Raw genomic sequence first — 140,664 nt, forward strand, 5'->3', positions numbered from 1 at the left:
CACCCCATCCCCTGACATGTCCCCTCCCAACCACCCTTCCCCCAACACCTCCCCCCGACACCCCATCCCCTGACATGTCCCCTCCCAATCACCCTTCCCCCAACACCTCGCCCCAACACCCCATCCCCTGACATGTCCCCTCCCAACCACCCTTCCCCCAACACCTCCCCCCAACACCCCATCCCCTGACATGTCCCCTCCCAACCACCCTTCCCCCAACACCTCGCCCCAACACCCCATCCCCTGACATGTCCCCTCCCAACCACCCTTCCCCCAACACCTCGCCCCAACACCCCATCCCCTGACATGTCCCCTCCCAACCACCCTTCCCCCAACACCTCCCCCCGACACCCCATCCCCTGACATGTCCCCTCCCAACCACCCTTCCCCCAACACCTCGCCCCAACACCCCATCCCCTGACATGTCCCCTCCCAACCCCCTCCCAACCACCCTTCCCCCAACACCTCCCCCCGACACCCCATCCCCTGACATGTCCCCTCCCAACCACCCTTCCCCCAACACCTCCCCCCGACACCCCATCCCCTGACATGTCCCCTCCCAACCACCCTTCCCCCAACACCTCGCCCCAACACCCCATCCCCTGACATGTCCCCTCCCAACCCCCTCCCAACCACCCTTCCCCCAACACCTCGCCCCAACACCCCATCCCCTGACATGTCCCCTCCCAACCCCCTCCCAACCACCCTTCCCCCAACACCTCCCCCTGACATCCCATCCCCTGACATGTCCCCTCCCAACCACCCTTCCCCCAACACCTCGCCCCAACACCCCATCCCCTGACATGTCCCCTCCCAACCCCCTCCCAACCACCCTTCCCCCAACACCTCCCCCTGACATCCCATCCCCTGACATGTCCCCTCCCAACCACCCTTCCCCCAACACCTCGCCCCAACACCCCATCCCCTGACATGTCCCCTCCCAACTCCCTCCCAACCACCCTTCCCCCAACACCTCCCCCCAACACCCCGTCCCCTGACATGTCCCCTCCCAACTCCCTCCCAACCACCCTTCCCCCAACACCTCCCCCCAACACCCCGTCCCCTGACATGTCCCTCTCAACAACCCTACCTTCCCCCTCCCTACCTCCAACACCTCCCCCCCGACACCCCATCCCCTGACATGTCCCCCCCCAACCTCCCTTCCCTCCCCAGGGCTCAGTTCCTACTCCCCTGCCTCCCCGACACCTCGCCCCCGACACCCCATCCCCTGACATGTCCCCTCCCAACCACCCTTCTCCCTTCCCTTCCCCCAACACTCGCCCCCCCGACACCCCATCCCCTGACATGTCCCCTCCCAACCACCCTTCCCCCTTCCTTTCCCCCAACTCTCGCCCCCCCGACACCCTATCCCCTGACATGTCCCCTCCCAACCCCCTCCCAACCACCCTTCCCCCAACACCTCCCCCCGACACCCCATCCCCTGACATGTCCCCTCCCAACCACCCTTCCCCCAACACCTCGCCCCAACACCCCGTCCCCTGACATGTCCCTCTCAACAACCCTACCTTCCCCCTCCCTACCTCCCTTCCCCCAACACCTCCCCCCCGACACCCCATCCCCTGACATGTCCCCCCCCAACCTCCCTTCCCTCCCCAGGGCTCAGTTCCTACTCCCCTGCCTCCCCGACACCTCGCCCCCGACACCCCATCCCCTGACATGTCCCCTCCCAACCACCCTTCCCCCTTCCTTTCCCCCAACACTCCCCCCCCAACACCCCATCCCCGACATGTCCCCTCCCATACTCCCTCCCAACATATCCCCACCTCCAGACACCTCCCCTCCCAACCACCCTCCCCCTTCCAACTTCCCTTCCCTCAACACCCCATCCCGATATGTCCCCTCCCATATACCCTCCCAGCCCCCCTACATCCCCGCCCCCAGACACCTCCCCTCCCAACAACCCTCACCTCCTCCTCTCATTCCCTCTCCTCTCACCAGGCTCCTGCAGACCCTGCCCCGGGCCCCCAAGGGCTGGCCCTGACTGCGCTGGCTGGAGGGGTGCGCGGCGGGGGAGGCTGTGCCGCAGGGCAATGCCTGTGTCATGTTGTCGTGGTGCAGCCCAGCTCAGCAGGGCCAGGAGCAGCCGGCTCAGGGGGTGTCCCCGGCTTCCGCTCTGGAAAGCAGCAAATCGCTCAGTGCACGGGGCTCCCCGGACCCTGGGGGAGTCTGGATCATCTGCTGCTTTGGCGGCTTGACCACGCCCCGCTCCCGACCCCCCGCGGAGTCCATCCCGGGGCTGGCTTCAGGGGCGCAGTCTCCCTTTCCCAGCCCGTGCCCCCCTTCAAATGCCTCCTCTGCCCCGGCTCCCTGCCCCTGTCTGGCGGGAGAGCCAGCCACAATGAATTCCATTAGTGCAACCCCCAGGGGGAAGGAAACCCACCGTAACACCCCGCCAGCTGCTCATGGGGCGCTTTGTTTTCACACAGCGAGAGCGCGTGTGCAAGACCCTGGGTACGTGCGGCTAGCCGTGAGGGCGTGTTTGTGTATCGCTGCGTGTGTTAGCGTGTCAGTGCGCATGTGTGTGCGGGCATGCTAGTGTAAACGTGTGCATGCATTTGTGGGCTGTAGCTGGGTGAGTGCTCGCATCAGTCTGGGCATCTGGGTGTGTGCCTAGCAACCTACCGATGTGTGTGAGCGTGTACAACTAGGCCTGTTAGTGTGTGCATGCTTGTGCACAACAGTGCGCGTCCATGTGCTTGTGCAGCCAAGGGGACGTGTGTCTATGCACACGTTTGTGCATGTCAGCGTGTCTGCAGGCGAGTGTCTGTGTGTGCGGTTCTGCTGGTGAGAGCACGTGTGTGTGTGTGTGTGTGTGTTCGTGAGTGGGGCTGCATGCTGTTGTATAGCAGCAGGCATGCCTGTGTGCATGCTAGCAAACGCCGGAGCCTGCAGTTGTGTGAGAGCGCACCTGGGCCTGTGCGTGTTGGCAAGGAGCCTGCGGGCGCGATGGCGCGTGTTTGTGTGCGCACCTGTAGCCCTGCTCCCTTCAGACACCCCCGAGCTGCTGCTGTGCTTCGAGTTTGACGTCCCAGGAAGGGGGTTCGGTTCCATTACAGGGACGCAGGGAGAGTTACCGCTGCTGCCGTGACACGGGGACCTCGGCACGCCTCAGGCGCGATGATGCGCCGGCCGGGGGAGCTGGGTGGGTGGCTGTGGGGCTCAGAGGACCGGCCTGCGTTGCTAAGCGCCCGGGGCCCGATCCTGGGCAACATCCATGGCCCAGCATAGGCCTGAGGGGGGTGACTGAGGTGCAGCTGGGGAGCAACAGCACCCCCTGGTGGGTAACAGGGATCCTGCCTTCCCCTTAGCCCGGACTCCTCTGTCCCCTTCCCTGGCTGGGGACCTGGCTTAGGCAGGGCTTTCCCACAGGCCTGCGTCACTGGCGGCCCGCGGGTGGAGCCAGCGCCGCTGGGAGGCTCCCAGCTCTGCTCAGAGGCTCTGGCTGGGAAGGGGTCCGGCTCCGGGGGCAAGTGTAGCAGCCGTGGCAGCTGGAGACCCGGGCCCTTTAAATTGCCGCCGGAGCCCTGGGTGGTGCACCCCAGCCCCGCCCCTTCCAAGAGCACGGGGCCTGCCCCCCACCCAACTTGCCCAGGGACCTGGCCCTAGGGGTCTCTATTGGGCCTCCTTGGTCAGCTTGGGGGTAACAGATGCTGGGGCAGAACTGACAGGATCTGGGAGCAGGGCCATGAGCTTCCTGGCCCAGGCCTGTTGGGAAGCTGGTCCAGGCAGGCTCATCACAAATTCCTCCTCAGGTGGCTGCTGCAGCAGGCTTGGCTGGAGCCAGGGGCTCCAGGCCTTTTTAGGGTGGCTCCATCAGGCCCCTCAACCTCCAGAGCTCTGGTTACAGGCCTGTCCTTAGCATCCCCATTCAGGGCCCGTGCACGTTTCTCCTCCAGGCTGCACGTAGATTTCCCTAACAAGGCTTCACCCTGGCCTGCTGGAGTCCCAGACACACGCCCCTCTCCCCAGAAATGATCCACAGGCACCCCTGTGCCCAGCGGAGCCTGGGGCCAGCCAAGCCAGGGCGGGCCGAGACCCCCCCCCCCCCATCCCCTCCGGGTTTCGCAGGTGGCGTTGGCTGCCTCCGTGGCTGCTGTTGCAGGCACTAAAAGCCGGGCTCGCGGCGCTGTTTTCTAATGAGTCGTGGCAGGCGGCGGCTGCAAATTGGACACCGAAGGAATTCATTAAGCCGGAGAGGCAGGGAGCAGGCAGATTCCGAGAAGGTTTTTTTATTAAACCCCAGCCTGCCGCGATGCATATATTAGTGTGTATTATTTCTCACCATCTGTTAGTGCGAGCCCAGAGCTGCCCCGCTAGGTCGTTTATTGTCCTCCCCTCCCCCACTTCGCGCAAGGAGCACGTGTGTGTGAGCGAAGGGGGCCGTATTTTCGCCTCCTTCCCCCTTCCATCTGCAACCTGCTAATTTGTTGCCTCAAACACCAGCGCCGACCTGGGAGCCCGGCAGCGGGTTCGGCGGCGCTGCGCTTGCAATGTGATGGGCTCCCGCTCGCTCCTCTCCCTCTAACGTCTCCCTCGCTTGCTAGCGGGTTCGCCGTCTCTGTAGCCCCTGTCTCTCGCTCACTGCTCTCGGCGCGCTCCGGCAGCCCGTCTTGCTCGGATCGCTTTCCTAGCTGTCTGTCTAGCTCTCGCTTCCCTGGCGTGCTCGTGGCCAGCATGGCTGGCAAGTACAGAACTGAAGAACCGATGACATGTGTGAAACAAACACAGCCCACAGCCGCTGGAACAAAGGCAGCCCCGCAGCGCAAAGCAGGCTCCTCCAGGCGGAGCGCCCCTCGCATTAGCATGGCCCTCGCATTGCTGGAGGAGGGAATTAGAAATGCAGAGGGAGCTAAGCCTTCGCTGGCATTCACAGAGGCCAATGAAGTCCAAATGAGGCTGGAGTCAAGCTCCTTCATCCAGTTTTAGGCACCTAAGTGAATGCTCTAACCAGGGAGCTTGAAACCCCCACGCATGGAAAGTTCAGCCTAAGTGAGCCCAGCCCTTTCCTTGTGTGAAATGTAAATTGATCACTAGGAACATGGGAGTTGTCAGAGCCAACCAGAGCATCAGTCCAACTAGCTCCATGGTTTAGCTCCAGCAGAGTCCCCACAAGGAATGATGAGTCACCTCTCCAGCAGAGAACTTCCTTCCTGACCCCTACCAGGGAAGAGTTGGGGTTTGCCTTGAAGCATGAGGATTTATATGTCTTGCTACACCTTTTTGAATCTTCTCTGCTATAACTATGGATGCGCTCATGGCCCACATACATGGCTAAATCTTGGACTGTGTCTTCCTAAGCGTTTGGTGTTCTTGAGGCACAGAATTCCACCGGTTAGCTATGATTTGTGTAAAACGGCTGGCATCCCCCCTTCTATTACTAACGAACAGATTAGGTTTCAGTTTTATATTGTGAATGGATGTGAATGCACATGTGCGCACGCGCGCACACACACAGACACACACACACACACACACACACACACACACACGCCTGTGCCTCTGCCCCCAGCCAAAAATAGAAAGGGGCCTGCATGCAGGTTTGTGGTACCATGGTCAATTTCATGTCAATTACATTCACTAGCTTTCCTGGCATGACAGGGGCTACCAAAGCTCCGATCAAGTCTGTCTGCAGGCCAGACCTTTGCTCTCGCAGTGCTTTCCAGGCAACGTCCGTGGGGTACAATTGTTCCGCTCTAATCCGTTGGCAGGCTGCCCCGCATCAGCCAGCTAATTCTGCCTCCCCGTGCACGTCTCCCACCACCGTGCCTCCTCTCCGGCTCTTTCCAGCGTTGGCATGGGAAAGCCCTTGGTCTGACAAACCATTTTGAGGTGGAAGGAATCGTCTGGAATGTGTCAAAACTACCATCGACTTCAGCGATTTCACTATATTCCCCCCTCCACCTGCCTCCCTCGACTTTCGAACCATGTTGCTCAGAGTCAGTCCTTACTGGGTTTCTGGTGCTCTTGTGTCTCCCACTCTGACTTTCCAGCTTGCGGCTGGCTTCTGACTTGCCTAGCTCACGTCAGCAAGCCAATCTGCTAGGGATCTATAGCAATCTAGCCTCGCCGCGCGTTTAATCTGCTCTTCCCAGAGGCTGTGTTCTGGTTTCCGTTTTGAGGGATCAGTCGGCGCCTTTGAACATTCTCCTTTTCTCCCTGGGACTGTTTGGGTCTTAGTGTCAATGTTATTGAGTACAGGGAGCTGCCTTACGTGCGAGCAAAGTGTGAATTGCCGCCTTTGATCTGCGCCTGCTTTGTGGCGGAAGGAGCATGTATGACTGATAAGACGAGTCTCGCAGCTCCGAGTCGCTTTGATTATATGGATTAGTAGCGAGCAATGCCCTACTTCTGCTCTGCTCCATGGGCGGAGAAAGACTGTCTAGCTATGTGCCCTGCTACATGTGGGGCTTTGCCTCTGGCGGTGTTTAGGGCCTACCCCAGCGTCCATTGAAGCCAATGGAAATAATAGGAATTCATACTTGCTTTTCCACTTGTGGATCTCAAAGCATGTCACAAAGTCAGTCACGGGCATTGAGCCCATTTTACAGATAGAGAAAGTGAGGCCACAGGCCAGCGACAGATCATAGAATCACAGGGTTGGAAAAGATCTCTGGAGGTTGAGTAAAAGCGGGACCACTCCTGGATGCAAGAATAGAACTCAGGTCTTCTGAGTGCTGTGCTGTATCCACTAAGCAACACAGCCAATTGACATAGCTCAGGGGCCTTTTAATTGTGTCCACATCTTTGCCCCTGTATAATAAATGGGCAGGGAGAGATGATGCAAATTGCGTTTGAGATCAGAGACGAAAGTTCAATTCCCTCTGCCACCAACTCCCTCTGTGACCTTGGGCGAGTCACTTAATGTTGTGAGGGCCAGTTACAGACTATGAGCTGCCCAGATGCTACAGTGATAGACGCCATAGAAGTACCCAAGACAGGCCATGATCAAATGCCTTCTCTTGGCTGAGGCCTTGATTGGACAGGCTTCCTGAGAGCTACAGGCATTAGGACCCTCTTGCTGCATGTGGGGTGGTGGCCAACAGGGAAAAGACCAAACTGGGACTCTTGCAGCAAAGCCACCAAGCCCACCTTGGTATTATGGAGCCAAAGGGCCTGATCTTGCTGCCCCTGAACCAGTTGGGAGCCACGAGTAGCTCAGCAGCTTGCTAGGGCTGGTCTCTAGGGTGACAGGGATATAAGCAAGATCAGGATCAGGCCCAAGAAAAGGGAACGGGGCGTAGATCGCTCTCCCCACACCCAGTAACATTCTGTACCCCCTACTCCTTCGAGCTCACCTGAGCCAGGCCTGGCGGAGCTGGCCTCTGTCATTGGGTGGCGGCCGTGCTGGAAAGGCCGGGGCTGTGGTCACATCCCTGCATGCCACTCCCTGGGGTCTGTTTGCATGTGGCTGGCCTGTGCCGGCAGGCAGGCTGAAGCGGGGCCTCTGTTTCCCCACCGGTTCCGTTTCCAGGCTCCCCCAGCTGCCGGACTGACCGAAACGTGTTTCCAAAGCCCTCTGGGGCAGGCAAATCGCTTCCCCTGCTCGGCGGGTTTTACATGTTTGTGGCGCAGGCAGGGCGTGGCGGGGCGCTGTGGTCGGAAGGCCGGAGCTCGGGCGGCTTGTGGCTGCTCCAGTCAGGCCGAGTCTTGCGAGGGGATGAAATGAACCCTAGGGCCACCTGGATCATCTGCCTCATTGAGCAGGGTCAGGTGGGACCGGTTCCTAGGCCCCCTGCCCAGCGGGCCCTTGCGGAGCCTGCCACGGACCCGTGTGCTGCTGACGCTAGACCAGAGACAGCCCCAGTCGCTGGCTGGACCTGCACAGACGCACGCCTGCCTTCCCCCCACCCAGCCTCTGCTGCCCAGCGCTGGCTCCCTTCAGGGATTGTCCTGCTTACTTCAGCTGAGTCACCACCCCGCTGCGTGTTCACCAGCCTTTCCCAAGCTAAGCAGGGCCAGGCATGGCCAGGTTAGTGGGGACCCCTTGGAGCACATGTGGGGGGTGAATGGTACGTAGCATTGTGCCCTCTGAATTAGCACTGAGCGAATGAGGCCAGCAGGCTCTGCACCTGGGACTGTTTCCTTAGGGCTGCATCCGAAAAAAGCCACTTTCCTGAGCAGCCGCGGTCATGAAAGCGCCTTCGGCCCTGTACAAAGGCAACCCGTCACCCCCACCCTGAGTCCCCCAGTTTGGCTTCCTCTCGAGGATGGGTAGAGTTGGATCCCTGCCGCGTCCCTCAATTCGGCGTGCAGTTGGCAATGAAGCTGCCGTCCCTCCTTTCTCTTCGTTCAGGGAGGCGGGGTAGGAGGGCCCAGGCCCACCCACTCTCATGGGCCCCAGCCCAGGGCCCTAAGGACAGGCTCTATCAGCGTCCTGTCTGGCTGGTGGGGGTAACACCTGCAATGCACCAGCCCGCCGGTACGATGCCCCACCCTGGGGTGCTTCCTACCCCGCTGGTGTCAGTGCCCCAGAGCTGCCACACCTACTCGCCCCACCTTGTGTCCCCATTGCCCCTTTTAACCCCCTACCTGGGTCACCTGGTGACGTCACCCGCCGACCCGGGGTCAAGAGCATCCCGCTGCATCCGATGTAGCCCCGGCGTGGAGAGCTCCCTGGCTGCCAGCCCCCGCACCGGTCAGCTGGGCCGTGGCCTCAGAGCAGAGCGTGCAAGCGGCCTGCGCCTCTAGGCCTGCACTGAGGAGCACGTGCGCCACCACGGGCGGAGTGCGGGGCGGATCGGCCCCATCGACACCGGCCCCTTTGGTAAAAGCAGCTGCGGGGGCCCCAACGTCTCGACCACATTCCAGTCCAGCGCGATTGCACCTGCCTCGGTGTGGAGGGATGAGCTTCGTACCGGCAAACGGCTGGCCACGTCGATTTCATGGGCCACGCAGACACCGGCAGGAAAAGAGCTCGGTGGACGCTGGCGGAAATGGAGAGCGAGGCAAAGGAAGGAACATGGTGCCTGACAACGTACCAGTGTCCCTCCTCCATGGGGGTGACCTCAGTTGTGATGCTGGAGTCAGGGGAACAGGTGGAGGGGCTGTCACTTACGTAGCTGTACCCCAGTGGATCTGAGGAGCTCCTATCAGCCAACTCCCTCACTCCGGATTTCCCACAACTGCGAACGTTTTAAGTGATAAAAAAAACTTAAACCTCATAATTTTGCACAGCTGTGACAATTTAAATGCATAAAAACTGCTTAAAAATAAACATCAATATTATCTGCCGCAATTATACAAAATCAAGTGCAAATTCAGCCGAGCCTACACACACCACGCTGGCACGTTGTGGTGAGCTGCTAAACGCGCTCCACCGCGGAGGTGGCTGTGTTTCAGAAGCAAAGAAAGCAAGGCCTGTGGGCTTAGGTGAGGACTAAACGTCATACAAGGCAGTTGGTTTATGATGAGCGCAAACTCCAGATGAGGCCCATCGTGAGCAAGAATGTCCAATGAGGCTGCGTATTCACCAGCCCGCAGGGCCGGATTCGGTCAAGTTTAAGGCTAGAAAACAGGTGTTTTCCCGCAAAAACTTGCGGAGCGTCCACACCTCAAGCGCGTTTTCGCACAAGGAAATTGAAAGATTAGAGGGGGTTTTGCGCAACTGGTAATCCTCATTCTACGAGGAAGAACGCCTTTTTGCGTAAGAGCTCTTGCACCAAAAGACGTCTGTGGACAGGGAAGAGGGGCTTTTTGCACAAGAGGAGGGAAGAGGAAAAAGCACAGGTGCCCTGGTGGTCATTCTGTCCAGAGCAATCCCTGCTTACTTGCGAGACAGCATCCAGGCAGTGTGGTCGCGCTCTTTCGCAAAAGCGCATCGCTTTCTCGATGCACTTTGGCAGTGTGGACGCGCTCTTGCACAAGACATATTGGCAGACGATCTCTTCCAAAAAAAGCTTCTTGCACAACAAGCCTGCAGTCTAGATGTAGCCTAAAGGGCCCATCAAAATGGGCATTATTCTAACGGAAAGGACAGTGAAAATAGAAATAATTAAGTTTTATATTTGCATCTCTACCATTACACAGGTGCAGCAGCAACTAAAAACTAGCGATATTTTGTATTTAGAGGCCCTTCGTAATTGGAGGCCCTCAAGCTGTAGTTTAGTTGGTGCATCAATCTGGCACTGCCTTACCTGCACACTGAGGGAGCAGGTAATTAGCCAAGGATTGGTGGGTATTGTTCGCTCACTACATTGTCTGACAATCTTGCCCAGATGAGAGCAAGACTAGGAAGAGGGTGAAGCACTGGGCTGGGTTCCCTAGGGAGGGGGTGGAATCTCCATCCCTAGAGGTTTTTAAGTCTCGGCTTGACAAAGCCCAGGCTGGGGTGATTTAGTTGGGATTGGTCCTGCCTTGGGCAGGGGGCTGGATTTGATGGCCTTCTGAGGTCTCTTCCAGCTCTAGGATTCTATGATTCTAAGGCCCGGCTGGGCTAGGCACTGTACGGACCCACAGGGCAAACTGGTCCCCCGCAACAAAGTGCCCAACGTCGAAACTAGGGATGTTAAAAAAGCGGTGAATTCGGTAACCATGCAACCGTTAAAAATCTTTGTGGTTACACGGTTACACACTGCGGGCTCTACCGTGTAAAGCTTATATGGCAGAGCCCGCAGCACAGCTGGCTCCCTGGGAGCGGGGCTGGCAGCCAGTGCACGCAGGGAGCTGGCTCTCAGCTGCCGATCCCACTCCCGGGGAACCGGCTGTGCTGCGGGCTTTGCAGTATGCTGCCGAGTCCACAGTGCAGGGTGGCAGCCGGCTCCCCAGGAGCTGGTGCACTCTGGAAGCTGACTTTTAAGCCAGCTCCTGGCACATACTGGCTCCCGTCTGTCACTCCACTTCCGGGGAGCCGTGGTTTTAAGCCAGGTCCTGGTCGGGCTCCCAGAGAGCTGGCTACCAGCCCACACGGCAGACTCTGACTCAGCATGTAACTGTGACGGTAACCAATAAACTCATGCTTATTGGCTAACCTTTTAAATGGTTACACTACTCCATCCCTCCTCGAAACAGCCAGGACAGCCCGAAGCTGAGGAGGAGCTACGCATAGCTAGGATGGGCTGGGCGCAGCAGATTAACGGCTGAGCCAGGGACAGGGGACCAGGCTCCTACCAGGCGTATTATCCACTGGACTGCTTCCCCCTGGAGGCTCTGACCGCACAGCCTGTGCGCAACATGGTGCTTGTAAAATGGGCTTGTTCTTTTTCAAATGAACGGTTTTGATTAGATGGGAGAAAAAAATCAACCTGCAGCCAGGTGGTGGCTAGTCTCTGGGCTCTCTGTTCACGGGTACGCAGGGCTTGCCTGAAAATACCAGTGCAGCTCACTGGCCCTCTCCGCTGTCTCAGCGGTTGCCTTTGCATGAGCAGGGATATAAGAGCATCAGAACGGCCACTCTGAATCAGACCAAAGGTCCATCTAGCCCAGTGTCCTGTCTGCCACCGGTGGCCAGTGCCAGGTGTTCCAGAGGGTGTGTCTACACCAGGGCTGGATTAAGGGGCGGGGCTAGCCGGGCAGCTGATGGGGGGCGCCTGATTGAAGTGGTAAGGGGCACCGTGCGCCTGGGGGCGGGACTGTGCATGCGCCGTGCGCTCACTGCCTGGGGCACAATTATGGCTCATTCCGGCACTAGTCTACACAGCACCCTTCCCTCGAAATCAGCTGCACAATTTGTGCTCTACAAATTGCAGAGCGTATTTGGATTTTGTCTCCGAATAGCTTATTTCAAAATTAATAAAGCGCTATTCCGACAAATCCCTTATCCCTCGTGCAATGACACTTACAGGGACGTCGGAATAGCGAGCCCGTTATAGTTTGATATAGCGGGTTTGCTCTTAAGACGTGGACTAGCTATTTCAGAATACCTCTGCGGTGTGGAACAGAACAGGGAATCAAGTCATCCACCTCGTCGCCCATTTCCAGCTTCTGACAAACTAGGGCCACTGTTCCTGGCTAAGAGCCATTGATGGATTTATCTAGCTCTTTTCTGAACCCTGTTAAAGTCCTGGTCTTCATAACATCCTCTGGCAAGGAGTTCCACAGGTTGACTGTGTGCAGCATGAAAAAACACTTCCTTTGGTTTGTTTTAAACCTGCAACCTATTCATTTCACTTGGTGACCCCTAGTTTTGGTGTTATGGGAACAAGTAAATGGACCTCTAAACACCCCCCCCCAAGTTGTTTCTTTTCCAAGCTGAAAAGTCCCAGTTTTATTAATCTTTCCTCATATGGCAGCTGTTCCAATCCCCTAATCGTTTTTGTTGCCCTTTTCTGGACTTTTTTCCAATGCCACAGTTTTTTTGAGAGGAGTTGGCCACATCTGGATTTATACAGTGGCAATAAGATATTCTCCTGTCTTATTCTCTATCCCTTTAATCATTCTGAACATTCTGTTTGCCTTTTTGACTGCCGCCGCACATCGAGTGGATGTTTTCAGAGATCTCTCTCCTGAGTGGTAACGGCTAAATCAGTCCCCATCAATTTACACATCGAGCTGGGATTAAGTTTTCCGATGTGCGTTATTTTGCATCTATCAGCAGTACTATTCACCTGCCATTTTGTTGCCCAGTTAAAGTTTGGTGAGACCCTTTTGAAGCTCTACACAGGCTGCTTTGCACTGAACGCGCTTGAGCAGTTTTGTATCCGCTGCAGATTTTTGCCACCTGTTCTCCCCTTTCACTCAGGCCAGGTCTACGCTGGCGCGTTAGTGCTATCACCTCCTGGCTCCGGGACGGATCCCCCTCCTACGCCCCTCGAACTCCTTGAGCCTAGGAACCCTGTAGTGAATGAGCCTTGCCGATTCAGCTCCCAGTGTCCTTTGGGGTGCTGGGCAGAAGGGACTCAGCCAAGGACATGCAGCAGGTGAGTGGCAGAGGCAGGACCATCATCCACAGCCTTCCCGATGCACCTCGGCAGAGCCAGTGCAAGGTGGGGCTCTTGACCTCCAGCTGGCTGCTTGCACCCGTCCCCCAGCCAATAGAGAAAAATCCATCCACGGCGGATGCCACTCAGGGGCTTTCACAGAGGGAGCTGGTTGGGTTGGGGGCTGCCCCTGAGAAGGAGGAACGCTGCCCCCTAGCAAAGGTGGTGGGGAAAAGTCGGCACTCGCTGTGCCTGGTGGGTGGCCCGGCCCTGCGCTCGGCTACTCCGCTGCCAGACACAGCCTGGGGCCGTGCGGGTTCCCCTCCTCCCACCAGGGCAAAGGCAAGAGAGGCAAGAAAGCCAGGCCGGGGGGAGAGCGATCCAGTCTTGTAAACAGAACTTTATTGGCGGGGGAACTCCAGAGTTATACAGAGTTTGCTGCCGTCGCATGCATGGCCTGCACGGGTGAAAAGGAGAAAGGTCACAGGGGGCTCAGGTCACAAGAGAACTGGCATCGCACCGGACCCCTCGCTTGGCAAGGCTCCGTCTCCGGAGGGCTGCATGCCTCGCACGCCTTATTTACAGCCGTGGGGCCCGGGGGCGGCACACGCGGCTTCCTCTGGGGCCGGGCGAGGCGCCCGCCCCTTCCCACGGAGCCCCCACCAGGCTGCCCCTAACCCTGGGTGCCACCATGTTCCCCTGCCGTCTGCCCCCAGGCCTGGCTCTGCTCCTGCATCGAACTTCCCCTGCAAGAGCCTGGGCCCCCAGCCTCCCGTGGGAAAGCAGGGGCCCGGCGTGGCCACCACTGGAAGCCAGCAGGACCCCTCCCAGTGCAGGCTAACCCTGGAATACCTTGCACCCGGGGGGGCTGCAGCTGGTGCATGGTACAGGCGACAGCTATGGGGCTGCAGCCCCTCTTGCCCCACAGCACAGCTCCCAGGGAGCCCCGGGCTGGAAGTGGCTGGTTTCGAGGCACGGCCCCCTCCAGCAGCTCGGCCCCAGGGCCAGGCGAGGGGGGTGCTTGGCCACGCCTGGTGGAGAAGGCCAAAGGGGGGCAGGCTGCAGGCCAGCACGAGGGAGGGGGCAGCAGCTTCCGCATTCCCGGGCCGTGTGCTCCTGGGCCGTGGGGCTAGTCCAGCTGCCACACCAGCCCCCAGCCAGCAAGTGCTCCCGGCCAGCACCACGGAGGTGCCCCCCCCCCGTCTTTCCTTGCCCTGTCCCCATGCTGCTGCGGGCAGAGGGTGCAGGCTTTGGGGGCGGGGTCCGGCCTCAGGCAGAGGGGACAAGCCAGGCCGTGCCCTGCAGCAGGGTCTGTCTTGGGCCCGGTGTCCCAGCCAACAGGCCTGCAGGGGACAGGAAGCCGGCTCCTGCCCCCATGCGGGCTGGAGACCTGGTTTCCAAGGCTTGTGGCTGGCCCCGGAGCCGGACGTGCTGAAATGCCGGGGTGGGGTGGGGGGGGTGACCGTCCTGGTCAGCTCTCCGGCCTGCAGGCTCTCTGGGGAGCAACCGCCCCCCCGCCCCAGAGGCTGGGAGAAGAAGCTGAGTGTCGGGTTGAGCATCTGAACTGGCATCTCCCTTGATCCGCCCCCCCGCAACCTTGGGAAGCTGCACCACCGGCTTAGCTGCCCCCAGCAGCGAGTGTAGCCGACAGCCGGTCCTACCCCGCCGGCTCCGAGCCTCCCGCCCAAGCCTGGGAAGATGGGAGCTGGATGCCAGTCGTGGCTCAGGCCCGGAGGCTGGCGGGGGGCAGCGCCAGGCACCTACGCAGACACGCCCGCGTGGTCGTGGGCTCCCCGTGGCCTCTCGGGGCGCGGCGTCCGCAGCTACACTCCACCCTGTGCTTTAGAGAGAGAGGGCAGGAGCCTGACTTCCTGGAGAGCCCCTTCCCCACCTGGCGGCCAGCAGGCCTAGGGAGGGGAATGGCCGGGGATCCGAGGGCGCTGCCCTGCCACAGGGCGAGATGCTCCCGACCCGAGCCGGAGGGATTGTGCAGCTTGTGACAGAGGAAAGGAAAGTCAACCCGCGGCCTCCTCCCCGCGGCCAATGCAATGAAAAAGACAAACCCGAACCTGGAAACCTCCGCAGAGCCTGCGCCGTGCCGGAGCGAGCCGCCCCGCCGGGGCCCCCGCCCGCCCGCGCCCGGTAGCAAACCAGCCCCCACGGGTTTAAAACAACGACAAAAAGATTGTGCTTCCTAGTGCTCCAGCGCCATAGGCCCCCTGCTCGCCCTCCCCCCCACACCCGGGGGGCGGTTTGCAATCCCTACGGTGCCACTCGCGCCGGTTCTCCGCCCCTGCCCCTCCGGCAGCCACCTCCACCGGAGCACCGGGCTCCTCGGCCGTCGGGCGGCTGCGGAACCGTTTCCCAGCCAGTACTGGCCACTTGGCCTGGCCCCCGTCTGCCCGGGAAACGTGCCCGCCCTGCAGACGCAAACGGGCTGGACAGAGACCAGCCCAGCAGAGGGCCGGGGGGGGGGGTGTGGTAGCAGAAATGCCACAGAGAAGGAAGGGGGGGGCTATGGGGTGCCCGGGGTGACAGTTAAAGTGCTGGTGCAGCCGGCCGGGCGATTGGGGAGCCAAGACAGGTTGGCCGTCAGCTGGGGGCAAGGGACCCCCCCACCTCACGGTCCCCTCTCTCTGCGGGGCCCCCCGCGGGGCGGCGGCTGGCACCAGGCCAGGTCCTGGCGCTAGCTGGGCTGGCGGGGAAGCCGACAGGCCTCGGTCACCGCAGCCCTTCCTGGGCACGCAGCAGCAGCCCTGCCTCGGGTGGGGGCAGGCGGGCACCGCTCAGCCCAGTGTCAACAGCCCCTGCCCGGGGAGGCCGGAAGGGGGCCCCAGACCCTGTGGCCTCCCCGCTGGAGGCTGAGGGGGGCTCTGGCAGGGACCTGGCAGCATGGGGGGCGTAGAGGGGGGTGGGGAGAGAGGAGAGCGCTGGCTTTGGCCCCTCCTGGGAGGACAGCTCGGATACCCCGGCAGGCTGCTCCGCGTGGGGGGCTCGAGGAGCATCGCCCCCTGGCTAAAAGCCCTCCCACCCCACCAGCTCCAGTGCAAAGAGGAGGCGGCGATCCGGGTCGGGGGGAGCCCCCGGCTCACTTTCCAGCCAGCTGCCTTCCACCCCCTGGTGCCGCTTTGCTGTTATCTAGGGGGAGGGCGAAATCCTGTTTGCGGCTCGCCCTGGAGAGGGCCCCCGATCCTGCCCAGGTCCCACCGAAAAGGGGGAGCGAGTGGGCCAGGGCGGGAGAGGAGAGTCCGGCGAGGAAGCCTCAGCTGCCAGAGCAAATGCGGAGACCCAGTCCCCCCGCCAAATCCGCTCCTCTCTGGTGCCCCCGACAGTCACTTGCTGGAGACGCACGGGTCTCGGCTGGGTGGGAGCGAGGCTCCCTATGCTCCGCCCCCTCCACTGAAACCCCGCCCCCAAGAGGAGGCTATAAAACCAAACCACACCCTCTCCCCGGCCGTCTCCTATTTGACCGAGGGAGTCCGCTCCATGCCGTACTTGAGCAGGTGGCTGAGGTCCGTGAGGGCGTGCTGGCTGCCCAGCGTGGGAGCCCGCGGGGGCCCGGCGTGCCGACTGTACACCCCCGGGTTCTCGCCGCTGTTGAACGTGTGGTTCCTCTTGAGGTGGGCGGCCGCCTTGCTGGCCGCGTTGTTGCTATTGAAGTTCAGCTTGTCGGGGTTCCAGTGGCCGCCGTCGGCGTAGTCCCCGGCCTCCCCGCTCGGCGCCGACACCACCCGGCGCCGGTCCGGGCTGTCGTGCGGCGTGGCGGGGAACTCGCCGCAGGAGCTCCTGCCCACGCCGGGCCGGTGGGAGGGTGGGGCCCGCGGCCCCTCGCCGGGCTCCCGCCCCCCGCTCACCGGCAGGTAGTGCATGTCCCCCGAGGAGTCACTCGCCCCGTCCTCCAGCTCCTGGTCCATGAGCATGGAGTGGCAGGCGATGGGGATGACGCGCCCGGCCCGGAGGTGCTGGGGCCCCGGGGCGTGGCCGGAGTGCAGCAGGATGACGGAGGAGCCCGCGCAGGGCGGCTCGCGGATGGCGGCGTTGATGAGATTGTGGCTCTGCTCCCAGGTGCAGTTCTTGAGGCTGCCGGGGCAGCGTTTCTGCTGCAGGGGGGTCTGCTCGGGGGTGGGCAGCACCCCCGAGTCCAGGTCGTGCTGGCTGACCTTGAGGAGCCCTTTGGGCCAGCCGTTCTGCATGAGCGGGGCCAGCAGGTTCTCGGGCGGGCCCCCGCGGGCGCGCCGCTCGCCCAGCCGGCTGACGCTCACCACCGACTCGCTGTGCGCCAGGATGTTCTCCTTGTCCTTGCGCCGCGCCAGCTCCTTGCGGTCCCGGTGCCCCACGAACCAGCACACGCTGAAGCCCGAGATCACCGCCCCGATGGCGAAGGCGGCCACGGAGGAGATCACCAGCAGGTTGACGGAGACCAGCCCGTCGGGCTCCTCCACGAAGCTCTCGGTCACCAGCCCTAGGGCGAAGGAGGGGCGGGTGAGCCGGGCGCAGGGCATGGCCCGGACACCAGGCTCCCCCCGGTTCCTCCCAGCATCCCCTCCCCCCGGCCGTATCCCCCAGTTCCCCACGGCAGCCCCTCCCCCCTCCAACCATATCCCCCAGTTCCCTACTGCAGCCCCTCCGAACATATCCCCCAGTTCCCCACAGCAGCCCCTCTCCCCTCCGACCATATCCCCCAGTTCCCCACAGCAGCCCCTCTCCCCTCCGACCATATCCCCCAGTTCCCCACGGCAGCCCCTCTCCCCTCCAACCATATCCCCCAGTTCCCCACAGCAGCCCCTCTCCCCTCCGACCATATCCCCCAGTTCCCCACGGCAGCCCCTCTCCCCTCCAACCATATCCCCCAGTTCCCCACAGCAGCCCCTCTCCCCTCCGACCATATCCCCCAGTTCCCCACGGCAGCCCCTCCCCCCTCCGACCATATCCCCCAGTTCCCCACGGCAGCCCCTCCCCCCTCCGACCATATCCCCCAGTTCCCCACAGCAGCCCCTCTCCCCTCCGACCATATCCCCCAGTTCCCCACAGCAGCCCCTCTCCCCTCCGACCATATCCCCCAGTTCCCCACAGCAGCCCCTCTCCCCTCCGACCATATCCCCCAGTTCCCCACGGCAGCCCCTCCCCCCTCCGACCATATCCCCCAGTTCCCCACAGCAGCCCCTCCCCCCTCCGGCCATATCCCCCAGTTCCCCACGGCAGCCCCTCCCCTCCCCCCCGGCCGTATCCCCCAGTTCCCCACAGCAGCCTCTTCCCCCCCCCCCACCGTATCACCCAGGCCGGCTGCTTGTCCTACCCAGAGTTCCCCACGACGGCCCCCGCCAGCAAGCCCGGGGGGGGGGCACTTACCCTCACAGTCCCCGAGGTGCGAGGTGCTGCCTCCGGCGACGTCCTGCTCGAACACAGCCCTGCAGGGCGGCCGCAAGGAGGGAAGAGCTGGGTCAGCGGGAGGAGACGGGGCCAGCAGGCGGCCGTGCTGCGACAGAGCCTGCCTGCTGCCGGGGTGGGGCGGGGGGGGGGGCTGCCATGCAGACAGGGGCCAGCTACCGGCCTGCCTGCTCCAGGAACCCAATGGGGCCCGGCGTGCTGAGGGGTGGCCCCTCTCCCGTCGGCGCCAGCGCAGGGCACAGCGTCCGGGGGTGGGGGGGATGGGAACAGGAGCAGGGGGCACTGCCCCCCGCAGTCAGCGCGGACCCCAGCGTGAGGCCTGCCCCGTGCCCCCTGCAGTCAGCTGTGGGCTGGGCTGGGCGCTGGGGACCCCATGCCAGCTGCCCCGTGGAGCTGAGTCCAGTCATTACAGACCCTGGTGGGCCCTGAGTCCGGGAGCTCGTCCAACGCCCCGGCCCGATTCCAGCGGGGGAGGGAATTCCAGCCTCCCCCCGTCCCAGAGAGGCCATATGGAAATGACGCCCCTTGGGGGTGCTGGGGGGCCCTCAGGGAATAGCAGTGGAAAGCGGGAGGGGGAAAAAGGCTCCCAGGGGACAGAGGGGATGGGAGCTGCTTGGGGGATGGTGCCTTTGAGGTTCAGTGGTGAATCCTCCCGGCTGCCGGCCTCTGAGCATCTCCCCAGGGGCAGGGGCACTGGGTCTCTGGCAGGGAGGGGCCGGAGACGCTGCACGAGGAAGATCCCGAGCTCCTTTCGGCAGCAGAACCCCGGGCAAAACCAGCAAAGTCCCGCCCGGCTGGTGGGGGCCTTGTGCTGCTCCTGGCTGGGCCTGGGGCGTGAGATGAGCTTGCTCGTTCTCAGCCCGGCTCTCGGGGGCACCGCGGCACAAACCCCACCCGTCCAAGCAGGGCTGGCGCGCCTGGCTGGCTGAGCAGAGAGGCCGAGGGCTGAGCCACAGAACGGGCCCAGCGTAGCAGGGCAGAGGGATGGAGGCTCAGCCCCACAGGTCTCCCGCCTCCAGGGCGGTTAACCCAGCCCCACCCCAGCCCCGGAGGGGTGGCAGTGTCCAGCCTTACCTGGTGTTGGCCTCCAGGAAGATGCAGGAGCCCTCGGGGGTCCAGCCGCAGTAGGGGTCCCGGCTCGCAAGGCAGCTCCTGAGACCCAGCAGGAAAGGGGGATGGTTAGAGGTCTCCAGGCCTCGGCCCGGCGGATCGCGGGTGCCCAGGACAGATCTTTGGGCGGGCGTTTCACACAGACTGGGCCACACCTCTCTCTGGCGTAGGCCTCCTGGAGCCGGCCAGGTCAGGCGGCAAAGAACCCGGCTCAGGCTCTTGGGGACGAGCGATGCGCCTCGCGGGCGCTGCCAAGGACCCGGGCTGACCAGATCAGTGAAGATCCACTAGCCGAGAGGCCAGCACGTGCACCGGCAGCGGGGGATGGTGGGGGGGTCTGGCCCCAGGACGCTGGGGACCCTTGTGTTGTCCGTGAGCAGGGCCCATCTTGCCCTGCAAAGCGCCTGGCACACACAGAAGGGACACGGATGCACTGGAGAGGGGCCAGTGGGGAACGGCCAAAATGATGGGGGGGCTGGAGCACATGACCTCCGAGGAGAGGCTGGGGATTGGGGCTTGTTCAGTCTGCAGAAGGGAAGGGGGGGGGGTTGAGAGCAGCCTGCAACTCCCTGAAGGGGGGTTCCCAAGAGGCTGGCGAGAGGCTGTTCTCAGTGGGGGCAGGTGGCAGAACTAGGAGCAACGGGCTCAAGTTACAGTGGGAGAGTCTAGGCGGGATATTAGGAAAAACTGTTTCACTAGGCGGGGGGGGGGGGGGGGGGCTGAAGCGCTGGGCTGGGTTCCCGAGGGAGGGGGTGGAATCTGCATCCCTAGAGGGGTTTAAGTCCCAGCTTGACACAGCCCTGGCCGGGATGATGGAGTCGGGTTGGTCCTGCCTCGGGCAGGGGGCTGGACTCGACTCCTGAGGCCTCTTCCAGCCCTGGGCTTCTAAGGGGCCCTGATCTAGCCAGGGGGTCGAGGTGCAGCCCCAAATCGTCACTTCCCCGGAGCTCCGTTCCGAGCACGCTTAGCTCCCCGCGCCCAGCACTCCCAGGGGAGGAAGCTGCAGCACCAACACCCGTGCCCCTTCGCACCAACGCCCACACTGCCTCGCACCAACGCCCGTGCCCCTTCGCACCAACGCCCACACTGCCTCGCACCAACGCCCGTGCCCCTTCGCACCAACACCCACGCTGCCTCGCACCAACGCCCGCGCCCCTTTGCACCAACACCCGCACCCTCTCACACCAATGCCCACGCTGCCTCACACCAACGCTTGCGCCCCTTCGCACCAACACCCACGCTGCCTTGCACCAACGCCCGTGCCCCTTCGCACCAACGCCCACGCTGCCTCGCACCAATGCCCGTGCCCCTTCGCACCAACGCCCACGCTGCCTCGCACCAACACCCGCGCCCCTTCGCACCAACGCCCACGCTGCCTCGCACCAACGCCCGTGCCCCTTTGCACCAACGCCCACGCTGCCTCGCACCAGCGCCCATACTGCCTCGCACCAACGCCCATGCCCCTTCGCACCAACGCCCACACTGCCTCGCACCAACACCCGTGCCCCTTTGCACCAACACCCACGCTGCCTCGCACCAGCGCCCACAGTGCCTCGCACCAACGCCCGTGCCCCTTCACACCAACGCCCACGCTGCCTCACACCAACGCCCGTGCCCCTTCGCACCAACACCCACGCTGCCTCACACCAACGCCCGTGCCCCTTTGCACCAACGCCCACGCTGCCTCGCACCAACGCCCACGCTGCCTCACACCAACGCCTGTGCCCCTTCGCACCAACGCCCACGCTGCCTCACACCAACGCCTACGCCGCTTCACACCAATGCCCATGCTGCCTCGCACCAACACCCACGCCCTTTCACACCAACGCCCACGCTGCCTCGCACCAACGCCCGCGCCCCTTCGCACCAACGCCCACGCTGCCTCACACCAACACCCACGCCCTTTCACACCAATGCCCACGCTGCCTCGCACCAACACCTGTGCCCCTTTGCACCAACACCCGCGCCCTCTCACACAAATGCCCATGCTGCCTCACACCAACGCCCACACCCCTTCGCACCAACACCCACGCTGCCTCGCACCAACGCCTGTGCCCCTTCACACCAACACCCACACTGAGACAGGCAGAGCAATCCGACCCCCAACCACCCGTGCTGGGGGGAGGGATACTGTACGGAAACCCGCCCCCCCCTTCCGGCTGCTGGAGCCCTTCGGCGGAGGGAGGGCCAAGACGGGAACACTCACTTCATGCAGCCGGAGTGCTGCTGGCATCGGGCAGCGGGCACCCTCACCACGCAGGGGGGGAAGGCCAGCAGCAGGGACCCCGTCGCTTTGTCCAGCTCCATGGCCAAGAGCCGCCTCTCCTCCTCGGTGTCTCGGCCGCACCTGCAGACAGACCGGAGGGGAGTCTCAGTCCGGCCGCGCCCAGGGGAGAGCTGCGCGCCCGACTCCGGGCTGCCCCTGCGGGGAGGAGCCAGGGTGCTCCTGGACTGGTCCAAGGAGGGTCCGGGGCACTGGGGCCGCCTGCATCCTTCCCCCTGGGCAGAGATCCCCACGCTCTCCCCTGCCCCTCGGGAAGGACCAAGTCAAGCCGGGCACCCGAGATCTGTTCGTGCTGCAGGTGACGGTGGATGGCAGGTGGGCAGGGATGCCCAGAGCGGGGCCGTCAGGGGGCCTGAGACCCGGCACTGATCACACCCTGCGCTGACGTGGGGTGTGAACCCACCCGAGCAGTCTGACCCCTCGCGGAACCCAGCTGCTCTGCCGGGGCCGGAGAATTCCACGGCAGCCCGGGACACAGACCAGCCCTGGCAAGTCTAAACCCGAGTCGGCGCCTCCTCTCCCCTTCCCCCCTGGGGGCTGTGAGCTGGCCGGGGGGGGGGGCAGGGCGGGGGAGGGAACGCGCAGGAGATCGGCTTTGCAGTGTCGCTGGAGGCGGGGGGGGCGGGGGGGGAGGCAGGGCCGCATTTTGCCGTCGTGGGCCCCTCCCACCATAAGAATCTCAATATTAAAAATTATTGTCGATATCACTTTAATTATTTCAACATTTTATTTTTTTTCTGTTTTAGGCAAAATGTAAGAGATTTGCGGGGGCCCTAAAAGTTTCATTTTTTTCCGATGTGAGAATAAATTAAAACATTGTCTTCGACCCTAAAAGTTCATTTTTTTCTTCTGATTTTAAAAGAAATTAAAACATTTTCGTGAGCCCCTAAAAGTACCGTGGGCCCTAGGCAATGTGCCTACTGGCTAAGTCGGCCCTGGGGGGAGGTCTCAGGCCGCCTCAGCCAGCCCTGACTTGTCCTGGGGTCAGAGACAAGAGTCGGCAGATGCCCAGGAGCCAAGGAGAGGGCACGAGGGTGTCTCCATTGCAGAGGGTGGGGACAAGCCAGCTCTGGGTGGCTCCCAGCTTCCTAGACTGCAAAGACTCCCCCGGGAGTGGGGTTAGGGTTGCGGGGGAGGGAGGGGGGAGGGATCCCTTGTCAGGCAGCAAAGCAGCTTGGGATAAGCAGAGGTTGTGGGCTGGGTCCTAGGGTTTCCTTTTACCTGCCACCGCAGGGTTCCAAATCCCTTTACTTGCTGCTATCTGACTCTCCCAAGCCCTGGGAAATGCGCTTCAGTTTGGGTTTGCTACAGACCCGTCGACACGGGCCGAGGCCAGATGACACCAGCACCCCGGGGTGCGAGGCGGGTGTCCAGTCGCAAGGGACGGGGCCCTCGGGTGCCACAAGAACAGCTGCCGAGGAGCGGGGACTTGCCCCACGTGGACACAGAGGGTGTGTCTAGACTGCAGGGTTTGGTCGACAAAAGTGGACGTTTATCAACAAAACTGTACCTGCGTCTACACTACCGCTGAGTTCTGTTGATATAACGCGGCAGTTTTGTCGATGGCGGTAAACCTCGTTCTAGGGGAATAGCGCCTTTTGTAGACAGAGTTGGCTGTGTCTACACTGGGCCACTTATTCCAGAAAAGCAGCCGCTTTTCCGGATTAAGCTGCGAGCTGTCTACACTGGCCCCTTGAATTTCCGGAAAAGCACTGACGATCTACTGTAAGAAATCAGCTGCTTTTCCAGAAAAACGATGCTGCTCCCGCTCGGGCAAAAGTCCTTTTTCCGGAAAACTGTTCTGGAAAAGGGCCAGTGTAGACAGCACAGTAGTCTTTTCCGCAAAAAAGCCCCGATTGCGAAAATGACGATCTGGGCTTTTTTCTGGAAAAGCGTCTACACTGGCCACGGACGCTTTTCTGGAAAAAGGGCTTTTCCGGAAAAGCATCCTGCCAATGTAGACGCTCTTTTTCCGGAAATACTTATAACGGAAAACTGTTCTGTTTTAAGCATTTCCGGAAAAAGGTGCCAGTGTAGACACAGCCAGTTCTGTCCACAGAAGGCGTTATTGCATCTACGCTGTCCTTTGCGTCTACATTCTCTTGTCGACAAGGCGGCTTGCTAGACACTCTTTGTCGACACAAGCTTTGTTGACAGTATCTGTCGACAAAGCCTCTGTTGACAAATGCCTGTCGTCTAGATGAACCCAGAGAGGGCTCCCTGCTGCCATGAGAAAACCCCTTCGTTAACCCCGAGAAAGCAGCAAGGAGATGCGGCTCCCTCTGTCCGGGTGCTTACGCCAGGCCCATCCCTGTGGACTTTCCCGTTCTCTGGGAACGCTGAGGCCGTGGCGACGCCGAGGCCGTGGCGACGTACCTGCCGGGGTGGTAGGTCTCAAACTCCTCCAGGAGCAGGCTCTGGCTCCCGGCGCTGATGGCTGCGGGGCTGGCGCTGACGTTGGGCTGGATCAGGAACTTGAGGACGGTGCCGGTGTTGGAGCCCAGGAAGACCACGGTGCGGTTACCCCAGGGCCCCGCCGCACTGTCCACGACAATCTTACGGAGCTGATACCTGCGGAGCAGGGCAGACGGGGGGCGGGGGGGGGGGAGTGGGATCGCTTGTTATTGCTCGTGGCAGCTGATTTCAGGAGAAGCCCAGAGAAGAGGTGATGGGCAGTGAGGCAGGAGGAAGGGGAGATGGGACACTGACTCGGGGTTAACACACCTAGTGTGGCTCGGACGCTCTGTAGCTAGAAAAGAATTGCCAAGTTACCGCGCTGACTGCCCTCCTGCCAGTGTGCGTGAGAAATCTACATCCCGGCCAGAACCCACCCAGATCCCCAACAGACCCCAGCTAGATCCCCACCCCAGATCCCCACCAGACCCCATCCCAGTTCCCCACCCAATTCCAACCCACATTCCCACCAGACCACACCCCAGATCCGTACCAGACCCCAACCCAGATCCGTACCAGACCCCAACCCAGAGCCCCACCTGTTCCCATCGCAGTTCCCCACCCAGTCCCAACCCACATTCTCACCAGACCCCACCCCAGACCTTCACCCGATCCCATCCCAGATTCCAAACTGGATCCCAAATTGAATGTGTCCCAAATACCCAGTAGGACACCAGGCACCAGGCATCCCGCAGGACCCCCTAGGAAGCAAAGGTTCCAGGCTAGGCCCATGGTGGGTGCCAGGTGGCACCGGGCTACATGGAGACAGCAGATCCCCATATGTAGCGTCCCCGTGACGCAGCTCAACCCACGGCTCTGCCCTGTGCTGTGGGCAGGGACCACTCAGCCAGCCCCGAGTCCCTGTGCGGAGGCGCCCCACAATGCCTGAGCCCTGTCCCAGCAGCAGGGGGGTGATTTGCTTCCTGTGGTCTCAGCGGGGGGGGGGGGGGGGCTTGCCTAGAATCCCAGGGCTGGAGGAGACCTCAGGAGGCATCAAGTCCAGCCCCCTGCCCAAGGCAGGACCAACCCCAACTCAATCAGCCCAGCCAGGACTTGGTCAAGCCGAGACTTAAAAACCTCTAGGGGTGGAGATTCCACCCCCTCCCCCGCCCAGGGAACCCATCCCAGCGCTTCCCCACCCTCCCAAGGAAACAGTTTTTCTTAATATCCAACCTAGACCTCCCCCACTGCAACTAGCAGGCTCCTCCCTTACTGCAGCCTCCCCCAGGCAAACACACATGCACACAGCAGACAGACACGCGTGTCCCCATGTACTCCCAGCAGCACATACACGCACACACCTGCAGGCACGCATACGCAGGACACAATGCACGTTTATACAACCCAGCCCACAGCTCACACACAGGCATGCACTTTTATACCCCCCCTCCCCAGCACACAGGTAGCATCTGGGAACCCCAGGCAAGGACCGGACCCCACTGTGCTAGGCGCTGTACAAACACAGGACAGATCCCGCCTCCAACCAAATGAGAGCGATTTAAATATCGGCATAAAGACTACATGTATTAAGTTTGCAGATGATACCAAGCAGGAAGGGGTTGCGACTGCTCTGGAGGACAGGGTCATAATTCAAAATGATCTGGACAAACTGGAGAAATGGTCTGAGGCAAACAGGATGAAGTTGAATAAGGACAAATGCAAAGTGCTCCATTTAGGAAGGAACAATCGGTTTCACACATACAGAATGGGAAGTGACTGTCTAGGAAGGAGTACGGTAGAAAGGGATCTCAGGGTCATAGTGGACCACAAGCTGAATATGAGTCAATAGTGTGACGCTGTTGCAAAAAAAGCAAACACAATTCTAGGATGCATTAACAGTTGTGTTGTGAGCAAGACACGAGAAGTCATTCTTCCGCTCTACTCTGCGCTGATCAGGCCTCCGTTGAAGTATTGTGTCCAGTTCCGGGCACCGCATTTCAAGAAAGATGTGGAGAAATTGGAGAGGGTCCAGAGAAGAGCAACAAGAATGATGAAAGGTCTAGAGAACATGATCTGTGAAGGAAGACTGAAAGAACTGGGCTTGTTTCGTTTAGAAAAGAGAAGATTGAGAGGGGACATGAGAGCGGTTTTCAAGTACCTAAAAGGGTGTCACAAGGAGAAGGGAGAAAACTTGTTCTTCCTGGCCTCTGGGGATAGAACAAGAAGCAATGGGCTTAAACTGCAGCAAGGGAGGCTTAGGTTGGACATTAGGAAAATGTTGATAACTGTAGGGATGGTTAAACACTGGAATAAATTGCCCAGGGAGGTTGTGGAATCTCCATCTCTGGAAATATTTAAGAGCAGGTTGGACAGACACCTGTCAGGGATGATCTAGACGGAGCTTGGTCCTGCCTTGAGGGCAGGGGACTGGACTCGATGACCTCTGGAGGTCCCTTCCAGTCCTAGTATTCTATGATTCTATGACAGTCCAAAGAGGTAGACCCCCCCCACACTATATACACTCACCTGTACACCAGGCATCCATGCCCACAGCAGAAGCCGGGCAGCACACGCAGAGCAGAAAGGAACACACCCGACAGGCAATCTGGACACAACCCCCCTCCACACACAGTCCCATCCCTGCTTCCACACAACACACCTGCACATCACACATCCGCGATTCCCTTGCTGGGCAATACACATCCACACAGCTCCACGCTCGGGATGTAAACTGCAGTCAATTCAGCAATAAGCAAAAGCTTGTAGGCTAATGCTATAGACTAGATGCATCCTTCCCGCCCTGGCCCCCGCCCGCCACCACCAGTATATTTTTTAGCAGGCTGGCCAGCAGCCCGGCTCAGACCTGGCTCACGTCGGGTCTGGGAGCTCAGCCCCCTCCGCCCCAGACAGGGGCGTTGCCACCCTGCACTGCTGTCTCAGAGCTAGCAGCGCGGGGTGACAGGCAGCCGGTCTGCAAGGGGAGCTGGCTTTGAAACTGGCTCCCCTCGTGGCCCAGCTCCCGCCTGGCGCCCCACGCTGCTGCCTCTGATACAGATTGGCTGTCGGCCCTGCCCCTGGGGATTAGAGAATAGTTGAGTAATAGATCAGGATTCACGAGGTTAATCGACTGTTTAATTAACCGAGATTTAACATCCCTGCCCACGCACAGACAGAAAGACCCACAGACCCACAGACAGACAGGCCCCCAAGAGGCCGTGCTAAGGCTGGGCGGAGGAGGGGAAGAGATCGGGGGGGGAGGGGCGGGAATCACAACCTCTAGAGAAAGCTGCCACTAAACAAGAGGCTCCTTGCCCTTCCCTCACCCCCCCCAAGAGTCAGTGAGAGTCAGGGTCTGTCTACACTACAGCGCTAATTCCAACTAGCGCGTCCACATTGAGTGGACCCTGAACCGGGGTTAAGGATGGCCGGAAGCAGTGCCGGCAGGGCATCAGAGGAGGACTTAGAGCGTGGAGATGCTGTCTCAGGCTAGCCGAGGGCTGTGCTTAAAGGGACCCGACCCCCACCCCGGACAGACAGTTCTCAGGGGTGCCCCGCTTGCAAAGCAGTCCTGGCTTGGAGTGCCCTGAGTGCCCACACTGGGCACATCACACCACTCGGCCATCAGCCCGGCTGCACTTGCCGCAGGCTGCCATCTGGGGAGAGGGGGCAATTGGGGGGCTGCAGGAGAGCTTCCACCCCCAGAAGCCCGCAGAGCCAGCCCAGTCCTCCCCATCGCGGGCTCGTGCCCCATTCCTCCCTCACCTCCTTCCACTTACCCTTCCCTAGCCCCCCTTCTTATTGATGTACAAAATAAAGATAACGTGTCTTCAAAAATGGAATCTGTCTTTATTGAACAAAACTGGGGGAGACTGGGAAAAGGAGGTGGGAGAGGGGAAGAGAGAGGCCGGGAGAGGGGAGGGAAACTACAATGATCAGGGGTTGGGAACAGGTCCCATATGAAGAGAGGCTAAAGAGACTGGGTGGGACTTTTCAGCTTAGAAAAGAGGAGACGGAGGGGGGACAGGATAGAGGTCTCTAAAAGCAGGAGTTGGGTGGAGAGGGTGCATACAGAAAAGTTCTTCATTAGTTCCCATAAAGAAGGACTAGAGGACACCAAAGGAAAGGAATGGGTAGCAGGCTTCAAAGTAGTAACAGAAAGTTCTTCTTCACAAAGCAAAGAGTCAACCTGTGGAACTCCTTGCTGCAGGAGGCTGTGAAGGCTAGAACTGGAACAGAGTTTAAAGGGAAGTGAGATCAAGTCATAGGCCGTGTCCAGACTCAGGGGTTTTTTCGGGAAAAGTAGCCTTTTCCCGAAAAAACTTCCCCTGCGTCCAGACTCAAGCCGCGTTCTTTCGAAATTATTTCGAAAGAACGCGGCTTTTCTTTCGATGGCGGTAAACCTCAATTTACGAGGAAGAACGTGTTCCTTCGAAAGTTCCTCTTTCGAAGGAAGGTGTTCTTCAATGTAAAGAGGCCGTCTTCGAAAGAGAGCATCCAGACTCGCTGGGTGCTCTCTTTCGAAAAAGCGGATTTTTCTTTCGAAAGATCCGCCTGCAGTCTAGACGCGATCTTTCGAAAGATGCTCTTTCGAAAGAAGCCTGCAGTCTAGACATAGCCATGGAGGTTGGGTCCATGGAGTGGTATTAGCCAGGGGGTAGAAATGGTGTCCCTGCCCAAGGTTTGTGGAAGGCTGGAGAGGGATGGCACGAGACAAATGGCTTGGTCACTGTCTTCGGTCCATCCCCTCCAGGGTCCCTAGGGTTGGCCGCTGTCGGCAGACAGGCTACTGGGCTAGATGGACCTTTGGTCTGACCCAGGACGGCCATTGTAAGCTCAGGGCTCAGGATCGGGTGTCTCAGTGGACCCCTTTGATTCTCTTGCAGACCTGCTCCTGGGTGGCCAGGCTGGCAGCTCTCCTGCCCAAGCCGGCCACTTTCCTGTGCCTAGTGCGGCGATCGTGGACAAGGTCCACGATGTCCGCACTAGCCCAGACTGGTGCCCGCCTCTTGCGGTCCCGGGCAAGCTCCCGGGAGCCGCCAGCCTGGTCCCGGGAAGAGGGGGAGGGCTGGGGGGCATCGGGTGGGTGGCTCGATCCGTGCCAGGTGCAGGGTCTGCTGGCTGGGTGCTGGCAGGCTTGCACCTGGCACGGGCACCGTAGCCAGACCATGCCCCTTTAAGGGGTCCGGGGCCGGGAGGGGGGCATAGAGTTTCCCTGGTGTTGGCCAGAGTGGCCACCAGGGAAAGCTGGGGAGGGCTAGCCTCCCACTAGTTCGAATTAAGGGGCTACACAGCCCTTAATTCGAACTAGCTAGTTCGAACTAGGCTTAATCCTCGTGGAATGAGGTTTACCTAGTTCGAACTAAGCGCTCCGTTAATTCGAATTAAATTCAAACTAGCGGAGCGCTAGTGTAGCGCCTATGAAAGTTAGTTCGAACTAACTTTGTAGTGTAGACATACCCTAAGAGTTTCTGTTGTCTCATTACAGCCGTAATTATCTGCACCGCCGAGCGCCGGCTGGTTTGCATTTTCGCAGCGCTGGTCCCATGCACTGTGCGCCCCACCCCCGCCTGCTGCCTCCCGCGGGCACGTCATCCTGGCCTGGCAGGCGCCCGCGGGCCCCCTCGCATGGCACTTGTCTCTGCCCCCGTCCTCCTTGCTACCTGCATTTGATCTCCACTCGTGTGATGCGAACTCCCTGCCCCCCTCCCCGTCACACCCCCACTTCAACCCCTCGACTCCCAGCGAGTGATGCATCTGCCCATCAACACGAGCCCCCGGAGCCGCGGGTTGGGAGCTTCTGGCTGGAGAGCCAGGGAGTGATGCTTGATTAATTCCACATAAAACAGCAATTAAGGCAGATTTAATTAGAACGAGGCAATCTCGGCTGCAAAGTTTAGAAGATTTATCAACCCTCTTGGTGCTCTCTGTCCCCGCACGTGCACACGCGCGCGCACACACACGTGCACATATTACACGCATCCACCCACTCACAAATGCAAATGAACACACCAGTACACACATACACATGAACACACATTTGCAAGAGCATGTACACACACAAGTGCACACAACTAGACGGGCATGTATCCACACTCTCCCAAATGCACAAACACACACACACACACAAATGCACGTGTGTACACACAACTGTAGACACACTCAAACACACATGTACACACACGTGGAGAAACGCACCTGCACAAATGCACACATACACACAGAAATGCAGATTCACTCACAAGCATGCACGCACGCACACAAGTATAGACACACATATGCACAAGTGTATTGGTATGCACGTATGTCCCCCTACACTCACAAGTGCATACATACACATGCACACACTCACTCACAAGGGCACATATGTACATTAGGGATGTAAAGTCCCATTGAATTTGTTAACCAGTTAAACATTGAGTTTAACCTGTTAACTGATTAAACGCCTCCCTCCCCCGCCCACCATGCCCAGCTTGAGCAGCCCCTGTGCCCTGAGCAGGGGCTGCTCCAGTTCGGCTGCTTCCAATCCTGCGTGGGGCTGCCAGCTCCCAGTCTGCGCGGGCTTGCGGCCCTGGAGTCGGCAGCCCCACACCGGGTGGCAGGGAGATGGCAGCTCCCCCACCTGCCTCTACTTCTGCCCCACATTCCGCGGGAGGCTGCTGATCCCCAGTGTGCGCAGGGCGGGTCCTGGGTAACAATTAACTGTTACCGATAAGCATCACCTGTTAGTGGTTAAGTAACCGGTAAAGCGGCTACCCGTTGACATCCCTAACGCACATACACGAGTATACACGTACACACACACTCCAGTGCACGTGGGCACACACATGCACACCCTTGAATGCACTCACACATGCACACGCGTGTGCATGCACTCACGTGCAAATGCGTGTGCGTGCACTCACACGGGCATGCACTCTCGTGTGCACACGCGTGCACACACTCTTTGCATCATTTAACTCCCTGGCAGGGCCTGCTCCTGGCTGCTTAGACGGGGAAGAAGAGGGGAGCCAGCCCTGCCCGACACTCAGTCAGCTCTGCCCTGAACACCCGCAGGGCCATGGCTCTCTCCCCCTGGCTGGGAGCAGCGAGGCCAGGCGGGTGGCCGTGGCCCGGGCCCCACGGGTGCCGGGGAGGGGCCAGCATGGCGGCGCGGGCGGGTTTCTCACCGGGTCATGGTGCGGATGATCCACGGGGCATGGCCCAGCGAGGGCACCGACTCGTCCATCAGGGGATGCGTCTTCATGAAGTTGAGGATCTCGTCCGGGAAGGAGCTGGAGGAGTTGTAGCGCATGCCGGGGGCCGCGCAGCACCCGGGCCTGCGGGCAGAGGGGAGCAACAGCTGAGTGGCACACGCGCCGCCCCCAGCCTTGGCCCCTCCCACCCCTTTTTGTCCCACCCGGAGGGTGCAGCTGACGGCCGTGGCCCAGGCGGGCGGGGGGGGGGGGGGCGGCGACCTGAGCAACGCTGTGGCCAATGGGTCATGATTGCCCCACTAGCCCCCCTGCGGGGTCAGGTCCCAAACCCTCAGTCTTGTCTGGGCTACATGTGGCTCCTGAGCAGAGCGAGGGGCGGGGGGGCGGGGGGGCGGGGGGAGGCGGGCTAAGGCGCAGGGCGATGGGGCAGCGACGCACTAAGACACTGCGCCAAGGGTGCGGGAGGGGGTGACACCTCAGGACACTGGATCTGGGACAACCCAAGACCCAGGCTGGGGGAGTGGAAGGACCCCCAGGACCTAGGGAGGGGATGGACTCCTGGGGACACCGGCAGAGGGTGGGGGAGGGGAGGGACCTGCCAGGACATGGGGCCCAGAGCGGGGCAGGGTTAATCAGTGGCATGGACATTGCTCCACGGCCACGTCCTCTGCCGGGCTGGCCCGCCCACAGCCCGAGCGGGGCCCCTGCTCTGGGGCGCGCCGCCCACTCACCGCGGCTTCGGCACCAGCTCCTCCGGCACGGGCGTCCAGATGGACTCGGGGGATTTCTGCTCCCGGAAGCGCCCCTCAAAGACTGAGGCCACCTGCGCCATGTCGAAGGCGCAGACCGCTGAGCCGGGGATGCTGCAGGGACACACGGGCCGTGAGAGCCGCGTCGCTGGCCTCCCGGCCTCCACCCCCACCCCCAGGGCCGGACTAAGGCATGGGCTAGCCGGGCAGCTGCCCGGGGCACCAACCTATGGAGGGTGCCTGATGGCAGCTGTAAGGGGCGCACGGTGCTCCATATCGCTGCCATCAGGCGTCGTGCGCCCGGCTCCCGGCTCGTGGGCTGCAGCAGCTCCCAGCGGCCACCCGGGGCGGGGGCCATATTAACCCTTGCAGCGCCAGCCAGCAGCGCCCTTCCCCTCGTGGCTACGGGGCCCTGCACGGCCAGGTTCAGCCTGCCCCGGGTGTGCCCGGGCTGCGCGCTAGCGGCAGTAGCCGGGCTGGGCATGTGAGTCCTGCCGCCGCCAGCTCCGCGCGCCCTCCCCCACGCACCGGGAGGGGCCACGCATGCCCCCTCCTCCAATTAAACTGTCTGCCCGGGGCGCCGGAATGGCTCGGTCCGGCCCTGCCCACACCGCGTGGGCCCCCCCTGCCCCAGCCCCGTTTAGGATCCACTGGGGGTTGGCTTCTGTGTGGCCCAGCTTGGCCAGCTGGGCACTGGCCCAAAGCTGAACGGGCTGCATGAAAAGACTCCCGCTGGCTCCACCGGCCTTGGCGCTGGCCCTCAGGGCTCGTGCAGGGCATGAGCGCAAGTCCACGTGCTTGTGCAGGCACGTGGGTGCACGTGGGTGCACGTGGGTGTGCGCGCACGGCAAGGGGACTTTCAGAGAAGGTGGGAACGAGCCACACCCAATTGGGTCAGAACGTCGGGCCCAGCGCTGAGACGCAGGCTGCAGGATCGGGCCCCCACACTGGCCGGGGCAGACGCCTGACCTCGGGGGAGGCGCTGACGTCAGCTGGGGGCGAAATGACCAGCAGGGAGACAGGCCCAGCTGGCCACGGGGCCGAGGGCCCCTCCCATCCTGCCACGGAAGACCGACCTGTTGGCGGGCGTGGAGAAGACGGCCAGCACCACGGGCCGCCCGCCCAGCTCCACGATGTCCGTCACCGACTGGATCACGTTGAAGTAGAAATGCGAGTCCCCCGGCACGGAGCAGTTCAGCCGGGCCTTGAGGAAGGACGTCCACTGCTTCTCCAGCACCCGCTGCGAGCCGCCCATGTCGTTCTTACACACCCGGGCCACCCGGGACACCACCACCTGCAGCAGGGATCAGCGCGGGGATGGGCGCCACGGCGGGGGGACACCTGCCCCCCAGCCCAGGCTGGCTCCGCCAATGAACTGCCTGCCAAGCCCACCTGCCCACCCCAGAGCTGCTGTGCCCCCTGCCCCTGGCTGCTCAGTGGCTGTTTCCCTGCAGGACCCCGGTGAGACTGAGTTTTGAGGGGTGCAGCGTGGTGCACCCTAGTTATCTCCCATGGAGAGTGGATCTAACAGCCCCCGGGCTAACACCCACCATGTCTGCTCAGCCCTGCACTGGGTCCCTGTCACGGGACCGGCACTTCAAAGACTAGGGAGCGACTCCCTGCTCTGCCACTGACCGGGTGGGCGACCATGGTCCCATCACTTATCTTTCCTGTGCATCTCCCTCCCCTGCCACCCTTTGTCTGGCTTGTCTGCATAGGCTTTGGTGCAGGGACAGTCTCTTGTTGTGTGTCCGGGCAGCACCCGGCACAACGGGGCCCTGATCTCAGCTGGAGCAGGGACCGTTTCTTGCTCTGTGTCTGTGCAGCGCCTGACACAGCCGGGCCTGATCTCAGCCCCTGTGCTCTGCTTTGAGACTCACCCAGAACTTAGTGCCCTGTCAGTCCGTATTGTCTGGCCAGAAGCATCCCTTGCCCCTAGAGCCATTGCTCCTTCATGCGCTCCCTGAGGGCTGTTCACCCCCCAGCCCATCCCCACGGCTTCCCCAAGGGCCATGGAGTTGCAGAACAGACGCTGGCTGAGGGGCCTGACCCTGGGAGGGAGGGGGTCTGGCCACACAGCCAGGGAGGGGGTCTGGCCACGTAGCCAGGGAGGGGGTCTGGCCACACAGCCAGGGAGGGGGTCTGGCCACGTAGCCAGGGGGGACGTCTTACCTTCTCCAGGTAGTTAAACTCCATGGCGATCTCCCGGAAGAAGAAATAGACGTGGCTCTTCCACTCCACGGCATGGACAAAGTAGGGCTCTGGGGTGGGGGGAAGGGCAAAGCAAAGGGGGTCAGAGTCTGGCCACAGGAAGCGAGGGGGAGATGGGGGAACCTGATGACAGCCAGCAGGGCATGATCCCTGCGGGGGCACCCCCCCCCCGAGACGGCCAGGGAGCTACCACCAGAGCCTCCAGGACAAGTAACTTTCTAAGGCAGCAGGTAACTCAACCCCCCCATCAGCTCCTGCTTCGTCCCTAGACGAGAATGCTCTCTCTGATCCCACCCCCACCCCTCCGGGAACGGGGACAGGACCCCACCTTTGAACCACTTGGAGTCGTGCTTGACGGTGCGCAGGGTCGGGCTGTCCCCCAGGCTCCGGTAGATCACTGTGTCGATTGCCAGGAAATCTGTCACCGTGGCCGTGAACAGCATCCCGCCTGCCAAGGGGAGAGAGGGAATGAATAGGACAGACAGACAGACAGACAGACAGACAGACAGACGGGGCTTTATGGGCATGGCTAGATAGATAGATAGATAGATAGATAGATAGATAGAGGGGTGTATAGGGATAGATAGATAGATAGATAGATAGATAGATAGATAGATAGATAGATAGATAGAGGGGTGTATAGGGATAGATAGATAGATAGATAGATAGATAGATAGATAGATAGATAGATAGATAGATAGATAGATAGATAGATAGAGGGGGTGTATAGGGATAGATAGATAGATAGATAGATAGATAGATAGATAGATAGATAGATAGATAGATAGATAGGGTGTATAGGGATTGATAGGCAGGCTATATGAGGATGGATAGACAGACGGATGAGTATGGGGATAGACGGACAGACAGACAGACAGATGGACAGACAGATGGCTGTGCCAGAGGATGGACAGATCGATACAGAATGAGGGAGAAAAGGTGTGTGACGTGATATCTTCCAATGGACCAACTTCTGTTTGGGCAAGAGCTGCTCCCGAGCGCCGCGGAGCGAAGGACAGGCTCTGGGGAGCTCAGAAGCTCGCCTCTTGCACAAACAGACACAGATCCAATAAAAGATACGACCTCACCCACCTGGTCTCTCTCATTTCCTGGGACCAACACGGCTACAACACCGCTGCAAGACAGACAGACAGACAGATAAATGGGCATTTATCGGAGCCGACGGACAAAGTGACAAAAGGGAGCCGGGCAAAGCCAAAGAGCCAATGAACACAAGAAAGAAGGGAAAAAACCCCCGAAGAGAACGACCCCGAGTTTTTGGGCTGTGCCCCAGGGCTGGCGAGCTCACTGCAGGGAGCTCAGCACGGAGGGGAAGCAGGCGCCCCCTTCCCGAAACGAGGCTGGGCGCTACTGACCCGTGAAGAGGGCGACGTTGGCATGTTTGGGGTCGTAGGGGCACCGGGCCATGCCGCTGATGTTGTCTCCAATGGGCTCCAGGGTGTCCATCTGAAGGAGAGGGAGAGAGGTGATCAGTTGGCACCCAGGCCTGCCAGCTCCCAGCCTCGCTGGGCTCGCCCCAGGGACAGAAAACTCAGGGGACTACAGCAAGGCCCCTAAACCCACAACCAGGCGCCCCACGAACTGACTGGCCCATCGAGATGCTGCGAGCTGGCAGCTCCTCCTGGCTGTCCCATGCTGGGCGCTGTGCACACACCCGCTCCTGGCCTCACACACCTTACAGCGTAAATGGGCAAGGGAGGGGAAACTGAGGCACAGCCTGGGGAAATCACTTGCTCCAGGTCACAGCCCAGAGCCGACAATAGAGTCCATCTTCCAGCGCCCCAGGCTGGGCCAGGCTGCCTCTCACATGGCCTGCACCCCAATATTCCCTCTCATCAGTTCCCTCAATGCGCGGAATAAATTTGTATGTGCACTGAGGCCTATGTGAAGGTGCACCACTAGTAAAAACACACACCTCGCTGCGGGCGCTTTGCTAATCCGCAGGGCAACACTGGAATCCCTCCTCAGCGGCTGCACCCGTTCACAGCATCCAGGGAACACTGCGGCACCCCCACCTCTCCCGCACGCAGGGGGGTCCCGGGGCCCCGCCCTTTGCTGGCCCATCAGCTCAGAGGTCTCAGATCCACCCCTGAGCTGCGGCCACCTGCTGCTCTACTCTGCCCCTCCCGCCCTGCCCGGGGAGCACAGCAGGGCTGGTCAACGAGATCCCTTCCCATCAGCACCGAATACACCGGGGCTCTTGCCCTTGCTTCCGGCTTCCCCTCTCCCTCCTGGCCTCCTGCTGGCCCAGCCTCCTGCGCCCTGGGCAGGGGCCTCTGTAGATCAGCCCTGGAGCCTGCTTGGCAACAGCTGGGAGGTGACCCAACTTCAGCACAGGGAGCAGGGAGAGCTCCCGCACATGGGGGGGATGCAGCGGTCTGGGCTTGACAGGGGAACGTCCCCAGTGCACTGTGCCCCCCCGGCTGGCTGCTGCCTTTGCTGCTCCATACCCCCCTCGCTCCCCCCGCTCTGCTCCAGCTCCGGGGGAGTGGGCCACCAGGACTGCCCCTTTTCTCCCAGGGGGAGGGTGATGTGCTGCATGCAGACAACCCCTCCTCCACGGCTTACGCCCTGCACTCTGCCAGCTGCCCGCGCTGGGAGGGGCACTAGCAGCCCTCGGAGGAACGGGGCGCCGCATGCCCAGAGGGGTGAGCCCCCAGCGGGGCAGGGGCGTCGGGGAAAGACACTCGCACGGGCTCACATGACAGATGCTACAGGGGCCCGTGCGACCCACACAGGCACGTGAGGCGCCCCCATGCACAGGAACCGGCTAACCGTACACGACACGGCCGTGCAGTGCACACTCGCCGCCCGCAGGCACGCCCTGCACAAACCACACACAATGCTCCGCTGAGCGCTACACACCCGGGCACGTGCGCCCCGTGGCACCCCACGTGGGACATCCCACGCCCGTAGGTGAGGGCCAAACACTGGCTGAAGCTGGGCCATGCACAGAGCCCCCCTCCAATACACACGCCCCACCCCGTGGGAAGACCCGGCAGCCTGAGCTGCCCAGGCCCGGGCGGGCGGGCGGGCGGGCGGGCAGGCGGGCGGGGGACTCACGCTGTAGTTGGCGCAGACGGGGTTGAAGGCGTTGGTCCCGCACACGAAGAGCGAGCTCTCGTTCCTCACCAGCAGCACCTTGACGAAGTTCCGGCACTCTGCCTGGAGAGGGAAAGGGGCGTCAGTGCCGGAGCAGCCCCCTTCGGCGCCGGAGACGACGGGCCCGGCCCTGCCCTTGGAACTCGTGGGTGCGGGGCAGGGCCCTGGCACCGGGGAGCAGAATGTGGCTTGATGCACCCAGAGGGCCGATCTGTGGCGTGGGCTGGTCGCCCCGGCTCACGGCCACCCCAGCACAGCGGGGAAAGAGCAACTTCCAAAGAGACACGGCCAAGGAGCCTCACCGCACATAAGGTTACGGCGAAGAAACGCGTCCGTCTGTCCCCACGTGCCCTTCCTTCCTGTGTACCGAGCCATCCAGCCGTCTGTCCATCCGCCCCATGCAACCCCTCCCCCATCCATCCACCCATATCTATCCACCCCTTCCACCTCCAAGCATTCCTGCCTAGCCAACTATCCATGCTCCTCTATCTATCCATCCCTTTATCTACCTAGCCATCCCCATGCACACCCTCTATAAAATCCCCCGACTCAAAGCCAGGGGTGCGGAACCTGCGGCCCCCGGCTTACTTGGATCTGGCCTGGGAGGCTGGAGGCTCCCCTGCAGCACTGGGGAGCCTGCACGGGCACGCCAGCCCTCCCTCTATCGCACTGTGGGGCTGGAGCGCGCAAAATCTACTTGCCTGGGGGTCAACAGCCGCCGACCCAAGCCAGTTTCCCAATCCCTGCTCTCAGCAGACCGCACTACCCAGCTAGTTATCTCACTAGAAATGGTTCCCTGATGCTTGTTTTTAAATCTAGGTTGAAGCAGTTTTCTGTTTCTATTTCCAAACTCCCTGCGGGGTGTGCCCGGGGACCACGGCAGCACGGGGCTTGGGAGCCCAGACATCGCCATCCTTAAAGGCCTCCATTGTCTAGTCGGAGGGAAATGCCAAAGGGAACGCTCAGCAGGGACAGACAGAGGTGTTACAGATCCAGCCAGCCGTCACCGTCTCCGATCCTGCTGGCTGCCCAGGTGAGCTGAGTGGCTGATCTGGAGCCTGACAAGCGTCCCTTTTAACCTTGCACAGAGCACTCCGGCGGCTGGAGAAAGACGGGCCGCTCTGCCCGGAGAGGCCAAGCCAGCCGGCTCCAGGTGCCGCTCCACAGGGCAGGGTGGACACAAACAGAAACGCTGCAAATTTAGGACCAGATGCCACCTGCGCACCCGCCATGGGCCCTCGGGAGCCAACGCTCCAGGAATGAGGCCTTCCCAAGCGTGCTGTGGGGGGAGGCCGGGGAGAGAGGAGAAAAAAGAAGCCAGCCAAGCACCTGAATGCTCCATATTTCCAGGCCTGCAAGGAAACCATGGAAACACACATTCATGTGCTTTGATTGGGAAACAAAGAGGCCCCAAACCTGTGAAGCTGCCTGGGCAGAAAGAGGAGACGCGCGCGCGAGGGCAGAGGTGGATGGAGGCGGCTGAAACCGCTTCTGTGGAGCTCAGAGGTGGGGAGAGGTTGGGGTCCTGGGCGTGTGCTGAGGCGGTGCTCAGGGACCTGCCGGAGGGTGGAGATTCTTGTGGACAAGGGTTTCCACGTTCGTAAGGAATAAAAACCGGCTCCAGGGTGGGGCTGGGGAGGGGAACCGTCCCTTTAAGCTCTCACCATTGCCCCAACTCAGGCTCAAACACGTAAAAAAACTTCAGATCAAGAGAAATCTCCATCCCTGGAGGTTTTTAAGTCTCGGCTTGACAAAGCCCTGGCTGGGATGGTTTAGTTGGGGTTGGTCGTGCTTTGGGGAGGGGTTGGCCTTGATGACTCCTGAGGTCTCTTCCAGCCCCGGGAGCCTATGAAATGGTTTATTAATGAAAAAGTGGCAACCGTTACAAAAACAAAGAAGTAAAATTTCCCCTGCAGCCTCCCAGCCTCAGGAACCTCCTAGCTGCCTTGTAACCGGGACTGGCCATTGGAAACCGAAACTGACTAGGAAGAGCCCTGAAACTGACAAGCCTGTTTTCCTTGTCCCAGGAGCCCACTTGGGTGTTCAAATCCTTTGTGCATCTGAGCTGTGGCATCACTTGTTACAAGGATAAGACAAGGGGGGTTATCAAAGGCCGAAAGGGGAGGTTAGGGGCTCATCCCCCATTGGCGGTCCAGGGGCCTGGGTGCTTAGATGGGATTTTTCCAATGGGACGGAAGGATTTAGGAAGGGGTGTCTGACTGCGCAGCTCCACCAGAAACCCCAGCACCAAATCTCTCCAGCACAGGGCACCCTGCATGCACGGTGTGGACCTGGGGTAGCGTTTCTGTGGCATTCACCGGCCTGCTGGGTCCCCAAGAGAGCCACGTAAATAACAGGGCTGGATTCTCACAGGTGCCCACGGGATTGAGTTGAGGAAGGCGCATGAGTGACAGGTGGTGGAGAGATGTGGGGGGGGGGGAGGAGAACACGCTGTAGGGATAGGAGCAGGAAAAAGCAATGGGAATGGGAGGGGCGGGGCAGATAGTGCATGGAAGAGCCATGTTCCCACTGCACAGGTGCAGCAGCTATTCCCTACCATGGAAGCTGAGGTGTCTAGGTGTGGTTTTGTGGCTCGGGGCTAAGGAACCCAAATTCCAGTTCAGTGGGAACTGGGCGCCAAATTCCACTAGGCTCCCTTGAAAATCCCACTCTCAACCTGCCACGTCTGGACAAGCTGGCCTCTGATTTCTTAGGAGCGTGTGGGTCAGATTCTCCGTCCCTTACTCCACGTGGACCTCAGTGTAATTCTTTGGGTGTGAGCAGCTCCACCCCCGCTGAGCGAGCTCAGAGTCTGGCCCTCGGATGTTTAACGAGCCAGCCCCTGAGTCAGCGGATGCTGATTTATTCCACTTCCTGGCGGTAATTGTGAGCCAGAGCTCCCGCTGTCCTGGGTTCTGATCCAGTGGGGCACCGGGGTCCCTCTCCCTGGGGAGCCTGGCGCACTGCCTTTTTCAGCCTGAAGAAGCATTAATGGAATCTGGAAATTGGATTTCTCACCGATTATGAGATGTGTCTGTTCTGATCAACAGACCAGAAATAATTAATTACAAAGCCAATTATACAGCGTCTAATAAATCACATTTGACACAAATGTTTGCAGGGAGTTAAAAGGCAGAGTGTGACACACACAGCTCTCTGTGGGCCCCACGCCGACCACCGCACAGCGAGCGGGGAGGCGACGGGAGGCGCTGGCTGGAGAGCTAACGCACCAGACAAAGCCAGTGTGCTCCGCAGATCGCTGTGGGAGCGGGCGTCCCGGCACTAGTGAGCTGGGCCACGGATCCTGGCACCAGCAGGGCCACTATTTTGAGGAGCATCTTGGAGTCCCAGCCTAAGGGAGGGGAGGGTCGGAGAGCTGGGGCAACTCGCGGAGGAAATGCCACTTCTCCTCCCCGCCCCAGCCTCCGCCATGGCAGGGCAGGCAGTGGGGCAGGCTGTGCCCTTACCTCGTGCTTCCCCTTCATCCGGCAGATGCTGATGTCGTGTGGGTTCGACCGCCACGTCAGTTTCTGGGTATAAAGCCAACAACCAACTCGAGTCAAACGCAGAGGAGGCAAAGACCCAGATTTCCTGCTCCCCCTGCCCCTCTTTCGCTGGCTGGGGCTAAGCTCTCCCTGCATTTGGCACATGGGTGGGAGCTGCCTGAGCCCAGAGGGAAGATGCCAGCCCAGGTAAGCTGCACTCTGCGTGACAGTGGCAGCCCAAGGGGTGAGGCTGGCGTCTGTCCCTCGGACACCAGCCCAGGAGCCCCTGGGACTGTGACGTGCTCCTGGAGCTGCTTGGAGTGATCCTGCACCCAGGCGCCCACGCGAAGGCAGCGGCTTGGCTTGGAGCTGTGCATAAGTGAGGCTGGCCCCTGGCGGAGGCCCGGGGAGCTGTCCCCGTGGGTTAGCAGTGCCTGGGAGAGCCCCGCAGAGCCGCCCAGCCCAGCACTTACCCGCTGGTAGCGCATCTCGCTGGCCGTGGCAGGCTCCAGGCTCACCCGGTACAGGTTATCCCTGGTGGGAGAGAAGGGGACAGGCCCATGAGAGTGAGCTAGACAATGGGGGTGCACATTAGATACAGCCCTACGCCACCCACATGCCCACAGAACAGCCCCCCAACCCACACTGCCAGCCCCAGCATGCCCCCCAAACCACCTGCAACCCTCCCTGAGAACCTACACGCTCATTCCACCCAACACCCTACACCCTCAGTATGTGCCTCAATTCATTCCCTACCCTCCTGAGAACCTACACACTCATTCCACACGCCCCTGCATCTCTACCAAATGCAACACATCACCCTCAAAACATCCCCTCTGTGCCACAATTCATTCCCTACCCTCCTGAGAACCTACACTCATAACACATGCATCTGAATTACCACCCAACACCCCACACTGCCCATATGCACCCCAAGTCCTTCCCTACCCCCTCCTGAGAACCTACACACTCGTAACACACCAAGCAACAAACAAGTCACCAGACACCCATTCGTAATGCCCCCTCAAATGGCAACACCCCACCCAACACACAGCAATCTCTAGGACTGTGTACACCCCCCTTCCAACTTCCCTAGACAACAATGCTCCCCAAGCTCCTCCCCCAGACACACCCCATGCCTGGGTGTAAGGGCCAGGCACGGTGGGTGGGGCTGTTTCCCTGGGGAATTGAGGGCATTTCCACTAGCTGCTCCGTCCCGGGGCGACTGTCGGGCATCTGGTGTCTGTGATGGAAAAGGGGAGGCAGGATCTGGGGCAGTGCAGGCCCGTTCCACCACCACCAGCAGGCTCTGCATCCCAGGCTCATCCCAGGGCAATGGGAAGGGAGCCCGACAGCTCCCGGACTGGGCGAGCCACCCGCCCTACTCAGCTCCAGGTGGTTGGCAGCGGAGCTGGGCAGGAGCACAGGGCTGAGGCAGGCGGGCAGGGCTCGGCGCCAGAGCCCGATCCCCACGGCCAGCACGGCGGGAGAGGCCGAGAGGACCCGGCGCTGGGCTGAGGACGCTCCGCAGGGGAGAAGAGGGAGGTTAGCAGAGCAGGGTGGAGAGACCGGGGTGCTGCTTCCGCGCTGCCGGGGCACAGACAGGCTCCCCCCGCGCCCCGCCAGCGCTTTCTGACGGACACGTGGCCGCGGCCGCCTGTCACCGTGACAATTCCCCCTCCCCACTCCTGGTCTGCGCGGCGAGGAGGGGGCAGAGCTGCATCGGGCTCCTCTCCAGGGAAAGAGGGGGATCCCCATGGGGGGAAGGGAGGAGGGGTCCCCCTAACCCAAGCCTCCCCCCCGATGTAAGGATGGCAGCCCATGGTACTTTAAAAAGGCGCCTTGCTGGTGATTGACCTCGTCTCGTTAGGGCTCAGGGCAAGAAATTCTTTGTCCTCAGATCTGATGAGGGGGCGAGGGGGGAGGTCAAAGGTCAAGAGGTAGTGGTGTGAATTTCCTCCTCCTACCACCACCTGCCATGCTCTGAGCCCCCCTGGTTATTCCCCTTTATTCTCAGTGCAGCCCCCTCCCCCGCCTCCTGCTCGTTAGGTAACGAGGCTGGACTCAGGACACGGCCCCCCCCCCCCGCCCGGCTGCGGTGCTGGAGTGCACAGCGGGCCCGGGGGTCAGCACCCTCCTATGGAGCCCCGAAGTCAGACTCTGCTGGGGGCAGGGTGAGCTCTGGGGATGGGCTGCAGGGGAATGCCAAGGGGGCGCCGGAGGGAGCAGAGACTTCCCCCCTCCCGCACCTCACCCCTTCCCCCACCGGACACGATGCGCTTCCCAGACCCCCCCCCGCCCCTCTCCCAGGCCTGCAAGCCAGCCCCTTCCAGCACCCAGCTGGCCCCCATCCCCCGCACAGCTGGCTTGCGGTGCCCCACCCCCACCCGCCTGGCTCCTGCGTCAATTTCAAGTGATGGTGCATTAATGAACCTCTGGGAAGCTTCCCTCTAATTGCTGCCTCCCGGGCTCGGGCAAAGGAGCGGAGCCGCGTCCCCATGAGCGGCCGAGGCCGGCGAGGCGCGGGGAGGAGATGCCCCCGGGTCACTCTGCTCAGCCTCATCAGGGGCCGAAAATTCCTCCTCGGAGGGGGCTGCTCCCTCTCTCCTGTCTGGCTGCTACCGAACTGCCTCCCCTCCCCCCCCCAGTGCCAGGCTAGGAGCCTAGGGAGAGAACGGGGTAAGCCGGGGTCACCCGCCGGGAGCCTCCTAGGGGATGGGGTTGGGGGGGCAAAGCAGGGCACCAAGCCTGCTGCTGCAGGGTGCACGGGGGGGGGAGGTGAGAGAAACGACAGGGGGTCAGACTGGGAGAATATGCCCCTCCGTGTGGCTGAGCGCCCTGGGGTGCTAGTATCTCCAGCCCCTGGGGAGACAGGATGCCCCTGCTGCTACCACAGCCATGGACAGGGGCTCTGGTCCTCCTGACGCCTCCAGTCACTGTTCCCCCAGCTCCCTGCATAGCACAGCTGCACGCACTGCACAATCCCTCCCTCCTCTAGGCCGCGAGGGGCTGGCGCACGCTTCGCACACACTTCAGGCCACGTGCACGTGGCTAGAGGCCACGTCGCTGGCTGCCTGTTCTCAGCCCCCAAGAGAGGGTGGCGTTATTACAGCCCCTAGCTAAAGCCTGCCCACACTGAGAGCCCTGCCCCCCAGGGGTGGACACACCAGAACCCAGTAATCAAATAATTCCAGGGGACAGCACATGAAAAATCAGGGAGGTGAGTGAAGCTGGCTGGGAGCAGAGAAGGGGAAACAGAGCAGAGCACCCCAGACAGCACCCTCTGCTCCTCCAAGGCAGGCCAGGAGCCAGTGGACACATGCCTGTCAGTGTGAAAGAAACTATTGGCATATACATGCAACCACACTTAAGTGGCAGCCCTCAGCTTGTGCTTTGAGTATCACTGTGGCCCCCGGGGCTTTCGAAGGTGAGTAGCCCTGGCCCAGGAGAACTGTGCCCAGAGTCATGACTTGAGGGAGGGCTGGAAATAGGTTCTACTGGTACAGACCCACTGCCCCATTACAGCTTCCTCCATCTGGTATGGCAGACAATAGGGCGTGTGTAAATCAGGAGGTGGTGGGAACAGGGCAGCCAGCCCAGAAGAAGGACTGCAATGTCCAGGGAACTGCCACCAGGTGGATTTGAACCTGGGACCTCCAGAACTTAGTGTAGGAGCCTCTTCAGTGTGAGCTATAAAGCCAGCTGGCCCTCAGCTCAGGCTGTAGAGCCCCCTTGTTCTTCTTTCTCATTTTGGTGGTCTAAATGCCACTGCATGGGACAGCGAAGCACCCCTCCCCCCCCCCGAGGTGTGTGGGTTACAAATTCACGCCAAGGTCTCCCTCTCGCTTTAGAAGAGGCAGGTGGGAAACCACACCTGGTACACACCCAGGCTCACGGTTCCATGAGGGAGCCTCCAACTAATACCCCTGGCAGGCCGTGGGACCGGGGTGGGTGGTAGGAGGCCCCGACGCTGGCTGGCCGGGCAGGACACACGGACAAGGAAGAGAAGGGACAAAGAACGAATCTTGGGCCCTGCAGCCACCAGTTCCCAGTGCATGGCAACCCCCCCGCTCCAGCCCTGCCTGACCCAAGTGGGTGAGGAAAACAGGCCCTTCTCCCTGGCAATTTGTTTCTCGATCCGGCTTTTTATGCTGATTTATGGTGCCGGTTTCCGCCATAATCGGTGCAGTTAAGTGGCAGCCTTGGATGTTAAAAGTTCACTGCCTAAGTGCTGCTGCCGGCGGGTAAGTGCTGAGGCAAAATTATGATTCATGGAGCCGATCGGCGAGTGGGTAATTTATGTTCCGAGCGGCCAGATCGGTTTTTATTCATCTCAATTAAACAGGGCTGGCCAAACCCGATACATTTGGGCTAATGAATGACTAAGTTAAACACGCATTTATTTTCATTTGTCTTCTAATGCTCCTGGGCGGGCAGCAAAGCCGATGGAAAATAGTTCCTTCCCAGCGCCGGCCAGCAGGGAGTGCCCAAGCGTTGCCCAGCCAAGGGCTGAGCTGGGAATATGCTGGGCAGGGTCCCAGGGAGCCTACAAGAATAGAGCATGAAGTAGCCCCCCTTCCTTTTATTAATGCTGATGCAGCCTTGAGACTACAGTTCCCAGCATGCATTGCTCAAGCTGAGCAGAAAGCCGCTCAGCGCTAAACGGAGCACTGCATGCTGGGATTTGTAGTCTCTCTACAGCCCACATGGTCTCAAACCTAAGCAGATGTTGCAGGCTGGGATAACGTCTCCCACCTCCTACTCAGGCCTAGGGGGGAGCGAGGCATGCTGGGACCGCGGGCTGCATCTCGATCGCCGCGTGCTGGGGTTGCTGCAGTGGCTGGGTGCCCTGGAGATTAGCTCTGGGGAGCAACTGAGCAAGAACTGTCTGGCCAATGTGCCAAACCCTGCCCTGGAGACAGCAGACCCCACTGGCAGCTGCAGCAGCAGGGATAGGAGGCAGCTTTGTGACCAGAGCTCAGACTGGCCTGGCCGCTGCGGCTCTGCAGGGCTGGAGGGTGAACGTGGCAAGCAAACGCCAGCCCTGAAATCAAGGCTGTGAGTCCACGTAGGCGCAGTCACCCCAGACCTGCGGCCACCATCTGGGTGACACCATCACTAACCCAGTCACCTGCTCGCTCCCACCTGCATGGCTCAAGTGAAGCAGGGATGCTGTGTTTCTACCACAAGAACGGTCGTACTGGGTCAGATCAAAGGTCCCTCTCACCCAGTGTCCTGTCTGCTGACAGTGGCCAATCCAGGTGAAAGAACAGAACAGGGAACCATCGAGCGAGCCATCCTCTGTCACCCATTCCCCATTTCTGGCAAACAGAGGCCAGGGACACCTCCCAGACCCTGCCCATCCTGGCTCATAGCCATTGACGGACTTATCCTCCATGAATCTCTATAGCTCTGTTGGAACTCTGTGACAGTCTTGGCCTTCACAACCTCCTCTGGCAAGGAGTTCCACAGGTTGACAGTGTGTTGTGTGAAGAAACACTTCCTATGGCGTGTTGTAAATCTGCTGTCTATTCATTTCATTGAAGGACCCTTTGTTCTTGATTTCATTCAGCTCTGTCATATCCCCCCTTAGTTATCCATTTTCCAAGATGAAAAATCCCAGTCGTTTTAATCCCTCCTCCTACGGAAGCTGTTTCATCCTCCGAACTAGTTTGATTGCTTTTTTTCCTCTACCTTCCCCAGCGCCAAGAGATCTGTTTTGAGAGGGGATGGCCACATCTGCCTGCTGTATTCAAGCTGCAGGTGCACCCTGGTTGTATTGAGAGGCAACCTGATACGTCCTGTCTGATGACCCATCCCTTTCCTAGTGAGTTACAACTTTCTCTTTGCTTTTTTGGCTGCCACTGCACATGAAGCAGATGTTTTCAGAGACCTGTCCACAGTGACTCTCTCTCCGGTGGCAACAGCTACTTTAGATCCTGTCGTTGTATACGCACAGTGGGGATTCGGTTTCCCAGTGTGCGTTACTTTGCATATATCGATACTGACATTCGTCTGCCCAGCCGTCCCCCCATCCTCTCTCCCCCCGATTCCTCTCCTTCCTCTCCTTCTCCCCTTCCCCTTCCTCTTGGGCACTCTGTGTCTTGGGCTGGGCGTGCCCACGTCTGGGGCCTGCCGCCCAGCCTGGAGCATTACCTGTCGCCGATGTACAGAGTCCTGTTGACTTTCAGCATGCGCTGGATGTTGAGCCGTTCTGCTCCGCTGCCGTCCAGGCTGGAGAAACGTCTCTGCCCGCTGCCCACGAACACGGCATAGTGCTTCACGTCTGCCAGGGGACACAGCAAAGCAGCACCCGCTAGCTCCCCACTGCTCCAGTGCTGCCCAGCGGGTCTCCCCCATCAGCTCGGCTTGACTGCTCAGCAGCGAGGTTCCCCCCCTCCCCTCTCCTCCCTCCCCCCCCGAACTCTGATGCTCCTCGATCCTGACCCGGAGACTCTCCATCGTTGGCTTGGAAGAGCCGCCCAGCGCCCCAGCTCTGCCACGCGACCCCCATTCCCACGCCCGTCTACCTGCCATGCCACGTGCCACATTAGATGCTCGGCCCAATGCGCCCCTCTCCTGCTCAGCTGACACAGCCCCTCCCTGCTGTAGACTTCTCCCTGGCACGCCAGGATAGGAGGAGGCTGTATGGGGCTGGGGACTCGGGGGTTCTTGCCCCAACTCTGGCAGGGGAGGGATCTAGTGGTTAGAAGAAGGGGGCTTGCGTGCCAGGGTTCTATTCCTGGCTCTGCCACTGACCCCGGGCAAGTCTCACCCCTCCAGTACCAATACAGCCCTTCCCCCCGGGGCAGCTCCTCCATCTGGGCCACCCTGGTTGCCCTCGACACAGCTCCCTGCTGCGCCCCGAATCCGCTGCTGCGCAGCCGGCCTGCTGCACCTGCCCCCATGTGGAGCCCAATGAATCCGGGGGGGTTGGCAAGCGAATGCACCAGACTGTGCTCCCCCCTCCCAGCTCTTCCTCTCCCGCCCCCCCTCCCCCTCCTCTCCCTCACTTACAGTCTCCAGGGGCCACGCTAATGGGCCCCGGCTCTTCGGGGAAGGCGGCGCCGGCCCCCTCCAGCAGCAGCAGGATGAGCAGAGCGCAGGGCGGACTCATGGTCTCCGGGAGGGACGGGCGCCCTTCACACCTGCAGCGGCACAAGCAGAGCGCCAGGGTGTGAGGCCAGGGGAGAGGGTGTGGGGACAGCCAGCAGCCAGCAGGGGGCAGGTGCAGCGAAAACCCTCCCCTCCCCCCGCCCCTGCCCCCAAAAGGCGAGAAGGGGCCGGGAGGGAATGTCCGGCCGTTCCAGTTTCAAAGGAGCTAATGGAAGCAGCTGTTTGGCACCATCACGGCTCCCAACGGGGGTGGGGAGGGGCCCGGCTCGGGTTTCCCCCTGCCCCGGGGGGCCGGTGAGGAGGGAGTCAGACAGACGTTCCCCACCCCCCACTCAGCTTCATTACTGTTGGCAGGGCCCCTTCCACACGGAGCTCTGTAACCCCAGGATAGGGGCTGGGGACCCCGGGGTTCTTGCCCCAACTCTGGCATGGGGAGGGGGATCTAGTGGTTAGAACGAGGGGGCTTGTGTGCCAGGACACCTGGGTTCTATTCCCGGCTCTGCCCCTGACCCCAGGCAAGTCTCACTCCTTCCGTGCCTCAGTTTCCCCCTCGGTGCAAGGCTGTGGTGCCAAAATGGTGGTGATGCGGGAGCTGCCCTGCTGTCCCAGCGCTGTGACTGGGGCCCCCCATGCTTGGCAGCGGGGACAAAACCCAGACTCCCCGGCTTCCAGAGCATGGGGCTGGCAGGCCCTGAGCGGGAGCCCATCCCTGGGGGAGCCCAGTGCCCCTAGAGGCCTGCTGCCAACCTCCCAGAGGGTGGGTAAGTGGCAGTCTGGCTGGGATACCCCATGCTCCTCCCAGGGGCCCACGATCCCCGCGGGGGCACCGGCTCCCTGGCACACTGCTCTGTCCGGGGAGGGGGAGGCGGGGGGGCTTGGGGTGCAGGCTACCGGGCGCGGAGCCAAGAGCGGCTGCTTTTGTCACGGAGGAGGCGGCGGGTGCGGGGGCACGGGGGGGGGGGGCGGTTGCTTTGCAGGGTGAAGGAAACTGGGCCATTCCCAGACAAAAGAATCCCAAATATGCTGGGAAAAGCCGTTCTTCCCTTCAGCCCCCCCATCCCTGGTTCCCCTTCCTTCTCCCCATCCCCCGACTGCCCATCCCTCTCTCAGTCCGAGGGGCTCAGAGAGGGGCCACAAAAAACAGGAGGAGGATCCAAATCCGCAGGGGCCCGACTACCCTGGGGGCTGCCAGCCTCCCCGCTGAACCCTGCCCATGCAGCGGAGGCGGCTACTGCCCCCGGGTCAGGCTAGCAGGGCCTGGGGCCAGATCAGCACCTCCCCCACCCTGCACCCTGGACGTCCCCCGGGCATGAGGGCCCCTCCCCCGGGGGTGAAAGCAACTCAGCTCCGGTGGGGGGAGGGGTCAGGCTGGGGGGGACGGTGCCTGTAGCAAATGTAAATGTGGGACAGTCATGCCAGGGGCTCAGGGCAGGGAGCTTATTAGAGGGGGCTAAGGAGCATGTGGGGCTTGGGGGTGGGATGCAGGAGTCAGGGCAGAGGCTTGGGGGTGTGGGAGGCTCAGGGCAGGGGATGGGGGGCCGGAGTCGGATGTGGAGGGTGTGGGGGGGTGCTGGAGTCAAGGCGGGGGCTGTGGAAGGCCCAGGACAGGGGGTGGGGGTGCCGGAGTCAGATGTGGAGGGGGAACAGGAGACAGGGCAGGGAGTTGTGGGGGGGCTCACCTCAGGGAATTGGGGGTGGGGGGAGCTCAGGGATGGGGGTGCGGTCACCTTGCAGTCCGGCCCCCCAAGCACTGGGGGTGGGGGTGGGGACAGCGCTGCCAAGCTGCTCACGCGTCGGGCTTGGAGCCCGGGTACGCTGCAGCCGTGTCACCCAAGTGCTGACACCACCCAGAGCCCCGGGCCCAGCCAGCCAGTCTCTGACCAGGGCACCACACGGGGACCCGCCGCGACAGACACAACCCCAGCACACTCCATGGCCAGCACAGCGCCCCCGACACACCCCACCACCAGCCCCAGCACAGCGCCCCCGACACACCCCACCACCCGCCCCAGCACAGCACCCCCGACACACCCCACCACCAGCCCCTGCACAGCACCCCTGACACACCCCATGGGCAACACAGCGCCCCCGACACACCCCACCACCAGCCCCAGCACAGCGCCCCCGACACACCCCACCACCAGCCCCAGCACAGCGCCCCCGACACACCCCACTGACACATCCCACAGGCAGATCCTGGTGGAGCCCTCCCTGACGCACCCCACTTCCAGATCCCAGCACCCCACACTCCACGCCCCACAGACCCAGCCCAACACTACACACCACACATGGGACCACAACATGAACACAACAGCACGGACACAACCCATCCCTCGCCAGCGTGGTGCGGCAGGACTGCGGGGTCCCACCGCGCTCACACCACCGCCGAGGAGCCACATTTCATGAAGCCCCCCAGGTCCGCGGAAAGACCCCCCCCCCCCCGCTATAGCTCTAACACCGATCCCCCAGCCCCTTGGAACTGCTCATTGCTTTCTCCGCAGCCCCCACCATGCTCAGTAACGGACGCCAGGCAGACGGAAAAGCTGGCGGAGAGGGTCAATGCAGATACTTATCAAGAGTGAAAGAAGGAGAGAAAATAGGAGGGATAAAGAGAGAGAGAGGCAGAAGAAAAAAGAAACAAGAATGAAGCCCCCACTTCCCATCCATCTGATAGGGGCCCATCCCTGGAACTGGTCCTGCCCCACAGAGCAAGCATGGCCCATGAGGGTGCTCAGCCAGACTGGCTTCCAACCCCCCAACCCCGCCAAGTTCATTCCAGCACCATCCCGGAGTTCCAGATCGCTTGCCAGCTGGTTCCGAGCTCCGGCTTCGTGCCCACTGCAGGCAAAACTCCCGTGCCTCCGTTCAAACGGGCAGGAGCCATTAGCCTTTGGGGGGGCCCTCGGGCGGCTTTCCGCGTCACGCCCCCCAAATAAGTATCTGATCAGTGGTAAGACGACCTCCCGTCAGCACCCTGGGGGCCTGCGCCCACAGAGCCCAGCACAAAACCTGTCACAACGGAGTGTCGCTGTCAAGAGCTGGGGAGCTGGGTTCTGTGGAGACCCTGGTCCTGAGGAAAGGAGGCAGGAAGGGGGACAGAGATGCCCTGAAGAAACATCTGCTTGGATTTCCTGAACCACGTCTTTTACTTAACCCCAGGCGGGGGGCCCCAAGAGGGCAAAGAGAAAAGCAGATTCCCCAACCGGCTGCTCTTTTCTCTCTCTCTCCAGGGGATTAAATACAGGTGCAGACTACACTACTGGTTGCAACATTGTGCCTGTCACTTTGTATGTCTTCCGTAGCCAGCAGGAAGACAGCAGCTCACACAGACGTGTCCCACAACTTTGCAGGCTAAAGGGGAAAGGTTAAAAAACCTGGGCATCTCCAATCTTGGGAAAGACCCCCTGTCCGGGATGCTTCAGGGATCCTTGATCTGGCCCCAGCATAGCGGGCTGGACTAGACAGGGCCCTTCCAGACCCTACGGTTCTAAGGGTCTATTGATTAACTTTTCCTTGATGACTCAATGGAAACCCTCCAACGTTCCTCATCCCTTCGGACAAATTTTCAGCGGAGTGTCTGCACTGGGAAGCTCCTAAAGAGCCCCCCTGCCCAGTCCGGTTTTGTTTTCCGGATCCGGCCCCACTACAGCAGTTTCTGAGCTCATCAGAACGGCCATACTGGGTCGGACCAAAGGTCCATCCAGCCCAATGCCCTGTCTGCCGACAGCGGCCAATGCCAGGTGCTCCAGAGGGAGGGAATCAAGCGATCTCTCTCCTGCCATCCATCTCCACCCTCTGACAAACAGAAAGTAGGGACCCCATTCCTTACCCATCCTGGCTAATAGCCATTAATGGACTTAACCTCCATGAATTTATCTAGTTCTCTTTTAAACTGTATTATAGTCCTAGCCTTCACAACCTCCTCAGGCAAGGAGTTCCACAGATTGACGAGGTGCGGTGGCTCTTTAATGCTTTTATCCTTACCACACGCCTGGCCCCTTGCTACAGAAGGAGGAACAGAAGTGCAGCGAGGCTAAGTGACCTGCCCAAGATCACAGAGGGTCTGTGGCAGAGGAGGGATCTGATGCTGGGTCTCCAAACCCAAGGCTAGCGGGCAAACTGCTGGAGCATCCTTCCTTCCTCTTGCCCTAGTCCTGCTGCCTTTCGGATCAGCGGGAGCGATAGTTTCTCATTGTATCCCAAAGAGAGCTCGGTGCTCAGCTGCTTTGCGCTTGTTTCTTGTCTGAAATGCAATCAGGCCGGGATGTACCGTGTGTTGGAAAATCAATCGAAATACACTGGAGCCTGAAACAGGCGGCTTAACACCCCCTCCTCCCCGCCACTTCATTCCCCACTGCCGGAGCTGAACCTCCTGGGGGAGAAAGGCTCCCTGCCCCTCCCACCCCCCATGCCGAAGCCCTACTGCCAACGAGCTGCATTTCTCTGGCAGCAGAAGCGATGTCACCAGGCAAGTCCAGGGGTGTCCAGAACTCAGGGCGCAAGGGGGAGGGGGAAGGGGAAAGCAGAAGGAACTGAGCCCCAGGGCTCTTGGCTGCTGTCCAGTTGCTGTAATTAACAAGTGAGCAACAATTTAATTGATTAGTCAATTTCATGTAACCAGTGAGCTGAGACTCTGCTTAAATCAAAACGCTTTCTCCCCCCTGTGTCCTAGGCAGAAGAAGCCCTCAAGGGTGAAATTGCACAAGATCACCTGAAGTGCCAGGCTGTGACACCCCACGGCTCTTCCCTGGGGGGCGTACGGAGAAGCAGGAACGGGCGTGTGTGTGGCAGGGGACCCTTAGAAAGTTCTTGCAGCTCAGACTGCAGTGGGGCAGCGGGCAGAGGAATTTTAGGGCTGGATGGATGCCCCCCCTCTCCGCTCGGTCTTTGGGGCTTCTCTAACACAGCAGGAAGCATTTGCTTAGACACAGGCTGCCTCGACATAGGGGGCAGACCTAGCTCGCACCTCCTCTCCAGCTCCTTTACACCTGCCCCCTTCCTTGTCTTTCCGACTGTACAAGGCCCTGCCCCAAGGCCTCCGCCCCAGCCCCAAGGGGGCGTAAATAATACGGGAGCCCATGACAGGCGGCGAGGAGGAACCCGCGTAATTAGAAATTAAAAGCTGCCTTGTCTCACCAAGGGGTCTCTAATATCGGCCTCCGGGCAAGCAGCCAACCAAACGCCGAGTCGATATTTCATCCCCCTCGCGAGACAGCCTCAGAGGCGCTGGGCAGATTCCCAGCTGGGACGCGCTAAGCAAAGCCAGACCTGGCCCCTCACTTCCTAACCAGCGGCACACGGGGCTCCTGGCGCGAGGAATCACCCAGGAAGGGAGGGGCAGAAGGACTCGTTATGATGAATGAGATAATTGCAGCGGACAGAGCATTTAGGTTTCCTGATCCCTTGCCTCTGTCACTTAGAAGGGTGTCGTTTGGGACAATCGCTATATGGAGACACATGGTATCACATGAGCCTGGCAGGATGGCTGCCTACACGCTGTGCTCATAGGAGCCGGGTCAGACCCAGGGACCTTCTATTCCTATACCAGTGCCCACTGTTTCAGGGAAGGTGCAAGGACCCCGTGGGAGGCAGTTCTGGGGTAAAATTCTCCTTGTCCCATTCGTTAGAGGTTGGCATATGAGGTTTAGATCCTTTCAAAAACTCATTTTTTATCCTTTAATCCCAAAACTCTGCATGTTCTCACCACCGATAGAAATGTGCAGCCCCTGGTTGGAATCCTGCTAAGCTTATGGCTGGAATGGGATCTTGTGGCAATGGGTTCCGCAGGCTAACAAAAGATAAATCCCCTTCGTCACTCTTGGCAGTGATTCAGAGCTGGCATGTTCCTCTGGGAATGGGTACGGGTCAGAGAGGGTGTTGTGAGCTCTGACCCGTCCCCCTACTCAACTACGATGCGGAGTGGAAACAGCAAAGGCACTAGGGCCTGGCCTCAAGTGTAGACAGTCCCCCACCGCGCCTCAGTTTCCCTGGTGTGACATGGGGATAACACTGCGTGATGTCACGTGACGAATACATTAAAGATTGTAATGAGCTCAGATACTAGCCACAGAGGCCATCTGAGCCCATAAGCACTGGAGAGCCTCCGATTCATTTCCCCCCGCCCGCCTCGGGCTGTTAGGCCTCCGTTTCCGACTGCAGCTCCTCTTTAATGTTTTACAGAGGGGGAATGATGAGCCATCCGATGGAGGGTGACCCAGCGCGGTATATTTTTAAAAACCCTTTCGATGTACCCAGGGCCGTAAAAGTAACAATTATTCTCTGACGCATCCAGGGTTGACTTTAAACATTACCACCATGTGACTGGAACCCCGGCAGAATTCACAAGGCGGCTCTCAGAGACATAAAAAATCCAGCGCTTCATTTGCATGTCAATTATTGCCTCCTTCGTTATCACAACCCCATCGCAAAGTTTAAGTAACAACTTAAAAGGAGATTGCCTGGCATTGGGGCCGACCTGCCTTATTTTCATCTTCGGTCTGCTTGCAAATTCCGAGCGATTTCAGGAGGCGGTTTTTTCCCCTTCAAAGAAACAGCTTCCGTTGCTCTTTTTTTAAAATATATGGCTACGTTTTTAGATCAGAGATAACTGACAGGTGCCTGGCCCTCGTAAGCAATTCGGCAGTAACAAAGCAGAGCCCATCTGCTCTGCGCAGCCTGACAATGGCAAAGCAGGACTCGGAACGGAGATCTCTTCCAAGCAACTGGCTGCCGCTTTCCTTGAGCGTCTCGATCATAAGAAACCAGGACACAGGGCCCAGAGTTGAGGAGCAACCCTACCATAATGAACCCGCCGGGTGGAAGAAGAAACAACGGAGAACAGGGGAAGAGACGGCGCTTCGGGTCTGGTTGCCAAGGGGTTATTCTGACGAGACGGGTGATAGAAGAATGAGCAAAAACGTGTCGCTTTTTAAGTGCAAGATGCTCCGATGGCATCTGTAGAAATCCAAGAGCTGCCCCAAGAAATCCAAGTAACTCCCTGCCAGAGCCCTGAGGCCTGGCCCACTCAGCCCTGCTTCCACGTGATGCTCCAATAGCAAATCCGGATCTGGGAACACTCCAGTGAGGCCAAGACCCAAAGCAGCTGCAGAGGCGGAATTCTCCTCTAGCGCAGGGAAATTTCAGGGCTCAGGATCTCCTGGCTCCCAGGCCTCTGCTTGCATCACCTGGGGTCTGGCTCTGCCCTGCGCGGGGGGGAGGGGGTGTGAGCACAGGGGCTCCCTAGTGGGGGATGCATTGGGGGCAGGGCAGCACCAGGCACAAAAGCAGAGCTGAGCACGTGAGCCCCCAGGACCTCGGGGACAGGCTCCCCTGCTGCCTGTTTCAAAGCTGCTCCTACCTGTAAGAGGAGTGCAGGTCCCGGCGGCCTTAGGTGGGGAGCCACAGGTGTGTCGGGAAGCCCTGGAGCCGTGCACTGGACAGCTGGGAGTGCAAGCAGCTTCGCACCCACGCACTCACACTCACAGGCACGCCTGCGCCAAGGTGCACACTCACTAGCAATGTATTCACACTCTCGCCTGCGCACACTGGCACATTGTCGCACCCTCGTCCACCAACGCCCACACTGAAATGGACATGCCCTTCTTCTCTCGCACATTTGCACAACTGCCCACCCGGTCACCGACGCACACACAGCCACGTGCGCCGACAATTATGCCGATTTCACACTTGCCGGCACACAGCTGCGTGCTGCCTCACACTCCTCGCACTCGTGGGTCTAGTGACACGCACAAACTCACACCTTCCCATGCACCCACACACAGGTGCACACAGCATGTGCACTCCTGCTCAGTCACACATGCAACCCCCCCAAACTGGGGACAGGGGGGGCCACGAACCCTCTCTACCTCCAGCCTCCTCTCCCTGCGCCGCCCTTTGAGAGCGGCTTGGCCAACGGGCTGCGCAGCTCATTAGCAGCTGAGCTCCGGGAGAGAGGGGAGCGGGTGGATTTTGAAGCACCCGGAGAAGAAAGGAGCTGAGGAGATGAAGGGAGCGTTGGCCCTGGCACCTGTGACCTGCCTTCTCACCAATCTATCTCCCTGGGTGCGGGGCTGGGATCGGGCACAGCCGGTCCCGCCTCCGGCCAGCACCCGCACTGGGAAGATGGGGGTCCTACACACCCAGAGAGGGGCCTCGCCCAGCAAACAGCCTTCTAGGGAACACAAGCCCTTCCTCAGGCCAACACAACCCCCCCAACCCACGTCAGTTCACTGCAACACCCCAGCCGAGTCCACACAACCTCCCCATTCTCAGCCCAGCATACACACAACCCCCCACAATCCCACCCTAGCCTAACATATACAACCGCACAATCCTCTCCAAAATACACCCCAGTCCAACACTCACAACGCTGGCTCAATACGCACTCAGCTCCCACAGCACGCCCACGCTCCCTGCAAACGCCCCACTCAATACTAGGGAATGTTACAGCGCATGGAATTAAGTAACCGGGTAAGCACTGAAAATGTCAGTGGTTCTACGGTTACACGCGGGGCGGCAGCCAGCTCCCAGGAACCGGGAGCCGTGTACACGGTCACACTTTCACATCCCCGCTCGATCCACTCACAAAGCCAGAACACAACCCCCACGCTCCACGTGGCACAAACATGCTGCGTCCAAACAACACACAACACTCCCACGTAACTTAATGCCTCCCCTAGCACAATACCCAGGCCTTGTTTAGCCTCACACAACACACACAGTCAATTCAAATTGGCACAAACACCCTTCACACCTCATAGAACACTTCACACACAAAACTCCCCGCATCTTCCACACAGTCCTGTGCCCTCCGCAACATGACACAACCTACCGGCCGTGACTCACTCCTTCTCCGCCCCGCTTTTCCCTCTCACGTCTGATCGCCCCCCTTCAGCACCTGACAGGTAGCACCATCCTTCGTACTCACATGTGTGCACCCACACACCCACACATGCACAGCACAGCCTGCTCACGTTCCACGTTACGGGCATGAAATGGACATTACAATGGGAGGTTCTACCAACATGAATACTGCAATGGAGAGAGGTGCCTGTATCCCCAAGAGACACCTGCTCAAACCTGCCTTTCCCAGGGGTTACGTGCATGGGTAGCAGGTTTAAAATTAATAAAAGAAAGTTCTTCTTCACACAGCGTGTAGTCAACCTGTGGAACTCCTTGCCGGAGGAGGCTGTGAAGGCTAGGACTATAATAGAGTTTAAAGAGAAGCTAGATAATTTCATGGAGGTTAGGTCCATAAAAGGCTATTAGCCAGGGGATAAAATGGTGCCTTGGCCTCTGTTTGTCAGAGGCTGGAGAAGGATGGCAGGAGACAAATCGCTTGATCATTGTCTTTGGCCCACCCTCTCTGGGGCACCTGGTGCTGGCCACTGTCGGCAGACAGGATACTGGGCTAGAAGGACCTTTGGTCTGACCCAGTACGGCCGTTCTTATGTTCTTATGATCTCCCTCGGCCGGGGCAAGTGCGCTCCGCTCACCATGGCCTGGCCATCTCTGAAGGCCTAGAGTTTCACGTGCCCTAGCAGGGCACTTCTATACGTGCACGGGGCGGGATGGGTCCTGTTGAAGCAGCTTTTCAGCAATGGGGCACTGGTCCTAGGCCAGCCCCAGGGGATGTGGATGGAGCTGAGCTGACCCCCAGTAACCTCGTTGCACCAAGCGCCAGGCGGGATTACAAGACACTCTGCTGCCAGCTCTCCTTGGCCACGTCGCGCCACAGGCTCTGTGGGCGAAGCGCCCAACCCCGCTCTGAGCCCTCCCTGCCCTGGGATCGGGAACAGCCCTCCCACAGCATCTCCTCTTCCCTCGCCCCAGACATTGCTGCCGGTGAGAGGGGTTAGGCTGCTACAACAGCCCTTAACCAAGATCAGGGCCCCGCTGACAGCAGCTGCCGAGAAAGGAAAGTTCGGCCTCCCCCTGTTGTAGATGGGAATAGTCGATTAACCACATGAATTCGTATCTGTGACTCGACTAGTCTGTAGTCCCCAAGGGCGGGGCCGGCAGCCAGTGAGCTCCGGCCCCAATCCCCAGGAACCCCCTGCCAGCGGGGCAGAGTCTGAGCTCCTGGACTTGGCGCGAGTTGGAACTGAGCCGGGCTGCCTGCCTGCCTCCTACTACACTTTACATGCAGAGCCGCAGCAGGGGTAGGTCCCGGCCCCGGCCCGAGCCAGGACTGAGCCTGGCTGCTGGCCAGCCTGCAAAAAAGTTTCCTGGCAAGGGAGGGGGGATGTGTGTAGTCTATAGCATTAACCTATAAGCGTTTGCTTATCGGTTACATCAACTGCACTGTTACATCCCTACCTGGCGGCTCTTAATATATTTAAAAAGCAGAGGCGAAGTGGGGGGACTGGGCATGAGCCAGGACAGCTGATTCCCGGACCCCCCGCCGCTGCGCCTCTGCTTTTTAAATGTATTAAGAGCCTGGGTTAGCTCCCAGGCCAGGAGCCAACCCCACAGCAGCTCTGCGGTTCCCCCCCCTTACCAATTAATCGAGTGGTCGATGGAAATTCCGTAATTTGATTACTGCAATTTAACCTCCCTATTGCACCAGAACACTGGGGCCAGCACTGACTCACAGGGCAGAGCGCCCCCTACTGACCCATCCCCATCTCTGCCTGCAGCCCAGCGCCCCCTGCACCGCACGGAGTGGAGCAGAGATTCAGAGGGGAGAGGTTTTGCTCAGAGGCCTCCAAACCCCAAGCCGGAGTGGTACCTTCCCCACCGAGCCATGCTGGGAGGCCTGGGGCCAGGGAGGGTACCTGGAGGTCGGCGTGTGAATAAACAGAGCCAGCACCGAGACAGGAGGGGGGTGGAGTTGCTACTGCAAAGTGCCCAGGGAAGCGTGGAGCCATAAGCATGAAGGGCTGCGGGACAGATCCTCCTCGAAACAGGTGCCTTGACTTGAAAGTCAACCACGCATCAGTCTCAAACCGCCTCCCCCCCATCCCCCAATTCTGCTTTTGGAAAACCCGACAGGACACCACACTTGGCTGCCTTCTGAATCCAGGACTGGCAGCTTTGTTAATTTCCAAATCCAAGGGCCGGGGATCTGAGAGGCGGAGGGGTACGTGTGTGTGTGGGGACAGTGGGGGTTCTGTTGACAGGGAAATCAGCCTTTAATTAATGAGCTTGTTAGAAGGGTCTGAGATGGCAGCCTGAGATACTTCGCTGCTTGTCAGTGATCTGTCAGGCAGCCAGTTCCTCCTCCGGCTGATTAGCTCCGCAAGAGAGGAGCCTGCTGGAGTGGAGGAGAAACTCTCGAACTGTCCTTATTGGGGTGGGAGGCAACTGCCTGGGTCTGAGTGTGGGATCCAGGAAGGAGCTAGGACCAGGCCACGTGGGGAGGGGCCTACCTGCACTCGGAGCTTCTGGTCTCACATTGGTTTGAAACTTGACTAACCTAGCCGTTGTTCACTGAGGCTCTGCCTACACTATGGGGTTTTTGCACAAAACCCCACGGAGCATCCACGCCTCAACCGCGTTTTTGCACAAGAAAATGTACAGTAAAACGGCAGAACGGAGGGCTTTTTGCGGCGTAGGTATACCTCTTTCTACAAGGAATAACTCCTTTTTGCTCAAGAGTTCTGACACTCCGCAGGGGTTTCTTGTGCAAAAAGAGCCCATTAGAAAAAGCACAAGTGCGCTAGAATGGCCATCAGAGCTTTCTTGCTCAAGAGCGTGCATGCAGTGTGGACACTCCCTTGTGCAAAAGCACATGGCTTTTGCTCTGGGCTTTTGTAGTGTGGACGCGCTTTTGTGCAAGAAGTTTTGATGGAAGAGCTCTTCCGAGAAAAGCTTCTCGTGCAAAAAGCCTGCAGTGTAGATGTCTAGAGCGCACTAGCGTGCCACGCACTGTTGCCGCATGTGAGCACGGCTACAGCCAGTGCTTTTTTTGTGATGGTACTGCCCGGTTCTCAGTACTGGCACATCCAGATGCAGTACCGGCACCTCCAGTCACAGCTCAACAACTTTTCCCTGGAATACCGACGCTTTTTTTTTTTAAACAAAAAAAGCACCGGCTACAGTGCACGCTTTGGTCAATGCTACGTGGAAAGGGCTGAGAGTCACTCCAGATTGACACCGGTGTAACAGATCAGCCATCTGGCCTTGCGCTTTGTCTTTGCCTGTGTTTTGTGGGTCCTGTGGTAACATAGGGTATGTCTAGACTACATGCTTCTGCCGGCAGAGGCATGGAAAAGACTACCCGACATAGTCAATGAAGCGGGGATTTAAATATCCCCTGCCTAATTAAAATTAAAATGGCCGCCGCACTGTGCCAGCTCAGCTGATCATCAGCACAACGGGGCAGTCAAGACGCAGATCGGTCGATGAGGAAAGCCTTTGCCGACCGATCCCTTATGCCTTGTGAAATGAGGTTTACAGGATCGGTCGGCAAAGGCTCGGTTGGCAAAGGCTTTCCTTGCCGACTGATCCGCGTCTTGATTGCCCCATTGTGCCGACAATCAGCTGAGCCGGCCCAGCGCGGCAGCCATTTTTATTTGAATGAAGCAGGGGGTTGGGCCCTGCCCCCACTCTGTGTTGGCCACTGAAGAGTAAAAGGTAGCCTTATGGCTGGGAGCAAGGAGACTTGGGTTCAGTTCCCAGCTCCCTGGATGTCCTTGGTCAAGTCCCTTAACCTCTGTTCTCCCATGTACAGTGGGGCTAATTATCCTTCCTTTCAGCCCAGTCCAGCTGTGGACTGGAGGAGAGATGTGATATTTAAATCCCCGCTTCATTGACTATGTCGGGTAGTCTAATTTACATGCCTCTGCCGGCAGAGGCATGTAGTCTAGACATAACCTTACACATACATGTGTTCTGCGAGTGCGCAAGGGGTGGGTGTCCTCTGATGCGTTTGTGCCCCTTCAGACATTTGGAGGGGGCACTTGTGCATTGTGTGGGTGCAGCCTGAAAGTACCATGTGCACGCTGGGGGAATGTGTGGGTGTGTTCAATGCACACTCACCTGGTGGGTATTTGGTACACTTATCTCCTGGATCAATTTTAGTCTGTGCACGCTTGTGCATGCCGCGTATGCGTTTTGTGCACTCCCTACCTGTGGGTATAGTCTCTGTGTGGCTACACACAGTGGACACGTGCAGTGTATTATGGGTATTTCCCAGGCAAATGTGTGTCTTTTGTGGGCGCCTTGTGTGCACACAGCATCTCCAACTGCGCAGTCCAGCCCAAACAGCCGGCCTCAGTCACACCGGGACATGCACAGATGCGTGGAAGACAATGGCACTGATGTGGATTCTTTTCCCCCTTCTTTCTGTTTTCCTTCCATCTCTCCTCCAATCCACAGCTGGACTGGGCTGAAAGGAAGGATGATTAGCCCCACTGTACATGGGAGAACAGAGGTTAAGGGACTTGACCAAGGACATCCAGGGAGCTGGGAACTGAACCCAAGTCTCCTGGCTCCTAGCTCCCAGCCAGAAGGCTACCTTTCACTCTTCAATGGCCAACACAGAGTGGGGGCAGGGCCCAACCCCCACGCCATGTCGCTGCATTGATACCCCTGCAAGGGGCCTCCCTGTCGCTCTTGACTGCCTGGCTGCTGGCTGCCCCCTGCTTGGTGGTTTCTTCTTGGCTCTCAGCTAGACCCTGGCAGTGGCGCCGGGAGGGGTGGAAGACCTGAGACTCAGCCCTGGCTCCCTGTGGCTGCCTCTCTTCTCTGCCATGTCCGAGGCACCCGCCACCGGCTCCCCCAGGACTCCAGCCCTGTGATGAGTTCTTTGCCTGGGCCATTTAAAAAAAAATCCATTAACAGCTTAATTACGCTAATTAAAGACTCAGTGTCTCCCCCCAGGGTGGCCATTCCTAGCTCCTGCCACCTGTGCTGAATTATTGGCCCCCCTCAATGGGCCCCCCAGGAGACATTGCAGCAGCCTTTTCATTTACCTGCAGCCTTTTACTAGCTTCCCGAGACTCCTCGTTACCCAAACGAGAGCTGCTCGGAATTAGTGCGCACTTACACCTCCTCCTCTCCCCGCTCCAGGCCCCTTCCTTCCACCCCCGGCCTTCCTTTGCTCTTCCTTTCCAGCCTGTCTTAAGGCAGCCTGGAACTGTGCAGGGTGAGCGTTTTGCACATGGAAGGGCTGCGCGCACAACAGGCCCACGCCGCACCTGCAAAGCACACGAGTCTCTGCAGACACGCCTGGGACGGGGGGGGGCCCGCGGGCACGGCCCATCGCCCCTGCGCACGCGGAAGGCCCTCGCTAAGCGGATGCGTGAACAGAGTGGGCACCTCCCCGAGGGCCACCCAAACGCACAGGAGCGCGGAGTGGCTGGGTGCATGCTGGGCGCACGCAGGGGGTGCACAAGTGTCCTCGTGCAAAACACCCACACGGTGCCCATGGGAGCAGGCAGGGCCAGCCAGAGAGCTCCCCAAGGTGGGAGGGGGCATAACTAGCTGCCCCCTCCATTCCCTTGGGGCGACACAGGCATGGGAGGCACCTGGTGTGGCCCATCCCCCCGACTCCACCACCCTGCCTGTCGCACCCAACCGGGGGAGCCCTCCGGAGCGCCCGGCCCCCTGCTCCCACCCCTCTCCGAGTCCCCGCTCCCGAAGGGCCGGCCACGCCAGCTGAGAACTCAGGATCACCCTTCCGCTTCGCACCCCGCCCGCCGCGCTATTTATAGCGCCAGCAAGCGCCCGCGTCCGCTCAGTGAGCGGCCACGCCAAGGGCAGCGAGTCCCGAGAGCAGGAACAAAGGGGGACACGGAGCAAAGCCACAACATGCTGCTTGGAGCCTCAGTTGGACTCACAAGCCCTTCCCCCGCCCCCCAGCAGAGCTCCCCAGCCTTTGCCTCTCCTTCCCTTTCAGCCCCTTCCACCAAATCCCCTGGTCACAAGATCAAGCCCCCAGGCGGGCGGACGGGCGGACGGGGAGGTGCGGCATCTGCACCCCAAATCTCCCATCTCCACAGGCCCTTGCTCAGCACGCGACACGCCCACGGCACGCAGCGGCCCACCAAGGAGGAGCGCGTCTCCCCCGCCTGCCGAAAGCAGCCCACGCGCTACCTTCGCCTCGCCTGCTCCAGCGGCAAGGCCGAGAGACCAGACTCTCTGGCCTGGGTGCAGAGCTCCCGGCAGCTCCTCCGTTCCTAGGTCTCGCGCCAATCGACAGCCCGGGTGACACCGGCCTTCTGGGGAGGCCTCAGACGAGGCCTTTTGGGCACCCCGCCATGCCCCCTGACACCGAGAAGCGCTTGGCTCACCACTCCCACCCGCACGCTTGCTCTCTGCCTCGGCCCTGCTCTCCCCCACCTGCGCTGAGGAAAGAGGCTCCCGGTTCAGCCAGAAACAGGGGGAGGTGTTTTCACGGGCCAGCTAGCCCCAGGGGTCCAATTTCGGCCCCCAGAGGGGTCCGAGCAGCTCCCATTCCTGCTGAGGGCCCGGGGACGGCTCTCTCCCCCCAGCTCTCCTCTGGGCCCCCTTTCAGCTCTGCCTCAGCTCACCTAGGGCAGGATCGCTCCCCGGCCCCCATCTCAGCCCTTGTCTCAGCTTAAGGTTCTCATCCTGGGATAGTCCCATCCAATGAGGTGACGGCTGGGCACCCCATACACCAAGCGTGGCCCTGCCACCGAGCTCCCTGCTTGTCTCTGTGCCCGCACCATTCCCACCCCCCTACCCATGCCCACATCCTCCCCGTACGCCCCCTCCGCTTCCCCAGCTCTCTGCGACCCCCACGCACCCACCTCCGGCCAGCCTACACGTCCAGGAGTGATCTGAGCATCAGTTGGAGCCAGGAAATGTTTTCCTCTAGGACAGCAGGCACCGTAGGCTGCACTGCGGGGCTTTGCTCTCCAGTCTCGGGCGTCTGCCACCTTCAGAGGCAGGATCTGGGGCCAGAGGCCCCTGCCAGCATGGTCTTTGCTCCGACTGGACAGAGCTGGGTAAGCCCCGTGCTCCTAGTCTGCACTAGGGATGGGAAATTCAGATTCATCGGCGAATCGAATAGTCGATAAGGCCGCTTCTGCCTTTGAAGTGTAGCAACAGCCCCTGAGTTCAAAGGCAAAAGCCCTGCGGGGAGCACGGGGCCGGCGGGGGGCTGACTGAGTCCCTCACTGGCCCCCTGCTCCCTGTGGCGTTTCAAAGCAGCAGCGCCGCATGGAGCCCGGGGTCAGCTGGGGACTCTGAGTCTGACATTCTGATAGAGGCAGCAAGGGGGGGCGGGGAAGCGACTAGTTGTTCACATCCCCGAACGAGCCCCTTGGATGGTGCCTCCCTCTGCCCCCCACCTCCTTCCCTTGCTCTGCCCCCCTCGCTGTATTTTCACCTCCTTCCGGCATGTTCCTTCTCCCCGGGTGCTGATGTGACTGAAGTGGGTCCTAAAACTGCCCCTTCTAGCGGCAACAGATCCTCTGTGCAGCTCAAAGCTCCTGGCAAGCAGCGGTGAAGCCAACCTCACAGTATTACCAATAGGGAAACTGAGGCACAGAGCATCACGCTGCCTGGGGCCACAGGGCAGAGCTGGGAGGAGAACGCATCCAACCTATGCCTGTGCTTAAAGCACTAGGCAGCACTGCCTTGTGGAACACAGAAGCCTCTGCACTGGCTCCGGACATCTCTCTTTCAGCACTATCCCCGCTGATGCTCCAGAGGGAAATAGGCTGTCCCCCTTCCCCATATCCCGCCCCCTCTACGCGATGGAGGGTTTGGGAGGGCGATGGGAGAGCAGATTCCTTCCTGACCACTCCCCCACAGCAGCCTGCCTGAGCTCTGAAGCCTGCGGTTTGATTCCTCTGAGCATGACCTTGGTGCACTCAGCCACAAAACGTTATTCACAGTCATAAAAATGACCCTGCCAGGTTTTAAAGCCCAATTACTCGTCACCTCCCTGCTTCCTCAAGCAGCTTCCAATCGCCGGCCAACCCCCCTGGCCCCAGCCACCCCGTCCTCCTCCGTGCGGGAGCCGGATCCTTATCCTCCCGCCCCCCTGCACCGCAGCGATCCAGTGACTTCACAGGCATGACAGCAAAATGCTCATTTGCGGAGTCCTCCAGGCCAGGTAAAGCATGTCCCCCGCCACCAAGCGCTGCCTGGGCTCTGCCTAACGAGCTCGCCGCTTTCCAAGCATCCCCCCACCCCCGGGAATGACCCCCCCTTGGAGCCGCCAGCCCCGCAAGCCCCTGGGATTTTCGCTCAGCCCTTTAAACAGGGAACTGTGACATCCAGGCGAGTCAATAGCAGCCCGAACATTACTTCCTTTGATCCAGCTGTGAAGTCTCTGTGGGTTTTTTTCCCTTCTTCTCTCTTCCTACAAGCACAACCGTGATCCCCAGCAAAATGCTGCAAAATCAAAGGGCCACCCCACGGCATGCGGGGAGCAGGCTGCAGGGGCCAGCCCTTGGGAACACAACAAACCAATATGTGGGGCTCCAACACCTATGGACACCCCCCCCAGCTCTGTAACCCTGTCTCATCCATCAGGCTGCAAAGCAGAGCGCTCTGGCACAACTGGACCCACAACAGGCCAGCCTGGGGGGTCCTGCCCTGCGGAGCAAACACACACCCGTGGCTCAAGATGCCAGGCCTAATCTCCCCTGTGCTTTACCCGCCCGGGGACTCTCCAGTGTCAGACCAGAGCAGACCTGGCTGCAAAGGTCTCTGTGCGAGCAGCCCAGAACTCCACGGACTTCGCTCAGGAGAACGGGGGCTCGGCTGGGACGAGATCCCCCGGGGAGCCCAGGCGTTGCTAAGGCGGCAATGCTGGAAGCCGCGGAGAGGAGGCCCAATCCACTGCCCCGTCTAGCGCCTCCTAGCTGTGCCCTGGGAGGCAGCGAGGGGGAGCTCAGTGCGGACATGCGGCCTCCCGTCTGTCCTTGGGAGCCACGGCAAATTTCAAGCAACCCAGCGCCTGGCGGGAGGGGCGGTGAGGCCATCCGGGCCTGGAAAAGCCCCTGCAGTCCCCCGGGGGGTGTCCTATGGAGCTCCGGCCTAGGCTGAGCATAAGGGCCCCACTTGAATGCGGGAGGACGGGACGGAGGGGAGTAACTTGAGCCTGCAGCGGGGACGTTAATGCCTCAGCTTGTCTAGGCGAAGAAAGGAGAGAACGCGAAAAGGGGCCAGGGGAGAGGGGAAGGGAGACAGAGAAACCAGCCTGAGAATGGCCGAACCCATCTGGCCAGCGACGGGGGGAGGCGGGGGGGGGGGGGCGATTCCTGACTCTGGAGGGGCAATGAGCCAAGGGGTTGGGTTCGTCTGTGGCAGCCCCTTGTCGGGGGTGGCTAGCCCTGGCAGAGAGCTCGTCCCGCTCCACAGGGGGCATCCTGCAGGTAGGCAAGGAACGGACGTGCTCCTACCTCTACCACTTCCATCCGAGGACCTCAAAGCACTGGGCAGGCAGCCACGAGGCAAGGACCTGGATCCCGTAAGGATACTGAGGGAGGGGCACAGCCCTCCATGGGATTGGCCCCCAGGAGTGTCACAATCCTCCACGCATGGCAGGCAAGTGTCAGTAGCCCCCCAGTACAGGTAGGTAAACTGAGGCACGACATGGGGACGTGACTTTCCCAAGGCCAGCCAGCGAGTCAGCAACAGGGCTGGGTGCGGTGCTCTAGCCACTACACCACTGTCTCTGAGGCCCCCACAAGCCTCTCTCTGAGGGAAAGACAGAGGGCTCTGCCAGGGTTGGCGTTTCCTGCAGGGAAGGTTTGCATTGGAAAGGGCAGTAAGACGTAGTGGATAGGGCACCAGCTGGAAACCTGAGTTCCATCTTCAGCTCTGCCAGTGACTAGGGGAGGAACCTTGGCCAAGTCACTTTCTTGCTCCGTGCCTCGGTTTCCCCGCCTGCCCTTTGGCTGTTCAGTTGCTCTTCACAGCGGGGACTGGCTCACATTGTGTCTGGGCAGCGCCCGGCACAATAGGCCGCTGCCTGCTTCTGGAACGGATCCCAGTGAACCCCCTTCTAGTTGGGGCTTGCGGGAGCTGAGCAGTGAATGCCCAGGGAGGGGATGTGCCAAAGGACGGGGAGCTTCCAGCCAGGCCCTGCTCTCTCCTGTGCAGAGCGGGGCCGCTGCGGGGCCGGCTGCCCTGTGCAAAGAGGGGCCAGGATTGCTTTACAGGGTTCCCAGCATTGCAAATGGGTAACGCGGAGACTGGGCCCCTCAGCTTCTCATTCGAGCTGCCCTGAGTCCCGGCTCATGGCCCAGCCCCGGGCCCGTCTGAACTCACCCCGCAGGAGGTCCCAGACCGAGCCCGGGAACTGACAGCAGGAAGGAGCCATCATCACCAACGTGATTTACAAACCTGGCTAGAAATAACGGAACTTACCCGGCTAAATTCCCTTGCAGGCTTTGAAAAAAAATTGATGTGTGTGCACATCTACAGCTGTGTGTGTCTCTACAGCACTGTGCGTATGACTCCGTGTCGTGTGTGCTGTGTGTGCACGCTGTGTGCACATCTACAGCTGTGTGTGTCTCTACAGCACTGTGCGTATGACTCCGTGTCGTGTGTGCTGTGTGCATGCTGTGTGCACATCTACAGCTGTGTGTGTCTCTACAGCACTGTGCGTATGACTCCGTGTCGTGTGTGCTGTGTGTGCACGCTGTGTGCACATCTACAGCTGTGTGTGTCTCTACAGCACTGTGCGTATGACTCCGTGTCGTGTGTGCTGTGTGCACGCTGTGTGCACTTCTACAGCTGTGTGTGTCTCTACAGCACTGTGCGTATGACTCCGTGTCGTGTGTGCTGTGTGCACGCTGTGTGCACATCTACAGCTGTGTGTGTCTCTACAGCACTGTGCGTATGACTCCGTGTCGTGTGTGCTGTGTGCACGCTGTGTGCACATCTACAGCTGTGTGTGTCTCTACAGCACTGTGCGTATGACTCCATGTCGTGTGTGCTGTGTGCACGCTGTGTGTGTGCACATTTACAGCAGTGTGTGTGTCTACAGCACTGTGCGTATGACTCCATGTCGTGTGTGCTGTGTGCACGCTGTGTGCACATCTACAGCTGTGTGTGTCTCTACAGCACTGTGCGTATGACTCCATGTCGTGTGTGCTGTGTGCACGCTGTGTGCACATCTACAGCTGTGCGTGTCTCTACAGCACTGTGCGTATGACTCCGTGTCGTGTGTGCTGTGTGCACGCTGTGTGCACTTCTACAGCTGTGTGTGTCTCTACAGCACTGTGCGTATGACTCCGTGTCGTGTGTGCTGTGTGCACGCTGTGTGCACATCTACAGCTGTGTGTGTCTCTACAGCACTGTGCGTATGACTCCGTGTCGTGTGTGCTGTGTGCACGCTGTGTGCACATCTACAGCTGTGTGTGTCTCTACAGCACTGTGCGTATGACTCCATGTCGTGTGTGCTGTGTGCACGCTGTGTGTGTGCACATTTACAGCAGTGTGTGTGTCTACAGCACTGTGCGTATGACTCCATGTCGTGTGTGCTGTGTGCACGCTGTGTGCACATCTACAGCTGTGTGTGTCTCTACAGCACTGTGCGTATGACTCCATGTCGTGTGTGCTGTGTGCACGCTGTGTGCACATCTACAGCTGTGCGTGTCTCTACAGCACTGTGCGTATGACTCCGTGTCGTGTGTGCTGTGTGCACGCTGTGTGCACATCTACAACTGTGTGTGTCTCTACAGCACTGTGCGTATGACTCCGTGTCGTGTGTGCTGTGTGTGCACGCTGTGTGCACATCTACAGCTGTGTGTGTCTCTACAGCACTGTGCGTATGACTCCATGTCGTGTGTGCTGTGTGCACGCTGTGTGCACATCTACAGCTGTGCGTGTCTCTACAGCACTGTGCGTATGACTCCATGTCGTGTGTGCTGTGTGCACGCTGTGTGTGTGCACATTTACAGCAGTGTGTGTGTCTACAGCACTGTGCGTATGACTCCGTGTTGTGTATGCTGTGTGTGCACATTTACAGCTGTGTGTGTGTCTACAGCACAGTGCATATGACTCCATGTCGTGTGTGCTGTGTGTGCACGCTGTGTGCACATCTACAGCTGTGTGTGTCTCTACAGCACTGTGCATATGACTCCGTGTCGTGTGTGCTGTGTGTGCATGCTGTGTGCACATCTACAGCAGTGTGTGTCTACAGCACTGTGCGTATGACTCCGTGTCGTGTGTGCTGTGTGTGCACATCTACAGCTGTGTGTGTGTCTACAGCATTGTGCATATGACTACGTGTGTGTGCTGTGTGCATGCGCTGTGTGTGTGCTGTGTGTGTGCATGTCTACAGCTGTGTGTGCGTCTACAGCACTGTTTGTATAACTATGTGTCGTGTGTACTGTGTGTGTGTGTGTGCGTGTGCTGTGTGTGTGTGTGCATGCATGCATATGCAGCTCTGGGCATGTGTCAGCCACGTGTGCACACACTGGTCACTATGACTGTGCAATGCTGTGTCTGTGTTGGTGTGGTTGCGCATGTGTGTCTCTCTCACTAGTGGTATGTGCGTGTCTTTCTCCATCGCTTGCGTTGTGTGCATCTCTCTTGAGCTGTCAACACCTCTCTCCAGCGCTGCGTGTGCCTCTCTGTACCTGTGCGTACAGCCGTGCCCTGGGGTACTTTTGAGGGAGATGTTCCACTTAAACAGACAGTCCCTTACCACCGCTCCCTTTGTCTCCCTCCATTGTCTGGCTGTTCAGCAAGAGACCGGGGGCCGAACGTTTCCACGGAGTCGGCACTAAAGGCGAGGGCAAGGCTGCACCTCAGACAGCCCTGCCCCGCTCAGGTGCCCAACAACCAAAGCCCCCCCCCAAATCAGTGGTCGCTTGTGTCATATTTTGCCCCCCACTTCTCAGTAACGTCTTTACCACGGGGGGGGAGGGGGACCCCGGCAGCCCCCACGTTCCAACAGCTCCAATTCCGCCCTGCCGAGCTCCCTGCTGCACACAGCATCAGCAGGGGTGCAGCCTCCGGAGGGGGAGCGGCAGAGATTACCCCCTCAGCCCCCCGATCCGCCCCCGCCCTGCGGCAGGGGAGCAGCCTCTGGAGCGGAAGGCACGCTTCGAAGCCGGGCTGGCTTTGCTGAGGTTAGCGAGGCCGGCGCCAAGTATCAATTAGCTGACACGGTGTTTACCAGTGACACTAATTAACTGCGGGGTGTTTAACGGGTCTTGCTTGGCTCGCCCGCTCCTTATTGAGTTCTCATCGAATTTCGATCGTGAGCCGGGTGCCTCTTCTCCCAGTTAGCTGGCCATGGGCGGAGAGAGCCGGCGGCCTCGCCACTGTTCCCACCCCCACGCACAGCCCTCCACCGGCTCCAGCAGGGGGGAGCAGGGATGGTAAATCTCGGTTAATCGAATAGTCGATGAACCTCATGAATTCTTATTGGTTACTTGACTATTCTATAGTCCCCGGGGGCGGGGCTGGCAGCCAGTGTGCTCCAGCCTCTCTCCTGAGAAGCCCCCGCCACTCTGCACTGCTGCCTCCCCGGGGGGGAGTTGGACCAAGAGGGGAGCCAGTTTAAAAACCAGCCCCCCTCGCGGACCAGCTGCCTGTCGCCCCACGCTGCTGCCTGTATCAGAGGCAGCCGTGCAAGGTGGCAGCGGCCCCTGTTGGGAGGGGACGGGGCCTGAGCTCCGGGGGACCCGGCGTGAGTCGGAACTGAGCCGGGCTGCCTGCCTGGCTCCTAATACACTTTTAATACAGAGTCGCAGCAGGGGTAGGTCCCTCCCGGATCCGGCACAAGCCAGACTAAGCCGGGCTGCTGGCCAGTCTGCTAACAAATTTACTGTCCGGGGGGGGGGGGGAGAGGAATGCATGTAGTCTATATATTAACCAATAAGCCTTTGGTTAATCGACTTCACTATTACATCCCTAAAGAGGGTGGGCAAGAGAGAGTGAGCGACTGAGCCATGGGAGGGGGGGGAGTGGGGCTGGCCCCAGAGCAGAGGGACCCATCACTCTGCCCCATAGGCTGCATCTGTCTCACTGTAACCGGAGCCCGGCACACATGGTCTAAATGGGTCAATGGCAGGAGCTTTTGGCGCCTGCATGCCTCTCTTGGCAAACCCCCTTGCTGGGCAGGACAGCGGCTGTGCTCAGATCCTGGCCTGGGCTGGGTCCCCAGGGACACTCTACAGCCCTGGCCTGTCACTCCAGAGTTTGGCTCTCGATCCCAACAGGCACTAAGGTACCAGTGAGTCCAGGGCCTAAGGCATCCGCTCTGCAATCCCCTCCTCTCCTCGGAAAGGCACGTGTCATCCACGAGGCCCCTGAAACGCCCGACAAACAGCGCACGCGAAGGAATCGCTTCGCCCGGGGCAGTGGAGTGCAGCCCCCTCTGGGGTGGAGCCCTGCAACCGCTTCACAGTGGCACAGCAATAGTGTGCAGGGCTAGTTTTCCCTGGGCCAGGCTCGTTCACCCAGGCCAGGACGGCCCTGTCTTCATGCTAGCTCCTGCCTCGCTTTTCCTACGCAGACCTAGCCGGCCTCACCATGCAACCTTGGGCAAATCCCTGCCCTGCTCCGTGCCTCAGTGTCCCCATCTGCACAATGGGGGTGACCACCCTCCTTGCCATGGGCAAGGATCAGAAGCCTTCATCCCTCCCTGTCCGTAAAGTGCTTTGAGACCAGCACCTTGCACAGAAACCGGAAGAGTACCCTGTACCAGCCCCCACCAGTACCCTGCCACCCTGCTCCAATGCCTAGGCCACTCCGGAAACCTGCTAGAGCCAGGTCCTGCTCTGAGGCACGAGGCCGAAAGCGGGGATACAACGCTGAGCACAAGAAGAGCTGGGTCTAAAACTAGAGCCCCAGCCACTAGGCAACACAGGTCACAAATAACAATATGAAAAGTATAACGGGTGATGGAAACTTCCTGGGCCAGAGCCTCCGGTGGTGTAAATCAGCGCACGCACCAGGGTGCTAATTTGCACCATCTCAGGATCTGGCCCATTTCTAAACCTGCTCTCATACCCCCATGTGAGGAAGAAGAAAAGCCGCCATGGTGAACTGAATGTCCAAATGTCCAGGTCTATTTAGCATCATTAATTAGCAGGTTCCCTCCTCTGACTCCTCCCAGACTCATTCATTTTTTTAACTGTTGCTTTCACCACGGGGAGCTGCCCACGTCCCTCCTTTGCCCTTAAGCCACTAGACAGTCCCAGTCCCTCTCCCTGGCCATGTTCCATCTCTGTCAAAACCGATTGAAAATCGATCCAGAAGAAATCACCCCCTTCCCGTTCAGCGCCACGTCATCAGCGCTGCTGGCTCTGTGCATGCACCACAGGGCGCTGCAGCAGCCGGGCCCAGCAGACAGGGTACGGACGGGGGCTCCGGAGGCCGGGGCTGCTCCTGGCTCCGACACTGACTCAGCATATGATCCTGATCAGGTCATTTTACCTTTCTCTGTTGTCCGGAAGGGGATATTGGTCTTTACCTCCTTGTAAAGTGCTTGGAGATCTCTGGAGGAAATGAGCTAGGTGCTACAGATGGGGGCCTATCAGCCCAGGGGGTCTTGCTTTTAGGGGGCATCCTGGTCACATGTTGCAGCAGACACACACCCCTCCACTCCTGGGTGCTGTGTCCAGAGGGCGGGTGCACATGTTAAGAGGCTGATTTGCACTCGGAAATTCCTGTGTCACCTGAGTCAAATGCACCAGCTCTTTTAGGCACCCAGCCCCACTTTTGCCCCCCCATCAGCCGGCAGGCTGGGCCCCCTGCCAGAGCAGCGCTGCACCCCGAGAGGCGGTAGCTAGGTGAATGGAAGGACTCCGCCCTCGACCTAGCGCCGGGGACTCGAGCTGGCTTACCCTTGTCACTCAAGGGGCTGGGATTTTCCATAGCCCTGGGCAAAGCGGCTGGGCCCATCTGTCTTGTGTCGACCAGCTCTCAGGCATCGTTTCCCACGACTGTGCTGACCAGCGCTTGCCCCCCAGGGCTACTGCCCGTCACCTCTGGAGAAGGGGCGGGGCGGTGCCCGGCCCACAGCATGGCCAGCAGGCCAGCTGGGAATGGGCGACAGAGGAGGGATCGCTTGAGGATTCCTGGTCTGTTCATTCCCACTGGGGCACCGGCATTGGGACCGGATGGACAGTTGGTCTGACCCACTGTGGTCACTCTCACGGACATCAGAACGGCCAGACTGGGTCAGAGCGAAGGTCCATCTCGCCCAGCGTCCTGTCTGCCGACACTGGCCGAGGGCAGATGCCCCAGAGGGAGTGAAGCGGGGTGGACAAAAGGGCTTCCGTGGGCTGGATCCGGCCCGCCAAGCCGTGGAACCGGCCGGCCGAGGCCCTGCTGCTCCCCTGCCCCCATGCCAATTAGGGCCCGGGGGCGGAGGAGCACCCGAAGCCTTCTCCGCTCTGCCCCAACCCTGCGAGCAGCGTGCGGGGCTTCAAAGTCATGGTCTGCGGGTGGGGTAGCTCCGCCCCTTCCCGTTTAGCCCCGCCCCTTCCCGGCCGGCCCGGGCTACTTCACAAATTTTTGAAGTGGCCTCCGGGCAAAAATGATTGCCCACCTCTGGAGTGAACAGAGCAGGGAATCAAGGGAGCCTCTCCCGTTGCCCCTTCCCAGCCTCTGACAAACAGAGGCCGGGGCCTCTGTCCCTGCACATCCTGGCTAATAGCCATAGATAGACCTAACCAACGTGAATGGATCTCGCTCTTTTTTGAACCTTGACTATCACACTTCTCTCCCCTTTGAACAAGGGTGGGAGCTAGGCCAAGCCCTCCTCTCCCCCTTGATACAGGGCCATCAGGCCTCCTGCATCTCCCGGCTTAGCCAAGCTGCCTGCCCTACCCTGGCAGCCTCCAAAGGCCCTGCCACTTGCAGCTGAGCCTTCCTACAGGAGGAGGGGGATGTGCTTCGATTTAATATCAGGGCTAAGTGAGCTCCAGCCAGGAGACTTGATTCACGACTCCTTAAATCAACAAGCCACCATGCGGCTCTCCCCAGCTCAGCTCTGCAGGCTGCTCCCGAGCGCCTGGTGGGCTGACTTTACTGGGAAAGTTATTACTCTTCCCTGCCGTGCCAGGTCTGGGAGGGGAGCGAGAGCAGGAGGTGGTACTGTCCTGGATTTCACTGGAAGCACTGTGGCAAGGGGGCGGGGGGAGAGGGGCAGGCTGTTCAGTGGTTAAAGCACAAGGGAAGGGTATCGGAACTCCTGCATCCCATTTGCAGGTCTGGAGTGAGGGGGTAGCATTGTCTAGTGGTTAGAGCAAGAGGGGGCAAAGGAGTCAGGTAAGGCCCCCCCCACCTGATTTTGGAAGCTGTTTCCATGCCCAGAGAGGCAGGCATGGGCTGCCTAGGGGGTGGGGGGAGGAGACCCTTGGGGGAGGCTTCAGCTGATCAGCTGTCACTTGGCTCCTGCTGCAAAGGGAGCTAGAAGATGCGTACGGGCCCCTCGCAGCCTCGCTCCACGGCAGGTGGCAAGGTAGCACTGATGTCACCGCGTAACCGGAGCCGGCGCTAATGGCAGCTGTCAGCATTGCACAGAAGTGGGTTTGAGTTTTATTCCCGTGGTGACGTTAGAGGAATCTGCCTTCCATTGAGGAATAGGATTACTGCAGACCCTGGCCCACAGAGGCCCCTGGCCGGGGAGGGTCTAACAATGGGGGAAATGAGAAAGCTGCCCCCTTTTAACAGGGTTTCCAGACAGGGACAGACCCTGGGGGCAGCGGACTGCCCAGCAGGGAGCAGGTGGAAAATTACACCCATCCTCACACACGCTTGGCAGGAGCTCCCTGATTAAAAAATACAACATCGTGGGAGTGACCCCGAGCCACAGGCGAGTGAACAGACCAAAGAGTGGGGTCTATTCCCAGTTCCGGGTGGAGAGTAGAGCCTAGTGGTTATAGCAAGGAGGTGAGCGTTTCCTTGGTTGCGTTCCCAGCTCTGGATAGGGAATGATCCCTAGAGATTATAGCAGCGGGACTGGGCGTTAGGGTTCCGGGGTTCTATTCCTAGCTCTGATTCCTAGTGGTTAGAGTGGGAGGGGACTGATGCCTAGTGGTTAGAGTGGGAGGGGGTGCTGGGACTCAGAACTCCTGGGTTCTATTCTGACCTTTCGATGCCCCCCCCTCCAATCTGTATATTCCTTATCACCCTTGCATCAGGAAAATGTCCCGTGCTGTCCAAAGCTCGCGGACAGCAGCCCGTCCGTGACCCATTTGAAACAGCTGCAATCCCCACGGCACTGCCAGACGCGTGAAAAACTCTGCGTGGCCACCACGGCTGCTGCCCGGGTATCGGTTGCCAAGTGGCGGCAGCAGAGGCAGCCTGCACAGCAGCGGGGAGGGGGGAGCGCAGGCAGCAGCAAGGAAACCCTTGGTATTATTATAGACATGTGCACTGCCAACCTCCTCTTGCTCCTTTCAGAAGCCAAGATGCCCCCGGGGAGACAGGCTTAGAAGAAACGGGACCACAGCCCAGCAGGGTAAACGATCCGGAGGGAGATCGGAGCAGCTCCACGGCGGAGCCGGAGATTTAGATGGCGATATGACCCGCAGGCCAATTTGCAGCGGAGAGTGGATTTTAAAAGCTTGGCTTTGCCCATAATGGCTCATCACCCGTAACCTTTGTAGCCATCGGCACGTTGCAACCAGCAGTAACTTACCGCTGCTATTCGGCGGCGAACCAGCCGACGTGTTTATTTCCCTCCCGATCTACGGCTGCGATCAGAAGCCGTGCATGAAGATGACTAAGCCTTGGCTAATTTTCTATCCGTTCTAGAGAGCAGACATTTTTATCTATTCCGCCTCAAAATAGAAAACCCTGAAAAAAGGAGAGAAAACACAGGCATGCACTCCTGAGCCTGAAAAGCATTTCATTCCTTAAAACCCGACTTGCTCTGTAATAATGTGAAGTGTCCTCTTCCAGCCGCACCAAGAACAGACTTCAAAGCAATCAGGCCAAGAGAAACTGGTTAGTCAGGAACCAGCTGATGGCAGGCACGCTATTTAAAAACATATACAGGGGCTCCAACTTATTATCTAAATATCTAAATTGCCTCTTTTTTAATAAGGATAATGCTGGATTTTATTTGAGGTTTGGGGTAATTTGCTTGTTGGCGTTAGTTGGTAAAGGAATCAGCGCAAATCACTACAGAGAGGCAGCAATTATGTATGCTAATGAGTTCCTTATAAGCACCAAAAGTAAATGCTCACATAATGAGTAGCTGAAAGTGCACACTTATAGCAGCTGAAAGAGAAAAAGCGTGAGAGAGAGCGGGTATGCATAGAGCTAGGTAGGCTTCTGACAATAAAGTAACCTCTGCAGTGTCAGTGTGAGCTGTTAAACCCGCGGCTGCATTTCCCCCCAGCAGTGGCTGCATTTCCACAGGGGTGAAATGATTTCTACAGAATACATTCCGCAAATCTCACACAGATCTTCCAGAATGACAGGCACTCTGCAGCATAAGCCTCAGATGTTATTTATTACACACGTAAAGAGGCAGGCACGTTACCACAAATTTGCCAGGCAAAACTCAGCAAGTCCGTAGCCTGCTAAAGAGTTTCTGACTCTAGGCTGGCTGGCGAAGATGCAGGGGCTCTAATGAGGGGCAGGGACGGCACGCCTGGGTTCTAGGCCTGACTGACACCGCTTCGTTCTGTGACCTTGGGCAAGTCCCAGAAGGCTCCTGGTTTCCCAATTTGCATAAAAGGGCTAATGACAGCCTGAAGCATAATTCAATAATGGCCGACATGTGCTTTGAGGTCCTCAGCTGAAGGGGGGTAGACATGTTGGTACAAGCACCGCCCGATAAATCAGGGTTTGTTCAGGAATGGTGCTGGGGGAGGGGGGTTCAATACCTCAGTTTCTCTCGTGGAGGTAAATCTCCCCAGGGAAGAACCTGGTTGGAGCCCCATGGAGTCTCGATCTATTGTGAGCCCCCCCAGATGGGGGAGTTGCCCCCGGGGGTGCTAACAGCAAAGGCCTGCTCCACGTTGGCGCCTGGGTTGCAGCTGCCACCGTCAGGCACTGGGCGCCATGGGAACTAGGTGCCTGGTTCAAGGCTCCGGCAGCAAAGGGGGGTAGGGTCAGGCTCAGAGGTTTCCGTTTCGCCCAGAGTCGGCCCTGCTGTCAGGGGATGGGTCAGATGGCAGGGCCAGGAAGCAGCTGCTCTCCTGCTGGGAGGGTGGGAATGTCACCCCAACCAGCTGGCAGGGCGATCCACGCGACCTGCCCTCCACAAGACCTGCTGCTTTCCCCCAAGGGAGAGCTACGAAACCCAGGGCGGCAGGCAGGCTGGGGCCCCGACACCAGGCCCCAACAGACGCCTGGCGCCAGGGAGACCTGGGCCCCAACAGACGCCCAGCACCCTGATGCCAGGGAGACCTGGGCCCCAACAGACGCCTGGCACCCCGACGCCAGGCCCCGACAGACGCCTGGCACCCCGACGCCAGGCCCCGACAGACGCCTGGCACCCCGACGCCAGGCCCCGACAGACGCCTGGCACCCCGACGCCAGGCCCCGACAGACGGCCGATGCCAGGCAGGCCGGGGATCTGAGGGGGTCACGGTGGGCGCTCTGGCATCAGGGCAAGTTCAGGCCTGGCACGATGCTGCTCAGAGCGGCCTCCCAAAAGCAGGGAGTCCGGAGCCGCAGGTTAATTACTCTGTGACTCGCAGCAGCGGCACCTCATTCAGAGCCCCTGCAGCAGTCTTGCCGTGCTCCCACCTGGCCCAGGGCTCCTTAACCCCCGGAGCTGGATCCAAACGGGGGGGCAGCCTGGGCGGTGCGGGGCCCTGCAAACCCAGCGTGTGGCCCGTTCTCCTCTGACACTTCCCGGCCAGATCGAATGACCCGGCTCCCGGGCCAGACAGCTCCAGGAGTCAGGGACCCACGCATCCAATTACAGGATCCGCTTACCACTGCTGTTTATAGGACACCCCTCTCAGTCCCCCCCCCACACTTGGCAGGCTCGGTATAAAACATTAATCACATCACGCTGCCTGCCTTCCTCCATCAAGAACGAAGCCGTGATGCGGTGGAAGGGGGGAGGTCTGGGAACCCGGGTGTCCTGCCCAGCTCCGGTGACTCCCATTCACATTCCTCAGCCATAGGGTCAATCGGACGCAGGCTTCTTTCTCCCTCTCTGCCTTGCCTGTTTGGGCCATTCTCTGCCAGGCACCACCCCAGAGGTAGCTGCATTTCAGTGGCAGGTGGAGCGGTCCCTGGAGCTCATGAGATGGCTTGGGATCCGTGGAGACCAAAGGCACACCCTCTCCTCCAAGTTGGGGTCCCAGTCCAGGCCCCCCTCCCCACTGGCCCCTCTCACTCTCGGGTTGCTAGTGTTACTCCATAAGGGCCAAATGGGTTTGAAATGGCTCTGGATGCTTTCTGGAATAGGGGGCCAAGGTGCTCCGCCCTTTTCCAACAGGGCCACGCCTCCCCCGTCCACCCCCAGGACCGCAAGAGCTGCAAGAACTTTGCGACCACTCCATGTGCAAGGTGATTCTGGGCCGTGAGAACCCAGGAAGGGGGCCAGTGGGGCTGGTTGGGGGGGGTGAGAAAGAGTACAGGTGGGAGGGGAGCGGATGGCTTATCAATGCAGCCAGGTTTCCATTCACGTGAGCGACAGACACACCTGCAGGGATGAGCTTGGATGTTCCACGCCTCGGAAGGAAAATAAGCCAGGCCTAGTGGTTAGAGCAGGAGACCCGGAGCCAGGATTCCTGGATGCTCATGGCCCAGCATCACCTTGCGCATGCCAACCTGGGCCAGGGTGCAGCGGGTATGAACAGAGAGGAGCCCCTCATGTGCCAACCTGCTGCCCAGGCCTATTCCCCCAGGATGAGCTCGGAGCAGCGGAACGGGGCCAGGACCCAGGCCCCCTGGTGACTAACCAGGGCCCCCGTAGAAGTCGGTTCTCGCTGAGCCAGGAGCTGGCCAGTCCTTGCGGTGCAGAGAGGGGTGCTGGCGGCCTGCCAGCTCCGCATGCCAATTTGCATATTAAATGCACATCCATCTGCATACTAAAGATCAATTTGCATGGAGGAAGCATCTTGAACGGCACCGAAAGCTAAACACCAAGTGGCCGTGGGAGAGGCCTGTTCCCAGCGGGGTCTTGACGGGTCCATTCCCGGTGGCGGGGCTCAGATCCCCGGCTCCACGGCTGCCCTCTCGCAGAGCAAAGCACCGTGGGAAATGGAGTCCCCTGCCTCCGCTGCAACCCACCGGCCCTGACCCTGCTGCAGGGGATCCTGCCTCTCACCTGGCCCCGGGCTGGAGAGATCAAAGGGCCACGGTGGCCACGCTCCCCCACTGCACCCCGCCCTCTCTAGCGGCCCAGCTAAAGGATGCCCATCTGTGGCGGCAGGTACCCCCCGATCCTGCACCCCCGCCCGCAGCACGAGGAGACTCCGCCAGCCAGTAGAATCGAGGGGGTTTCTCGTTTCTCGAGGATACAGCCCAGCACAGGGCCAGGCAGCCTCAGACCCCTTGGGGTCGGGTCCGTCGCCCCCCTCAAGCCCCAGTACTCAGCTTAGTCTCCTCTCCATGTTTTCCCAGGCAAAACTGCCCAGCTCCCAGACCCTGCCCCCCAGCCAGGTGGCCGTCTCCGCCTCCCTTCCTGTGTCTCTCCCGCTGGGAAGAGCCTCGTCATCTGCTCAGGCTGGGACTAGGTGTCTGGCCAGTCCACAGGTGGGTGAGTCCGTGGGAATCACCTCACAGCGCAGGGGAACCCCGGGTTACAGGGCAGACACCCCCCCCCCCCTCACACCATCCCAGGTGTTTTCCCACCCAACCTGATGCTCCATGGCTCTAGTGCCAGGCTGACCCCGCCCAGCACAATGACGATGGCCTGGGGGGGTCTCCCCCCCCCACCCGCACGCTGTTGTGCAGGGACAGGAGGGGGCTGGATTGCAAAGCTGACACCCACGGCACACTGCTCCCCTAGGACACCGCTCCTCCCTTCCCCACGGCAACAACCCTCCCTTCCTCCGGACTCTGCCTCTCCATCCCAACCCTGGGACAAACTGTCCTCCCCTCCCATTACCCCCCCCATCGCTCCTGGGTACCCTGCCCCCCATTGCCATCCAGCCTGGGCGCTGCCACACTTGCGGGTGTTTAATTCATGAGGCCGCAGCCCTAGCCTGGGCAGCAACAGGTCCTCAATAGGCTCGGTGGCAGGGCCCGTAAATAATTCAGGAGGCTGCTCCGTCTCCCCGCCTAGCAGCTCGCTGGATGCAGCCGGCTCCGTGGCTAATTAATTTTAATTACCGTCTTTCACTGTTTGGAAATTGGGCAGGTTTGCAAGGGGGGGAAAAGAGGGGGAAATCCAACCACGGTGAGTTGCAATTAGGGGGAACAAAAAATCCTTGCAGCGCTCAGCGACTCATTTCAAGGAAATTAAAGTGTCATTTAAACCGAGCGTATAATTAACAGGGCTGAGTGGGGGAAGGGGGCCCGTGCGGCTGGCTTGGGGAGGTGAGGGGGAAACATGGGGGGGGGGAGCTGATGGCTTAGAAATGCAGCCTGGTTTCCTTCCACGTGAGTGACAGACACACCTGTAGGGATGAGCTTGGAGGTCCACATCTCGGAGGGAAAATAAGCCAGGCCTAGTGGTTAAAGCAAGGGACCTGAGCAAGGGTGCCTGGGTTCTCTTCCTAGCTCTGCCCCTGCAGGCTGCTTCACTCCACCCTGCCTTAGATTTCCCCCTCTGTACAAGCACCGGCCCGGATTCCTTGTCACCGTCTGCTTTGGAGGGCTATCGCCCCCAGCACAAAGCGGGCGGGAGGCCAAGGAGCCCGGCGAGCCAGGACTCCCAGTGTCACTGAGCCCAGCGGTCCATGGCCTGGCGATGCTGCTCCACCGCCTGCTGCCTCACTTTCCCCTTCCCAGAAAGGGAGCGGACGGTTCTGACACCTCCGGGGGCTGGGAGGCCGACCAGGGGTGTCCGTAACACAGCCTGAAGTCCTAGCACCTGGCCCACCCTGCCCTCTGCCCCTGGCGCTTCCTCGCCGACCGACCATGCCAGGGCGGGACTAGCTGTCTGGAGCAGCAGGCCCTGGGGTACACGCGGGAAGGGGATGCTGGAGAGTGGAGGAAGCCTGCTCAGCAGGCCTCAGCTCTCGGCTGCCTTGGTCTCAGGGCCCAAACTGTGCTCCGGTCTGAGCTGCCCTCTGTGAGGCCTCCTTCCCCCTCACATCCAGCTCCAGGGCCACCACACCCGGCTTTGAGGGCTGCCCTTGTCCCCGGCCCCCGGATACCAAACCTCATCACCTTTTTCCAAGCCTGGCCCGGCTCTGCCCCTCCCTGCTTAGCCGCCCCGCTCTCACTCTGTTCCCCTGGTCCTTGTGACCAGCCTGGTCCCTCCACATGTGGCTGCCGTGAGGGAGCCACACGGGACTGAGTCCACTTTACGGACTGGCTGCTACAGCTTGTGCGGACGAGCCGAGACGCCTGAGTTGGGCCTGTGACAGACTCAGCTCCCCTGTGGATTGGCACCGAGAGAGAAGTTCCCGCCCTCCCCACCACCCTCCCATGAAGCCCTTACACGAGGGGTCCCTCTTTTCACCAGGGTCCTACGCCCAGGGTGAAATCCTGGCCCTGCTGAAGTCAAGGACCAAACTCCTACTGGACTTCAACCCCCGTGTTTGTGGTGGTGATGATTTGCACGGCCGTAGCCCCTAGGAGTCCCAACCACGGAGCAGGCCCTGGCTGCGCCAGGCGCTGTACAAATACAGAACACAACGGCAGGCCCTACTCCAACACGCCTCCAGCCAACGGAGCGGCCTGGCCTTGCTGCTGGCAGCCAGTTCAGGCCCCCGCAACCCCTCCCAAAGACCATGTCCAACGGCTACACCACTGCGACCCACTCTGCTCCGTGCTGTGCCCATCCCCCTCCGCGCAGCCAGGGCTGCTCCCTCTCCTCCCCGGACAGCGCCCGGCGGGCGCGGAGACACAGGGCCCGCCGCAGCCCAGCCCCCTCACACTGGAAGGCAACGGCCCGACCCGGCTCTCGGGGTGATGAAGCTAAAATGGACTCACCCTGCTCGGTTGGGGGTCTCGCCAGCCCCGCGGTCCGGGAGGCATCGTGGGTTTGTGATCCTAGAACTGGGCCCTGCAGGAGTCACCCTGTGAAGAGACAGGGCCAAACGTCTGGGGAGCCCTGAAAGGGGCCTCGGTTCTGAGGATCAACAGATGCGGCGCCTCTCTAACTTCCCCTCTCCGCAGGGCGGCCGAAGAGACGGTGTCAGGCCCTGGACAGGAGCCGGACAATGAGCAATGAATTAACGGGCCCCCAGGAGGGGAGAAGACTAGCAAAGGCAGCTGCTGCAGAGAAGGCAGGAACCCAGGAATCCGGACAGCCTTGCTTTAACCGCTAGGCTTCGCTGTCTGATGAGGCTGCGACAAAGACTCAGGAATCCTGATTCCCAGCCCCCCCTCCTAGTCCAGCAGGACAAACTCCTCCGCTAAGGCTGGAGCCGCATCCCTGGGTACGTCTCTCGTCTGGCTCCTCTGCGGACGCGTTTCCGCATCTGGCTGCCGCTGGCCAGCGCGTGTGTATAAATATCCTGCGTGGAAAGCAATTCAAATCCCTGCAGCACCAGCCCTTCCGTGGCTTAATTCCCGCGCCCCACCCACACCCCCCCTTCTGCTCAGCGGGTCCTGGGCAGGTCGTGCTTCCCCAAGGGCTCTGGCTGCGTTTCCTGGCAGGCTGTCCACGGCCGGCTCCCGGGGGTGAGACCAAACCCTTGGATCTGTCAGAGCAGGCTGGCTAACCCCATCCACCGGCTCCAGCTCGCGGATCAGGAAATCCAGGGGAGGGGCAGCCGATTAAGATTACTTTCCTGGCAGAGTCCTCAGGAGTCACCCTGCAAAATACGCCTCTTCAAGGCGGGACTCGTGCCTGGAGTTTGCAGGGTTTCCTCCTGGCCTGGCTCCTTCTGGATTCTGCACGTTCATTGCACAAGTGGAAGCGAGGGGCCGGGAAAGCCAGACACGGAGGAGGGGTCAGTGGCGGGTCCGTGCCGAGCGCTGGCCTCCCCTTTATTTTCCCGACGCCCCCGACAATAACAGAGCGACACGAGGGACCGCCCACCAGCGCGCAGCACTGGGAGAACAAACCAGTCCAGCTCCTAGGGAACCCTACAGCCACAAGCCAGCATCCACCGCCCCAGCACCCAGGCATGACAGACCCTACAATAACAAAACCGCACCTAAAGCCCCAGTGGGACCCTACAATAAACCATTGTACACAAGCACAGAGCTAGCCGGAAACCCTACAATAACAAGCAAGCACCCAGAGACTGATGCAAAGTGAGAAAGGTGGAGGGGGGGAGCAGCATTAACACACTGCTCCAGCCGCCTTCTCATTCTTTTAAGTCCGAAGAAACATTGATTTTGCAGTCGGTTTTATTTCCTCTTTCGTCTCCTCTGGAATGGGTCAAACGTTCTCTCGGATTGCTCCGAGCCGAGGCGCCAGGGGCTTCATTGGAGATGTCAGTGCTTCCAAACACGTATTTGTAGTAAAGTAAGATGAAGTATCCCCTGGAGCGCCTGAGACCCCCCCGGGCTGGGTGTGTGGCTGAAGAACCCAGGTGCTGGTCGAGGGGGCTGCTGCAGACTTTGCTGGAGCTTTAGAGAGCCATCAGTCGCATGCCCTGGGCCCGGGGCCACCCGATCTGTTCCCTCCACCAAGCAGTGGCCTGGATATTGAACAGCAGGGTGAAGGAGGGAGGCAAACAGCTTTTGCTGACTCCGACAAGGCACGGTCCTTCCGCCGCTGCGCATTGGGGTGTGCTACAGTCTTCCCCTTTGGACAGGGCGATTCTCCCCATTATACAGGTGAGGAAACGAGGCCCAGAGAGACACAGGCGCGCCCATGCTGCGAACCGGAAATCCCAGCCCACGGGGACACACCCGCGCTAGCTCGTGCCGAGTCAGGAGGTGGAAAGTAGCACAAACACAGTGACTAGCTGCCCAGCGTGGGTTGTGTGACTCAGGGCACCTGCCGAGGGTGGCCAGCAGTGTGTGATCAAACCTGTCTCTAGCACGACGAAGGCAGCTCTTGTCACACAGAAGTGAACTTCACCCACGCGCTCTACACTGACGGGAAACCCGTCCTGCCTGACAATGCAGAGAACCAACAAACTCACCAGCCAAGCCACGAGCCTGGAATTTGCCTCTCGGTGCTTCCTCCCCATCCTCTCCCCCAGCTTCGTCCCAAGTGGAACATACCTGGCACGAGGGCACAATCAGCTGAGCACTTGGCCATGGAAAGGGTGCACAAACTCCCTGCTCCCGATGCTGCTGCAGCTTGGATCCAGGCCGCCGCAGCTCCAGGGGGCTAGGGAGACCAGGAAGCCGCATGGAGGTGGGCGCAGGAAAAGCAGCTGGTTAATTCCAGGTCAGCCGGCGACCCAAGACTTCATCAGCCCAGCTCCTCTCTGAACTCCCGGGACAATCCATGACCCCACAGCAACAGCAGCAGGCTGGGCCAGAGCAATGTCCCTGCCCCGCCGCCTACCAGTTCCTCCACGCCCCACGAGGTGGCTGCATTTCTGCGGCGTCACCGGTGCCAGTACGGCTTGCACAACACTCTCCTCTGACGAAAGGTGTTGCACCAACGCAGGACATGCTTGTTAACGAGGCTGACATTACCATTAGCTGGGGTGTATTATTAATGCCGCGTGCTCCGCACCGCGCGCCCTTCCCACGCTGCAGCGCCACCGGGGCAGGCCGGCCTCCTCCAGGAGCCAACGCGCCGAGGTCCCCGCGGCGGGCCACCACGCGGAAAGATCGAGAGCTGGACTCCGCAGCCGCCACTTCAAAGGCTTCCCACTTGGCATCTGCCCCGTGAGCTGTCAGATCCCATTCCATTACTGACTGGGGGAGCGCATGGCAGGGGCTGCAGGGAAATCAAAGCTGCAGCTGGGGACACCCGCCAGACAGGCACGCGGCACCCGGCTTTGTAATAACTGTGAACGACACTGAGACGGAGGAATCTCGAGAGCAAAGGTGGGAAGGGGAACCTGCATATGATCTCCTAGGGCGCCTAGGTCCCGTGCCACGCCCGGCAGACCGGAGAGCAGCTGGTGTTAATAAATATTATCTTAAGGCTCCTGAAGCGCTTACGGAATTCTGTCCACAGTAATGCAATGCGCTGGCTCCTGCGCCACCCTCGAGTCGGATCCCGCACACTGCCCTCTGCTGGCTGCAGTCGGAACTGCTCCACTGTGTGTCATGCACCTTATACGGAGCATGGTCCTGAGCTCAAGCGCTTGGGGCCTTGCCTGTCTCCGCGGTGGGGCAGATGGCGGAGAGCTCAAAGCCGTGGTGGATGTTCACAAATCACGTCACCCACCACTGCAGCCACCTCTAGGGAGGAGGACAGCATAGAACAGAGAGAGGGTGGGGCAAAAGAACTGAGGACTTTGTAACAAACCTGCGCCAGGCGCTCCTCGGGTCTGCACAGAGTACAAGCCTGGACAAGGAACTGTTCAAAGGAACCAATGAAACAGGAGCAAGGAACCTGACAGTGCTCTGTAAAATCTCCCGCTTGGCTTTTGAAGTGTTCTAGGAAAACCCTCCACACAGGGAACTGCAGCGAACGCACCACCCCAGGGGATGACGCTGACCCTGCTGGGCCTTGAACCTGCTGCCCCAAGGAGCGAGGTATTTCCAGCCGGATGGGAGAAGGCGGACATGCTCAGTTGACCCTGACAGTTCCCGGACAAGCCAGGTTGCTGGCTGCCAACGCCGCACGGGAACAACGGCGCATTGTTCTAGGAGTCCAACTGCACGAAGCTGCCTCCCGCCTACGGCTTTGGAAGGTCAGGTGCTTCCTTGCTGGCCTAGAAATAGCTCATTGTTCTCTGCCGGGAGCCGTGAATCCCGCCTGGAAGGAGCCCAGAGCTGTCACCAACTGCGGCCATTCCCCACCCTTGCCTGGACACAGCCCAACTGTGGCTCTCGTTAACGGCCTCCCATTAGGAACGCTGTGCAACTGGGGGCAGGGACCAAGTCTGGGACGTTCCAGACCACAACCACCAGCCTTTACCCTTGAAAGGAGAAACCTAACAAATGGGGAGTACTTAGGAGGCTGTTCTAGTGGCTGAAGCCAGCCACTAGAGGGAGACATGGTCACCCTCACTAAGGGTACGTTTACACTGCACGGCTATTTCGAAATAAACGATTCCGGAATAGTTCTGAAATAGCACGTCTACACTGCAGGCTTCCCTAATGTAGACGTGCTACCTCGATTTAGAGTCCCAGGAGGCACCGGGGAGGAATAACTTAGAACGGCCCCGGTGAGGGGCTATTTCGAAACAGCAGCAATGGAGCATCTACACAGGCCTTATTTTGAAATAGCTATTTCGGAAGAGGTATTATTCCTCGCAGAACGAGGTTTCCAGATTTCACAATAAGTTGCCCATTATTTTGCAATTATTTCAAAACAGTGTTTGTCAACCTTTTTTTTAATAAAGTACCCCTTTAAAAAAATAATCATAGGTACCCCCAGTACCTACAGGTTACAGACAGACAATTTTTTTTCTGCCATTGCAACACATTTGTTTAAACAACTTAATCATAGCTTGGCAGGCGATGACAGTTTTGGGTGTAGAAAGTACAAAAATAATAAAGTACTGTAAAACTTAAAAGAAAAATCCAGTTGTCTCCAAATTTCAGGTGTGTTGACGTACCCACCTAGACTTCTCTCAAGTACCCCTAAGGGTTGAGAAACACTGTTTCAAAATAATGGAATGGCTGTGTAGACGCTCACATTGTTATCTCGAAATAACGGTGCAGTGTAAACGCACCCTAAGCGAGTGCGTGAGCTTTGCCTTCTGAGAGAGGGACCCCAGTGCCAGGTAAGGGTCTCACTACCAGCGAATTCGCAGTCGTCCCTGTCTGCGCTACTTTGCATGACTATTCATGGCACCAACTCATGTGTTGGTGTTCTCCATTCCTCCCAGAAGCACTTGCCTACTTCTCCAATCAGAGACCAAAACTAGTGCCATGTGACTCATCTGACCAATCCCATCACATTGCTTGACCAATCCAAATATCTCGAATCCGAGGACAGTAATTCCTTATTTAACACGTGCCCGCTTAACACGTTTTCGTGATCGCACTTTTTTTTTTTTAGGGAACGTGTTTTGAATTACACAACCGTCCCTGGAATAACACGATTTCTCCAGCCGGCCCATTGCTGGCGGCTGCGCGGGGCTTCCTTTGCCTCCCTAAAAAGAGGCAGAGGGTTCGCCGCTCGCCGCGCCGTTCCCCGCTGACTCCCCCTCGCCGGATGCCTTCCCCCTCTTCTCCGCCCGTTTGCAGGCCGGTGGCTGGGTTTCCCCAGCTGGCCCGTCGCCGGCGGCTGCACAGGGCTTCCCCTGCCTCTCTGCAAAGCAGCGAAGGGTTCCCCAGTGACCCCCCCCTCTAGATGGAGTGCAGGTCCCGGCACTCGTCACAGAGGCATACTCCCAACCCAATCCCCCTCCCCTCCCCTCCCCTTCCCCAGAGCCAAACACCTCCCCTCCCTGCTGTAACCCAGTCCCCTTCCTCCCCCAACCTTATGTTCCCATCTCAACAGACACCACCGCTTGAAATGCAACCCCCACCTTTTCCATTATTTTCAACGGGAAAATTGACCCCGCATAACACGTTTTCACTTAACACGATCATTTTCTGAAACACAGCTATAGTGTTAAATGAGGAATTACTGTAGCAAGCCATGGCGTAGAAGAGAGATCTCTGTCCAATACATATGCGTCATGATAACACCAAACCGGAGAGGTTAAATCAAGATGGAAGTGGCAAACTTATCAATAACAAGGCCAAAGAGGCAGAGGCGTCGGAGAAATATTTCTGTTTGAGGGAAAAACACAATACAATCTCATCAGATGGGGACAATAATACTTTTTCCGTTCTACTAGTAGCTTCTGTTTAACATCCTCCAGAGATATAAAAGTCAGATATTTTTAAATCAGCAGAGCCAAATAACCCGCACACAAGAGTTTAAAAAAAAAGAGTTGGCCAAGGAGGATACTGGACCATTAATGTTGATTTTCTCTAAGTCTTGAAGTACTGGGAAAGTTCCTAAAGACTGGAAGAAAGCTAATGTTGGGCTAGGTTTTTAAAAGGATAAAAGGGGCCGACACAGGTAATTATAGACCTGTCAGCCTGGTATTGATTCGAGGTGAGATAAAGGAGCGGCTGAAATGCAACTCAATTAATAACGAATTAAAGGAGGATTACATGACTAGCGCAAATCAACATGCATTTATGGAAAATAGATTCTGTCAAACTAACTTGCTATCTGTTTTGGATGTCATTACAGTTTGGTTGATAAAGGTAACAATGCTGCGGTAACACAGACTGTTCGCGGGCATTTGACTTAGTACGGGACGACATTTTCATTAAAAAAACTAGACCGACAGAAAATTACCAGGGCTCACATTCGAGGGATTAAAAACTGGCCAGCTGATGGGTCTCAAAACATCACTGTCAGGCGCATGTGTTTCCAGTGGGGTCTTGCAGGGATTGGTTCTTGGCCCTATGCTATTTAACATTTGCATCAAAGAGCTGGGAAAAAAAATTCAGAAGATCATCCCTGATAAAGTTTACAGATGATGCAAAAAGTGGGGGAGTGGTAAATTCTGAAGAAGACAGGTCATGGATACAGGGTGATAGAGACCACTTGGAAAACTGAGCACACACAAACAGTAAGGCTATGTCTAGATAACGCATTATTTTTGAAAGAGGAATTTGCAGATCTTCTTCTGATCTCACTTTTGAAAGCAGGTCTTTCGAAAGTGAAAGTAGTCTGGATACTTTTTTTGGGAAAAAAACTTTCGAAAAGCCGCTCTTCCTTAAAAAATGAGGTTTACACATTTTCCTCGAAAAAGGTTTGTTTTCCCCCCTCGAAAAAACTGCGTCCAGACTACTTTCACTTTTGAAAGACCCGCTTTTGAAAGTGAGATCAGAAGAAGATATGCAAATTCCCACAGAATTTGCATATCCTCTTTCAAAAATAAAGCGCAGTTTAGACATACCCTAAGGCTGTGTCTAGACTGCAGGGTTTTTTCGAAAAAAGTAGCCTTTTTTCGATAAAACTTCACCTGCGTCTAGACTACAGCCGCGTTCTTTCAAAATTAAATCGAAAGAATGCGGCTTTTCTTTCGATGGCGGTAATCCTCATTTCACAAGGAATAACGCCTTTTTTTGAAAGTGCTCTTTCGAAAAAAGGCGTTCGTGAATGCAAACAGGGCTTTTTCGAAACAGAGCATCCAGACTGCCTGGGTGCTCTCTTTCGAAAAAGCGGCTCACTTTTTCAAAAGAAGAGGTTGCAGTCTAGACGCTCTCTTTCGAAAGAGGCTTGTGGTCTAGACATAGCCTAAGTGTATTGACGCAGCTAACGGTCTGTATCTCCAGGAACATGGAAGGCAGATTGTACTTAAAAGGCAAGGGGACTCTGGGAAGCAGGGACTCGGGAAAAGACTGGCGGGTCGTGGTGGATAACGAGCTGAATACGAGGTCCAAGGGTGATGTGGCTACAAGTAAGACTTGCTCTCTCTTCCCCCCTCCCTCTTGGATGCGGATTCCTTCCAATATCCCCTCCCCTCCACCCCCCACTCTCTTCTCCGCTGCATGGACCATTCCCTGAGAACACTTCTGAGACAGATCACAGATGCTAAGCTACTAGAAAAAAAACCCCCAAAGGCTTCAAAGCCCTGCTGCTCTCACCATTTGCCCCACAACACGCTCTTCTCGTGGATGCAGGGGTCTCCCCTCATTGCCCCACCGTGGCCTGGCTTGGCGGAGGGCAGGGTTGTGAAGGGTTGGCCTGCCTTGTGGATGCGCAAGGCAGGCCAAGTGTGTGGATACAAGCGCAAGAAACGATGGCCAAAAAAAAAAAATTATTGATTCAAGCTTCTGGGGGGAGGAATGGTTCAAAGCAAGCGTGCCTTTGAGGAGGATTTCAAAGGGATTGGGAAAGAACAGAGTGGAGATCTGTGTGCGTTGCGCGTGCGTGTGCTTCATTATCTGTGTGCATGCACATACCCAGCCGTCTTTGTGGGTCTGCAGAGTGTGTGCGCAATCTGCAGGGGGCGCGGGTGCGTACATGGTTTGTTATCTACGTGAGTATGCCTATACCCCTGAGTTTTATGGATGGGTAGTCTGCTGGGACTGTGCGTACAAATATACAGCTCAGTTTTGCATGCACGTCTGTGCATCATTGTATTTGCGACTTGCACATGTTAGTGTATGTGCGCGCTTAGCCTTGGGTCTCTGAGGATGGGGCTTTCCTGGGGGGATGACACGTCTGAGCACACTGCAGCGCGTAGCTGTGTGAATTGTATGCGGATGCGTGTGGGAGAGGCTTTGCTCACTGGCTTTTGCCTCCGGCTCTGCCTGCAAACCTATCACCGCGGGCCCGAATTTATTTGCCAGTCAAAACTCATCACACACTCATTCCGGGGCTGGCGCTCCGCCGCTTTCCCAACCTGACCCAACGTGCAGGTCGCATGGCGCTGCCTGGCCATCCCCAACCGGCTGAGCAACACTCTTTGAATTTGGATGGCAGGCGCGACCTCTCCCGAGCCGCTCGCGATGACCTGCCTGCTAATACAAGGCGCTCGCTTCGCAATGGCTCCTGCCCAGTGCTAGAAAGTGAATGCGGGGCTCTGGGGAGCGGCAGGGTGGAGGGAATTTGTCCCACAATTCAGAGGAATAGCCAGGGCCAGTGTCCGCTGTATTCACGGGGCAGGGGGTGTGACGCGTCGGTGGCGGGTTCTGTGTGTAGCATGGTGCGTCTCTGTGTGTAGGCAGCTACGTAGTGTTGGCAGGAGTCTGGGGACCGGCGTGTGCCAGGGCGTTTCTGTGTGTAGCCTCCGGGTGTGTGCAGGGTCGTGTCAGGCCCATCTGCTTGAGCACGCTTGCGTGTGTGCGGGAGAGTCCGTGTGTGCTCCACAGGGGCACGTGTGCGCACGCATGGTGTGCGCGGGTCTCGGGGAGCTGAAGGCATGAGGGTGGTTTGTCTCCCTCTGGGGGCAGGTGGGTGGACAAAAGGCAGAAAAATGAGCCCAGTGGAGCAAGCTAAATTGAGGAGTGGGGAGAGCTGGGGAGCAGAGCATTCTGGGATAGCACCTTGCATAGGGATTAAGGGGCAGCTCCCAGTGCCTGGAGAGGAGAATACACCCCTGGGATGGGAATGCAGGGAGCATCTAGGCAGTGCCGGGGGACCGGGAGGGGCCGGTTTGACTGCGGGGTCAGGGAATCAGTTACCCCCGTCCCTCTGAATTTAGAACGTCCCGCTGGGAGAAACCCGCCTGCAGGGAGAGGGAAAGGGAGAGCTGGCAGGGCTGCCCCGTCACGGACTCCAGCTCCCCATGGCTCCTCCGGCAGCCGCCAAACTCCCACCCTGATCTACCAGGGAGCGAGTCAAACCGCCTCTCAGCCAGCCGGCTTCTCCATCCGCAACCCTCAATGGTGGCTCTAGCAGGGAGCGGCCCATTTGTCCTCTATGCTCCCAAGTGGCTTTGGTGTGTCCCTGACACGCCCACGAAGACCTCTAAACTCCAGTCCCTTGGGCCGCCCCAGCCAACGAGCCCACGCTCACAGCTCCCGAGAACGACCGGCCGCGACCAGCTTCCAACGGGCTTGTGGCAGGACAAAGGCTCGAGGCCAGGAGGGTGAGTGCGCCCAAGTGTGTGCAGGCATCACGGGAAATGTAGGTGTCATTAGGGAACACCTAGTCCCCGAGCTAGAGAAGAGCCGATTCCCTCTTGCTCCCCCAACCCCATCCTCTGCCGAACGGCAGCCGGAGCGGGATGGCTCGGCTCGGTCATGGCTACACTCCCAGAAGCTGTAGGAGCAAAGGGTTCCAGGTCTGTGAGCAACTCCCAAAGGCACAGGCTGTGCCGTGGCACTGTGGGAGCGGGGCAGGGGGGTCTAGTGGTTACTCCTGAGGGTGGGAGTGTTTTTGTGGCTCGGTGGCCAGGAGCAGGCTGGCCAGCTTTGCGAGCAGGATTTCTAATAACCCCAGGCTCTCAGCCTCCCAAATCGCTTTCTTAACACTTTCTAATTTACTGGCACTTTATCTCGACGTCCTGCAGCAGAGAGATGATGAATGGGGCTGATGATAAAAAAGAGTTATGTTCCCACTGCTTGGAACTGGCGTGGGATTTGCTGATTCCCCCTACGCGGCCGGGCTGCTGGGGCTATCGACGCCAATCCCCCGCCCTGAAGGGCATGTCCTGCCTCTTCGGCCTCTGACTGCATCCCACTCAGTAAGGCCCTGCCCAGGGAGATCATCTCCGGGAGCGAGGCGATGCTGAAGAGGAACCAGCAGGGGGCGCCGCCGAGGGCAGGTGCTCCCTGCCCAAATTGGAATGGCTCTTCCTGGATTTGGATCCCAGCGGGGGATTTCCCTATGGGCAATAAGCCAAGGCCATGACACTCAGAGGGAGAAGACTGGAGGCTGTGGGGGATGGGAAAGATCGGGGCAAGCTGAGAACCAAACTTGGAGATTTTTATGGAACGTTGCCAAAACAATTCCCCACCCCTCGCCCCCATTTTTGGCATCACCTTTCAGTCAGGGAAGGACTGGGCATCAAGAGCCTGAGCTCCTGGGATGCGTGGCTTTGCCACTCCGTGCCTCAGTTTCCCCACCTATCCCGCGGGACTACGGAGACCCACCAGCCATTGTAACACGCTCTGAGCGTGTCCCCCTCAGTCCTGAGCTCATTCAAATGCCGCCGTCTGACTCGGAGTTTGACGACTGCCCATCATACTTAAGGAACCATTCGCTGCCCAGTTCCCCTTGGGAATATCAGTGGGACTTGGGCAACTAACTCCCCGATGCCCTTGTGAAATCCCACTCTAAAGCCCCTGGAGATGGAGCCCCATTCGCCCCACCCCCAGGTGCAAACGCTGCTGAACAGAGGCAGAGAGGAAGCGACGTTTGGAGAAGCCACGTTCCCGTCTCTGTGTAAGGAGCCTGCCCACAGCCACTAGTTCACTGCCAGGCTACGGAGTCTGGGCACATCCCATCCTCCATTCCCAGGTGTGTGGGAAGGGGGCCTGGATACAGAGAGCCCTGCAAATCTACAGACATCCGCATCCGCTCGTTTTTGCGTAGATGGATACAAACTTTGTATCTGCACAGGGCTCTATGGACACGGCTTCCCAGCTGAATGATTTTCTAGCTGCGTTATGAAGACAGCGAAAGGACAAAGGAACCAGGGAAACCGAGGGAGGCAGATTGACATCCAAGCCCGACAAGCTCTGCGCTCCTCGAGGTCTGCAGCTCAGGCAGCAGTGCCAGGAGCGACCCCCTCCTGGCACAGCTGCCCAGACTCAACTCGAGGAAACGGCCGTGTCACAGCTGGGCCGAGTTCACCACTATCGGCCGGCAAGAATCCACGATGGTGCACGACACTGGAGGAGCCACAGCGCATCACAATGCTGGCTCGGCTGCCTCAGTCTGTGCCCAGGGCTCCAGGCTGCAGAGTGAACACGACCCGAAGGGGTCCCACTGGCTGGAATGCCGCCTACCCTGGGCAGCATCACCCCAGGCCCAGCCGATCTCCACCCGCCCTCTCCCCCCCGGCCTATAGGCACTGACGTCATCACGGTTCCCACCATCAGCCATCTCCTCGGGCCTTGCCCATCCTCCACATGAGCCTCTGGGCTGCACAAGCCGAGCCTCTGGGAGCCAGGCCCTGCTGCTCGGGCTGCGGAGTGTGCAGCGGGCTGGCAAGGCAGAGCTGGAGCTGCGCTCAGGCCACCTTTCCGAAGAAAACCCTAAGCTAGGGTTGCCAGGTGTCCGGTTTTCACCAGCACAGTCCGGTATTTGTGGCCCCTGTCTGGTAAAAAAACCCAGAAAATACTGGACATGTAAAATGTTTTTCTCGGACGGAAGGCGGGCGTGGGGATTTAAAGGCACAGTAACCTTTTTTGGGTTTTTTTCTCAATAACTTTGGACCCCTGTTTTTTGGGGGGGTTTTCCTCAACCAATTTTTTTCCTGCCATGTTCGGGATTTTTTGTGAAAGTATCCGGCAACCCTAGGCTAAGCCCGTCTGGCAGCAGCATCTCGGAGACGCTCGTGCAGCCGCTGGGGAGGGAAACACCCGGCTTGGGTCTGTGGAGCCTTAGCCAGGCACGGAGGCTGGCTGCAATCGGGAACCACTTTGCACACAGAGGCTAAGAAAGCATCCTGCCAGGTGAGCACCACAACCTCCGCCCCAGCTCCAACCATCATCTCGTGCTCAAGAGATGCCCAATATGTCAGGGCAACCCCACCCCTGTGCACGGAGCCTGCCCAGCCCCCTTGTGCTTCTGGGACAGGCGGCCTGGGCATTGTACTCCCCTGGGAATCTTTATCAGCTCCCACCGCTGGCACCAGCTCTCCAGCAAACGGGAGTCGCATCAGCCTCCCTTCAGCAGACAAAGGCTCCACCACGTTCTCAGGGGCCGGTAGAGACAGGCAGGAAGAGACAAGGGGGTTTTGTTTTGCCTTTTTAATTTTACAAAATTGTAATTAAATTGGGAGTGAAATCCTGTTAGCTCAATCCAGCCCCGCTGGGAATTCCCTCTGCTTCAAACAAGCTTCTTTCTCCCGCTCCCTTTAGTAAGAGATGCAAAGTTGTATTAACTGTTTGCTCCGATGCCAACAAACACAGTGTCTGCAAAGTTAGGGCTCGAGGCAAAAGCCCAATGACATTCTCAGCAGAAGCAGCATGGCCTAGTGAAAAGAGCACTAAGGGCGCCTGCTGGAAACCTGGGTTCTATCCCTGGCTTTGCCACGGAGCTGCTGGGAGACCTTCAGCAAGTCAGTCCCCCTCTTTGTGTGTCTGTTTCCCACCCTCCCATGGTGTGTACTTAGGGACAGGGAGTGGCCCTTGGCATGTGCAGCGCCTAGCATACTGGGCTGGCTCTCAGCGCTACGTGCCGTAATTCAATTCCTTTCTCGGCTCTGCTACTGACGGGGCTGATCCCCCTGCCGGGGAATGAAGATCATGAGATTCAAGAGCACCCGGAGCTCTGGGTCGCCCGCCTCTTAGCATTAATTCGTGCCAACAAGGGTTTGTGGGCATCAGGGTTTTCTGATCTCTAGCTACTGGGGACGGAGATAAGACTGAATGTGCATGGGGAGGGGGCACTGGATTATCTCCCAGGGAGTTTAAGCTGTGAAGCAACAACCACTGGCCGCCCTCAAAGGTGGGGTAACGGGCTGAACGGACCTGGAGCCTGATCCGGTCTGCTAATGCTTACAACTGAGAAGCTCCGCCCTCTGACAAGCACCCAACTCCGTGTGTGTGTGTGTGTGTGTGTGTGTGTGTGTAGCAAGGCGCTCCACTAAACACACAGGCTGGATGCTGCCCCCTCACTCATGCCCCTAATTCCCGGAGCAGCACCACGGAGCTCAGAGGCATTGCTTCCGGGCTACGCTCCTACATGGTGGAGAAAAACGTGCCCCCATCTGGCTCCGTCTCACCGTACACTTCTGCCTTTCCTTGTCCGTCCTTAGCTTCTTCAAAGCAAACCAAATCAACGGAGGAAATTAAAGGACAAAAACTCCACCCGCGCTCTCCAGGCAGGAGAGGAACGAGTTAAACATCCTCGCTCAGCCAGGCAGTGCCTCTGTCGGCTTTTGGATTCCTGCATTTCTTTACTAGTGTTTATGTTGATGACTTCATGCCGTATGCTATAGAAGAGGCAGGAGACGCAGTCTGACTACACTGAGGCTACAGGGACGAGAGTTACTTTTTCCTTGCCAAGCATCGGAGAGTTGCAGTTATTAGCAGCATGTGCAGAACTCCGGGCCACCGTGTGCTCGGTGCTGCACGTGCCCAGAGCGAGAGCCAGGACTTACAATCAGATAATACAAAGGGTCAGAGAAAGGAAGGCACACGGTTTTCATTTTATAGAAGGGGCCAGAGAGATGAAGGGGGCAAATCTGGGTCCCAGTGAAGTCAGGGACAAGATAGGGATGTTAAATTTCGATTAATTGAATAGTCGATGCAAATTGCATCGACTCTTGGATTAGTCGATAAGGGCGCCTCCACCTCTGAAGGGTAGAAACAGCCCCAGGGCTGTTGCGACACTTCAAAAGGCGAAAGCACTGTGGGGAGCACAGGGCCAGAGGGGCAGCCCCCCACTGGCCCCGAGCTCCCCACGGCGTGTCAAAGCGGCAGTGCCCCATGGAGCCCAGGGTCAGAGGGAGAGTCTGCAGTTGATCCCGGGTTCCACGTGGTGTTGCCGCTTTGAAATGCCGTGTGCAGCTTGGGGACACCCCACCTGGCCCGGTGCTGCACATCGTGTTTCAAAGCGACAGCGCCACGTGGAGCCCAGGGTCTGGCCCCAAGCTCCACATGGAGCTGCCACTTTGAAGCACCCCCTCCTTTCTCCCCCCGCCTTGCTGCTTCTTTCTGATCGAGACAGCAAGGGGGGTACAAATGACTAGTCATTCACATCCCTAGGGCAAAATCCCCATTGCCTTCAATGAGCACAGAATTCCACCTCCAGTGACTTGCCTGCTGTTGGGGGCGGAAGGGGGAGCGGACCCCAGTCTCCTGAGTACAGTACAATGCCTCGTCCATTAGCCCATCCTTCCTCTCTCAGCCACAATTTCATGAGCTTAAATGTGTGTGAGTGTTTGCACTCCCTGCCCCTGCTATTTTAGAGACATAAGCCTGTAACCTATTTAGGTTCCTAACTCTCCTAGGAGCTTGGCCTTAAGAGACATTTTCTCCCTGATTTCTAACCTTGTTACCATCCACACCATGGCCCTAGATGCACAGCTGCTCCATCAGCGAGCACATCGGTTTGCTCGTGCAGAGAACTGCATGCGTAAAGTGCACGTGCAAACAGCAGAGGTTGGTTTCAAAATCTGCCTCAAAGTAGACTCTGAAAAATGACTAGAAGATCTACTGCGGGAGAAAAATCCGGCCCTGGCCTGGCCAAGACACTCGCTGACCTATTTCAGTCCTTCTCCCCTGTCTAGCTACAGGCACCCGCAGCAAGCGATTGCAAAATCAAATTTTATACACACGCCGCCAGGATCGTTAATTACACCAACCGCAAGGCTATCTGATAGCACGAAGCCAAGTACCATCAGAGGACTTACCACTAAGACAGCAATTCTTCATTCGCTCTTCGGCAGCCAAGGCAAAGCTGGCTCCTGCCACTGGAGCTCTTGCGAGTCTCCTCTGGGCAGCACCTCCGCGGCTGGCGTAAATGGATGTGGCTCCTTTCCCAGCAACGGGGCCTCATCGATCAGTAGTTTTCTTTCAGGCTCGGATTCAGGGCAGCCGGTAAGCCTGCGCATCACTTTAGGGAGGTGGCAGACTCTCCGTCGCTCGCAGCTTTTCCCGTCCAGTCCTGTGTGGCTTTCCCAAAGACAAACTCTTGCTCAGCCCACGGTCACGGGCTGCGACCCAGAGAGGAATCGACAGGCAACTGGCCGGGTGTGAATGCAGGAGGCTAGGACTAGATCCACATGATGGTCCCTTGTGGGCTGAAAAAAATCTATACTCTCCCGTTGATTTCTATCTGCTGGGAATTCCACGCTGTCCTGATGAGGGGCCTTAGATCATGCATGACGCCCTCCGCCATCCCAGCACAACCGTTGGGTCATTCCCATCAGCTAAACATTCACAACTAGTCCTCCCCTTACACTGGATTGCAGCAGGCGTGGCCTTTCTCCCCACCCCCCACCCCCCCTCCAGCCAGGAGAGCATCTGTCTGCCATCACTAGGGGTGTGCACGGATCCTGCCCCACGAAGAAAGCACAAGACACCTCCTTCCCCCCTTTCCTGCCTATCAGCCCAGCACGAGCAAGGGGGAGTTCAGCCCTGATTCTGCACTGCCTGCCTGCGGGAGGCGTAAGGTCTGAGCCTGGCTGGTTTCCTTGCTCAGGGTTTGGATTCGTTAATTTCCCATTGAGTAGCAGAACAGCAGGGCAGAACAAAACCATCTTTACAAGGGGCTCCCTGGCTGACAGGGATCTGGACCCCAGGCAGTGTGGGTGTGGGAGCACAGGAGAATCTTCCCTGTGAGGCTGGCTCCTAGGAGCAGCCCTTCCTCCCCCAAATTGACCTGGTCCCTTGAGTGAGGCCCCGGCTCCCAGGATCGGGCCCTGCTCCCAGGATCAGGCCCTGCTCCTGACCAGAGAGCTGGGGGGTTGAGCCCAGCGCCATTCTTTGTGCAACGCACCCACGGGTGCCCGGGAGGTGCACGATGAGCAGTCAATGCAGCGGTGCCGTTTCAAACCACGTTCCCTTCGGTTCTCCCCTCTTTGCTTCGGGGCGTGGGAGGCAGCATTCGCACGTCTCCTGGCTGTGTGCCCCCCAGCACCGGCGGCCACTTCGCAGCTACGCCCAAGCAGATGCCCCGGGGGCAATGGGACTGTAGGCACCCCATCGCTGCTGGGAACTGAAAACCTCCCCCCTCCGGCTCATTCAGGCAGAGCAAGCCACAGATTGGCAATTGATAGAGGAGACAGACACATGCTAGAGGAGCCCAAGGGACAGGTCTCGGGATGCAGGAGACCGATCACAGGGGCACACGGGGGGGAGACCGAGGCGGACCAGAGGAGCACGTGCGGGGAGGGTGGATGCGTATCACAAAATGCCACAGCAGGAACGCTGGGAAGTTTCTTGGGTTTCTCTGGGAAACCAGCCCCCTCTGTGGAAGGAAAGCCTCCGCCTCGGATCCCCAGGCTCCTTCTCCAAGCAGATCGTGTTTGGCCGAGAAACCTGCCAACTCTCGCAACGCCGCATATTAAAGAGCCCCTCCCCCCCCGGCGCCCATTCTGCGCACCATTCACACGCACACAAAGGCCGGAGCCACGGAAGGAACAAAGGGGGCAAATAATAGGATGGTGGGGAGAGCGCGTTGATATTTCATGAAGAAAAACGTTCCCCATGCTAGCGGCCTTCAGTGACCTCAAATACCTCCGCTCCCTAGGCAAGCCCGGCCGGCCTGGATTGTCCGAGCCACCTCTAGAGGGCGACAGAGTCCACTGGGTGTTTGCTCAGGGTGGCGGGTTTCACGGTAATAAAGGGTCCCATGCTGCCAGGTTCAAGGTCACATGGTCTTTCCTTGAACCCTCCCTCCCCTCCCCACAAAGGACCAGCAGCCCCGGGGGGAAGGGGGAAGCAGGAGGCACAGGATGCTCACTAGTGACCCCTGGGCGCTGCCAATGGCCCGCAGGGGAGTTCAGTTCCCCCACCCAATGGTAGGAAACCGAGTTCGAGACTGACCCCGGCCAGCCTGCTCCGAGGCCAAAGTCCCCACTTAGTCTGGCTCAGAAGCCGGGTCCATCAGCAAGCGGAGCTGGGCCTAGGTTGGAATGGGGCACACCAGGCTGAGTTCCTGCCAAGCAGCCGGCTTCCCTCTGGCCAGAGGGGGTGAGAAACGTGTTGGAAGTGCCATGAAAAGCACACGCGCATGGTGACCTTTCCAAACAGCAGGGAAAGCTTCAGGGATAGAACAGCCCAGGCAGCCGGGCTGCAAACGCTCCTGCGAAGGGTCAGTCCAAAGGGAGGCGGGTTAGCAACTCCGCAGCGGCCAGATCTCCAAAAGCAACTCCCTCTGAACGCAGGCGAGAGCCTGGTAAGAGAACGGCACGAAGCCAATCGGCTCTAGCCAAGGCGGGTTCTGCCGTGCGGGTGGCTACGGCACCCAAGCCTGGTAGCCATCTGCTCAGCGGGGAGTTGGTCCCCTCAGCGTGCCGAGCCAGGGCAAAGTTTCCCAGCTGCCTCCCGTAATATGCTGCCTTTGCAGGGGCAGGGAAGGAGAGTCCAAGCCCCCCCAGTGCTCCCCACTCCCATAGCGCCCCAACGAATATCTCCCCCACCCATAATACTTCCCGATTGCCTCCTCTATTTCCTCCTTTCCATAATATCCCATCCCCCCTTCTTGATTATGTTCTCCCACTCGGCAACCCCAACTTCACTCTTAGAGGTAGCCTTCCCTGCAGCATTGCTACCCCCGGCACAGCCACTCCTCCCCCCCGCCCGGCACAGCCCTCTAGCCCGTGAGGCACCACCTCCTGGATCTCACCTGCTTGCTCCGAAAGAATCCAGATCCGCAGGTAAAACAACTTGGAAGCCTCCAGGGCTCTGACCAGTGATCCCTGGGCTTGGCTTATTTCTAGGAAATAGCAGCCCACCAACCAGAGTGTGTGTGTGGGGGGGGGGGGGGGGGTGATTCGGGGTCAGACTGTGGGCCAGCATCCCTCTACAGAAGAGGACAAGTGTCTACAGGCAGATCCACATCTCAGCCACACGGCTCTGCCTCGCTCCCGAAAGGGGCCGCCTGCCCGCCCCACGCCTCGCACGCCTACGGAAGGGCCCGATCCTGCGGGTAGCTGAGCACCCTCGCTGATTTCAATGGGGAGCCACGCACGCTCTGCAGCTAGCAGGACTGGGCCCCTCATTCTCAAACACAACCCTGCTGGATTTCAAATTAAAAGCACAAAGAGGGGGGGAAAAAACAACAAAGACACCAATATTCTCAAGTGTCCCCCGCCCAGGGACAGGGGAAAGCCCACGTTTATACTTTAAAGGGATAGCGCCATCAGCTTCGGGGCTGCCGGGTGGTTGAAAATCTGCCCCTTAAAGCGTCACGTAGTCCATGTCCTAAATATCGGTTTAAAAATACCAGGAGATGGGGAGAATGGGGCTGAGAGGTGGGAGAGAGATTGACATGGTGCACGTGTTCTTACCACAAACAATATCCAATATGATCATTTAATATAACAATTTAATAGGATCATTCCAGTGACATCTAGGTTTTGGATTCCCACATTCTCCTTGCAGCTGGGCAGCAACCAACGCCACGGGACAGGCACCAGAGGTGAAATGGACAATGGGGTATGATGATTCAGGGGGCAGGTGAATGCTCTCTACTACCAGCCAGCTCCTCTGAGGAGCACCCAGTGCACTCCAGGCCCACCGGCAGGAGGAAAAGTTGGGCCCAGAAAGTGAAATTGACCACAGGCTGGCTCTGGAGGGGAGACCTTGGAAAGGGAGAAAGCCCTGCACAAAAAGCCAGGCCTTGTCTGCTCCTTTCCTAGCCTCTCTGAGATCAGAAAAGTTTTGTTCTTATGGAATTTTGACCCGGACGCTGTCCTTCCCAAACACTGTTATTCACTGTAAGCCAATGCAATGTGGAAAAGTGCCCCCTGAAGAGCTATTAGCGGCTGGGTAAAAGGAAGCAGCGTGAGCTAGGGGAGAGCCCAAGGGGTGATGTTCCTGAAACCTCTTTGCTGTGTGACCTTGGGCAGGTCTCTCCGTGCCTCAGTTTCCCCGCCTGCCCTTGTCCAGTTAGTCCCTGCGCCTGTGAGTGCAGTTTCTCTCTGCACGGCCCAAGAAGGCCCTGATCACAGCAGACACTTCAAAGTGCTATCATTACACACACAGCCCCATTCTACCCCACTGAGGCGCAGAGAAGGGACGTGAGCTGGTCACCGTCATGCAGCGAAAACGACGACAGAGCTAGGGACAGAACCTGGCTCTCCTGCTTCCCCATCCAGGGCGCCACAGAGAGCCAGGGGGCCACACTGCCTCCCGGCACGCTCAGGGCCATACAGGATGCTGGAGAAGACCCGAAGTGCTAATAAACCCGCACAGAAACGAGCGCTCAACCTCCTTTGCTCCGCTCCCTTCGACACCTCTGCGTCAGTGGGCTCAGGGCACTGGCACGGCCCCCGGCGCAGGATGGCCCGCTCCACCTCCCCATCCCCACGCCAGCCCCTCTTGCTCTCTGGAGCCCTGGAGCCTCCGACGGGCGGGGGGAAGCACTGACAGGCCCTGCTGCGGCCGTGCCCGAGCGGCGCCACATCCAGGGCTGCGTCTCTCTCGATCCCCCCTCACGTCGGCGCGAAGAGGCGGTGTGTGCTGTCGGGCAGGGGGAGAGGGCGCCTAGCCCTGTCCTCCGCCACACGCCAGGCAGGGCTCAGGGCCCTGTCCCCACCCCCACCTGCCACGGCAACTGGCCCCAATCAAAGCCGCCCTCCCCGCCAGGTCGGTAAGCAGGAGGGGGCTGGACACTAGCACAGACCTCAGGCCAAGGGAAAACCCGCCAGGAGGACCTCGGTGGGCCCAATCCTGCGGGAACACCTTAGTCTCTCGGTGTCCTTGCCCGGCCCTCGGCAGCACCAGGCTCCCCTTGCTGAACCTCCACCCTCTGCCCCAACATCAGGGCCCGTCCCCCTGGTTTAAAACCCTGGCGGGTTACTCCATTGGTGCCAACAGCCCTGCCGTCTGGCAGCCCATCTTCCCTGCAGCTGCAGGGGTCCAGGGCCACCCAGCAACCGGCGGCAGAGGGGGCGCCCACAGGGGAGGGGAACCGCCCCCCCCCGACGGCGGGCAGGGGCACCCTCAGCAGGGGCAGCAAACCTCAGGGCTGGGCGAGCGGGTCCCCGCCCCACCCCGTCTCTAGGCCCTGAAGCCCTCTCCCTCCCACAGCTCCTCGCGCCCGGTTCCCAGCCCGGCTCTGCCCCCCGGGCTGCACCCAAGGGAAAGGCAGGTCCCGCCCCCCCCAGCCGGTTACCGAGGGGCTTGCGCCCTCCCCCGCCTGGCCCCCACCCCAGCCAGCCCCTGCGCAGCTCCAGCGGGGGGGGGGGGGGCAGCTCCTGCCTCCCTTTGTAACAGACCCCCCCGCGGTAAATGCCACCTCTAGGGGGCGGGGGGGGGGGGGAAGCCAGTGACCCTTCAAGGTTCCCGTCTGCATCGGAGCCGGTAACAAAAGCTCGCTGCAGCCGGCGCGGGCTCGCCCCCCCGGGCTCGGATGGGGAAGGCAGGGGCTGCTCGCACAAAGACGCGGTGCAAATCCACCCCCCCCCGCCTCCCGCTGCAGCCCCCCCCGCCCGCAAAGTTTGCAGGGCTCCGCCGGGAGCAGCCCCCCAGCCGCGCCCCGCCGCGCGCCCCTACCTTCCTGCCGGCGGCTCCCGGGAGCTGGGCTGGGGCTGTCTGCGGCGCGCGGCTCCGGGCGGCTCCGTCCTTTAAGGGGCGGCGCGGCGCCCCCTGCCCCGCACACCTGTCCCTGCCGCGCACCCGCCTGGCATCCTGCGCGCGGCCAGCGGGGGGGGGGGGCGCGGCTCGCGCCCCAGGAGCCGGGCTCAGAGACACCCCCCACGGGGGGAGCCCGGCCAGACCCCCCCTTCCTCCGGGGCAGCCCGCAGCTCCGCCCCTGCGCTGGGCGCGACCCCCGGCCCGCTGTCCTCCGAGCTGCCGGCCCCAGCGCCCCCCGCCCGCAGCGCCGGGCCAGGCGGGGCGGGAGCCGCTGCTGCAGGGGCAGAAAGGGGCTCCCGCGGGGGAGGGAAGCGAGTCCTGCTGCCCCCACCCCTCCCTGCTGCCTTTGTCAGCCTGCGCCTCGGCCCCGGCTTGGGGGGGTCGGGGGGGGGGGAGCGGGTCTCTTCCCCCTCTCTCCCAGCGCTGTCTCTAGCTGGCTCCGTCTCCTGCGTTATCAGGAGCGCACACATTGCCTGCCTGCATCTCCAGCCTGCACCCAGCCCGGCGGGCTCCAAGCAAGAGCAGGGCTGGATTCGGAGCTGCTGGCAGGAGCCGGATCGCGTGGGGGCAGAGGCGGCTCGGAGGGCGAGGGTTTTAGGCCGGGGACGGCTCTTTTCTAGCAAAGGGGTGGGTTGATTTCAGTCCCGCGGCCAGGTCTCCACTTCCCAGCGTCCTTGGCTTGAGGCACTGCCCAGCTCCGTGCCTCAGTTTCCCCTCCTGCCGGATGAGAGGAAGGCTTGCTTCCCCCAGGACTGTCAGCTGTTGGGGGCAGGTGCTGTCTCTGGCTCCCTGCTCAATGGGGACACAATCAAAGTCCTAGGTATTGCTCCTGTGTCTTTGCAGCATCCAGGACACAGGCACTGTGGCTTCACTGAAGCTAGTCATTGATGAAGATTTGAGTGGTGATATTATTTGATTTATGATTCCTACTGGAGTAGCTCCAAGAAGTCCTGGCCAAGGGGCTGGTAGGGGCTGTACAAACACACAGTACAAGCCTTTTCTTGCCCCCAAAGAGTTTACAGCCTTAGACAAGACAAAGAAACCTGCAATCCCCCTAATTACGGGCTGGGCCATGATTTCTAGGTAGGGCTTTGGGGATGCCATGTGCCCAGATTACTTTCACACACCCTGGCACAGCTTGCAATCAGGGTACCAGTCACGCACCATTGTGCAAGGTGCTGCACAAGCACAGACTATCCGCTCCCTTACAGCCTATTTTTATTATTTAGTGGACATGGCTATTACATACAGCAAACTCCATTAAAAGGATGGTAAGGTTGCAAAATCAAGCACTCAGATGTCAGGACATGCTGGAATCAAGGTTGCTTTTGCATCTTCTCTTCAGCTTTCTTGGGCACGTGTATTGTGATGCAGTTTTTAATGACACCCTTTCCCCCCCACACACACACTGGAGCCCTGTCTAGTTCAGTGATTAGGATGGACAGGTCTCACTGATTGGGTAGCTCTTCAATATTCCTTTTTATCCTTGTGCTTCAGTGCATGGCCCCAGGCATTAGTCCCTGTCCAGCAGCCAAGCCCTGCACTGAGCATAGATTGATTAATTTCCCGGTGGACTTGACCATGCTGCTCTCATTGGTGGATTTTAGTCCGTTACAGATACTAATGAATTTATCGCGGTGACACCTTGGGCCGGTAAGGTCATGTTACTAGCCCCATTTTACACCTGGGAGACTGAAACATTAAAGCCCCAAATGCCAAGGAATGTTGGAAGCCCAGTTTGACAAGCGAAGGATCTTCTGCAAAACATGTAGCTTTTCATTATTCAGAGCACGGTGCCCGTTGACCTCAGCTGTGAGTGCTCAGCACTTCTGCAAATCAGACGCAGGGCGTCTCATATTGGGTACCCAAAAAAAGAGGAACACACTGCGAAAAGTTAAGTGACTTGCCCAGCAACACCCAGGAACACTGTGGCAGAGGCAGAGATGGAATCCAGTTGTCCAGGATGGTGTCCAACTGCCTTAGCTATGAGAACATCTTTTCCCTTCCTGCAGTCCTCTGCCTCCTTCCTTGCACACCTGCCAACTTCTGCAAACATGACTCAGAGCTCCGAGAGACAACAGCTTTCAGTACACAGCCCTGAGTTGGCCCCAAAGCAGGCCCAGCCACTGACGGAGGCAGGGGACTGTGGAAAAAATTGCTTGTGATCATGTATGTATCCTAACGGCATGTGCACAAGGGGGCTGAATTAAGACTGCACAGACAACCCAAATTCTCGTATTTCCTAACTTTTGAGTGCTGGATTCTGCAACCTTAATAATGTTCTTTTAACTCGGGGAGGGGGGGAGGGGGGTTGTCTGTGTAATTCCCTAGTTTTTGAACACACAAACTAAAATTACCAGATTTCATCACATTGACATCTACATGGGTCACCAGCAGGGCAGGAATCCTTAGACTCACTGCACAGACTTGAGCTAAGGAAGTAACTGGCAGCAGTAGTAGGCTGTCATCCTCCATGTGGACCAGCAGGAGAGAGGAATGAAACACACTTTGCCAGTGGGTTTCACGGCTATTTGCTGACAGCAGAGGAATGTGGAGAGGCAAGATTCCTGGATTCATTCCATGTTCTATAGAGGAGAGTGTTTTAGTGCTTACAGACCCTTCTGTTCCATTTCCCCCAAACCCTCTTCTGCTCCTATCCACCCTTCCCCCTCTTCTGCTGCTATTCCTCCTCTGACACCTGCCTTCCCCCCCTTTCTGCTTCCATCCCTGTTACTTCCTCCCTCCCTCCCTCCGTCCCTCTCTCCATGCCCTTCCAGCGGTGAAAGTAACTTCACATTTCTTACAGGTACTGTCCTATTGCAACCCGCGTCCCTGCCAGCTCTTTCAATAGCTCCCTGCTGGCTTTTGCCACAGCTCAGCCAGCTCTTGCTTACATTTACCTCTGCTATCCCCTATCATGACTATCCTTAGCCCCTTCTTGTGCCTATTCACACTTTGGGTCTTCTGTCCCCGGCCTCCCAGCTTCTGTAAGGATTGGACATGTGGATGGAGCATGCTCAGCACAGACAGACTCTTTGGAGAATTGAGTTGGCTAACGCTAATGCTCTGAGTACGTGCAAACAGATATTTTTCAAAGCTTTATAACTGGGCCAAATCTGGACGGATTTTCACAGGGATGGAAGAAGGTGACCTCCCCGCCAAATGTCAAGTCCTTGCTCCAAAGCATAGAGGCGTGAGAGCATCTCATGAAATCACTGTAAGGTTTTTTTCTCGATATTATGTCTACACTACAGAGTTTTATCAGAAAAACGGCTGTTTTTTTCCGCCAAAACTTGAGGAACATCCACACAGCAATTGCATACCTCTGCAAGAAAATAAAAAGAATAGAGGGGTTTTTCCAACATTGATAAACCTCTTTCTACGTGGAAGACGCCTTTTTCTGAAAGAGCTCTTTCACAAAAAGGCATGCATGGACGGGGAAGAGGGAGTTCTTTCGAAAGAAGATGAAAGAGGAAAAAGCACAGGTGCCCTGGTGGCCACTCCGTCCATAGTCATCACAGTTTACATGCAAGAGAATGTCCATTCAGTCTGGACGCTCTCTTTCGAAAAAGCAGATGGCTTTTTCGATGCACTTTTGCAGTGTGGACGCTCTCTTTCGGAAGAAGATTTTTCGGAAGCTCTCTTGCAAAAAAACTTCTTCCGAAAGAAGCCTGCAGTCTAGACACAGCCTAAGGGAAAAGCAAGGTAGGTTTCCCACATCTCCTTCCTAGAAACAACTGACCTCTTTTAGCTGAAGCTCGCCAAACATCAAGCAATCATTCACCGTGGAAAATTTCAGCTTGAACACGATAAAATTTGGCAAAGTTACACGCAACTGAAAACAAGTCCTTAGAATGGCAGATGACGGGCAACCTTAACTAGAGGCATCACTACCTGCACTGCCTATAATGCTACATATTTGTCCTCCATCTACTCCATCCATTTATTCATCTGCTTGCCGGCCCTGGGCATGGGGCTCGCGCTAGCTGAAAGCATGTGACCAAATGTAAACGTTGCTGATTTGCAAACTCAGAAGCTGTACAATCAGCACATGCACCAAGGCCAAGGCCCAGGCGGCTCTGGGCTTCCCCACAGTCCGTGGGAGGCCCAGGATAATCAGAGCAGAACAATGTCGACTCAATGGGACCGGTTCGTACAGCCAATGGGATTTGGCCCTATCTATCTGAGGATGCCTCTACGGCTCATGCCATAGCTTATCAAAGAGTTGCTGGTCATGCTTCCCAGCCCCTGGGGGATTGGGTTGATTAACTGGTTAATATCTGCCCAGGGCTCTAATCTGCCTCCAGCTAGTGGTCAAGGGCTTGAACTCCCTTCCCCTGCAGAAGATAAGTGGGGAAGCTTTGCACCATCTTTTGATGTGGGATTTCTCCATGAGGCCTGTCCCTCAGGGCTGAGCCACTAGTGAACTCCAGCCTCTCACCTGTGACAAATTGCATCCCCCAGAGTAGCACAGAGCAGAGGGAGGCAGAAGGCTTGGCTTTGGCTCAGACTCCAGGGCAACCCCCCATCCCTTATGGGAGGTGGGGGAGGAGGGTGGATTGTCTGCCTCTGGCCATCCACCTGGGTTTTACAGCTGGCTTTGAAAACAGCACTTCTGGCAGTGCAGCGCCCCCTAGCTTTGCTTTGGGGGCACCCAACCAGCACTGGCTTGGAGAAGGTATTTCTGGAAGGGCTCCCATGCCAACATGGCTCAGCGCCAGGGGCCATATATCACCGGAGCTCGGGCCATGGAACATGAGGGTCTAGTCCTGCCAGACTCCGCCAGCGACAAACCCCTAAAAACCACCTGGCAGCAAATGAACTTTTTATATTCTTTGTTTCCAGAGTGACCTTTCTTCCCCATCCACTGTGCGCCTCTTGCATTAGCGCAGCCGCCCCCAGCCTGCAGGGAGCTGTGAAAAGGGTTCCTCATGGGCTGGTTTTAGAGCACCTCTCATTTTCTTTCCCTCCTCCGGCCCTACAGCGAGAGCACTGGGCTGGGACTCAGCAGACCTAGATTCTATTCCCAGCTCTGCCACCAACCGGCTGGGTGACCTTGGGCAAGTTACTGCTGTGCCATGCCTCAGTTTCCCTTTGTCCATCCTGTCCAGTTAGACTGCAGGCTCTTCGGTGGAGGGGCTGCCTCTCTCTATGGGTATGTGCCTAGTGGGGCCCCGATCCCATTGGTGGTACTGTGGTGGTTTGGGGGTGCCTTTAAGGATTGAGCTTTCCAGACAGAGTCTGGGCAGAGCACTGTGGTGCTCACGTTCTGCACAGCCAGGTGGAACCGAAGGTGAAATAAATCAGGTCTCCAGCAAGCACCTTAAGCGTTAAGTGATCACAGAACGCCACAACTGCAATATAAATAGATGCGGCTGCACTCTCGGCTGCTCTTAAACCCCCCTCTGGTGCCTGAAAATAAAACCTATTCCCACTCTGCCTTCTGGCTAACACGGAGTCTCCTCTGCCCCCCCCCCCCTGTAGCTGTAAGAGCAGCCACAGCAGCATGGCTCCCCGCTGCTCGCTTGTCTGTCCATGCCTTGAGCCCAACCCGGCAGGGAGGGTGCATGGCAGGGGAAGGCTGCACCCAGCAGGGGGCACTCACACACACTCTCTTTGGTGCTACAACATGAGGACCGGGTTGCTTCTTTCAAGTCCCAGCAACAGCTGGGGGCAAGGGGCTTTCCCTGCCCCCGCCTCCTGGCCCCAGTGATGCTGGGAGACCTCTCCAAACAGAGCAGCAGGCGTTTGGGCGATGTCTGTCGGAGGGTGGAACCAGGGGCAGATTTCACGCTCAGTCAGTGATAAGCCAATGCCCCAGTGTGGGGCGAGAGGGCCATATCACCAGTCCCCGAAAGTCCTGGGGGCTTCTCATTTGGCCTGCTCTCTGAGCTGAAGTCCCATGCAGAGGTACCAACCCACTGGTGTCAGTGGCAGATGGCTAGGAGCATTCCTGGTCCCTAAGCATCACTGCTGAACACCTGTTGCGCTCTGGCCCAGAGGTGGCTGCATTCCAGTGGCTTGCCAAGAGGGGCCGGAGCAGGGCTGGGCTGAGTCTGGGCTCATGGATACTGGCAAAGCCCTTCAAGCTCCTTGGATGGAGGGGGAGCTAGAAACTCGGAGTGTTCACATTAAACAGGGAGCTCAGGTGGAAACGGTGGGTTGAAGCTATTTTAGGGTCTGTGTTTCACCTACCTTCTAGGCATGGGTTCCCAAACTGGGGGATGTACCCCCTGGGGGGGCATGAAGAAATTCCAGGGAGGGTGCGAGGCAACCCAGCCCCCCCCCCCCATTAATTCCCCTCCTAAGCTGGTATTTTGTTTTTGTCCCTGGTCAGTTCCTCAACAAGTTTTGCTGCTATGGGGGGAGGAGGAGGCGTGAGGGTTTCTCAAAAATCAAAGAGGGCGTGATGCCGAAAAGTTTGGGAACCACTGTTCTAGGGCAAAGAGCTTGGCTGGGCCCCTCTCAAGCCGTGATAAATGGAGGCAGGAGGCCAGCTCTGGTTAGGAAGTGCCACGCTGGCTGTATTTCCGCCCCACAGCTCCCAGGCAGGCTGTGCTTCACGTGGGGTCTTGGAGACAGCCCCTTGCTGGGGTGACTCCTTTGTTTCCTCTCCGTCCTGGATTGCTGGGTGAAGCCGGCTGGAACGGCTCCGTGTCTGCTGACATCACACGGCCCCAGATTTTTGCCGGGGCTTGGGTAGGCCTCAGCAGGCCAGGCGCCCGTCCTGCTCCCACACTGCAGACCCTGCAGGCTGCTGGGAAGGTACCTCCCTCCAGGCTTTGCTGGGAACCGGACCGGGCTGACGGAGGGCTTCAGGTAGGAGGTTCCAACATCTGGCTGGTTCCCTTTGCGGTCCTGGGTCTGGTTCCTGCTTTCCCCTGAGCCTGAGCCCCGGCCTGAATCTCTCTCAGACGGGAGGGAGCAGAATGAGGCCTCCTGCGAGGAAGAAAGCGATCAACTCCACTTGGAGGCATCTCCCCCTTAATCCGGATTAAGGACAGGATGGTTGGAACACACACAGCTCCCCCTATGGGCCACGGACAGGCACTGCTGCCCAGTGCAGATCTCAACAGCTCACTAGGGGCAGCCTCAGAGCCTCTCTCAGCCCTGAAGAAATTAACCCTTGGGAAACCCTGCGCAGATCTGTCAGCACAAGGGATGGCCCTGTCGGGGGTTGGACAGTAGGCGTTTAATGCTGCAGCAGGCACCAGCATTAGTGACACTGATCTCTTCTCCTTGAGTCATTGCTGAACTGATACTGCCGTGAGGTGCTGGCGGCCGGTACAGAGCCCTCTGCCCTGTTTTGCAAGCGTCAGGTTGTTAATATCAGCATCCTTGCCCCATTTTAATTACATTCCCTGGGCCTAAATTGCCCATTATTGCAGCTGGATGCACTGCTCTTTGCTCCCTATCTTAAAACTGTCACACAGTGCTGTGAGGAGGCTGTGAAACAGCTGCCACGTTCCACCCCAGAGGTGGCTGCATTAATAGTGGGTGAGTGGCCCCTATCAGAACTGCAGGGTGGCTATTAAGCAGCTGCCACGTTCCACCCCAGAGGTGGCTGCATTAATAGTGGGTGAGTGGCCCCTATCAGAACTGCAGGGTGGCTATTAAGCAGCTGCCACGTTCCACCCCAGAGGTGGCTGCATTAATAGTGGGTGAGTGGCCCCTATCAGAACTGCAGGGTAGCTGTTAAGCAGCTGCCATGTTCCACCCCAGAGGTGGCCGCATTTCAGCGCTGAGGCCAAGTCTACATGACACACTTCGGTACAACTACATCACCCCATGGTGTGAATGCCTTGCTCTGAGCAATTCCTGTGGAAGCTGGCGGGAGATAGTTACTTCAAGAGAGGTGGTGCCTAAGTTGAAGGGAGAGCTCTCTCCTGTTGTCTTAAAGCTCTGTCCCCAAAGCGCCACAGCTGCACGCAGGCGCTGCAAGCTTGCAGTGTAGACCTGCCCTGAGTGGCTTTAAAATGGCAGTTGTGCCCTTCCCTAGAGACAGCTGCATTTCTTGGTCAAATGACCCGCCTTGTGGCGGGGCTGGTTAACAGCGGCTGTGTTCTACCCCAGAAGTGGCTGCATTCCAGCGGTGGGTGAGATAGATGGCAACGAGCTGCCTCCTGCCTGGAGAGCCTGGGCTGAGAGGCGTTATATAAATGCAACGTGTAATTGTGATGGTTATATAAATCCGCCCCAGTCTGAGTTTGGCTGGCAGTCTGGAAACTGCAGCATTGGGAGGGCTATTATTGTACACAGCCTGCACGGAGCGATTTATTCATGGCCTGTGGATTTTATTTGACCTTTTGGAAATATATATAGTTGGAGAGGAACTAATTGGCTCACTCTAAATTCTCCCTGGGTGGCAGGGTAAATGGGTCTGAACTCCCAGTCTCTCCCCAGCTCTGTTCGTACCTGAGCCATGGGCAGTGACAGCTTCTCTGCAGGTCTGGCCTGGTCCCCTCTGCTTTCAGTGTGAGCTCTGCTTGGAGACCTGAATTCCACTGCTGGGACCTCACAGCCCTGACGCCACCATTGAGAGCAGCCCCGAAAGGGAAACGTCCATTGCATCTAACACGTCCCATCCGGGGATGCTTGGCCGTGGCTGCTGGACCAGTGCTTTATATAGGCTGGTTGGCCACTAGCTGGCTTGAGAAGGCAAGGGATGCTGGAGGGAGTGTGGCCTAATGGGTGGAAGGCAAGGGAGCAAGCAGCAGGCTCGAACTCAGGGGCACCAGCCCAGCAGGGGTGGCAGGAAACCTGACACAGCAGGGAGCTGTGGGTCAGGATGGATGGGCAGAGCTGGGACGGGGGGTGCCCCACATGGAAATAGCAAGACAGAGCTGTGGGGGGAGACAGAGGGGCACTAGAAGATTGGGGGAGACCCAGGCCGATATGCCAGGGGAGCTGTGGGTTGGAACCAAGGGGCATCAGCAATGTGGGGAGCCCAGGACTGGGATAGTGGGGGTGGTTGGGACTGAGGGGCACTGGCGGGGGCAGGGCCGGCCCACAGCATTGTGGCACCTGAGGCAGGGAGCTCAAATGACGCCCCTTATGCCCCCTTTTCTCCTGCCTGCCTGTTACGTCTCTTGTACCCTCCATCCTCCAGCACCGCACTCCCCCACCTGTGCATCTAGCGCAGAGAGAATCCGTCTGCACCAGCCGCAGACACGATTTTCTACACTCTGGGTCCTAATGGCGCCCCCCACAGTCTGGCACCTGAGGCGGCTGCCTTAGTTCGCCTCATGGTAAGGCCAGCCCTGGCCGGGGAGGGCAGCTGCCCCCCCTTTGGCGCTACTAGACAGTGCTGTTATGCCCCGTCTTTCCAGAGTGCCACCCTTCCCTGGCAACCCCAGTGATGGGGACGGTGGCGGCCTCCCGCGCAAGCCCGGCTCCGGAAGGGCAGGTGGGCACACATGCGGAGGCGGGTTGGCAGCTCCTTTCGCGCAGGAGAAGGCTCCGCCCGGGCAGGAGCGCCGCCAGCGCTGTCCTGCGGATTGATGGCCCTGTTTACAGCGCGAGCCGGTGCGGGAGGGGGCGCGCGCCTCTCTGCCGTTATGAGCCGGGCGCAATTTATGAGGAAAACATAAACAGAGGCGTAAATGGAAATTATATTTCAAAGCTGCAATCAGCTGCCTCCACCAGGCATCCTGGAACCCCCTCGCCCCCGCCGCAGCCAGGCTGCCGTCTCACAGCCCCCTTCGGCTGGGCTGGCGACCGATGGGCAGGTGACGGGCACGGGAGGGGCTGGCACGGGGGGATTCCCTCTCGCTGAGGGGAGCGTGCGCGGGCCCCCGGTAAGGAGGCAGCTGCTTGTGTAGAAAGGCGGAGGCTAGGGACAGGAGATGGCCTCTCCTCTTTGCTAGGGACTCGATTGGCTGGGGCAGGAGGTGGTGTATTAGGACGTGGCGCCTAGCGGAGCCTGGTTAAAGTGGCATAGACAGAACCATCGCCCTACCTGCCGGGTTAAGAGACACTTTCGCCTGTTTGCGCGTGTCAGTTTCCGCCAGCGGGTGGGGAGGAGGGCGGGACGGGGGCATCTAATGCTCACAGAGTCCTTCGTTATCATAACCAGAGCCATAGTTCTTGATGGGCTGGGCCAATGGGGCAGCCTGGCGCTGTCGGCGTGTTGGTGTTAAAGACGTATGTGGATTGGTGTTACCCCTTCCCCCACCCCCGAGCAGCTAGACCAAAGTCCAGGCCAAAGGGGGTAATGATCCACATACGTCCTTAACACTCACACGCAGGCAGCCCCGGTCCACCAAGAATCACCGCAACTGGTGCTGATAATGAACAACTCTGTGAGTAGGGTTACCAGATGGTTTCAGAAAAAATACCGAACACACACACAAAAAAGTGTGGCCCCTTTAAGAAATGCGTGGCGAGGCTTTTTGGCCCTAACAGGCTGCTGGCGACTGCCCACCACCTTGCCTCCTGCCCTGGGCCGTACAGCTCCCTGGTAAGCACTAAGGTTGTCAGGCTGCCTCCGTATTGAGCCAGACTCAGGATTTTCGCCTCCTGGCCAGGAAAAAAATCAGAAAATACCAGACATTTTAGGTGTCCGGTGTTTTCTGAATTTTTTTACTGGACAGGAGGCAAAAATACCAAACTGTCCGGGTCAATACCGGACACCTGGCAACCCTAGCTGTGAGTCGCGCCAGCTGGGAGGAAAAACCGAGGACGGAGTCAGGGACCTTCAGTGCAATCCAGTTCATCTGCAAAGCACATACAAAGTCCCGTTTCTCTGAACACAGGAGGAACCAAACAGCAGAAGACGGTTTCTGGGCTCATGGCCCAAAGCCTCTTTCAGCCAGCTCCATACGAGGCGTGACTGCCCCTTCCTTCTCTGGTTGGGTCTGCTTCTCTCCTGCGTCTGTCCCTGGGCCCAGAGCTTGTGTCTGAGTTTGATCCCAGGCGCTTAGCCCCTGCATAGACACCCCCCTTTACCGGAACCCAGCCAAGCCTTCGATATCCCTGTAGTTCTAGCTCTTGGGCCGACTCACCCGGGCTTTTGTTTTAGGTGGAGGCTGCTATAAAGGAGCTCAGCTGTTTTTACAGCTGTCAGGGGAAGGGCAGTGACTAGCTCCAAGGAGTCAGACCTAGAACCGGGTACGTTCCCTTGGCAGAGCCCACGGCTTTGTGGGGTAGAGGATGGGGCTGTGGGTTGGGATTTGGGAGGCTAGTCCTAGTTCTGACCTAGCAGGTGACTTTAGGCCAATTGCCTACCCCCCTTCACTGTTCACTCTAAGGCCTGGGCTGTTTCTCACCATGGGGATGTGCAGCGCCTGGCAGAACGTGGCCTCTCCTTTGTGCCGTGATATTAACATCACCAGCCTGCTGTGCTTGCTCTTCATCTTCCCTCCCCTTTTTTTAAAGCTTGCATCTGAGAAAATAAACTCCACGCAATTGCCAGCTAGGATTATAGGCAGCAGATGATCCCATTGACTCATAAATTACCTTGTAAATTACCTCATTTCGGTGCTTTCCCATTCCAGGCGAGACAGACAGGGAACAGAAAGAGGAGAGCGAGAGAGAGAAAGGAGATGGTGACCGAGCAAAACCGACCGGCCCTAGGGGCCTGGACTCTGCCAATCCAGGGAGGTGGAGCAGATAACGGGGCATGTGTGGGGTGGGAACCTTTGGTCTCAGTGGTAGAAGAAAGGTTAGTTTCTCCCTTGACAGGTGATACTTTACTACAGTCCCGATTAATTTCTTTCTGGGCCAAGGGCACGGAGGAAAGCCAGGTACAGAGCGAAGGTGGGGAGGGATCCTAGGGATCCAACGGGTCACAGCGAGGTATGAAATGTGGGTTAAAGACGCACAAGTGCTGGCGAGCGGGAGATAACACAGCAGCCAAGCTTGTCACCCCGCCCCGGGGTGGGTTGGCGGGGCGGGGCGGGCGTCCCCCAGCGCGGGGTCAAGGTGTGCTGTGTGTCTCAAAGGTCGGTCCGTCTCTGCAGTCTCCCATCCGGTGACCTGCATCCAATAAAGAGCCACCGAAGAGCATTGACGGGGAGGGAAAAGAAAAGCGTTTCCAAGGGCTAATGAGGACAAGGATCAGAGTCGGTGACGCACAGGGGGATTCGTCCCATGAATAAAACATGGAGGGGGCGAGGCCTGGCAGAGCGGGTCTGGCCTGGGCTGTGCAGACACTCGCAGGTATTTCCTGGAGCCTGTCCCCAAACGGGGCTTTGGCCCCGCGTCGCTTCCACCCTGGCCTTCCTGGGGCTCCGGCAGCGAATCCCCAAAGCAGCCGCTGTTGGATCCCTGCCCCCCACCCACTGCGGCTGTTATTACCTGCTCTGCAGACACTCCACTCCCCGGAAATCCAAGCCGTAGCATGGGCAGCCGTAAGCCAATGCCAACCCTGCCGCTGCCCAGCTCAGCTGGTCTCTGGGCGATTTGGGACCCTGTTCAGAGAAGGGCTCTGCCCCCAACAGGCGCACAGAGAGCAGTGAGGACCCCTCCCCCCACATTGCCAACGAAGCTGACCCCCTTCACTTCCAGCGCTCGCGGTGGTGGCAGCTGCCGGGGACTGAAAATCAGGCCTCAGGCGCCCACTTGGACTTCAGCAGCGACTCTCTGCCTGCTTCAGCCTTGGACCCTGCAGGGAGATGCAAAGCCACAGAGCCCAGCGCCCCCCCTCCTCTGCTGGGGACCCGCCAAGGGGAACTCGGAGCTTTGCCCCCCCTCGGCTGGGGGATATTAGGGGGTTCCTGCCTCTCCTAGTTGTCCACGAGGTTCTGGAGCAGAGCAAGAGGCCAACCGATCTGCAGGGTGACCGAGCTGCCAGCAGAAACCAGCACTGGCCGGGCAGGGCTCCGTTGGGATCTCCCTGCGGGTACCGGAGGCCAGGAGGATGCCCGGCCCTCACTCAGCCTGTAGCCTGGGTTGCCATGGGGACCTGGGGTTCTAATGCCCGCTGCTCCACAGAGAAGCCCAGGCACTGTGGGACCAGCAGCCTCCAGCTGGCACAGGCCACATGGCGGAGGGGGAGGTCCCCCCATCACCCTTGCGGGGGCTGTTAGACCTTGGCACCCAAGAGCACACCCATGCCCAGCAAGGCCTCACCAGGCTGCTCCCACAAAGCCTGTGCTGCAGGGATACCAGAAGCAGGGCGAGCGCCAAGCCTTGTGGCCTGGCCTGACGTACTCACTGGGGTGGGAGGGGGGCTCTCTGGGTCAAATTAGAGTATCCCGCCCCCAAATCTGGGGGGGACCTGACTCCTGAGCCCCTGGGGTCTGGCGGTGCCATGAGCGGGGACTCGGGGACAGCACCAGCTGCGTGGGGCGCATTGGGTGAGGCAGGCAGGCGTGGGCCACATGGCAGCAGTGAGATACATTTGTAGGAGGGGGACTGGCAAGCTGCACGCTGCAATTGGAGAGGGCCCATTCATACCGGCCGGCCTTGCCCTGCGTGTGCATGCAACCGGCTCTGTACCGTGTCGCTACACACACGTGACATGCAACAAGTCACGGGTCAGTTCACACACACGCATGTTCATGTGTTACGTGCTTTGCACATTTCTCCCCCCCCATGCGAACGGGGGAGCACCCTTCCTGTGCACATATGCATACCGTCATGTTACATGCTTTGTACACGGACATCCCCATGTAACATGCATGTATAAACTCACCCACACAATATCTGGAGTGCACAAATGGACATCCCTGCAGACATGACACACAAAGGTGTGCACCCATACAGTGTCACAGTAACGTTACCTATGTTGCATGTATTCTAACATAGACCCCACTGCACCCCCCCCCACATGTATGGGGAAGCGTGTCAATCCCATGTTCTTTTAGCTACTGCTCACTGTCCCCTGGGAACATGGACATCCCTGCCCAGACCTGCTATTCCTACCTAGCCAGGACCTGGGCCCTATGAGGCCGGACCACGGGCTGGCCAGCAGGTTCCAAACCTCCCCTCAGACTTGGAAGGGGGCCAGCTCTGCTTTGGGAGCAGGGAGCAAGGCTGTAGTAGTGGCCCTAGCTTGGGTCTGTCTTAGAGGAGGGGGCAGCATGAGCCAAGGGGTGGGGACTGGATAAGAACGTGGAGCACCCAGGGTGAAATTCTAGCCCCATTGAAATCACTGAGTTTTGCCACTGACATCCATGAGGCAAGGACCTCAGCTTTGGGGTCTCTTCTGGCTCTGCCACTGACTTCCTCGGTGCCCCTGGGCAAGTCACCTCCTTGCACTGTGCCTCAGTTTCCCCTCCCACCCCGTATCTGTCATTCCTGTTTAAACTTTTGAGATCTTTGAGAGCAGGGGCTGCCACTCACTCTGTGTCCATGCAGTACCTGGCATGGTGGTGCCCTGGTCTTGGTTTGAGCCTCTTGGTGCCTCCGTGGCATCCCAGCCCTGTCTCGGGGTGGAGGGCTGGGGGAAGGACCCTATAGGTCTGACCCGACTCAGATCTCCAGCCTCTTCTCATTCTTATGCTGGAGGAGCCAGAGCCGGGAGCCCTCAAGGCGCCCGCTGCATGGAGCAAAGCCACAGGGAAGGACCATCCTGCAAACAGGTATTGTCATGACCTTGCCATCAGTCTGAGCACGAGATCCCTCCTTGCCCCCCGCCAACGCGGCCCCCTCCTTCAGAACAGGGCCAGGAGCCACCTGGGCAGGGACCCAGGCACCTCTGGTTTGCCGGGGGCCCTGGTGGTGTTGATCTAGGAGCAGCGAGAGGTTTGGGGCTCTGGGCTCCCAGCCCCCAGGAGGTTCGGTAGCAAACTCATCCCTGCCCTGGCCCACACAGTGCGGCCAAGAACCCCCGGCCCCACGGCCCCCTCTGCCTTTCCCCTCCTGGGACCCCCATGGCTCTGCCGCTGCCCCTCGATCCTGACCTGCGGTCCCCTCTTAGGCTAGAGCTGCCCTGCCCCCTCCCCCAGCACACCCCAGAGGCCTGATGAGGCCCCGTAGGATCCTACTGACCCCTGGCCGGGGCTCCAGGCTCCAGGAGCTTCTTGTGTCTCTCATGGGCCGGGAGAGAAGCCGCCAGGCTGGGGGTCCCTCAGCCACAGAGGGCAAAGCCTGGGGGGCTGGCAGCCTGGTCTGGATTCCCACAGCCTGGCGGGACAGACAGCCTCAGCGCGGAGAGCTCAGCTTGTGGACACGGGGCAGGTCGTGTCACCGGAGGGGCATTTTTACCTATTTTTGGCAGTAGTTGCTCCTGACAGCGCCTCCTGCTGGGAGAGGCCAGGACTGCAGCAGCAGGGAGCTGCCTCCACCACCAATGCCCCTGCCCGGCCCCTTACAGCGCCTCCTGCTGGCAGAGACTGGAGCCTGTCAGTGCCTCCATCCACTCACTCGCGCAGGGGGCACAGGGAAATGGAAATGCGGACGGCTGGGGCAGATGCATTTCCCTGGGAACTGCAGCCTTCCCGCAAAGGGCTGGGACGGGCCTGGGAAAACACCCCAGTCCCTGCGTGGAAACAGGAGAGACAGAGAGCGATGGGGAACAATCACGACGATTTCAGACAAGTTGTTCCAGTCTCTGGCACCCTCCTGCGGGAGCTGGGAGGCTGAGACTAATTAGGGTCTTATCCCCAGCAGGATCTGTGCATTCGTAACTCAGGGCGGCATCTGGGCAGTGAGATAGGGAGCAGGTCCCGGCAGAGGAGTTTTTGCCCCACGGCAGCTCTGTGAACGCTCAGGCTGGAAAAGGCAGCAGCGTCAACTTCCATCCGCCAGCCCGGCAGGAGGAATAACAGACCATGCGCCCAGCCAGCACCAGGCACAGGGTGCCACCCCCTCCTTGCCCTTAGTTGTCAGGCCTAGTGGTGCCGGTTGGGATCAGAGTCCCCTTGCACCAGGCACCAGGTGCTGTACATACACAGAGCAGGATACTCCCTGCCCCGGACCTAAATAGCCAAGGAGGGTTGAGAATTACTAGTCCTGTTTTACTGGTGAGGAAACTGAGGCACAGATCAACGCTGTGTCCTGCTGGATAAAGCCATCTCGTCTCCCAACGTTGGATGCTGGTGTTCCTGCCTAACAAGTGGTGCATTAGCTGCCAGCATGGTCCTGCCCAGAGGGGCCAACCGGTGAAAGTTGTGCCTGGATTTGGTGACCTAGCAGCCCCCTCCAGTCCTGTATGTGGTGCCGATGGGGATTTGAACCCACAACCCCAAGCTTCAGGGGCTGATGCTGTAGCCATAGAGGCCCACCCTACCTCCCTGCCTTTAGCTGGTGCTTTATCCATTAGGCTCCACTCACGGTCAGCCCGCTCCTGCACCCAGTGGGGCCAGTTGGGTGAGTCTAATCAACCCTCCATGCCCGGAGGGGACACCAGCCACCACGGGCCCCAGGGCACGGTGTGTGTGTGGGGTGGCCCCACACCTCCAGAAGAGGGATGCCATGCTGCCTGTAGGGCCTCGCTCTCTGCTCTCCCCTTCAGGGTGAGGAGAGGGAGCCCTCTTCTCTGTCGCCCCTCTCCTCTTGGGGTACAGGGCCCTTTGATCCTGCCACCAGAGTACACGAATGCTGTATATACAATAGCCCTCACTACCCCTCGCACTTTTGGTTGCTGGACGTAGGGGGATCTGGGCCCGCCCTCTCCACCTGGTCCCGACCAGGGCCCCCCAAAAAGGCGGAAACGTTCAGGGTTCTCCCTTTGGCTGATGGGGACGCCGCCCATAACACGTCAGCCCACGGGGTCCTAAGAGACCCTTCCCCAGGTCACTTCCTACTACTCCGCCAGGACACTCGCCCCCCCCTCTCGCCCCGCTGAGGGACCGTGCTCCGGCATTCGTCCGTTCTCTCGGTGTCTCGAGTCCACAGTGGCGTCCGGCCTTCCCTTGGATCCCTGGCAGGGCACGGCTGGGGTTTCAGGCTCTGTCCTGAGCCCTCGTGCGGATTTTCTGCCTGATTTCCCAGGTCGCTGGGACCAGAGTCCATACTGCCTCCTCTGGGATCCCCCTCCCCCCCTGGAGTCTGCGACCCGCCATTTTTAAAGGCCGTACCACAGCGTCGGCGTGGCCACAAATTGGTCCATGCCCAGCATGGTTTCTCCCCTGCCCGCCGGGCTTCCCCTGTTGGGGGTTGCCTGGCAACTGGGAGTGGCGGCACGTACGTCTTCCGGCTGAAACCGGTGCACCCGTGCTCCCGTCATCAGCGGCTCGTCTGCGAGAGTGCGGAGCTTATCACCCTTCAAGTTCTCTGTCCCTGTCCCATCCCCTGGTGCGTACATCTCCCTCCCCACGCTTCTTGATAAGAAGTTGGCGTTCTGGTGATTTTTACTGGCTCGATGGATTTTATCAAAACAGTAAGGCTGTAATGACAAATACCATCGCACAATCCGGGCATTGGTTTCTTTCATAGATTGTAGCCAGCGGAGGGGGGCGTGGTCCGTCACTAACAAGAATCGTTGCCTAAAAGATAGTAATGTCATAAGTCAACAGCCCACTTTACTGCCAGGGTTTCCTTCTCTATCGTTGAGTAGTTGCGTTCTCGCGGGGCCAACTTACGACTGACATACAGAACTGGGTGTTCATCTCCGGCAACTTCCTGTGCTAGTACTGCGCCCAGACCTATTTCGGACGCGTCCATCTGTAATGTGAATGGCTTTTCAAATTTGGGTTAGAAAGGACGGGGGCCTGCGTCAAGCGGGTTTTCAGCTCTTGGAAGGATGTCTCGCTACTCTCAGTCCACCGCACCTGCTTGGGTTGGGCGCCCCTTGTCGGATCAGTTAGAGGGGCACGAAGCGTCGGTAGTAACCTGCCAGTCCCAGGAACTGGCGCACCTGCTTCTTAGGTACTGGTCTAGGCTATTCCTGGATGGCACTTATCTTATTCACCAAAGATTTCAGTGTATCCCGGCCGACTGTGTACCCCAGGTAGGTGACCTCCCGTTGCTACACTTAGGAAGATTAGCCATAAGTCCTGCCTCCCCCAAAGCTGTTAACATCACCTCTAGTTGCTGAAGGTGATCGGGCCACGTGGTGCTGTATACAATTATATCATCAATACAGGCAGTCCCCGAGTTACGCGGATCCGACTTACGTCGGATTCGCAGTTACGAACGGGGATTTTCTCGCCCCAGAGGACGGGAGCGGCGGGACGCCCAGATGCACCGCAGTCCGCCGCCCCCGTGCTCCGGGGCGAGAAAAGCTGCTCCCCGCCTCCCTGGCGGATAACGTTCTCCGACTTGCTTCCCTTTGTCTTTCCCGTGGGCAGGGCACATCCCCCCCCATCTCTCTCCGAGCCGGTTGACACGGCAGGGCCCTTCAGCCGATGTCAATCCGCCCAGCCTCCCGCAGGGACCCTGCCAGGACTCCGCTGCGCCCAGCAAACGGGGCCGGGGCCCGTGTCTGCTCCTGCTGGTTGGTCGGCCACGTGCAGCTTCGGCCGAGGTCAGGGTCTCTCCACCGACCCTGCTTGCTAGGGCAGGGCAGGGGGCCGGCGTCCCGGGCTGCACGATGGGGACAGCCAGGCAGTGGCTGGCGGAGACGGCTCTGCTTTCAGCCAGGCTGGGGCGGAGCTGGCTAAGAGCAGCCGGAATCTATGAAACCGAGCAGCCTTGAAGTCCCAGCGTCCAGGGCCAGGCTGGCCTTTGCAACAGGCCCTGCCTCTGCAGCAATCCCTGCCAGGCGTCCTCTCTGGTGGGTCACCAGAGTTCGCCATCCCCCCCCTCACACGCAGAGGAAGGCCTGGGAGCGGCATCGGAGCAGGCCTGGAAACGGGCCCCGGCTGGCACAGCTGTGCGGGCTGCAGCCAGGAGCGCCCGGGCACCGCGTCAGGCCAACAGGCCAAGCTGTCAGCTCGGTCAGACGCGCCGTCGGTAGCCAGATCCCCTCTTCTTCCTGCCGGGGGCGGGGGCAGGTGCGCGTGCAGGTTGGGTCGGGCGCCAGCGTGCGGGTGAAAGAGAAGCCTGATGCAAAGGACTCTGGGATCCAAACAGCCTCAGTCGGCGGAGCTGGAAATCCACATCCAAGCTCTGTGGCTTGCGCCTGCCTCAGAAGCTGGCTTGGGGTCTGTGCGATTCGGGACAGTACACATGCAACACACGTGTCACTGGCATGTAGTTGTGCGCGCCCAGCTGGCCCGGCCAAGGGGTCTCTCTGGTTCATAGAATCAAAGGGTTGGCAGAGGCCTCAGGCCAACCCCAACTCAATCATCCCAGCCAGGGCTTTGCCAAGCCGGGCCTTAAAACCCTCCAGGGATGGAGATCCCACCCCCTCCCTAGGTTCCCAAAGCACATGGCAGCAACTTGTGTCTCCAGCTGCCTTGCTCGTCGCACTAGGGTGTGTCTCCCTACAGGCCCCAAGCTCCTACCCAGACACGTGGGAGGGGACAGCCCCTCTCCCCGAGAACCAGCAGCTAGGCAGCCCAAACCACGGCAGGAGGGACCCAGCACAGAGGCGTTTAGGGGGGAAACAACAACCCTTAAGTAGCCCACAAACAAAAGAACAACAAATGATCCTGCTCCACAACACCAGTCCATTCCTGCATCCATGCACCCAGCCACCTTACATCACACCCAGAGAGCCTTCCTCGTCAACCCCCGCAGCCCAACTGCCTAGCCAGCCAGGGATTTTATAGCTCTTTCCTACCCAGAACCCCTTGCAAAAAGGGAAGTCCCGCCCTTCACTTGCTGATTGACAGGTTGTCTAGCCACCCAGCTGTTTTCCCATCCCTCCTGATTAGATAAGGGCTTCACCCATTGGCACAGGTCTAGGACAGATGCTAGGGCACACTTAGGTGCCTAATTCCCTTTCTTCATTGGGAGTTAGGAGCCCAACTACCTCTAGGATCTGGGATTTAGCCTTTGCCTCCCTGAACACCACCCCAATCCCTCGTGCCCCTGTCCTAGGAACCGCACAGGGCTGTGTCGTGTGCACGAAAGCGGAGGCCTGGCCCATCAGTTGCCCGTCGACAATGGGCTGCTCCCATGCAGCGAGGGGCAGCTGGCCTGGGCAAGGGATGGGTGGTCTTGCGGGGGAGGGGGACCGGGACCCTCTCCAGCTCTTCTGTGTGTTCGCCAAGCCCCAATGTGCATTCCTCGGCCTTCCCTCGGAGATCTCCACCCCCTGCCCCTCTGCCCAGGGAAGGGCTGGGACACGAGCCCCAGGCCAGGGCGGAATGTGGGGCAGCCGATCGAGGGGGGAAGTCCTATGGGGCCGGGGCCTTAATGTTCTGTTTGTGCAGCACCTAGCGCAGAAGGCTGCTAGTCCGTGGCTGGGAAGGAGACATGCCCATGATAATACTGCGCAGGGATGCAGCCACTAGCATGCTGGTGCCGCGATGACAGGAGCTGGTAGAAAGGAATGCAAGGAAGGAATGTTGTCTAGTGGGTGGAGCCAGGCTCCATTGCCTCAGTTTCCCCCCTGCGAAAAGGAGGCTAACGACCCTCCCCTCCTGCCAGGTCGCCACATGCCTGGCTGCTGGGGATGTGCTTTGAGATCCCTGGAGGGCAGAGGCAGGACTGGGGGTTGGGACGCTGTCCCGTAAGCTGGGATTTCTTGTGGCTCACCCCCGCCATGCCTCTGTGCTGATTAATTTTCACGCCAAGCATCCCTCCCCTCCCCAGAGGCTGCCAGAGCCACGCTCCTTTCTAGTCCCCGGGCTCCAAAGCCGGGCTGCCAGGGAAGCAGAGCACGGCTCAGTGCGGGAGAGAAGCGGCTGCCTTTAATCTCCATGGTGAAGCGCAGCAGGGTGACAGGTCTGTATAGGAGCGTGGGGGGGCGAGCGGAGCCGCTAATATCGGGGGTTGCTGCCGCAGCTGGGAATAGGGCAGAGAGAGAAGCTGGGAAAAAGCGACGTTCCCTGGCACCGGCGTGGGAAACGCAGCCTGGCCCTGGCACGCAGCCCCCTTTGCCCGTCGCTGGTGGCACTGTGCTGCCCGCATCCAAGGCTGGCATCCGTGCGAGACAGGCCGGCCTTTCATCTCAGCCTCCCTGGGCTCAGTGCCTGTCTTCCCGCGGGCACCGCCGCGCCAGCGCCACCCACCTGGGACTTGGAACTGGGCAAGGAACCAGCCTGCTCACTTCAAACGGCGGGCAGGTCGGGCAGCACAAAGGGCCTCGGCTGCCAAGCGCAGCACCCTGGGACCGCCCTGGAATGGGGCGGGCTGGGGCCGGCATGTGTCTGCGGAGGGCGTGTGAATGTTGGGGAGTGCACAAGTGTGTGAGTGTGTGCCGGGGGGAGGGAGCGTGCGTGTGCACTTGGGAGTGTGGGTATGCACTGGGGAGTGTGTGTGTGTCGGGGGGGAGTGTGTGCATGTGGGAATTTTGTGTGCCTATGTGAGGTGGGGTGTGTGTGTGTTTGTGTGCACCCACCTGGGAGTGTGCATACGCATGTGTGCGTGTGTGTGGAGACAGTGTGTGTGTGTGTGCACACTTGCAAATGTGTGTGCGCACGCATGCGTGCAGGGTGGAGCGTGGGCATGCGTGTGTTGGAGTTGTGTACATGTGCACACATTTTCAGTGTGTGTCGGGGGGCACGCTGCCAGCTGTGTGAGTGTTTTGCCCATGGCTGTGTATATCAGGGTCCTGGGGGTGTGGGAGGGAAGGGGAGGGACCTCTGTGGGCAGGCGGGAGGCCGAAGGCGCCAGCGTTAGCTCAGGCGGGTGGGTAGGTCTCATGGGTCCGAAGCCCGAAGGGATCACTAGCCGCATGTGTCACATGGATCGAAGCCGGGGCCCCTGCGTCTCTGAGTGGGTGGGGGAGCCTGGCCCAGGGCCCAGGAAGGATGCTCCAGAAGCAGATAAAGGTACCACCAGTTCGGGCCCCGTGAGCTGAACTAGGGAAGGGAGCAGAGCCCAGGTCGGGCAAGGGGAGGCTGCGACAAAGCCTCTCTAGGGGGAGTTGTGGGGAAAGAACCTGAGCAAGGTGGGGATGTCTAAGGGGAGGAGCTCACCGGGTGCTCCCTCCTACCCCTCCCCAGCTCCACCGCCCGGCTGCTGAAACCGCCCAGATGAAGCCACCAGATCAGTCCAAGTGCAGGGAGCTGCACTCAGCCATTGCCTTGCTCAAGGCCTCAGTTTTCCCATCTGTAAAATGGGGATAATGATAAGAACGACCCGCCAAGCCAAGGTCTGAGTCCTCCGAAGGCCCCTCACCCTTCATACCAGTGCTCAGGCAGGCTGAACACACCCAGCAGTCAAATCTCCTCCCTTTTGCATCTGACAGGTGGGAAACAACTTTAGAAGCAGCTGGGCCACCTCTGGAGCATCAGGTCTCATCTCCAGACCTTTCAGAACATCTCCCTCTCCACCCCATCCTCCCCCTGGCTCCTCCGGTGCTGGCTCCAGGCTCAGCAGTGGCCCTGGCCTTTTCTCAGCCCCACGGCAGCACAAGTTGCAGCTGGAAGAATGGGGGAACGGGAGGCTGTTTCCATCCTAGAGCACCTGGGCCGTACCTCCACTTCCCTGCTCCTCTCGGAGCCCTGGCTGAAGTGATTGCAAAGGCTCATGGGAGGTACCTGTGTCTGGGGGGGCGGGGAGGGCGAGATGGAGATTTTTAAATGCCCCAGGGAATCTCTTCTCCAGCTCCTGGGGCTGAGTCACCCCGTCCCTGCACTTGCGAGGGGGTGGGGATGCAGGGAAGTGGCTTGAAGGCAGCTCCCCGTATCCTGGGGTGGTAGGGGCCTACCCAGCCCCTGTGGCACAAGTCACCTCTCTGGTTCCCATGGTCCCCCAAGGTCCCCCCCAGTGCAGGGCTCAGCAAAGCTGGATTAGGCTGCTGGCTATCCTACCCCAGGGGCTAGGCCAGGGGTGGGCAAAAGGGCCTCCGCGGGCCGCATTTGGCCCCCCAAGTGGGTTGATCCAGCCCACGGAGGCCCTGCCGTTCCCCCGCCCCCATGCGAAGCTCTTCCTGCCCTGCCAGGGGCATGGGTGCCTAGTGGGAAGCGGAGGGCAAAGGGGCTCCCCCACCTCCAGACCAGTCATGGTCTGGGAATGGGGAAACATAGAAGCATCCTGGCCCCACCCCTTCTGGTTTAGGCTCCGCCCCTTCAAGGCCAAAAATTATTGCCCACCTCTGGGCTGGTCCCTGCCCCAAGCTGGCGCAACACAGAATTTTCCTCTCACACTCCAAACGCACAGGCCCCAACCAGCTGAGGGGTGGAGAATCGCCGTCCTGGCTTAGCGGTGCAGGGGCTGTGACACGGGGTTCCACCCCGCGGAGGGCACGCTCGCTGTTTCTCGCAATGGGTTAATGACATTAAAGGCGACACCTGCCAGCTAGCAATTCTGTGGGGAGCCCCTTTCCCTCGCGGCGCCTTGGAGTTCTGGGAGAAATGGTGGTAATTAAGTTAATTTGCACATGCAAATCAGGCTCAGTTTGAATCTGTTAATTTTTTAATTGGCTGTTTAATGTACATATCTGCTGTGTTTTCCTAGACACCGGGACTGCGCTTCCCAGGCTCAATAAATGGGAAAGGCATTCACGGGCATATGCAAAGGATCCGGCATGTGCATAGACACGCTTATTTCATTTTGCACCGAATGATTAACAGATTAATAGGCCACTAATATACGGTGCTGTTCCTAGCCAGCTGTCACCGGGCGCTACCATCGCGTGATGGAATCTGCGAGCCAAAGCCCGCCCTCCTGCTGCTCCAAGGCGCTTGGATTCAAAGCTGCCCTCTGCAAGGGGGAGAGTCTGGATTACAGTGGGGAGGAGGCCTGCTTTTCCAAACCGTGCAGCCCAAAATGAGCGGGGCATGTAGATATCCCAGCAGGGACAATATAGGGACGGCCAGGAGATTGACAGATAGAAAGATTGTGACCTGGGTAAGAAGATAACACAGCGAGTGAGATCAGAGAATCAGAGAATACAGCTATGTCTACACTGCACCTCTCCTGTGCAAAAGCCTATGCAAATGAAGTGTGGATTAGCATATTGTTGTGCATCATTTGCATAATTAATTAGGGGCCGTTTTTGCGCAAGAGGCTTTTGGGCCAAAAGGAGCTGTCTACACAGCTCCTGTGTGTGCAAAAAACCCTCTTGCACAAGAGCTGTTCTTCCTCATTTTTTCAGGAAGAACGGCTCTTGTGCCAACGCGCCCCCTAATTCATTTTGCAAATGAAGCGCAGCAACATGCGAATCCGCGCTTCATTTGCATAGGCTTTTGCGCAAGAGAGGTGCAGTGTAGATGTACTAGAACTGGGAGGGACCTCGAGAGGTCATCGGGTCCAGGCCCCTGCCCGCATGGCAGAACAAAGCCGGGATCGCCTGTGATTTTGCTCCATGATGTTTCACCTTAATTCTTTTTCTTCTTCCATGGAAATCAGGTTCCCATTGGTCGTGGAAGATGCTGAGCAAATCCTTGGAAACCTCCCTTGAAAAACGTATTATTTGTATTGTGGCTGCTCCCACGAGGGGCTGGGCGCAGCCTGGGTTGCCAACCCTCCAAGACTGGCCGAGAATTCCAGCATTGCCAGCCATCTCCCTGTGGTGAGTGAAAGCCCCCCTGGGGGTGTGAATAGGCTGTTTTAAGAAAACGACATTACGTCAGGTCCAGTAGGCATGGCGGGGAATCTCCTGAAATAGCTCAGTCGGAGCTGGCCACCCTGGGCACGGCCCATGTGCATAGGGAGGAGCAGCGGTCTCACAAGAGGTTGCCCATGTAAACCGTGAGGTTGCGTCCCTTCCGTTCGGTGTCGTACACCATGCCCATCATTGTGGTTTCTGACCCCAACCTGGGTCTGGCAGTGCCCTCGGCAGGTTCCTGGCCCAGCAGCGCTGAATGAGGCAGGACAGGTCGGACAGCCCCGATCGGCAGTGTGCGTGCGGCAGGCTGTGTTGTCTATGCAAACGAGCCTCATTTGCAAAAGGAGATGTAAAAAGATGAATCCTCCAAGGGAGAAGGAGGCTCGGGTTTTGATGTTCGGCCTGGATCAGTGGCGCCGTCTCCCTGAGCCAGGCTGCGATGGTATTTTTAACTTTCACAGATCTCTGTGGCAGGAACAGTCTCCTGCTAATTTTGCTCATCGTTAGGCCTTGGTAAATATGGTAAATAGGTTCCAAGGCGGTTGGGTTTGGGGCTCCCCGAGGCAGAAAGTAGGTCAGAGCTTGAGGTCCAAATCCACTGGGGAATCTAAACATGCAGCCTCCATGCAGGCCGGGGCTCGCCATGTGCATACAGCAAAGCATCGCCCACAAGCTGAGGTACCACTGACTTCAATGGTCGTGCTTTGCTGAATCGGGTTCCTGCTGCCTTTATTCCGGGCCCCGGTGACTCAGAATCACAGAACACTAGAACTGGAAGGGATCTCTAGAGGTCATCCAGTCCAGCCCCCTGCTCTCATGGCAGGACCAAGCACCATCCAGATCAGCCCTGATAAATGCTGATGTAACCTGCTCTTGAATATCTCTGCGATGGAGATTCCACAATCTCCCTCGGCAATTTATTCCAGTGCTTAACCACCCTGACAGGTAGGAAGTTTTTCCTAATGTCCATCCTAAACCCTCCTTGCTATAATTTAAGCTCATTGCTTCTTGTTATCACCAGACATTAAAGGCTGTGTCTAGACTGGCCAGTTTTTCCGGAAAATCAGCCTTTTTTCCGGAAAAACTTGCCAGCTGTCTACACTGGCCGCTTGAATTTCTGCAAAAGCACTGACTTCCTACTGTCTGAAATCAGTGCTTCTTGCGGAAATACTATGCTGCTCCCATTCAGGCAAAAGTCCTTTTTGCACAAAACTTTTGTGCAAAAGAGCCAGTGTAGACAGCTGAGATTTGTTTTGTGCAAAAAAGCCCCGATGGCGAAAATGGCGATCGGGGCTGTTTTTGCGCAAAAGCACGTCTAGATTGGCACGGACGCTTTTCCGCAAAAAGTGCTTTTCCGGAAAAGCGTCCTGCCAATCTAGACGCTCTTTTCCAAAAATGCTTTTAATGGAAAACTTTTCCGTTAAAAGCATTTGCGGAAAATCATGCCTGTCTAGACGTAGCCTAAGAATAATTTTTCTCCCTCCTCCTTGCAACCTCCTTTTAGGCACTTGAAAGCTGTTATCATAGAATCACAGAACACAAGAACTGGAAGGGATCTCGAGAGGTCAACAAGTCCAGCCCCCTGCCCTCACGGCAGGACCAAGCACCTTCCACATCATCCCTGACAGGTGTCTGTCTAACTTGCTCTTAAATATCTCCAGTGCATTGGAGAGGGTCCAGCGGAGGGTGACCAAAATGGTTAGGCAGATGGAGCCTACGAGGAGAGGCTGAGGGGTTTGGGCTTATTTAGTCTACAGAAGAGAAGAGTGAGGGGGGATTTGAGAGCAGCCTTCAGCTTCCTGAAGGGAGGTTCCCAAGAGGATGGAGAGAGGCTGTTCTCAGTGGTGACAGATGCAGAACAAGGAGCAATGGGCTCAAGTTACAGTGGGGAGGGTCTTGGTTAGATATTAGAAAAACTATTTCCCTGGGGGGGGGGGGGGGGGTGAAGCACTGGGATGGGTTCCCTAGGGAGATGGTGGAATCTCCATCCCTAGAGGTTTTTAAGTCCCAGCTTGACCAAGCCCTGGCTGGGATGATTTGAGTTGGGCTGGTCTTGCTTTGGGCAGGGGGCTGGACTCGATGCCTCCTGAGGATTCTGCCAGATTCTCTGATTCTTTGCCTGCCTACTGCTATTTCCCAGGGTTTAGAGTAAAAGGGCTGGGAGCCAGGGCTGTGTCCCAGCTAGTGGCTGCTCTTTCAGCCACACCCCTTGCAGGGACTACATAAGCCTGGGCTTTATCGACTGCCTCCCACTGGCTCCCACGACAGGATGGTATCCATCCGTTCAACAGAGTGGGGAGCCATATGCATTTACAGCAAGGGAGGATCCGGTTCCCTAAATCCTGCTCCATCCTGGTCGCTGTGTAAAGCCTGAGAAGGCTTCTTTGGGGACCAGCCAATGTGTGCTTCACCCAATGTGCGCGTAGACTGCGGAACTCATTGCCACCGGACAGAAACGAAGCCACGAATTTGACAGGGGGCTGGATAAGAGGAGTAGCCTGGGTGTTCCATGTGCCGATAGAGACTGGAAGGGCAAGAGAACTTTGTGCTTCTGAGATGAAGCTGAACTCCACCCATGACCTGGATGAATCACATGAGTTGGGGAGGCAGGTAGATTATTCCGTATCTGTAGGGTTCCTTGCTCCTTCCTCTGAAGCAACTGGAGTTACCCACTGCTGGGAAGGATCTACTCAGTCCCTTGCTTGGGCTGAGATCCTGACCAGGCACCTGGAGAGGGTCACTCCTGGCAGAATGCCTGGGTTCTATCCCACCGCAGCCACCAGCTTGCCATGCAAAGTGAATCATTTTCCTTGGCGGTTCCTCACTCAATGAAATCAGGTGAGTTAACCCTTAGCCACCCTCCTGGGGCAGCTAAGCTAATCTGTGTGGCGAGTGCTTGGGGATCCTTTGATGGAGAGTAATTATCTTTATCTCTGCTGCAGGCAGCCGGTGACAGGGCACAGCGGGGAGGTGAGGACTCACTCAGGGCCAGCCACATGACTGTAGCCAAGAACAGCGGCAACACCAGCCTCCTTCCATGGACAAAAAAGGGAGGGAGAGGTGGGGAGAGGGATCCGGTTTGCAGCAAGGAGGGTGGGGGCTGCCACTCAGCAGAATTAAAGACACAATGCATCTGGACCAAGGGCTCCAGATAGATCTGCCTTCCAAAGGGACCCACCTGGCGCCATGCAGACATGAGTGACCCTTGCTACAACCCGCGGCCCAGCAACCAAAGGGAGGAAGGCCCGGGGCAGAATCCTTGCCAGGCAGCGCCGAGAGAACAGTGAAGTGTCCGGACAGGCTGGTGCGAAGGTTGGCGTCCGGTCAGCACTGGAAGGAGCAGGGAGAGGATACAAAGCATGCTGCACAGCTCCGCAACCCGGCAATGCTGCAACGAACCTCAGCCTCAGTAGCGGGGTAAAGCTTCCTGTCCGAGCTGGGCTAGGCAAACAGTCCCTGCTCTGACAAGCCTACAGCCTGCACTGACAAACAGACGGTTGATCATTTCCAATGTGAGGGGAAACTGAGGCACGGGAGGTGCGGTGCCTCCCCTAGAGCCTTAGCTCCATGGGCCTCGCCAGGGCGCTGCGCAGGGAACCCGGTGAAGAGGCGGGGAGTGAACGGGTAGGTAGGATGGACTCTCCCAGGACAGCCCAAAAGCTACTGACTGCCCAGGTATGGCGCCGAGGGGCGTACACGGGGGATAAGAACTCAGTGGCTGGGGGGGGGGAGGTTGCGGATGCTTTGGGAGTCTTGGCTTCCTGGTCTGAAGCCCCCCGGTCGTTGGGCTTGCCGGGCAGGGCTAGGCCCCCTGGGATGTGTCCGCTCTCTCCAGCAGCGGGAAGCAGCCCCTTTGCATGAGTCACCACGGCCAGGCAGTGCACCGAGGCAGGGCTGCAAACCTACCATTTGAGGGTTTTTTTAATATTTACAAATCACTACCTGTCTGCCGGCTGATTTCTGCCGGGAAGCGCGTAAGGGATGTGACAAGCCGGGGATGTGACAAGCTCCTGGCTGCATCCTGCACACGGCTCAGGGAGGCAGCTCCAGAAGCGGTGGGGGGAGGGCGGGGGGAGAGGAGGGGCGCACTTCGATGAGCGGCCAAAGGGGCCTGGTGGACTCAACCCTCCACTCAGAGCTTGCCCAGCGCTTGCTTCCTGGGCGGAGACCCAGCCCCAATAGGAGAGCCGTTTGGGGCACAGATGCCTGCTTGCTAGGAGCTGAGACCTGTCAGCTCGTCTCACGTATGTCCACGACCAAGCAGCAGTCAGCAAGGGGATGCTTTCAGCCCCTGCAGTCTGGGCTAGACCTGAACAGTGACCTCGCGATGCAAAGGCCAGGATCTCGTTCCCCGACCTCCCGAAAGTTTTTGGGGTCAGATTCCACCAGGTCGAACAAGCGTGTGAAGAGTCACTGAGCTGCTATGGCTCACCCCCTTTGCACTAGTGTAAATGACTGCACAAGGATCAGGAGGCGTTTTCTGCGTGGGCCAAAAGGACTCGAGCCTAAGTGGGAGCCCCTGTTGAACGAGAGTCTCAGCGGAGAGCCGGCCCCGGGCGACAGCCACAGTTACTACCAAGGCACTGGGAAGGAGCTGGGACCGTTTTGCTGTGTGTCCCTCCCTAGCTGTGTCAAGTACGGTGAGGTTTCTAACGACCACCCATGGCAGCAGACACTGACGGGGCTCTCAAAGGTTAGTCAGCGAAACCACAAACCCCAGTGGCTGTGCCTGAGGTGGGCGGGGAAATGACATGTCCATGGTCACCCAGTGAATTGGTGGCAGAGGCAGAACTAGCAGCCAGTCTCCTGAATGTAGGCACGTCCCCTGCCTCTCGGCCAAGCTCTCAACATCGGAACGGCCAGACTGGGTCAGACCAAAGGCCCATCTAGCCCGTGTCCTGTCTGCCAACAGCGGCCAATACCAGGATCTTCAGAGGGAATGAAAAGAACAGAACAGGGATTCACCAAGGGGTCCATCCCCAATCATGCATTCCCACCTTCTGGGGAACAGAGGCTGGGGCATGGTTTTGCATCGCTGCCCATCCTGGCTAATGGACTTATCCTCCAAGAACTTATCTAGTTCTTTTTTGAATCCTGTTGTAGTCTTGGCCTTCACAACATCTTGTGGCAAGGAGTTCCACAGGTTGACTGTGCATTGTGCACTTCCTTTTGTTTGTTTTAAACCTGCTGCCTGTTAATCCCATTTGGCGCTCTCCAGTTCTTGCGTTATGGGAAGGAGTAAATAACATTTGCTTGTTTACCGCCTCTGCACCAGTCCCGATTTTAGAGACCTCCATCATATCCCCTGTTAGTCGTCTCGTTTCCAAGCTGAAAAGTCCCAGTTTTTTAAATCTGTCCTGATACAGAAGCCATTGCCCACCCCTATTCATTTCTGTTGCCCTTTTCTGAACCTTTGCTGATTCCACGATACCTTTTTTGGAGAGAAGGCGATTCAAGAGGCAGGTGTAGCAGGGCTTTATCCACAGGCTATATGATGTGTTTTGTCTTAATCTCTCTCCCTTTCCAAAGGATCCCCAGCGCATCCTCTCGCCGACCCCGGCTATCCCGGCTGCATGCCATGTCCTCTCTCTGAGGCCAGGCAGCGCGTGAAGGATGGGATGCATTGCTGGCTATTAGGATAATGTACCGTTTCCTCATGGCGAACTGCTGTGAAGAGATAGGACAAATTGCATCAAGACAGATCTATAGGCTCGGAAGGTGGGAAGCACTTAGGGGGAGCCAAGCAAAGGACCCTGCCCATTTGTTATTATTATTATTTTTTGGCATATGCCGTGTTTATAGATTCCCTTTGAAGCTCCTGCTGCTGCTGGCCCCTTGTCTCTGGCTCAGCAGAGATAAGTTGTTTCTCTGCAGCCATTTTCCCGGGAAAGGAGCTAGATGTACACAGATCTTTGTTTCCTTGCATAGGAAGCAGACGGATCCCCTTCAAGCATGCTAGTGGGAAGCAGGGAGAACGGAGCCTTTCATTCCGTCTCCGTGCAAATTAATTTATAGTGGCTTGGCCAAGACCAGCTCGTAGACGTAACATCCCCCCGCTCCCCGGCTCATCCCCAATCTATCCCTGCCCCGATGCTTAATGGGAAGAGACGGCTTCCTGGCCGGCGTGTCGCCGGGGTAAATCGCACATTTGCAGCTGCACCTGGCAGGGAGGATGAGAGGGAGTGAGTGGCCGCCGTACATGGAGTGTTTCCTCCCCGCTCTCGCGGGTCTCTTTTGCTCAGCTGCTGAGAGCGGGAGGAGAAAAGGAAGGAAAGCCAAGCAGGTGCTGTGTCCGTGTGACCCGGGGCAGAGGAGGAAAGGGATACGGGATCAGGCCTGGGCAGTTGGCCTCCTATGTTGGTTGCGGGGTGTGGTGCACGATAGAGGAGAGGGGCACCAGAGAATATCCAGGAGGGACAGGACAGGAGAAGCCAAAACCTGACACCCCAATGCACCTCGGTGAGCCAGCCCGCCTGGCCCGAGCAGGGGTTGGCAGCTAGGGCGGCCAGGGAAGCAGGGCCATTGCTGTTGGAAGCATAAGGCAGAAAAGTCCCATTCAGTGGCAGAGTTCCCAGGAGCAACAGGCTGGTCTGCAGAGGCTGGAGCTAGGGGTGCACCCCCGGGCTTAAAGTTTGGACTGGTGGCTCTCAGCACTGGGCAGGGTGGTGGGAGGCCTCGCCTGGTGGAGACAAAGAGGTGGAACTGACAGGCAGGGCACAGTCAACCTGTGGAACTCCTTGCCAGAGGATGTTGTGAAGGCTGGGACTTTAACAAGGTTCAAAAAAAGAACTAGATACATTCGTGGAGGTTAAGTCCATCAATACTCGCCTGCCAACCAGCTGTTCCGCAGCCGAACCCCAGGTCCAGCCTGTAGACGGACATGGAGCTTTTAGGGCCTAGCGCAAAGGTGCTTGGAGACAAGGACCAGGCTCCCTGTCCCTCGCCGAAGGGCTGTTCTAGGCTTCCCATTTAGGTGTCTCTTGTCATGTGGTTCTGCCTGATGGGGATGGAGGGGGCTATCCGAGGGTGGCGGGGCTCTGAGGGAAGAGCAGGAATTTCACAGACAGCCCCACAGCCTCCTGCTCGGGAAGCCACATGGGCCGCAGAGGGGAGCCCTGTTCTGCCCTCACCTGCCGCAGGTGCTTGCTGAGTGCTCTGGTCCCAACGACCGAAGGCAGTTAGGCCGTTAGAGCGTATGATCTGCCATAGTGCTGAAGGATACGTCCGCCCTGCAGCTGGAGGGGGCCCACCAGTGACAGATTCATGCTAGTTGGGTTGGGGCACTAAAAATAGTGTGTGTGGGGGGGGGGTTCTCCTTGGGCTTTGTAGCCTCCCTGCCTCCTAGGGCTAAGACACCAAATGCCAGCACACGACAGTGTCCGCACTGCTAGCATGAGTCTTCACGCAGGGCACAGTCAACCTGTGGAACTCCTTGCCAGAGGATGTTGTGAAGGCCGGGACTTTAACAAGGTTCAAAAAAAGAGCTAGATACATTCGTGGAGGTGAGGTCCATCAATACTTATTAGCCAGGATGGGTAGGAATTGTGTCTGTAGCCTTTGTTAGTCGGAGGCTGGAAATGGATGACAGGGGAGGGATCATTTGATGATTCCTGGTTCTGTCCACTCCCTTTGGGGCACTGGGCATTGGCCACTGTCGGCAGACAGGATGCTGGGCGAGATGGACTCTTGGTCTGACCCAGTATGTCCGTTCTTCTGTTGAGTCCATTTACATTCCTAGCCACACTCTAAGGGTACGTCTACACTAGCTCGGTAGTTCGAGCTAGGTAGGCAAATGAGGGCAACCGGACTTGCAAATGAAGCCCGGGATTTAAATATCCCGGGCTTCATTTGCATCTTCCTGGGCGCCACCATTTTTAAATCCCCCTTAGTCTGAACTCCGTGCCTGCGGCTACACACGACATGGAGTAGGTAGTTCGAATTAGGACTGGTCGAACTACCGAGCTAGTGTAGACATACCCTAAGTGACTTAGGAGCCGCGCGGAGCTGCTTTAGGAAGACACCGATGTCAGGCATTGGAATTGAATGGGAGTTAGGCACCTCTGTGCTATTTGTGACTTTGCATATCTCCCCGAAGCCGCATTGAAAGTCAATGGGAACAAAGCTCCTAAGTCACTTAGACCCTTCTGATAGTCCTCCGCTGGGGCTGCTGGCGGTGAGAGGAACTTCGGCCATCGCAGCGGGAACCAGCTTCCTGACACTGTCAGGGCATGTTCCCGATCCAGTCTAGTTCCTCTTCCCCTTCCGAGCCCTGTGTGCCGCCCCTCGGTCGCCCTGCCGCCGGCACAGCTCCCCCGCCGTCAGCGGCGAAGGGGCCCGTGGGGCGGGAAAGTAAACGAGCGGCGAGAGGTGACGGTGCCGTTCTAATGAAAACTAATTGCGATTAATTCAGTCTCATTGTTTACTCAGGAACGAGTTAAGCACATTTCAGGGTAGACTGAGCATTTGAACATTTCTAATGTATTTTTCTTTCTGCTTTAATGATCTCGCTTCCGTCGCTCAGGCCCTGGCTCCCTGCTCCGCGCGGGGAAGCAGGGGAGAGGAATGTTAACTTAATAGAGTTCATCCATAAAGACGAAAATCTATGTGATTGCTTGGGAGATTGTGAAGGAGGAAATGAGCCCCTTAAAAGCTGCCATAGCTCTTCGGAATCCTTCGCGGAGACATCTATATATCTAGCCGGTCCCACCAGGAGCCATGCAGGGCCTCGCGAGTCCGCACGCTTTCCAGCAGGCTGACGGACAGGTCAGGAGCGGGCCCGAAGGAATGCCGAGCCGTGCCTGGCATCTGCCGCAAAGGTTGATGCTGTTGGTTGGGAGCCAATGGGGGGGGGGGGGGACCCAGGCAGGACTCACACGCCTGCTGTCAGAAGCCAGGGAATGACTTATCGACATGCTCAGGAACAGCTGCTGAATGGGGAAGAGAGGATGCTAAAAAGGGCTCTGACAGCACTGGCTCCAGTCAGAGATGACATCACAGCAGAATGCTGTTCTATTGGCTCCAGTCAGAGATGACATCACAGCAGAATGCTGTTCTATTGGCTCCAGTCAGAGATGACATCACAGCAGAATGCTGGTCTATTGGCTCCAGTCAGAGATGACATCACAGCAGAATGCTGGTCTATTGGCTCCAGTCAGAGATGACATCACAGCAGAATGCTGATATAGTTGCCGCGTAGCTATGACATCACAGCAGAACGCTGACAGCAGTGGTCCTGTAAAGATGACATCACAGCAGAACACTGTCAGCTGTTGCCCTGTAGCGATGACATCAGAGAGGAACACGGGCGACACTGGCTCTGCAGAGATGACATCACAGCTTTCTGACAGCACTGGCTCTGCAGTGAACATTGTTCTCCCCTCTGGGCCCCGCTCTCGCCTTCCAGGCACATTGAAAAGACAGAGCAGTCGGTGACCTGTTGCTGGCAGCCTGTGCCCCTTGACAGCCTGGTGCAGGCTCCACGTGGCTCACTGAGCCCTGCCACGAATTCACTCCCACCACGCAGCCCGGCTGACGATGACTGTCCCTGACACCTCAGCCTGTTTCCTGCTCCCTCCGCTCTCCTTTTCCCCAGCCAGCTGCCCTGAGACGCCTGCAGCCGGGGCGGGATTCCCTGCATCCTTTGCCCCATGGAAGAGCAAGGTTCTTGTGCTTGGGGAAAGCAGGGGGGCTCTTCCCATGCATTCCCCAGGGGAAGTGAGGAGGGGGGCGTGGCAGGGTCCAGACTGGCCCATGGCAACGGGCACAGGCTGCACCATGCAACAGGACTGTGATGCCAGGGACACATCGTGCCCTGCTTCTGGAGCTCCCCCGGGGGCCAGGCCTCTCTGCGCCGCCGCATGCTGAACGCCGGCTGCACGGCCCACTCCAGCCAGCACGCCCATTGCAGGGCAGGGCCAGTCGAGGTTCCTTGCTGCAGGCACTTCCCAGAGGCCTGCTCCCTGTGATGAAAGGGGAGCGCGAGGTGCAGAGCCAGCCCGGGTGCCGTGTGGAGCCAGCACTTGGCAGTGCTTGTGCCTGGCCAGGCTGCTGAGCCTGCTAGAATCCAGGCCCCTGACTATTGCCGCCACCGCCACCGCCATCGCCACCGCCACCGCCACCGCCATCGCCATCGCCACCGCCACCGCCATCGCCACCGCCACCGCCACCGCCACCGCCACTGCCGCTTTTCATACCAGACAAGGGAGTGTTTTCCGCTCAGGGTCCATTCACTGTGTGCTGGGGCATGCCAGCTCCAGCCAGAGCCACACAGCAACTGCTCCGGCACATGGTATCCGTCCATCTGCCCCATACACCTCCTCATCCATCCATCTGCCCCATACACCTCCTCATCCATCCATCTGCCCCATACACCTCCTCATCCATCCATCTGCCCCATACACCTCCGCATCCATCAGTCCCTCCATCTGCCCCATACACCTCCTCATCCATCCATCTGCCCCATACACCTCCGCATCCATCCATCTGCCCCATACACCTCCGCATCCATCCATCTGCCCCATACACCTCCGCATCCATCCATCTGCCCCATACACCTCCGCATCCATCTATCTATCCCCATACACCCCATCCATCCATCCGTCCATCTATCTAGGTAGCTATCTCAATACACTCCATGTATGAACTTTCTGGGTGTCTGGCTGGTGAGTCTTGCCCACATGCTCAGGGTTTAGCTGATCGCCATCTTTGGGGTCGAGAAGGAATTTTCCTCCAGGGTAGATTGGCAGAGGCCCTGGAGGTTTTTCGCCTTCCTCTGTAGCATGGGGCACGGGTCACAGCTGAAGGATTCTCTGCATCTTGGGGCCTTCAAAGTATTTGAAGGCTTCAATATCTGAGCTATAGGTGAGAGGATTATTCTAGGAGGGGTGGGTGAGATTCTGTGGCCTGCACTGTGCAGGGGGTCAGACTAGATGATCATAATGGCCCCTTCTGACCTTAAAGTCTATGAGTCTACACCCTGTTTCTCTGCCTATCCATCCATCCCCATACTCTCCATGTATCCATCTATCTAGCCCCATACACCCCTCTATCCTCAGACACATTGTCTAGCCACATAGCTGTCCCTCTCATCTATTTTCTTTCTCTTACTCAGTTCTTTTTTCTTCCCAGCCCTCCCCTTCCTTCCCCTCCCCCTGCCCACCTTCCTCTTCCCTTCTCGCCCAGTTTAGAACCGACTGCGGGTGGAACTGAAAACTCCCCACTCTGCGGGCGGGGAAGCTGTCCCTCTCTGTCCCCTCCCCCCTGCCGAGGGGGCTCTCCCACCTCTGGGCCCGGCTCCCTTTCTCTTTTAATTCCTCTCGCTCTCTGCATTCCGGGCTGCCCCACGGTAGGGAATGAAAATTGCTGTGGCTCTCGCCATCGATTGCCATGTGACACTCAATTCAATCAAGGCGCCGGCTGGAGCAGAGCTCGCTGCTGTTAATTTCTGACACCGGCGTCAAAGCCGCTTTACTAAAACGGCTGATTAAGTCTCCGGTGGCAGGGGCCTGAGACGTGAAGAGAAACCGGGATGCCCAGGCCATGGTGGGGGCAGCTGGGCGCATCTGCGGGCAGGGGATCCCGTGAGACGTTGTCAGGCCTTTTGGGGCCCGCAGGGTTTCGGGGGCTGGAGAGAATCTGGGGGGGAGGAAGCCATCTGGGCGGGGTGGGCTCAGGTGTCTCGGAGGAAGAGGAAGGGGGAGACCCCGTGGGAGGCACAAGCTTGACGGGGTGTTTTTCAGCCCATGCCGCTGTCTGGGCTGGAAGAGAGCAGGCCTCGTGCAGAGACTTTCCCCAGCAGGGAAACATGTCGCAAGACAACGGTGGCTGGACTCAGCGCTCTTAGAAAGCAGCAGCCGGCCGAGCCCTCGCTGTCCTGCCAGGGTTGGGAGGCCTACAGTGCAATTGAAAAGTAAGGGACTGTTTTCTCCCGCCCCACCTCATTCATAACAAGGATCAGAACATAAGAACGGCCACGCTGGGTCAGCCCAAAGGTCCATTTAGCCCAGTGTCCTGTCTTCCAACAATGGCCGATACCAGCTGCCCCAGAGGGAGGGAACACAACAGGTAATCCTCACGTGATCCCTCTCCTGTCATCCATTTCCAGACAAACAGAGGCTGGGGACACCATTCCTACCCACCCTAGCCATTGGTGGAGCCGACCACCATGAATCTATCTAGCTCTTTTTCGAAGCCTATTAAAGTCTGAGTCTTCACAATATCCTCCGGCAAGGAGTTCCAGAGGTTAACTGTGCGCTGAGTGAAGAAAAACTTCCTTTTGTTTGTTTTAAACCTGCTGCCTTATTCATTTCATTTGGTGACCCCTAGTTCTTATACTGTGGGAATAAGTCAATAACTTTTCCTTATTCACTTTTTTCCACACCAATCATGATTTTATAGACCTCTATCTCGGCCCCCCCTTAATCTCCTCTTTTCTAAGCTGAAAAGTCCCAGTCTTTTTAATCTCTCTTCATATGGGACCGTTCCAACCCCCTAATCATATTGAGCAGAACTTCCCTACGTTCACCCAGGGGACACGACACTCAGCAGCTCAGCAGAGAATTAACAAGGGACCATCAGCAACGCTGCCCCCCATCACCTTCTCCCTGCCCAGCCCCGTGACTCCTACAACCCTAGCGGCTGTGGGGGGACCCACACAATGTGGGGGAGGCCATGGCTCTAGCCTCCTCACAGCCCCGACGGTGGAGCTGGGGAAATGGGGCGTTTCCAGGTCTCGGGGGGAGGGGCGTGGACTTTCTAGATTTTGGCCGGGCGGGAGGAGTTTCCAGGTGTGGGTGCGGGGAGGGCTTGGTTCAGTCTTTTATGCAATTCTGGGCCATTTGCAAACCAGGGGTCCAGCCTGTCCTAATACCCAGAGTGCGCGGCTCCTGGCACCTGCTTCTCCAATGGCTCCTTGTGCAACGGCATCGAGACAGGGGCACGGTGAGTGTGAAACACCGATGGACGCGGCTGCCCGTGCCTGCCCCCCAGTGCTGCTGGTGGGCACAGGGCCACGCGGGGCCAGGGTCCCAATGGGGCTGAGTCCCTTGCACGGCATGCGGGGGGGGCTGCTCCCGCTGGGCACCGCTGGCTTAGAACAGCGGCCAAAGCCACATTCTGCAGCTCTGCCAAGGGCGGGGCAGGTGGCTCCCCAGCCCCGTTAAAGCCCAGAGCGGCCTTGACAGAGTTAACTCCGGCGGGCGCCCTGGGGCAGGCCCCATTGCTCAGCGGTGCCGAACACAGGCGGGGGCCTGGAAGGGGGACTAATCCCTCCCCCGCCCCTCCCCCATCAGTCCCCTTCCCCCAGCCGACTGAGTCATTCCTCTGTTCCGAGGGAAGGCGGGCGGGCGCCTGGCAGCGTGGGAGGGAGAGTGCGGCGCGCGTGGGGCTGGCTCCGAGCTGCAGGGAGCCAC

At 58.7% G+C, this 140,664-nt stretch overlaps 1 protein-coding gene across 3 annotated transcripts; it reads right to left on the reverse strand.

Annotated features, from left to right (window-relative positions):
• Positions 1 to 13,255: 13,255 nt before the first annotated feature.
• Positions 13,256 to 103,319, reverse strand: SEMA6B (semaphorin 6B). Of its 3 annotated transcripts, none has more exons than XM_075903047.1 (17): positions 102,742 to 103,319; positions 47,830 to 47,960; positions 46,969 to 47,098; positions 41,286 to 41,346; positions 40,795 to 40,857; positions 37,289 to 37,390; positions 35,581 to 35,671; positions 34,533 to 34,652; positions 34,166 to 34,254; positions 33,070 to 33,287; positions 31,976 to 32,107; positions 31,218 to 31,367; positions 24,034 to 24,228; positions 21,580 to 21,720; positions 19,338 to 19,415; positions 18,225 to 18,283; positions 13,256 to 17,337 (listed from the first exon to the last, which is right to left on the reverse strand). In XM_075903047.1, exons 2-17 carry the CDS (start codon positions 47,927 to 47,929, stop codon positions 16,337 to 16,339), a joined length of 2,730 nt encoding a protein of 909 aa, XP_075759162.1. In that variant the 5' UTR covers positions 47,930 to 47,960; positions 102,742 to 103,319; the 3' UTR covers positions 13,256 to 16,336. The 3 variants fall into 3 exon arrangements, with proteins under 3 accessions (XP_075759162.1, XP_075759164.1, XP_075759163.1); XM_075903049.1 differs by lacking the exon at positions 102,742 to 103,319 and adding an exon at positions 96,930 to 97,493; XM_075903048.1 differs by lacking the exon at positions 102,742 to 103,319 and adding an exon at positions 81,841 to 82,427.
• Between the last annotated feature and the right edge of the window lie 37,345 nt (positions 103,320 to 140,664).

This window comes from Pelodiscus sinensis, chromosome 19 (assembly GCF_049634645.1).
Source record: "Pelodiscus sinensis isolate JC-2024 chromosome 19, ASM4963464v1, whole genome shotgun sequence".
NCBI classification, from domain to species: Eukaryota; Metazoa; Chordata; order Testudines; family Trionychidae; genus Pelodiscus; species Pelodiscus sinensis.

Coding starts and splice junctions, on each gene's coding strand:
- SEMA6B (XM_075903047.1), bottom strand. CDS start 47,929: ATGAGTCCGCCCTGCGCTCTGCTCATCCTGCTGCTGCTGGAGGGGGCC. Junction 34,653..35,580: donor CAACGTCGCCCTCTTCACGG/GTCAGTAGCGCC, acceptor TCCCCTTGGCAG/GCGGGATGCTGTTCACGGCC. Junction 31,368..31,975: donor GAGCTGGTGCCGAAGCCGCG/GTGAGTGGGCGG, acceptor CTCTGCCCGCAG/GCCCGGGTGCTGCGCGGCCC.